This window comes from Hemitrygon akajei, chromosome 9 (genome assembly GCF_048418815.1).
Source record: "Hemitrygon akajei chromosome 9, sHemAka1.3, whole genome shotgun sequence".
NCBI classification, from domain to species: domain Eukaryota; kingdom Metazoa; phylum Chordata; class Chondrichthyes; order Myliobatiformes; family Dasyatidae; genus Hemitrygon; species Hemitrygon akajei.
Window position 1 is genome coordinate 36176150 of NC_133132.1, and position 141063 is coordinate 36317212.

Consider the following 141063-nt stretch of genomic DNA (forward strand, 5'->3'; position numbering starts at 1 on the left):
CAATGGCTGCAGGCCACGGCTAAAGACTGAGTTTAGTGATGAGGGGAGTGCCAATGGCTGCAGGCCACGGCTACAGAATCAGTTCTGTGATGAGGGGATTGCCAATGGCTGCAGGCCACGGCTAAAGACTGAGTTCAGTGATGAGAGGAGTGCCAATGGCTGCAGGTCACAGCTACAGAGTCAGTTCAGTGATGGGGGGAGTGCCAATGGCTGCAGGCCACAGCTACAGAGTCAGTTCAGTGATGAAGGGAGTGCCAGTGGCTGCAGGCCACAGCTACAGAGTAAGTTCAGTGATGAGGGGAGTGGCAATGGCTGCAGACCATAGCTACAGTGTAAGTTCGGTGATGAGGGGAGTGCCAATGGCTGCAGGCCACGGCTAAAGACTGAGTTTAGTGATGAGGGGAGTGCCAATGGCTGCAGGCCACGGCTACAGAATCAGTTCTGTGATGAGGGTAGTGCCAATGGCTGCAGGCCACGGCTAAAGACTGAGTTCAGTGATGAGGGGAGTGCCAATGGCTGCAGGCCACAGCTACAGAGTCAGTTCAGTGATGGGGGAGTGCCAATGGCTGCAGGACACAGTTACAGAGTCAGTTCAGTGATGGGGGGAGTGCCAATGGCTGCAGGTCACAGCTACAGTGTCAGTTCAGGGATATGGGGAGTGCCAATGGCTGCAGGCCAGGGCTACAGAATCAGTTCTGTGATGAGGGGAGTGCCAATGGCTGCAGGCCACAGCTACAGTGTCAGTTCAGGGATGAGGGGAGTGCCAATGGCTGCAGGCCACAGCTACAGATTCAGTTCAGTGATGGGGGAGTGCCAATGGCTGCAGGCCACGGCTACAGAATCAGTTCTGTGATGAGGGGAGGGCCAATGGCTGCAGGCCACGGCTAAAGACTGAGTTCAGTGATGGGGGAGTGCCAATGGCTGCAGTCCACAGCTGCAGAGTCAGTTCAGTGATGAGGGGAGTGCCAATGGCTGCAGGCCACGGCTAAAGACTGAGTTCAGTGATGAGGGGAGTTCCAATGGCTGCAGGCCACAGCTGCAGAGTCCGTTCAGTGATGAGGGGAGTGCCAATGGCTGCAGGCCACGGCTAAAGACTGAGTTCAGTGATGAGGGGAGTTCCAATGGCTGCAGGCCACAGCTACAGAGTCAGTTCAGTGATGGGGGAGTGCCAATGGCTGCATTCCACAGCTACAGATTCAGTTCAGTGATGGTGTGAGTGCCAATGGCTGCAGGTCACAGCTACAGATTCAGTTCAGTGATGGGGGAGTGCCAATGGCTGCAGGACACAGTTACAGAGTATGTTCAGTGATGAGGGGAGTGCCAATGGCTGCAGGCCACAGCTACAGAGTCAGTTCAATGATGAGCGGAGTGCCAGTGGCTGCAGGCCACCACTGCAGAGTCAGTTCAGCGATGGGGGTAGTGCCAATGTCTGCAGGCCCCAGCTACGGAGTCAGTTCAGTGATGGGGGAGTGCCAATGGCTGCATGCCACAGCTACAGAGTCAGTTCAGAGATGAAGGTAGTGCCAATGGCTGAAGACCACAGCTACAGAGACAGTTCAGAGATGATGGGAGTGCCAATGGCTGCAGGCCACAGCTATAGAGTCAGTTCAGTGATGAGGGGAGTGCCAATGGCTGCAGGACACAGCTAAAGAGTCAGTTCAGTGAAGGGGGAGTGAGATTGGCTGCAGGCCACAGCTACAGAGTCAGTTCAGTGATGAGTGGAGTGCCAGTGGCTGCAGGCCACAGCGACTGAGTCAATTCGTGATGAGGGGAGTGCCAATGTGTGCAGGCCACAGTCACAGGGTTAGTTTGGAGATGAGGGGAGTGCCAATGGCTGCAAGCCACAGTTACATAGTCCGTTCAGTGATGAGGGGAGTGCCAATGTCTGCAGGCCACAGCTACAAAGTAAATTCAGTGAGGAGGGGAGTGCCAATGGCTGCAGGACACAGCTAGAGAATCAGTCAGTGAAGAGGACAGTGCCAATGGCTGCAGGCCTCAGCTACTGTGTAAGTTCAGTGATGAGGGAAGTGCCAATGGCTGCAGGCCACGGCTAAAGACTGAGTTCAGTGATGAGGGGAGTGCCAATGGCTGCAGCCCACAGCTACAGAGTAAGTACAGTGATGAGGGGTGTGCCAATGGCTGCAGGCCAGAGCTACAGTGTACGTTCAGTGATGATGCGAGTGCCAATGGCTGCAGGCTACAGCTACAGAGTAAGTTCAGTGATGAGGGGAGTGCCAATGGCTGCAGGCCACAGCTACAGTGTCCGTTCAGTGATGAGGGGAGTGCCCATGGCTGCAGGCCACAGCTACAGGGAAAGTTCAGTGATTAGGGGAGTGGCAATGGCTGCAGGCCACAGCTACAGAGTAAATTCAGTGAGGAGGGCATTGCCAATGGCTGCAGCCCACAGCTACAGAGTCAGTTCTGTGATGAGGGGAGTGCCAATGGCTGCAGGCCACAGCTACAGTGTAAGTTCGGTGATGAGGGGAGTGCCAATGGCTGCAGGCCACAGCTACAGAGTCAGTTCTGTGATGACGGGAGTGCCAATGGCTGCAGGCCACAGCTACAGAGTCAGTTCAGTGATGAGGGGAGTGCCAATGGCTGCAGGCCACAGTTACAGAGTCAGTTCAGTGATAAGGTGAGTGCCAATGGCTGCAGGCCACAGCTACAGAGTCAGTTCTGTGATGAGGGGAGTGCCAATGGCTGCAGGCCACAGCTACAGTGTAAGTTCAGTGATGAGGGGAGTGGCAATGGCTGCAGGCCACGGCTACAGAATCAGTTCTGTGATGAGCGGAGTGCCAATGGCTGCAGGCCATGGCTAAAGACTGAGTTTAGTGATGAGGGGAGTGGCAATGGCTGCATGCCACAGCTAAAGTGTAAGTTCAGTGATGAGGGGAGTGCCAATGGCTGCAGGCCACGGCTAAAGACTGAGTTCAGTGATGAGGGGAGTGCCAATGGCTGCAGGCCACAGCTACAGACTACGTTCAGTGATGAGGGGAGTGCCAATGGCTGCAGGCAACATATACAGAGTCCGTTCAGTGATGAGGTGAGTGCCAGTGGCTGCAGGCCACAGCTACAGAGTAAGTTCAGTGATGAGGGGAGTGGCAATGGCTGCAGGCCACAGCTACAGAGTAAGTTCAGTGATGAGGGGAGTGGCAATGGCTGCAGGCCACAGCTACAGAGTCAGTTCAGTGATGAGGGGAGTGCCAGTGGCTGCAGGCCACAGCTACAGAGTAAGTTCAGTGATGAGGGGAGTGGCAATGGCTGCAGACCATAGCTACAGTGTAAGTTCGGTGATGAGGGGAGTGCCAATGGCTGCAGGCCACGGCTACAGTATCAGTTCAGTGATGAGGGGAGTGGCAATGGCTGCAGGCCACAGCTACAGAGTAAGTTCAGTGATGAGGGGAGTGGCAATGGCTGCAGGCCACAGCTACAGAGTCAGTTCAGTGATGAGGGGAGTGCCAGTGGCTGCAGGCCACAGCTACAGAGTAAGTTCAGTGATGAGGGGAGTGGCAATGGCTGCAGACCATAGCTACAGTGTAAGTTCGAAGATGAGGGGAGTGCCAATGGCTGCAGGCCACGGCTACAGTATCAGTTCAGTGATGAGGGGAGTGCCAATGGCTGCAGGCCACGGCTAAAGACTGAGTTTAGTGATGAGGGGAGTGCCAATGGCTGCAGGCCACGGCTACAGAATCAGTTCTGTGATGAGGGGAGTGCCAATGGCTGCAGGCCACAGCTACAGAGTCACTTCAGTGATGAGGGGAGTGCCAATGGCTGCAGGACACTGCTACAGAGTCAGTTCAGTGATGGGGGAGTGCCAATGGCTGCAGGACACAGTTACAGAGTCAGGTCAGTGATGGGGGGAGTGCCAATGGCTGCAGGTCACAGCTACAGTCTCAGTTCAGGGATGAGGGGATTGCCAATGGCTGCAGGCCACAGCTACAGATTCAGTTCAGTGATGGGGGAGTGCCAATGGCTGCAGGACACAGTTACAGAGTATGTTCAGTGATGAAGGGAGTGCCAATGGCTGCAGGCCACAGCTACAGAGTCAGTTCAATGATGAGCGGAGTGCCAATGGCTGCAGGACACTGTTACAGAGTATGTTCAGCGATGAGGGTAGTGAGAATGGCTGCAGGCCCCAGCTACGGAGTCAGTTCAGTGATGGGGGATTGCCAATGGCTGCATGCCACAGCTTCAGAGTCTGTTCAGAGATGAAGGTAGTGCCAATGGCTGAAGACCACTGCTACAGAGACAGTTCAGAGATGAGGGGAGTGCCAATGGCTGCAGGCCACGGCTAAAGACTGAGTTCAGTGATGAGGGGAGTGCCAATGGCTGCAGCCCACAGCTACAGAGTAAGTACAGTGATGAGGGGTGTGCCAATGGCTGCAGGCCAGAGCTACAGTGTACGTTCAGTGATGAGGGGAGTGCCAATGGCTGCAGGCTACAGCTACAGAGTAAGTTCAGTGATGAGGGGAGTGCCAATGGCTGCAGGCCACAGCTACAGTGTCCGTTCAGTGATGAGGGCAGTGCCCATGGCTGCAGGCCACAGCTACAGTGTAAATTCAGTGAGGAGGGCATTGCCAATGGCTGCAGACGACAGCTACAGTGTACATTCGGTGATGAGGGGAGTGCCAATGGCTGCAGCCCACAGCTACAGAGTCAGTTCTGTGATGAGGGGAGTGCCAATGGCTGCAGGCCACAGCTACAGTGTAAGTTCGGTGATGAGGGGAGTGCCAATGGCTGCAGGCCACAGCTACAGATTCAGTTCTGTGATGACGGGAGTGCCAATGGCTGCAAGCCACAGCTACAGAGTCAGTTCAGTGATGAGGGGAGTGCCAATGGCAGCAGGCCACAGTTACAGAGTCAGTTCAGTGATAAGGTGAGTGCCAATGGCTGCAGGCCACAGCTACAGAGTCAGTTCTGTGATGAGGGGAGTGCCAATGGCTGCAGGCCACAGCTACAGTGTAAGTTCAGTGATGAGGGGAGTGGCAATGGCTGCAGGCCACGGCTACAGAATCAGTTCTGTGATGAGGGGAGTGCCAATGGCTGCAGGCCATGGCTTAAGACTGAGTTTAGTGATGAGGGGAGTGCCAATGGCTGCAGGCCACAGCTAAAGTGTAAGTTCAGTGATGAGGGGAGTGCCAATGGCTGCAGTCCACAGCTACAGACTACGTTCAGTGATGAGGGGAGTGCCAATGGCTGCAGGCAACATATACAGAGTCCGTTCAGTGATGAGGTGAGTGCCAGTGGCTGCAGGCCACAGCTACAGAGTAAGTTCAGTGATGAGGGGAGTGGCAATGGCTGCAGGCCACAGCTACAGAGTAAGTTCAGTGATGAGGGGAGTGGCAATGGCTGCAGGCCACAGCTACAGAGTCAGTTCAGTGATGAGGGGAGTGCCAGTGGCTGCAGGCCACAGCTACAGAGTAAGTTCAGTGATGAGGGGAGTGGCAATGGCTGCAGACCATAGCTACAGTGTAAGTTCGGTGATGAGGGGAGTGCCAATGGCTGCAGGCCACGGCTACAGTATCAGTTCAGTGATGAGGGGAGTGGCAATGGCTGCAGGCCACAGCTACAGAGTAAGTTCAGTGATGAGGGGAGTGGCAATGGCTGCAGGCCACAGCTACAAAGTCAGTTCTGTGATGAGGGGAGTGCCAATGGCTGCAGGCCACAGCTACAGTGTAAGTTCAGTGATGAGGGGAGTGGCAATGGCTGCAGGCCACGGCTACAGAATCAGTTCTGTGATGAGGGGAGTGCCAATGGCTGCAGGCCATGGCTAAAGACTGAGTTTAGTGATGAGGGGAGTGCCAATGGCTGCAGGCCACAGCTAAAGTGTAAGTTCAGTGAAGAGGGGAGTGCCAAAGGCTGCAGGCCACGGCTAAAGACTGAGTTCAGTGATGAGGGGAGTGCCAATGGCTGCAGGCCACAGCTACAGACTACGTTCAGTGATGAGGGGAGTGCCAATGGCTGCAGGCAACATATACAGAGTCCTTTCAGTGATGAGGTGAGTGCCAGTGGCTGCAGGCCACAGCTACAGAGTAAGTTCAGTGATGAGGGGAGTGGCAATGGCTGCAGGCCACAGCTACAGAGTAAGTTCAGTGATGAGGGGAGTGCCAATGGCTGCAGGCCATGGCTAAAGACTGAGTTCAGTGATGAGGGGAGTGCCAATGGCTGCAGGCCACAGCTAAAGAGTAAGTACAGTGATGAGGGGTGTGCCAATGGCTGCAGGCCAGAGCTACAGTGTACGATCAGTGATGAGGGGAGTGCCAATGGCTGCAGCCCAGAGCTACAGGGTATGTTCAGTGATGAGGGGTGTGCCAATGGCTGCAGGCCACAGCTACAGAGTAAGTTCAGTGATGAGGGGAGTGCCAATGGCTGCAGGCCACAGCTACAGAGTCAGTTCTGTGATGAGGGGAGTGCGCATGGCTGCAGGCCACAGCTACAGTGTAAGTTCGGTGATGAGGGGAGTGCCAATGGCTGCAGGCCACAGCTACAGAGTCAGTTCTGTGATGACGGGAGTGCCAGTGGCTGCAGGCCTCAGCTACAGAGACAGTTCAGTGATGAGGGGAGTGCCAATGGCTGCAGGCCACAGCTACAGAGTCAGTTCAGTGATGAGGGGAGTGCCAATGGCAGCAGGCCACAGTTACAGAGTCAGTTCAGTGATAAGGTGAGTGCCAATGGCTGCAGGCCACGGCTAAAGACTGAGTTCAGTGATGAGGGGAGTGCCAATGGCTGCAGGCCACAGCTAAAGTGTAAGTTCAGTGATGAGGGGAGTGCCAATGGCTGCAGGCCACGGCTAAAGACTGAGTTCAGTGATGAGGGGAGTGCCAATGGCTGCAGGCCACAGCTACTGCCTAAGTTCAGTGATGAGGGGAGTGCCAATGCCTGCAGGCCAGAGCTACAAGGTACGTTCAGTGATGAGGGGAGTGCCAATGGCTGCAGGCAACATATACAGAGTCCGTTCAGTGATGAGGTGAGTGCCAGTGGCTGCAGGCCACAGCTACAGAGTAAGTTCAGTGATGAGGGGAGTGGCAATGGCTGCAGGCCACAGCTACAGAGTAAGTTCAGTGATGAGGGGAGTGGCAATGGCTGCAGGCCACAGCTACAGAGTCAGTTCAGTGATGAGGGGAGTGCCAGTGGCTGCAGGCCACAGCTACAGAGTCAGTTCAGTGATGAGGGGAGTGCCAATGGCTGCATGCCACAGCTACAGAGTCAGTTCAGAGATGAAGGTAGTGCCAATGGCTGAAGACCACAGCTACAGAGACAGTTCAGAGATGAGGGGAGTGCCAATGGCTGCAGGCCACAGCTATAGAGTCAGTTCAGTGATGAGGGGAGTGCCAATGGCTGCAGGCCACAGCTACAAAGTAAATTCAGTGAGGAGGGGAGTGCCAATGGCTGCAGGACACAGCTACAGAATCAGTCAGTGAAGAGGAGAGTGCCAATGGCTGCAGGCCTCAGCTACTGTGTAAGTTCAGTGATGAGGGGAGTGGCAATGGCTGCTGGCCACGGCTACAGAATCAGTTCAGTTATGAGGGGAGTGCCAATGGCTGCAGGAGACGGCTAAAGACTGAGTTCAGTGATGAGGGGAGTGCCAATGGCTGCAGGCCACAGCTACAGAGTCAGTTCAGTGATGAGGGGAGTGCCAATGGCTGCAGGCCACAGTCACAGAGTCAGTTCAGTGATGAGAGGAGTGCCACTGGCTGCAGGCCACAGCGACTGAGTCTGTTCAGTGATGAGGTGAGTGCCAATGTGTGCAGGCCACAGTCACAGGGTTAGTTTGGAGATGAGGGGAGTGCCAATGGCTGCAAGCCACAGTTACATAGTCCGTTCAGTGATGAGGGGAGTGCCAATGGCTGCAGGCCATGGCTAAAGACTGAGTTCAGTGATGAGGGGAGTGCCAATGGCTGCAGGCCACAGCTAAAGTGTAAGTTCAGTGATGAGGGGAGTGCCAATGGCTGCAGGTCACGGCTAAAGACTGAGTTCAGTGATGAGGGGAGTGCCAATGGCTGCAGGCCACAGCTACAGACTAAGTTCAGTGATGAGGGGAGTGCCAATGGCTGCAGGCAACATATACAGAGTCCGTTCAGTGATGAGGTGAGTGCCAGTGGCTGCAGGCCACAGCTACAGAGTAAGTTCAGTGATGAGGGGAGTGGCAATGGCTGCAGGCCACAGCTACAGAGTACGTTCAGTGATGAGGGGAGTGGCAATGGCTGCAGGCCACAGCTACAGAGTCAGTTCAGTGATGAGGGGAGTACCAGTGGCTGCAGCCCAGAGCTACAGGGTATGTTCAGTGATGAGGGGAGTGCCAATGGCTGCAGGCCACAGCTACAGAGTAAGTTCAGTGATGAGGGGAGTGCCAATTGCTGCAGGCCACAGCTACAGAGTCAGTTCTGTGATGAGGGGAGTGCGCACGGCTGCAGGCCACAGCTACAGTGTAAGTTCAGTGATTAGGGGAGTGCCAATGACTGCAGGCCACAGCTACAGAGTAAATTCAGTGACGAGGGGAGTGCCAATGGCTGCAGGCCACAGCTACAGAGTAAATTCAGTGAGGAGGCGAGTGCCAATGGCTGCAGACCATAGCTACAGTGTAAGTTCGGTGATGAGGGGAGTGCCAATGGCTGCAGGCCACGGCTACAGTATCAGTTCAGTGATGAGGGGAGTGCCAATGGCTGCAGGCCACGTCTAAAGACTGAGTTTAGTGATGAGGGGAGTGCCAATGGCTGCAGGCCACGGCTACAGAATCAGTTCTGTGATGAGGGGAGTGCCAATGGCTGCAGGCCACTGCTAAAGACTGAGTTCAGTGATGAGGGGAGTGCCAATGGCTGCAGGCCACAGCTACAGAGTCAGTTCAGTGATGGGGGAGTGCCAATGGCTGCAGGACACAGTTACAGAGTCAGTTCAGTGATTAGGGGAGTGCCAAAGGCTGCAGGCCACAGCTACAGAGTCAGTTCAGTGATGAGGGGAGTGCCAGTGGCTGCAAGCCACAGCTACCGAGGCAGCTCAGTGATGGGGCAGTGAAAATGGCGTCAGGCCACAGCTACTGAGTCAGTTCCGTGATGAGGGGAGTGCCAATGGCTGCAGGCCACAGCTGCAGTGTCAGTTCAGTGATGGGGGTAGTGCCAATGGCTGCAGGCCACTGCTACAGAGTCAGTTCAGTGATGAGGGGAGTGCCAATGGCTGCAGGCCACAGTCACAGAGTCAGTTCAGTGATGAGAGGAGTGCCACTGGCTGCAGGCCACAGCGACTGAGTCTGTTCAGTGATGAGGTGAGTGCCAATGTGTGCAGGCCACAGTCACAGGGTTAGTTTGGAGATGAGGGGAGTGCCAATGGCTGCAAGCCACAGTTACATAGTCCGTTCAGTGATGAGGGGAGTGCCAATGGCTGCAGGCCATGGCTAAAGACTGAGTTCAGTGATGAGGGGAGTGCCAATGGCTGCAGGCCACAGCTAAAGTGTAAGTTCAGTGATGAGGGGAGTGCCAATGGCTGCAGGTCACGGCTAAAGACTGAGTTCAGTGATGAGGGGAGTGCCAATGGCTGCAGGCCACAGCTACAGACTAAGTTCAGTGATGAGGGGAGTGCCAATGGCTGCAGGCAACATATACAGAGTCCGTTCAGTGATGAGGTGAGTGCCAGTGGCTGCAGGCCACAGCTACAGAGTAAGTTCAGTGATGAGGGGAGTGGCAATGGCTGCAGGCCACAGCTACAGAGTACGTTCAGTGATGAGGGGAGTGGCAATGGCTGCAGGCCACAGCTACAGAGTCAGTTCAGTGATGAGGGGAGTGCCAGTGGCTGCAGGCCACAGCTACAGAGTAAGTTCAGTGATGAGGGGAGTGGCAATGGCTGCAGACCATAGCTACAGTGTAAGTTCGGTGATGAGGGGAGTGCCAATGGCTGCAGGCCACGGCTACAGTATCAGTTAAGTGATGAGGGGAGTGCCAATGGCTGCAGGCCACGGCTAAAGACTGAGTTTAGTGATGAGGGGAGTGCCAATGGCTGCAGGCAAGGGCTACAGAATCAGTTCTGTGATGAGGGGAGTGCCAATGGCTGCAGGCCACGGCTAAAGACTGAGTTCAGTGATGAGGGGAGTGCCAATGGCTGCAGGCCACAGCTACAGAGTCAGTTCAGTGATGGGGGAGTGCCAAAGGCTGCAGGCCACAGCTACAGAGTCAGTTCAGTGATGAGGGGAGTGCCAGTGGCTGCTAGCCACAGCTACCGAGGCAGCTCAGTGATGGGGCAGTGAAAATGGCGTCAGGCCACAGCTACTGAGTCAGTTCCGTGATGAGAGCAGTGCCAATGGCTGCAGGCCACAGCTACAGTGTCAGTTCAGCGATGAGGGTAGTGAGAATGGCTGCAGGCCCCAGCTACGGAGTCAGTTCAGTGATGGGGGAGTGCCAATGGCTGCATGCCACAGCTACAGAGTCAGTTCAGAGATGAAGGTAGTGCCAATGGCTGAAGACCACAGCTACAGAGACAGTTCAGAGATGAGGGGAGTGCCAATGGCTGCATGCCACAGCTACAGAGTCAGTTCAGAGATGAAGGTAGTGCCAATGGCTGAAGACCACAGCTACAGAGACAGTTCAGAGATGAGGGGAGTGCCAATGGCTGCAGGACACAGCTAAAGAGTCAGTTCAGTGATGGGGGAGTGAGATAGGCTGCAGGCCACAGCTACAGAGTTTGTTCAGTGATGAGTGGAGTGCCAATGGCTGCAGGCCACAGTCACAGAGTCAGTTCAGTGATGAGAGGAGTGCCAGTGGCTGCAAGCCACAGTCACAGAGTCAGTTCAGTGATGAGGGAAGTGCCAATGGCTGCAAGCCAAAGTTATATAGTCCGTTCAGTGATGAGGGGAGTGCCAATGGCTGCAGGCCACAGCTACAGTGTAAGTTCAGTGATGAGGGGAGTGCCAATGTCTGCAGGCCACAGCTACAAAGTAAATTCAGTGAGGAGGGGAGTGCCAATGGCTGCAGGACACAGCTACAGAATCAGTCAGTGAAGAGGAGAGTGCCAATGGCTGCAGGCCTCAGCTACTGTGTAAGTTCAGTGATGAGGGAAGTGCCAATGGCTGCAGGCCATGGCTAAAGACTGAGTTCAGTGATGAGGGGAGTGCCAATGGCTGCAGGCCACAGCTAAAGAGTAAGTACAGTGATGAGGGGTGTGCCAATGGCTGCAGGCCAGAGCTACAGTGTACGTTCAGTGATGAGGGGAGTGCCAATGGCTGCAGCCCAGAGCTACAGGGTATGTTCAGTGATGAGGGGAGTGCCAATGGCTGCAGGCCACAGCTACAGAGTAAGTTCAGTGATGAGGGGAGTGCCAATGGCTGCAGGCCACAGCTACACAGTCAGTTCAGTGATGAGGGGAGTGCGCATGGCTGCAGGCCACAGCTACAGTGTAAGTTCAGTGATTAGGGGAGTGCCAATGGCTGCAGGCCACAGCTACAGAGTAAATTCAGTGACGAGGGGAGTGCCAATGGCTGCAGACCACAGCTACAGTGTACATTCGGTGATGAGGGGAGTGCCAATGGCTGCAGCCCACAGCTACAGAGTCAGTTCTGTGATGAGGGGAGTGCCAATGGCTGCAGGCCACAGCTACAGAGTCAGTTCTGTGATGACGGGAGTGCCAGTGGCTGCAGGCCTCAGCTACAGAGACAGTTCAGTGATGAGGGGAGTGCCAATGGCTGCAGGCCACAGCTACAGAGTCAGTTCAGTGATGAGGGGAGTGCCAATGGCAGCAGGCCACAGTTACAGAGTCAGTTCAGCGATAAGGTGAGTGCCAATGGCTGCAGGCCACGGCTAAAGACTGAGTTCAGTGATGAGGGGAGTGCCAATGGCTGCAGGCCACAGCTAAAGTGTAAGTTCAGTGATGAGGGGAGTGCCAATGGCTGCAGGCCACGGCTAAAGACTGAGTTCAGTGATGAGGGGAGTGCCAATGGCTGCAGGCCACAGCTACAGCCTAAGTTCAGTGATGAGGGGAGTGCCAATGGCTGCAGGCAACATATACAGAGTCCGTTCAGTGATGAGGTGAGTGCCAGTGGCTGCAGGCCACAGCTACAGAGTAAGTTCAGTGATGAGGGGAGTGGCAATGGCTGCAGGCCACAGCTACAGAGTAAGTTCAGTGATGAGCGGAGTGGCAATGGCTGCAGGCCACAGCTACAGAGTCAGTTCAGTGATGAGGGGAGTGCCAGTGGCTGCAGGCCACAGCTACAGAGTCAGTTCAGTGATGAGGGGAGTGCCAATGGCTGCATGCCACAGCTACAGAGTCAGTTCAGAGATGAAGGTAGTGCCAATGGCTGAAGACCACAGCTACAGAGACAGTTCAGAGATGAGGGGAGTGCCAATGGCTGCAGGCCACAGCTATAGAGTCAGTTCAGTGATGAGGGGAGTGCCAATGGCTGCAGGACACAGCTAAAGAGTCAGTTCAGTGATGGGGGAGTAAGAATGGCTGCAGGCCACAGCTACAGAGTCAGTTCAGTGATGAGTGGAGTGCCAATGGCTGGAGGCCACAGTCACAGAGTCAGTTCAGTGATGAGAGGAGTGCCAGTGGCTGCAAGCCACAGTCACAGAGTCAGTTCAGTGATGAGTGGAGTGCCAATGGCTGCAGGCCACAGTCACAGAGTCAGTTCAGTGATGAGAGGAGTGCCAGTGGCTGCAAGCCACAGTCACAGAGTCAGTTCAGTGATGAGGGGAGTGCCAATGGCAGCAGGCCACAGCGACTGAGTCAATTCGTGATGAGGTGAGTGCCAATGTGTGCAGGCCACAGTCACAGGGTTAGTTTGGAGATGAGGGGAGTGCCAATGGCTGCAAGCCACAGTTACATAGTCCGTTCAGTGATGAGGGGAGTGCCAATGGCTGCAGGCCACAGTCACAGAGTAAGTTCAGTGATGAGGGGACTGCCAATGGCTGCAGGCCACAGCTACAGTGTAAGTTCAGTGATGAGGGAAGTGCCAATGTCTGCAGGCCACAGCTACAAAGTAAATTCAGTGAGGAGGGGAGTGCCAATGGCTGCAGGACACAGCTACAGAATCAGTCAGTGAAGAGGAGAGTGCCAATGGCTGCAGGCCTCAGCTACTGTGTAAGTTCAGTGATGAGGGGAGTGGCAATGGCTGCAGGCCACGGCTACAGAATCAGTTCAGTGATGAGGGGAGTGCCAATGGCTGCAGGAGACGGCTAAAGACTGAGTTCAGTGATGAGGGGAGTGCCAATGGCTGCAGGCCACAGTCACAGAGTCAGTTCAGTGATGAGAGGAGTGCCACTGGCTGCAGGCCACAGCGACTGAGTCAGTTCAGTGATGAGTTGAGTGCCAATGTGTGCAGGCCACAGTCACAGGGTTAGTTTGGAGATGAGGGGAGTGCCAATGGCTGCAAGCCACAGTTACATAGTCCGTTCAGTGATGAGGGGAGTGCCAATGGCTGCAGGCCATGGCTAAAGACTGAGTTCAGTGATGAGGGGAGTGCCAATGGCTGCAGGCCACAGCTAAAGTGTAAGTTCAGTGATGAGGGGAGTGCCAATGGCTGCAGGTCACGGCTAAAGACTGAGTTCAGTGATGAGGGGAGTGCCAATGGCTGCAGGCCACAGCTACAGACTAAGTTCAGTGATGAGGGGAGTGCCAATGGCTGCAGGCAACATATACAGAGTCCGTTCAGTGATGAGGTGAGTGCCAGTGGCTGCAGGCCACAGCTACAGAGTAAGTTCAGTGATGAGGGGAGTGGCAATGGCTGCAGGCCACAGCTACAGAGTACGTTCAGTGATGAGGGGAGTGGCAATGGCTGCAGGCCACAGCTACAGAGTCACTTCAGTGATGAGGGGAGTGCCAGTGGCTGCAGGCCACAGCTACAGAGTAAGTTCAGTGATGAGGGGAGTGCCAATGGCTGCAGGCCACAGCTACAGAGTCAGTTCTGTGATGAGGGGAGTGCCAATGGCTGCAGGCCATGGCTAAAGACTGAGTTCAGTGATGAGGGGAGTGCCAATGGCTGCAGGCCACAGCTAAAGTGTAAGTTCAGTGATGAGGGGAGTGGCAATGGCTGCAGGCCACAGCTACAGAGTACGTTCAGTGATGAGGGGAGTGGCAATGGCTGCAGGCCACAGCTACAGAGTCAGTTCAGTGATGAGGGGAGTGCCAGTGGCTGCAGGCCACAGCTACAGAGTAAGTTCAGTGATGAGGGGAGTGCCAATGGCTGCAGGCCACAGCTACAGAGTCAGTTCTGTGATGAGGGGAGTGCGCATGGCTGCAGGCCACAGCTACAGTGTAAGTTCAGTGATTAGGGGAGTGCCAATGGCTGCAGGCCACAGCTACAGAGTAAATTCAGTGACGAGGGGAGTGCCAATGGCTGCAGGCCACAGCTACAGAGTAAATTCAGTGAGGAGGCGAGTGCCAATGGCTGCAGACCACAGCTACAGTGTACATTCGGTGATGAGGGGAGTGCCAATGGCTGCAGCCCACAGCTACAGAGTCAGTTCTGTGATGAAGGGAGTGCCAATGGCTGCAGGCCACAGCTACAGTGTAAGTTCGGTGATTAGGGGAGTGCCAATGGCTGCAGGCCACAGCTACAGAGTCAGTTCTGTGATGACGGGAGTGCCAGTGGCTGCAGGCCTCAGCTACAGGGTATGTTCAGTGATGAGGGGAGTGCCAATGGCTGCAGGCCACAGCTAAAGAGTAAGTACAGTGATGAGGGGTGTGCCAATGGCTGCAGGCCAGAGCTACAGTGTACGTTCAGTGATGAGGGGAGTGCCAATGGCTGCAGCCCAGTGCTACAGGGTATGTTCAGTGATGAGGGGAGTGCCAATGGCTGCAGGCCACAGCTACAGAGTAAGTTCAGTGATGAGGGGAGTGCCAATGGCTGCAGGCCACAGCTACAGAGTCAGTTCTGTGATGAGGGGAGTGCGCATGGCTGCAGGCCACAGCTACAGTGTAAGTTCAGTGATTAGGGGAGTGCCAATGGCTGCAGGCCACAGCTACAGAGTAAATTCAGTGACGAGGGGAGTGCCAATGGCTGCAGGCCACAGCTACAGAGTAAATTCAGTGAGGAGGCGAGTGCCAATGGCTGCAGACGACAGCTACAGTGTACATTCGGTGATGAGGGGAGTGCCAATGGCTGCAGCCCACAGCTACAGAGTCAGTTCTGTGATGAGGGGAGTGCCAATGGCTGCAGGCCACAGCTACAGTGTAAGTTCGGTGATGAGGGGAGTGCCAATGGCTGCAGGCCACAGCTACAGAGTCAGTTCTGTGATGACGGGAGTGCCAGTGGCTGCAGGCCTCAGCTACAGAGACAGTTCAGTGATGAGGGGAGTGCCAATGGCTGCAGGCCACAGCTACAGAGTCAGTTCAGTGATGAGGGGAGTGCCAATGGCAGCAGGCCACAGTTACAGAGTCAGTTCAGTGATAAGGTGAGTGCCAATGGCTGCAGGCCACGGCTAAAGACTGAGTTCAGTGATGAGGGGAGTGCCAATGGCTGCAGGCCACAGCTAAAGTGTAAGTTCAGTGATGAGGGGAGTGCCAATGGCTGCAGGCCACGGCTAAAGACTGAGTTCAGTGATGAGGGGAGTGCCAATGCCTGCAGGCCAGAGCTACAAGGTACGTTCAGTGATGAGGGGAGTGCCAATGGCTGCAGGCAACATATACAGAGTCCGTTCAGTGATGAGGTGAGTGCCAGTGGCTGCAGGCCACAGCTACAGAGTAAGTTCAGTGATGAGGGGAGTGGCAATGGCTGCAGGCCACAGCTACAGAGTAAGTTCAGTGATGAGGGGAGTGGCAATGGCTGCAGGCCACAGCTACAGAGTCAGTTCAGTGATGAGGGGAGTGCCAGTGGATGCAGGCCACAGCTACAGAGTCAGTTCAGTGATGAGGGGAGTGCCAATGGCTGCATGCCACAGCTACAGAGTCAGTTCAGAGATGAAGGTAGTGCCAATGGCTGCAGGCCACAGCTAAAGTGTAAGTTCAGTGATGAGGGGAGTGCCAATGGCTGCAGGTCACGGCTAAAGACTGAGTTCAGTGATGAGGGGAGTGCCAATGGCTGCAGGCCACAGCTACAGACTAAGTTCAGTGATGAGGGGAGTGCCAATGGCTGCAGGCAACATATACAGAGTCCGTTCAGTGATGAGGTGAGTGCCAGTGGCTGCAGGCCACAGCTACAGAGTAAGTTCAGTGATGAGGGGAGTGGCAATGGCTGCAGGCCACAGCTACAGAGTAAGTTCAGTGATGAGGGGAGTGCCAATGGCTGCAGGCCACAGCTACAGAGTCAGTTCTGTGATGAGGGGAGTGCGCATGGCTGCAGGCCACAGCTACAGTGTAAGTTCAGTGATTAGGGGAGTGCCAATGGCTGCAGGCCACAGCTACAGAGTAAGTTCAGTGATGAGGGGAGTGCCAGTGGCTGCAGGCCACAGCTACAGAGTAAGTTCAGTGATGAGGGGAGTGCCAATGGCTGCAGGCCACAGCTACAGAGTCAGTTCTGTGATGAGGGGAGTGCGCATGGCTGCAGGCCACAGCTACAGTGTAAGTTCAGTGATTAGGGGAGTGCCAATGGCTGCAGGCCACAGCTACAGAGTAAATTCAGTGACGAGGGGAGTGCCAATGGCTGCAGGCCACAGCTACAGAGTAAATTCAGTGAGGAGGCGAGTGCCAATGGCTGCAGACCACAGCTACAGTGTACATTCGGTGATGAGGGGAGTGCCAATGGCTGCAGCCCACAGCTACAGAGTCAGTTCTGTGATGAGGGGAGTGCCAATGGCTGCAGGCCACAGCTACAGTGTAAGTTCCGTGATGAGGGGAGTGCCAATGGCTGCAGGCCACAGCTACAGAGTCAGTTCTGTGATGACGGGAGTGCCAGTGGCTGCAGGCCTCAGCTACAGGGTATGTTCAGTGATGAGGGGAGTGCCAATAGCTGCAGGCCACAGCTAAAGAGTAAGTACAGTGATGAGGGGTGTGCCAATGGCTGCAGGCCAGAGCTACAGTGTACGTTCAGTGATGAGGGGAGTGCCAATGGCTGCAGCCCAGAGCTACAGGGTATGTTCAGTGATGAGGGGAGTGCCAATGGCTGCAGGCCACAGCTACAGAGTAAGTTCAGTGATGAGGGGAGTGCCAATGGCTACAGGCCACAGCTACAGAGTCAGTTCTGTGATGAGGGGAGTGCGCATGGCTGCAGGCCACAGCTACAGTGTAAGTTCAGTGATTAGGGGAGTGCCAATGGCTGCAGGCCACAGCTACAGAGTAAATTCAGTGACGAGGGGAGTGCCAATGGCTGCAGGCCACAGCTACAGAGTAAATTCAGTGAGGAGGCGAGTGCCAATGGCTGCAGACCACAGCTACAGTGTACATTCGGTGATGAGGGGAGTGCCAATGGCTGCAGCCCACAGCTACAGAGTCAGTTCTGTGATGAGGGGAGTGCCAATGGCTGCAGGCCACAGCTACAGTGTAAGTTCGGTGATGAGGGGAGTGCCAATGGCTGCAGGCCACAGCTACAGAGTCAGTTCTGTGATGACGGGAGTGCCAGTGGCTGCAGGCCTCAGCTACAGAGACAGTTCAGTGATGAGGGGAGTGCCAATGGCTGCAGGCCACAGCTACAGAGTCAGTTCAGTGATGAGGGGAGTGCCAATGGCAGCAGGCCACAGTTACAGAGTCAGTTCAGTGATAAGGTGAGTGCCAATGGCTGCAGGCCACGGCTAAAGACTGAGTTCAGTGATGAGGGGAGTGCCAATGGCTGCAGGCCACAGCTAAAGTGTAAGTTCAGTGATGAAGGGAGTGCCAATGGCTGCAGGCCACGGCTAAAGACTGAATTCAGTGATGAGGGGAGTGCCAATGGCTGCAGGCCACAGCTACAGCCTAAGTTCAGTGATGAGGGGAGTGCCAATGCCTGCAGGCCAGAGCTACAAGGTACGTTCAGTGATGAGGGGAGTGCCAATGGCTGCAGGCAACATATACAGAGTCCGTTCAGTGATGAGGTGAGTGCCAGTGGCTGCAGGCCACAGCTACAGAGTAAGTTCAGTGATGAGGGGAGTGGCAATGGCTGCAGGCCACAGCTACAGAGTAAGTTCAGTGATGAGGGGAGTGGCAATGGCTGCAGGCCACAGCTACAGAGTCAGTTCAGTGATGAGGGGAGTGCCAGTGGCTGCAGGCCACAGCTACAGAGTCAGTTCAGTGATGAGGGGAGTGCCAATGGCTGCATGCCACAGCTACAGAGTCAGTTCAGAGATGAAGGTAGTGCCAATGGCTGAAGACCACAGCTACAGAGACAGTTCAGAGATGAGGGGAGTGCCAATGGCTGCAGGCCACAGCTATAGAGTCAGTTCAGTGATGAGGGGAGTGCCAATGGCTGCAGGCCACAGCTACAAAGTAAATTCAGTGAGGAGGGGAGTGCCAATGGCTGCAGGACACAGCTACAGAATCAGTCAGTGAAGAGGAGAGTGCCAATGGCTGCAGGCCTCAGCTACTGTGTAAGTTCAGTGATGAGGGGAGTGGCAATGGCTGCAGGCCACGGCTACAGAATCAGTTCAGTGATGAGGGGAGTGCCAATGGCTGCAGGAGACGGCTAAAGACTGAGTTCATTGATGAGGGGAGTGCCAATGGCTGCAGGCCACAGCTACAGAGTCAGTTCAGTGATGAGAGGAGTGCCACTGGCTGCAGGCCACAGTCACAGAGTCAGTTCAGTGATGAGAGGAGTGCCACTGAATGCAGGCCACAGCAACTGAGTCTGTTCAGTGATGAGGTGAGTGCCAATGTGTGCAGGCCACAGTCACAGGGTTAGTTTGGAGATGAGGGGAGTGCCAATGGCTGCAAGCCACAGTTCCATAGTCCGTTCAGTGATGAGGGGAGTGCCAATGGCTGCAAGCCACAGTTCCATAGTCCGTTCAGTGATGAGGGGAGTGCCAATGGCTGCAGGCCATGGCTAAAGACTGAGTTCAGTGATGAGGGGAGTGCCAATGGCTGCAGGCCACAGCTAAAGTGTAAGTTCAGTGATGAGGGGAGTGCCAATGGCTGCAGGTCACGGCTAAAGACTGAGTTCAGTGATGAGGGGAGTGCCAATGGCTGCAGGCCACAGCTACAGACTAAGTTCAGTGATGAGGGGAGTGCCAATGGCTGCAGGCAACATATACAGAGTCCGTTCAGTGATGAGGTGAGTGCCAGTGGCTGCAGGCCACAGCTACAGAGTAAGTTCAGTGATGAGGGGAGTGGCAATGGCTGCAGGCCACAGCTACAGAGTACGTTCAGTGATGAGGGGAGTGGCAATGGCTGCAGGCCACAGCTACAGAGTCAGTTCAGTGATGAGGGGAGTGCCAGTGGCTGCAGCCCAGAGCTACAGGGTATGTTCAGTGATGAGGGGAGTGCCAATGGCTGCAGGCCACAGCTACAGAGTAAGTTCAGTGATGAGGGGAGTGCCAATGGCTGCAGGCCACAGCTACAGAGTCAGTTCTGTGATGAGGGGAGTGCGCATGGCTGCAGGCCACAGCTACAGTGTAAGTTCAGTGATTAGGGGAGTGCCAATGACTGCAGGCCACAGCTACAGAGTAAATTCAGTGACGAGGGGAGTGCCAATGGCTGCAGGCCACAGCTACAGAGTAAATTCAGTGAGGAGGCGAGTGCCAATGGCTGCAGACCACAGCTACAGTGTACATTCGGTGATGAGGGGAGTGCCAATGGCTGCAGCCCACAGCTACAGAGTCAGTTCTGTGATGAGGGGAGTGCCAATGGCTGCAGGCCACAGCTACTGTGTAAGTTCGGTGATGAGGGGAGTGCCAATGGCTGCAGGCCACAGCTACAGAGACAGTTCAGTGATGAGGGGAGTGCCAATGGCTGCAGGCCACAGCTACAGAGTCAGTTCAGTGATGAGGGGAGTGCCAATGGCAGCAGGCCACAGTTACAGAGTCAGTTCAGTGATAAGGTGAGTGCCAATGGCTGCAGGCCACGGCTAAAGACTGAGTTCAGTGATGAGGGGAGTGCCAATGTCTGCAGGCCACAGCTAAAGTGTAAGTTCAGTGATGAGGGGAGTGCCAATGGCTGCAGGCCACGGCTAAAGACTGAGTTCAGTGATGAGGGGAGTGCCAATGGCTGCAGGCCACAGCTACAGCCTAAGTTCAGTGATGAGGGGAGTGCCAATGCCTGCAGGCCAGAGCTACAAGGTACGTTCAGTGATGAGGGGAGTGCCAATGGCTGCAGGCAACATATACAGAGTCCGTTCAGTGATGAGGTGAGTGCCAGTGGCTGCAGGCCACAGCTACAGAGTAAGTTCAGTGATGAGGGGAGTGGCAATGGCTGCAGGCCACAGCTACAGAGTAAGTTCAGTGATGAGGGGAGTGGCAATGGCTGCAGGCCACAGCTACAGAGTCAGTTCAGTGATGAGGGGAGTGCCAGTGGCTGCAGGCCACAGCTACAGAGTCAGTTCAGTGATGAGGGGAGTGCCAATGGCTGCATGCCACAGCTACAGAGTCAGTTCAGAGATGAAGGTAGTGCCAATGGCTGAAGACCACAGCTACAGAGACAGTTCAGAGATGAGGGGAGTGCCAATGGCTGCAGGCCACAGCTATAGAGTCAGTTCAGTGATGAGGGGAGTGCCAATGGCTGCAGGCCACAGCTACAAAGTAAATTCAGTGAGGAGGGGAGTGCCAATGGCTGCAGGACACAGCTACAGAATCAGTCATTGAAGAGGAGAGTGCCAATGGCTGCAGGCCTCAGCTACTGTGTAAGTTCAGTGATGAGAGGAGTGGCAATGGCTGCAGGCCACGGCTACAGAATCAGTTCAGTGATGAGGGGAGTGGCAATGGCTGCAGGCCACAGCTACAGAGTCAGTTCAGTGATGAGGGGAGTGCCAGTGGCTGCAGGCCACAGCTACAGAGTAAGTTCAGTGATGAGGGGAGTGCCAATGGCTGCAGGCCACAGCTACAGAGTCAGTTCTGTGATGAGGGGAGTGCGCATGGCTGCAGGCCACAGCTACAGTGTAAGTTCAGTGATTAGGGGAGTGCCAATGGCTGCAGGCCACAGCTACAGAGTAAATTCAGTGACGAGGGGAGTGCCAATGGCTGCAGGCCACAGCTACAGAGTAAATTCAGTGAGGAGGCGAGTGCCAATGGCTGCAGACCACAGCTACAGTGTACATTCGGTGATGAGGGGAGTGCCAATGGCTGCAGCCCACAGCTACAGAGTCAGTTCTGTGATGAGGGGAGCGCCAATGGCTGCAGGCCACAGCTACAGAGTCAGTTCTGTGATGACGGGAGTGCCAGTGGCTGCAGGCCTCAGCTACAGGGTATGTTCAGTGATGAGGGGAGTGCCAATGGCTGCAGGCCACAGCTAAAGAGTAAGTACAGTGATGAGGGGTGTGCCAATGGCTGCAGGCCAGAGCTACAGTGTACGTTCAGTGATGAGGGGAGTGCCAATGGCTGCAGCCCAGAGCTACAGGGTATGTTCAGTGATGAGGGGAGTGCCAATGGCTGCAGGCCACAGCTACAGAGTAAGTTCAGTGATGAGGGGAGTGCCAATGGATACAGGCCACAGCTACAGAGTCAGTTCTGTGATGAGGGGAGTGCGCATGGCTGCAGGCCACAGCTACAGTGTAAGTTCAGTGATTAGGGGAGTGCCAATGGCTGCAGGCCACAGCTACAGAGTAAATTCAGTGACGAGGGGAATGCCAATGGCTGCAGGCCACAGCTACAGAGTAAATTCAGTGAGGAGGCGAGTGCCAATGGCTGCAGACCACAGCTACAGTGTACATTCGGTGATGAGGGGAGTGCCAATGGCTGCAGCCCACAGCTACAGAGTCAGTTCTGTGATGAGGGGAGTGCCAATGGCTGCAGGCCACAGCTACAGTGTAAGTTCGGTGATGAGGGGAGTGCCAATGGCTGCAGGCCACAGCTACAGAGTCAGTTCTGTGATGACGGGAGTGCCAGTGGCTGCAGGCCTCAGCTACAGAGACAGTTCAGTGATGAGGGGAGTGCCAATGGCTGCAGGCCACAGCTACAGAGTCAGTTCAGTGATGAGGGGAGTGCCAATGGCAGCAGGCCACAGTTACAGAGTCAGTTCAGTGATAAGGTGAGTGCCAATGGCTGCAGGCCACGGCTAAAGACTGAGTTCAGTGATGAGGGGAGTGCCAATGGCTGCAGGCCACAGCTAAAGTGTAAGTTCAGTGATGAAGGGAGTGCCAATGGCTGCAGGCCACGGCTAAAGACTGAGTTCAGTGATGAGGGGAGTGCCAATGGCTGCAGGCCACAGCTACAGCCTAAGTTCAGTGATGAGGGGAGTGCCAATGCCTGCAGGCCAGAGCTACAAGGTACGTTCAGTGATGAGGGGAGTGCCAATGGCTGCAGGCAACATATACAGAGTCCGTTCAGTGATGAGGGGAGTGGCAATGGCTGCAGGCCTCAGCTACAGAGTAAGTTCAGTGATGAGGGGAGTGGCAATGGCTGCAGGCCACAGCTACAGAGTCAGTTCAGTGATGAGGGGAGTGCCAGTGGCTGCAGGCCACAGCTACAGAGTCAGTTCAGTGATGAGGGGAGTGCCAATGGCTGCATGCCACAGCTACAGAGTCAGTTCAGAGATGAAGGTAGTGCCAATGGCTGAAGACCACAGCTACAGAGACAGTTCAGAGATGAGCGGAGTGCCAATGGCTGCAGGCCACAGCTATAGAGTCAGTTCAGTGATGAGGGGAGTGCCAATGGCTGCAGGCCACAGCTACAAAGTAAATTCAGTGAGGAGGGGAGTGCCAATGGCTGCAGGACACAGCTACAGAATCAGTCAGTGAAGAGGAGAGTGCCAATGGCTGCAGGCCTCAGCTACTGTGTAAGTTCAGTGATGAGGGGAGTGGCAATGGCTGCAGGCCTCAGCTACTGTGTCAGTTCAGTGATGAGCGGAGTGCCAATGGCTGCAGGCCACAGCTACAAAGTAAATTCAGTGAGGAGGGGAGTGCCAATGGCTGCAGGACACAGCTACAGAATCAGTCAGTGAAGAGGAGAGTGCCAATGGCTGCAGGCCTCAGCTACTGTGTAAGTTCAGTGATGAGGGGAGTGGCAATGGCTGCAGGCCACGGCTACAGAATCAGTTCAGTGATGAGGGGAGTGCCAATGGCTGCAGGAGACGACTAAAGACTGAGTTCAGTGATGAGGCGAGTGCCAATGGCTGCAGGCCACAGCTACAGAGTCAGTTCAGTGATGAGGGGAGTGCCAATGGCTGCAGGCCACAGTCACAGAGTCAGTTCAGTGATGAGAGGAGTGCCACTGGCTGCAGGCCACAGCGACTGAGTCTGTTCAGTGATGAGGTGAGTGCCAATGTGTGCAGGCCACAGTCACAGGGTTAGTTTGGAGATGAGGGGAGTGCCAATGGCTGCAAGCCACAGTTACATAGTCCGTTCAGTGATGAGGGGAGTGCCAATGGCTGCAGGCCATGGCTAAAGTGTAAGTTCAGTGATGAGGGGAGTGCCAATGGCTGCAGGTCACGGCTAAAGACTGAGTTCAGTGATGAGGGGAGGGCCAATGGCTGCAGGCCACAGCTAAAGTGTAAGTTCAGTGATGAGGGGAGTGCCAATGGCTGCAGGTCACGGCTAAAGACTGAGTTCAGTGATGAGGGGAGTGCCAATGGCTGCAGGCCACAGCTACAGACTAAGTTCAGTGATGAGGGGAGTGCCAATGGCTGCAGGCAACATATACAGAGTCCGTTCAGTGATGAGGTGAGTGCCAGTGGCTGCAGGCCACAGCTACAGAGTAAGTTCAGTGATGAGGGGAGTGGCAATGGCTGCAGGCCACAGCTACAGAGTACGTTCAGTGATGAGGGGAGTGGCAATGGCTGCAGGCCACAGCTACAGAGTCAGTTCAGTGATGAGGGGAGTGCCAGTGGCTGCAGCCCAGAGCTACAGGGTATGTTCAGTGATGAGGGGAGTGCCAATGGCTGCAGGCCACAGCTACAGAGTAAGTTCAGTGATGAGGGGAGTGCCAATGGCTGCAGGCCACAGCTACAGAGTCAGTTCTGTGATGAGGGGAGTGCGCATGGCTGCAGGCCACAGCTACAGTGTAAGTTCAGTGATTAGGGGAGTGCCAATGACTGCAGGCCACAGCTACAGAGTAAATTCAGTGAGGAGGCGAGTGCCAATGGCTGCAGACCACAGCTACAGTGTACATTCGGTGATGAGGGGAGTGCCAATGGCTGCAGCCCACAGCTACAGAGTCAGTTCTGTGATGAGGGGAGTGGCAATGGCTGCAGGCCACGGCTACAGAATCAGTTCAGTGATGAGGGGAGTGCCAATGGCTGCAGGAGACGGCTAAAGACTGAGTTCATTGATGAGGGGAGTGCCAATGGCTGCAGGCCACAGTCACAGAGTCAGTTCAGTGATGAGAGGAGTGCCACTGGCTGCAGGCCACAGTCACAGAGTCAGTTCAGTGATGAGAGGAGTGCCACTGGCTGCAGGCCACAGCAACTGAGTCTGTTCAGTGATGAGGTGAGTGCCAATGTGTGCAGGCCACAGTCACAGGGTTAGTTTGGAGATGAGGGGAGTGCCAATGGCTGCAAGCCACAGTTCCATAGTCCGTTCAGTGATGAGGGGAGTGCCAATGGCTGCAGGCCATGGCTAAAGACTGAGTTCAGTGATGAGGGGAGTGCCAATGGCTGCAGGCCACAGCTAAAGTGTAAGTTCAGTGATGAGGGGAGTGCCAATGGCTGCAGGTCACGGCTAAAGACTGAGTTCAGTGATGAGGGGAGTGCCAATGGCTGCAGGCCACAGCTACAGACTAAGTTCAGTGATGAGGGGAGTGCCAATGGCTGCAGGCAACATATACAGAGTCCGTTCAGTGATGAGGTGAGTGCCAGTGGCTGCAGGCCACAGCTACAGAGTAAGTTCAGTGATGAGGGGAGTGGCAATGGCTGCAGGCCACAGCTACAGAGTACGTTCAGTGATGAGGGGAGTGGCAATGGCTGCAGGCCACAGCTACAGAGTCAGTTCAGTGATGAGGGGAGTGCCAGTGGCTGCAGCCCAGAGCTACAGGGTATGTTCAGTGATGAGGGGAGTGCCAATGGCTGCAGGCCACAGCTACAGAGTAAGTTCAGTGATGAGGGGAGTGCCAATGGCTGCAGGCCACAGCTACAGAGTCAGTTCTGTGATGAGGGGAGTGCGCATGGCTGCAGGCCACAGCTACAGTGTAAGTTCAGTGATTAGGGGAGTGCCAATGACTGCAGGCCACAGCTACAGAGTAAATTCAGTGACGAGGGGAGTGCCAATGGCTGCAGGCCACAGCTACAGAGTAAATTCAGTGAGGAGGCGAGTGCCAATGGCTGCAGACCACAGCTACAGTGTACATTCGGTGATGAGGGGAGTGCCAATGGCTGCAGCCCACAGCTACAGAGTCAGTTCTGTGATGAGGGGAGTGCCAATGGCTGCAGGCCACAGCTACTGTGTAAGTTCGGTGATGAGGGGAGTGCCAATGGCTGCAGGCCACAGCTACAGAGACAGTTCAGTGATGAGGGGAGTGCCAATGGCTGCAGGCCACAGCTACAGAGTCAGTTCAGTGATGAGGGGAGTGCCAATGGCAGCAGGCCACAGTTACAGAGTCAGTTCAGTGATAAGGTGAGTGCCAATGGCTGCAGGCCACGGCTAAAGACTGAGTTCAGTGATGAGGGGAGTGCCAATGGCTGCAGGCCACAGCTAAAGTGTAAGTTCAGTGATGAGGGGAGTGCCAATGGCTGCAGGCCACGGCTAAAGACTGAGTTCAGTGATGAGGGGAGTGCCAATGGCTGCAGGCCACAGCTACAGCCTAAGTTCAGTGATGAGGGGAGTGCCAATGCCTGCAGGCCAGAGCTACAAGGTACGTTCAGTGATGAGGGGAGTGCCAATGGCTGCAGGCAACATATACAGAGTCCGTTCAGTGATGAGGTGAGTGCCAGTGGCTGCAGGCCACAGCTACAGAGTAAGTTCAGTGATGAGGGGAGTGGCAATGGCTGCAGGCCACAGCTACAGAGTAAGTTCAGTGATGAGGGGAGTGGCAATGGCTGCAGGCCACAGCTACAGAGTCAGTTCAGTGATGAGGGGAGTGCCAGTGGCTGCAGGCCACAGCTACAGAGTCAGTTCAGTGATGAGGGGAGTGCCAATGGCTGCATGCCACAGCTACAGAGTCAGTTCAGAGATGAAGGTAGTGCCAATGGCTGAAGACCACAGCTACAGAGACAGTTCAGAGATGAGGGGAGTGCCAATGGCTGCAGGCCACAGCTATAGAGTCAGTTCAGTGATGAGGGGAGTGCCAATGGCTGCAGGCCACAGCTACAAAGTAAATTCAGTGAGGAGGGGAGTGCCAATGGCTGCAGGACACAGCTACAGAATCAGTCATTGAAGAGGAGAGTGCCAATGGCTGCAGGCCTCAGCTACTGTGTAAGTTCAGTGATGAGAGGAGTGGCAATGGCTGCAGGCCACGGCTACAGAATCAGTTCAGTGATGAGGGGAGTGGCAATGGCTGCAGGCCACAGCTACAGAGTCAGTTCAGTGATGAGGGGAGTGCCAGTGGCTGCAGGCCACAGCTACAGAGTAAGTTCAGTGATGAGGGGAGTGCCAATGGCTGCAGGCCACAGCTACAGAGTCAGTTCTGTGATGAGGGGAGTGCGCATGGCTGCAGGCCACAGCTACAGTGTAAGTTCAGTGATTAGGGGAGTGCCAATGGCTGCAGGCCACAGCTACAGAGTAAATTCAGTGACGAGGGGAGTGCCAATGGCTGCAGGCCACAGCTACAGAGTAAATTCAGTGAGGAGGCGAGTGCCAATGGCTGCAGACCACAGCTACAGTGTACATTCGGTGATGAGGGGAGTGCCAATGGCTGCAGCCCACAGCTACAGAGTCAGTTCTGTGATGAGGGGAGTGCCAATGGCTGCAGGCCACAGCTACAGAGTCAGTTCTGTGATGACGGGAGTGCCAGTGGCTGCAGGCCTCAGCTACAGGGTATGTTCAGTGATGAGGGGAGTGCCAATGGCTGCAGGCCACAGCTAAAGAGTAAGTACAGTGATGAGGGGTGTGCCAATGGCTGCAGGCCAGAGCTACAGTGTACGTTCAGTGATGAGGGGAGTGCCAATGGCTGCAGCCCAGAGCTACAGGGTATGTTCAGTGATGAGGGGAGTGCCAATGGCTGCAGGCCACAGCTACAGAGTAAGTTCAGTGATGAGGGGAGTGCCAATGGATACAGGCCACAGCTACAGAGTCAGTTCTGTGATGAGGGGAGTGCGCATGGCTGCAGGCCACAGCTACAGTGTAAGTTCAGTGATTAGGGGAGTGCCAATGGCTGCAGGCCACAGCTACAGAGTAAATTCAGTGACGAGGGGAATGCCAATGGCTGCAGGCCACAGCTACAGAGTAAATTCAGTGAGGAGGCGAGTGCCAATGGCTGCAGACCACAGCTACAGTGTACATTCGGTGATGAGGGGAGTGCCAATGGCTGCAGCCCACAGCTACAGAGTCAGTTCTGTGATGAGGGGAGTGCCAATGGCTGCAGGCCACAGCTACAGTGTAAGTTCGGTGATGAGGGGAGTGCCAATGGCTGCAGGCCACAGCTACAGAGTCAGTTCTGTGATGACGGGAGTGCCAGTGGCTGCAGGCCTCAGCTACAGAGACAGTTCAGTGATGAGGGGAGTGCCAATGGCTGCAGGCCACAGCTACAGAGTCAGTTCAGTGATGAGGGGAGTGCCAATGGCAGCAGGCCACAGTTACAGAGTCAGTTCAGTGATAAGGTGAGTGCCAATGGCTGCAGGCCACGGCTAAAGACTGAGTTCAGTGATGAGGGGAGTGCCAATGGCTGCAGGCCACAGCTAAAGTGTAAGTTCAGTGATGAGGGGAGTGCCAATGGCTGCAGGCCACGGCTAAAGACTGAGTTCAGTGATGAGGGGAGTGCCAATGGCTGCAGGCCACAGCTACAGCCTAAGTTCAGTGATGAGGGGAGTGCCAATGCCTGCAGGCCAGAGCTACAAGGTACGTTCAGTGATGAGGGGAGTGCCAATGGCTGCAGGCAACATATACAGAGTCCGTTCAGTGATGAGGGGAGTGGCAATGGCTGCAGGCCACAGCTACAGAGTAAGTTCAGTGATGAGGGGAGTGGCAATGGCTGCAGGCCACAGCTACAGAGTCAGTTCAGTGATGAGGGGAGTGCCAGTGGCTGCAGGCCACAGCTACAGAGTCAGTTCAGTGATGAGGGGAGTGCCAATGGCTGCATGCCACAGCTACAGAGTCAGTTCAGAGATGAAGGTAGTGCCAATGGCTGAAGACCACAGCTACAGAGACAGTTCAGAGATGAGCGGAGTGCCAATGGCTGCAGGCCACAGCTATAGAGTCAGTTCAGTGATGAGGGGAGTGCCAATGGCTGCAGGCCACAGCTACAAAGTAAATTCAGTGAGGAGGGGAGTGCCAATGGCTGCAGGACACAGCTACAGAATCAGTCAGTGAAGAGGAGAGTGCCAATGGCTGCAGGCCTCAGCTACTGTGTAAGTTCAGTGATGAGGGGAGTGGCAATGGCTGCAGGCCACGGCTACAGAATCAGTTCAGTGATGAGGGGAGTGCCAATGGCTGCAGGAGACGACTAAAGACTGAGTTCAGTGATGAGGGGAGTGCCAATGGCTGCAGGCCACAGCTACAGAGTCAGTTCAGTGATGAGGGGAGTGCCAATGGCTGCAGGCCACAGTCACAGAGTCAGTTCAGTGATGAGAGGAGTGCCACTGGCTGCAGGCCACAGCGACTGAGTCTGTTCAGTGATGAGGTGAGTGCCAATGTGTGCAGGCCACAGTCACAGGGTTAGTTTGGAGATGAGGGGAGTGCCAATGGCTGCAAGCCACAGTTACATAGTCCGTTCAGTGATGAGGGGAGTGCCAATGGCTGCAGGCCATGGCTAAAGACTGAATTCAGTGATGAGGGGAGTGCCAATGGCTGCAGGCCACAGCTAAAGTGTAAGTTCAGTGATGAGGGGAGTGCCAATGGCTGCAGGTCACGGCTAAAGACTGAGTTCAGTGATGAGGGGAGTGCCAATGGCTGCAGGCCACAGCTACAGACTAAGTTCAGTGATGAGGGGAGTGCCAATGGCTGCAGGCAACATATACAGAGTCCGTTCAGTGATGAGGTGAGTGCCAGTGGCTGCAGGCCACAGCTACAGAGTAAGTTCAGTGATGAGGGGAGTGGCAATGGCTGCAGGCCACAGCTACAGAGTACGTTCAGTGATGAGGGGAGTGGCAATGGCTGCAGGCCACAGCTACAGAGTCAGTTCAGTGATGAGGGGAGTGCCAGTGGCTGCAGCCCAGAGCTACAGGGTATGTTCAGTGATGAGGGGAGTGCCAATGGCTGCAGGCCACAGCTACAGAGTAAGTTCAGTGATGAGGGGAGTGCCAATGGCTGCAGGCCACAGCTACAGAGTCAGTTCTGTGATGAGGGGAGTGCGCATGGCTGCAGGCCACAGCTACAGTGTAAGTTCAGTGATTAGGGGAGTGCCAATGACTGCAGGCCACAGCTACAGAGTAAATTCAGTGACGAGGGGAGTGCCAATGGCTGCAGGCCACAGCTACAGGGTAAATTCAGTGAGGAGGCGAGTGCCAATGGCTGCAGACCACAGCTACAGTGTACATTCGGTGATGAGGGGAGTGCCAATGGCTGCAGCCCACAGCTACAGAGTCAGTTCTGTGATGAGGGGAGTGCCAATGGCTGCAGGCCACAGCTACAGTGTAAGTTCGGTGATGAGGGGAGTGCCAATGGCTGCAGGCCACAGCTACAGAGTCAGTTCTGTGATGACGGGAGTGCCAGTGGCTGCAGGCCTCAGCTACAGAGACAGTTCAGTGATGAGGGGAGTGCCAATGGCTGCAGGCCACAGCTACAGAGTCAGTTCAGTGATGAGGGGAGTGCCAATGGCAGCAGGCCACAGTTACAGAGTCAGTTCAGTGATAAGGTGAGTGCCAATGGCTGCAGGCCACGGCTAAAGACTGAGTTCAGTGATGAGGGGAGTGCCAATGGCTGCAGGCCACAGCTAAAGTGTAAGTTCAGTGATGAGGGGAGTGCCAATGGCTGCAGGCCACGGCTAAAGACTGAGTTCAGTGATGAGGGGAGTGCCAATGGCTGCAGGCCACAGCTACAGCCTAAGTTCAGTGATGAGGGGAGTGCCAATGCCTGCAGGCCAGAGCTACAAGGTACGTTCAGTGATGAGGGGAGTGCCAATGGCTGCAGGCAACATATACAGAGTCCGTTCAGTGATGAGGTGAGTGCCAGTGGCTGCAGGCCACAGCTACAGAGTAAGTTCAGTGATGAGGGGAGTGGCAATGGCTGCAGGCCACAGCTACAGAGTAAGTTCAGTGATGAGGGGAGTGGCAATGGCTGCAGGCCACAGCTACAGAGTACGTTCAGTGATGAGGGGAGTGGCAATGGCTGCAGGCCACAGCTACAGAGTCAGTTCAGTGATGAGGGGAGTGCCAGTGGCTGCAGGCCACAGCTACAGAGTAAGTTCAGTGATGAGGGAGTGGCAATGGCTGCAGACCATATCTACAGTGTAAGTTCGGTGATGAGGGGAGTGCCAATGGCTGCAGGCCACGGCTACAGTATCAGTTCAGTGATGAGGGGAGTGCCAATGGCTGCAGGCCACGGCTAAAGACTGAGTTCAGTAATGAGGGGAGTGCCAATGGCTGCAGGCCACAGCTACAGAGTCAGTTCAGCGATGAGGGTAGTGAGAATGGCTGCAGGCCCCAGCTACGGAGTCAGTTCAGTGATGGGGGAGTGCCAATGGCTGCAGGCCACAGCTACAGAGACAGTTCAGAGATGAGGGGAGTGCCAATGGCTGCAGGCCACAGCTATAGAGTCAGTTCAGTGATGAGGGGAGTGCCAATTGGTGCAGGACACAGCTAAAGAGTCAGTTCAGTGATGGGGGAGTGAGATAGGCTGCAGGCCACAGCTACAGAGTTTGTTCAGTGATGAGTGGAGTGTCAATGGCTGCAGGCCACAGTCACAGAGTTAGTTCAGTGATGAGAGGAGTGCCAGTGGCTGCAAGCCACAGTCACAGAGTCAGTTCAGTGATGAGGGAAGTGCCAATGGCTGCAAGCCAAAGTTATATAGTCCGTTCAGTGATGAGGGGAGTGCCAATGTCTGCAGGCCACAGCTACAAAGTAAATTCAGTGAGGAGGGAGTGCCAATGGCTGCAGGACACAGCTACAGAATCAGTCAGTGAAGAGGAGAGTGCCAATGGCTGCAGGCCACAGCTACAGAGTAAGTTCAGTGATGAGGGGAGTGCCAATGGCTGCAGGCCACAGCTACACAGTCAGTTCAGTGATGAGGGGAGTGCCAATGGCTGCAGGCCACAGCTAAAGAGTAAGTACAGTGATGAGGGGTGTGCCAATGGCTGCAGGCCAGAGCTACAGTGTACGTTCAGTGATGAGGGGAGTGCCAATGGCTGCAGCCCAGAGCTACAGGGTATGTTCAGTGATGAGGGGAGTGCCAATGGCTGCAGGCCACAGCTACAGAGTAAGTTCAGTGATGAGGGGAGTGCCAATGGCTGCAGGCCACAGCTACACAGTCAGTTCAGTGATGAGGGGAGTGCGCATGGCTGCAGGCCACAGCTACAGTGTAAGTTCAGTGATTAGGGGAGTGCCAATGGCTGCAGGCCACAGCTACAGAGTAAATTCAGTGATGAGGGGAGTGCCAATGGCTGCAGGCCACAGCTACAGAGTAAATTCAGTGAGGAGGCGAGTGCCAATGGCTGCAGACCACAGCTACAGTGTACATTCGGTGATGAGGGGAGTGCCAATGGCTGCAGCCCACAGCTACAGAGTCAGTTCTGTGATGAGGGGAGTGCCAATGGCTGCAGGCCACAGCTACAGAGTCAGTTCTGTGATGACGGGAGTGCCAGTGGCTGCAGGCCTCAGCTACAGAGACAGTTCAGTGATGAGGGGAGTGCCAATGGCTGCAGGCCACAGCTACAGAGTCAGTTCAGTGATGAGGGGAGTGCCAATGGCAGCAGGCCACAGTTACAGAGTCAGTTCAGTGATGAGGGGAGTGCCAATGGCTGCAGGCCACGGCTAAAGACTGAGTTCAGTGATGAGGGGAGTGCCAATGGCTGCAGGCCACAGCTACAGCCTAAGTTCAGTGATGAGGGGAGTGCCAATGGCTGCAGGCAACATATACAGAGTCCGTTCAGTGATGAGGTGAGTGCCAGTGGCTGCAGGCCACAGCTACAGAGTAAGTTCAGTGATGAGGGGAGTGGCAAAGGCTGCAGGCCACAGCTACAGAGTAAGTTCAGTGATGAGGGGAGTGGCAATGTCTGCAGGCCACAGCTACAGAGTCAGTTCAGTGATGAGGGGAGTGCCAGTGGCTGCAGGCCACAGCTACAGAGTCAGTTCAGTGATGAGGGGAGTGCCAATGGCTGCATGCCACAGCTACAGAGTCAGTTCAGAGATGAAGGTAGTGCCAATGGCTGAAGACCACAGCTACAGAGACAGTTCAGAGATGAGGGGAGTGCCAATGGCTGCAGGCCACAGCTATAGAGTCAGTTCAGTGATGAGGGGAGTGCCAATGGCTGCAGGACACAGCTAAAGAGTCAGTTCAGTGATGGGGGAGTAAGAATGGCTGCAGGCCACAGCTACAGAGTCAGTTCAGTGATGAGTGGAGTGCCAATGGCTGCAGGCCACAGTCACAGAGTCAGTTCAGTGATGAGAGGAGTGCCAGTGGCTGCAAGCCACAGTCACAGAGTCAGTTCAGTGATGAGAGGAGTGCCAGTGGCTGCAAGCCACAGTCACAGAGTCAGTTCAGTGATGAGGGGAGTGCCAATGGCAGCAGGCCACAGCGACTGAGTCAATTCGTGATGAGGTGAGTGCCAATGTGTGCAGGCCACAGTCACAGGGTTAGGTTGGAGATGAGGGGAGTGCCAATGGCTGCAAGCCACAGTTACATAGTCCGTTCAGTGATGAGGGGAGTGCCAATGGCTGCAGGCCACAGTCACAGAGTAAGTTCAGTGATGAGGGGACTGCCAATGGCTGCAGGCCACAGCTACAGTGTAAGTTCAGTGATGAGGGGAGTGCCAATGTCTGCAGGCCACAGCTACAAAGTAAATTCAGTGAGGAGGGGAGTGCCAATGGCTGCAGGACACAGCTACAGAATCAGTCAGTGAAGAGGAGAGTGCCAATGGCTGCAGGCCTCAGCTACTGTGTAAGTTCAGTGATGAGGGGAGTGGCAATGGCTGCAGGCCACGGCTACAGAATCAGTTCAGTGATGAGGGGAGTGCCAATGGCTGCAGGAGATGGCTAAAGACTGAGTTCAGTGATGAGGGGAGTGGCAATGGCTGCAGGCCACAGCTACAGAGTCAGTTCAGTGATGAGGGGAGTGCCAATGGCTGCAGGCCACAGTCACAGAGTCAGTTCAGTGATGAGAGGAGTGCCACTGGCTGCAGGCCACAGCGACTGAGTCAGTTCAGTGATGAGGTGAGTGCCAATGTGTGCAGGCCACAGTCACAGGGTTAGTTTGGAGATGAGGGGAGTGCCAATGGCTGCAAGCCACAGTTACATAGTCCGTTCAGTGATGAGGGGAGTGCCAATGGCTGCAGGCCATGGCTAAAGTCTGAGTTCAGTGATGAGGGGAGTGCCAATGGCTGCAGGCCACAGCTAAAGTGTAAGTTCAGTGATGAGGGGAGTGCCAATGGCTGCAGGTCACGGCTAAAGACTGAGTTCAGTGATGAGGGGAGTGCCAATGGCTGCAGGCCACAGCTACAGACTAAGTTCAGTGATGAGGGGAGTGCCAATGGCTGCAGGCAACATATACAGAGTCCGTTCAGTGATGAGGTGAGTGCCAGTGGCTGCAGGCCACAGCTACAGAGTAAGTTCAGTGATGAGGGGAGTGGCAATGGCTGCAGGCCACAGCTACAGAGTACGTTCAGTGATGAGGGGAGTGGCAATGGCTGCAGGCCACAGCTACAGAGTCAGTTCAGTGATGAGGGGAGTGCCAGTGGCTGCAGGCCACAGCTACAGAGTAAGTTCAGTGATGAGGGGAGTGGCAAAGGCTGCAGGCCACAGCTACAGAGTAAGTTCAGTGATGAGGGGAGTGGCAATGTCTGCAGGCCACAGCTACAGAGTCAGTTCAGTGATGAGGGGAGTGCCAGTGGCTGCAGGCCACAGCTACAGAGTCAGTTCAGTGATGAGGGGAGTGCCAATGGCTGCATGCCACAGCTACAGAGTCAGTTCAGAGATGAAGGTAGTGCCAATGGCTGAAGACCACAGCTACAGAGACAGTTCAGAGATGAGGGGAGTGCCAATGGCTGCAGGCCACAGCTATAGAGTCAGTTCAGTGATGAGGGGAGTGCCAATGGCTGCAGGACACAGCTAAAGAGTCAGTTCAGTGATGGGGGAGTAAGAATGGCTGCAGGCCACAGCTACAGAGTCAGTTCAGTGATGAGTGGAGTGCCAATGGCTGCAGGCCACAGTCACAGAGTCAGTTCAGTGATGAGAGGAGTGCCAGTGGCTGCAAGCCACAGTCACAGAGTCAGTTCAGTGATGAGAGGAGTGCCAGTGGCTGCAAGCCACAGTCACAGAGTCAGTTCAGTGATGAGGGGAGTGCCAATGGCAGCAGGCCACAGCGACTGAGTCAATTCGTGATGAGGTGAGTGCCAATGTGTGCAGGCCACAGTCACAGGGTTAGGTTGGAGATGAGGGGAGTGCCAATGGCTGCAAGCCACAGTTACATAGTCCGTTCAGTGATGAGGGGAGTGCCAATGGCTGCAGGCCACAGTCACAGAGTAAGTTCAGTGATGAGGGGACTGCCAATGGCTGCAGGCCACAGCTACAGTGTAAGTTCAGTGATGAGGGGAGTGCCAATGTCTGCAGGCCACAGCTACAAAGTAAATTCAGTGAGGAGGGGAGTGCCAATGGCTGCAGGACACAGCTACAGAATCAGTCAGTGAAGAGGAGAGTGCCAATGGCTGCAGGCCTCAGCTACTGTGTAAGTTCAGTGATGAGGGGAGTGGCAATGGCTGCAGGCCACGGCTACAGAATCAGTTCAGTGATGAGGGGAGTGCCAATGGCTGCAGGAGACGGCTAAAGACTGAGTTCAGTGATGAGGGGAGTGGCAATGGCTGCAGGCCACAGCTACAGAGTCAGTTCAGTGATGAGGGGAGTGCCAATGGCTGCAGGCCACAGTCACAGAGTCAGTTCAGTGATGAGAGGAGTGCCACTGGCTGCAGGCCACAGCGACTGAGTCAGTTCAGTGATGAGGTGAGTGCCAATGTGTGCAGGCCACAGTCACAGGGTTAGTTTGGAGATGAGGGGAGTGCCAATGGCTGCAAGCCACAGTTACATAGTCCGTTCAGTGATGAGGGGAGTGCCAATGGCTGCAGGCCATGGCTAAAGTCTGAGTTCAGTGATGAGGGGAGTGCCAATGGCTGCAGGCCACAGCTAAAGTGTAAGTTCAGTGATGAGGGGAGTGCCAATGGCTGCAGGTCACGGCTAAAGACTGAGTTCAGTGATGAGGGGAGTGCCAATGGCTGCAGGCCACAGCTACAGACTAAGTTCAGTGATGAGGGGAGTGCCAATGGCTGCAGGCAACATATACAGAGTCCGTTCAGTGATGAGGTGAGTGCCAGTGGCTGCAGGCCACAGCTACAGAGTAAGTTCAGTGATGAGGGGAGTGGCAATGGCTGCAGGCCACAGCTACAGAGTACGTTCAGTGATGAGGGGAGTGGCAATGGCTGCAGGCCACAGCTACAGAGTCAGTTCAGTGATGAGGGGTGTGCCAGTGGCTGCAGGCCACAGCTACAGAGTAAGTTCAGTGATGAGGGGAGTGCCAATGGCTGCAGGCCACAGCTACAGAGTCAGTTCTGTGATGAGGGGAGTGCGCATGGCTGCAGGCCACAGCTACAGTGTAAGTTCAGTGATTAGGGGAGTGCCAATGGCTGCAGGCCACAGCTACAGAGTAAATTCAGTGACGAGGGGAGTGCCAATGGCTGCAGGCCACAGCTACAGAGTAAATGCTGTGAGGAGGCGAGTGTCAATGGCTGCAGACCACAGCTACAGTGTACATTCGGTGATGAGGGGAGTGCCAATGGCTGCAGCCCACAGCTACAGAGTCAGTTCTGTGATGAGGGGAGTGCCAATGGCTGCAGGCCACAGCTACAGTGTAAGTTCGGTGATGAGGGGAGTGCCAAGGGCTGCAGGCCACAGCTACAGAGTCAGTTCTGTGATGACGGGACTGCCAGTGGCTGCAGGCCACAGCTACAGAGTCAGTTCAGTGATAAGGTGAGTGCCAATGGCTGCAGGCCACGGCTAAAGACTGAGTTCAGTGATGAGGGGAGTGCCAATGGCTGCAGGCCACAGCTAAAGTGTAAGTTCAGTGATGAGGGGAGTGCCAATGGCTGCAGGCCACGGCTAAAGACTGAGTTCAGTGATGAGGGGAGTGCCAATGGCTGCAGGCCACAGCTACAGCCTAAGTTCAGTGATGAGGGGAGTGCCAATGCCTGCAGGCCAGAGCTACAAGGTACGTTCAGTGATGAGGGGAGTGCCAATGGCTGCAGGCAACATATACAGAGTCCGTTCAGTGATGAGGTGAGTGCCAGTGGCTGCAGGCCACAGCTACAGAGTAAGTTCAGTGATGAGGGGAGTGGCAATGGCTGCAGGCCACAGCTACAGAGTCAGTTCAGTGATGAGGGGAGTGCCAGTGGCTGCAGGCCACAGCTACAGAGTCAGTTCAGTGATGAGGGGAGTGCCAATGGCTGCATGCCACAGCTACAGAGTCAGTTCAGAGATGAAGGTAGTGCCAATGGCTGAAGACCACAGCTACAGAGACAGTTCAGAGATGAGGGGAGTGCCAATGGCTGCAGGCCACAGCTATAGAGTCAGTTCAGTGATGAGGGGAGTGCCAATGGCTGCAGGCCACAGCTACAAAGTAAATTCAGTGAGGAGGGGAGTGCCAATGGCTGCAGGACACAGCTACAGAATCAGTCAGTGAAGAGGAGAGTGCCAATGGCTGCAGGCCTCAGCTACTGTGTAAGTTCAGTGATGAGGGGAGTGGCAATGGCTGCAGGCCACGGCTACAGAATCAGTTCAGTGATGAGGGGAGTGCCAATGGCTGCAGGAGACGGCTAAAGACTGAGTTCAGTGATGAGGGGAGTGCCAATGGCTGCAGGCCACAGCTACAGAGTCAGTTCAGTGATGAGGGGAGTGCCAATGGCTGCAGGCCACAGTCACTGAGTCAGTTCAGTGATGAGAGGAGTGCCACTGGCTGCAGGCCACAGCGACTGAGTCTGTTCAGTGATGAGGTGAGTGCCAATGTGTGCAGGCCACAGTCACAGGGTTAGTTTGGAGATGAGGGGAGTGCCAATGGCTGCAAGCCACAGTTACATAGTCCGTTCAGTGATGAGGGGAGTGCCAATGGCTGCAGGCCATGGCTAAAGACTGAGTTCAGTGATGAGGGGAGTGCCAATGGCTGCAGGCCACAGCTAAAGTGTAAGTTCAGTGATGAGGGGAGTGCCAGTGGCTGCAGGCCACAGCTACAGAGTAAGTTCAGTGATGAGGGGAGTGGCAATGGCTGCAGGCCACAGCTACAGAGTACGTTCAGTGATGAGGGGAGTGGCAATGGCTGCAGGCCACAGCTACAGAGTCAGTTCAGTGATGAGGGGAGTGCCAGTGGCTGCAGGCCACAGCTACAGAGTAAGTTCAGTGATGAGGGGAGTGGCAATGGCTGCAGACCATAGCTACAGTGTAAGTTCGGTGATGAGGGGAGTGCCAATGGCTGCAGGCCACGGCTACAGAATCAGTTCTGTGATGAGGGGAGTGCCAATGGCTGCAGGCCACGGCTAAAGACTGAGTTCAGTGATGAGGGGAGTGCCAATGGCTGCAGGCCACAGCTACAGAGTCAGTTCAGTGATGGGGGAGTGCCAATGGCTGCAGGACACAGTTACAGAGTCAGTTCAGTGATGGGGGGAGTGCCAATGGCTGCAGGTCACAGCTACAGAGTATGTTCAGTGATTAGGGGAGTGCCAATGGCTGCAGGTCACAGCTGCAGAGTCAGTTCAGTGATGGGGGGAGTGCCAATCGCTGCAGGTCACAGCTACAGATTCAGTTCAGTGATGGGGGGAGTGCCAATCGCTGCAGGTCACAGCTACAGTGTCAGTTCAGTGATGAGGGGAGTGCCAATGGCTGCAGGTCACAGCTACAGATTCAGTTCAGTGATGGGGGGAGTGCCAATGGCTGCAGGTCACAGCTACAGAGTCAGTTCAGAGATGAAGGTAGTGCCAATGGCTGAAGACCACAGCTACAGAGACAGTTCAGAGATGAGGGGAGTGCTAATGGCTGCAGGCCACAGCTATAGAGTCAGTTCAGTGATGAGGGGAGTGCCAATTGGTGCAGGACACAGCTAAAGAGTCAGTTCAGTGATGGGGGAGTGAGATAGGCTGCAGGCCACAGCTACAGAGTTTGTTCAGTGATGAGTGGAGTGCCAATGGCTGCAGGCCACAGTCACAGAGTCAGTTCAGTGATGAGAGGAGTGCCAGTGGCTGCAAGCCACAGTCACAGAGTCAGTTCAGTGATGAGGGAAGTGCCAATGTGTGCAGGCCACAGTCACAGGGTTAGTTTGGAGATGAGGGGAGTGCCAATGGCTGCAAGCCAAAGTTATATATTCCGTTCAGTGATGAGGGGAGTGCCAATGACTGCAGGCCACAGCTACAGTGTAAGTTCAGTGATGAGGGGAGTGCCAATGTCTGCAGGCCACAGCTACAAAGTAAATTCAGTGAGGAGGGGAGTGCCAGTGGCTGCAGGACACAGCTACAGAATCAGTCAGTGAAGAGGAGAGTGCCAATGGCTGCAGGCCTCAGCTACTGTGTAAGTTCAGTGATGAGGGAAGTGCCAATGGGTGCAGGCCATGGCTAAAGACTGAGTTCAGTGATGAGGGGAGTGCCAATGGCTGCAGGCCAGAGCTACAGTGTACGTTCAGTGATGAGGGGAGTGCCAATAGCTGCAGCCCAGAGCTACAGAGTAAGTTCAGTGATGAGGGGAGTGCCAATGGCTGCAGGCCACAGCTACACAGTCAGTTCAGTGATGAGGGGAGTGCGCATGGCTGCAGGCCACAGCTACAGTGTAAGTTCAGTGATTAGGGGAGTGCCAATGGCTGCAGGCCACAGCTACAGAGTAAATTCAGTGACGAGGGGAGTGCCAATGGGTGCAGACCACAGCTACAGTGTACATTCGGTGATGAGGGGAGTGCCAATGGCTGCAGGCCACAGCTACAGAGTCAGTTCTGTGATGAGGGGAGTGCCAATGGCTGCAGGCCACAGCTACAGTGTAAGTTCGGTGATGAGGGGAGTGCCAATGGCTTCAGGCCACAGCTACAGAGTCAGTTCTGTGATGACGGGAGTGCCAGTGGCTGCAGGCCTCAGCTACAGAGACAGTTCAGTGATGAGGGGAGTGCCAATGGCTGCAGGCAACAGCTACAGAGTCAGTTCAGTGATGAGGGGAGTGCCAATGGCAGCAGGCCACAGTTACAGAGTCAGTTCAGTGATAAGGTGAGTGCCAATGGCTGCAGGCCACGGCTGAAGACTGAGTTCAGTGATGAGGGGAGTGGCAATGGCTGCAGGCCACAGCTACAGATTCAGTTCAGTGATGAGGGGAGTGCCAATGGCTGCATGCCACAGCTACAGAGTCAGTTCAGATATGAAGGTAGTGCCAATGGCTGAAGACCACAGCTACAGAGACTGTTCAGAGATGAGGGGAGTGCCAATGGCTGCAGGCCACAGCTATAGAGTCAGTTCAGTGATGAGGGGAGTGCGAATGCCTGAAGGACACAGCTAAAGAGTCAGTTCAGTGATGGGGGAGTAAGAATGGCTGCAGGGCACAGCTACAGAGTCCGTTCAGTGATGGGTGGAGTGCCAATGGCTGCAGGCCACAGTCACAGAGTCAGTTCAGTGATGAGAGGAGTGCCAGTGGCTGCAAGCCACAGTCACAGAGTCAGTTCAGTGATGAGTGGAGTGCCAATGGCTGCAGGCCACAGTCACAGAGTCAGTTCAGTGATGAGGGGAGTGCCAGTGGCTGCAAGCCACAGTCACAGAGTCAGTTCAGTGATGAGGGGAGTGCCAATGGCAGCAGGCCACAGCGACTGAGTCAATTCGTGATGAGGTGAGTGCCAATGTGTGCAGGCCACAGTCACAGGGTTAGTTTGGAGATGAGGGGAGTGCCAATGGCTGCAAGCCACAGTTACATAGTCTGTTCAGTGATGAGGGGAGTGCCAATGGCTGCAGGCCACAGTCACAGAGTAAGTTCAGTGATGAGGGGACTGCCAATGGCTGCAGGCCACAGCTACAGTGTAAGTTCAGTGATGAGGGGAGTGCCAATGTCTGCAGGCCACAGCTACAAAGTAAATTCAGTGAGGAGGGGAGTGCCAATGGCTGCAGGACACAGCTACAGAATCAGTCAGTGAAGAGGAGAGTGCCAATGGCTGCAGGCCTCAGCTACTGTGTAAGTTCAGTGATGAGGGGAGTGGCAATGGCTGCAGGCCACGGCTACAGAATCAGTTCAGTGATGAGGGGAGTGCCAATGGCTGCAGGAGACGGCAAAAGACTGAGTTCAGTGATGAGGGGAGTGCCAATGGCTGCAGGCCACAGCTACAGAGTCAGTTCAGTGATGAGGGGAGTGCCAATGGCTGCAGGCCACAGTCACAGAGTCAGTTCAGTGATGAGAGGAGTGCCACTGGCTGCAGGCCACAGCGACTGAGTCAGTTCAGTGATGAGGTGAGTGCCAATGTGTGCAGGCCACAGTCACAGGGTTAGTTTGGAGATGAGGGGAGTGCCAATGGCTGCAAGCCACAGTTACATAGTCCGTTCAGTGATGAGGGGAGTGCCAATGGCTGCAGGCCATGGCTAAAGACTGAGTTCAGTGATGAGGGGAGTGCCAATGGCTGCAGGCCACAGCTAAAGTGTAAGTTCAGTGATGAGGGGAGTGCCAATGGCTGCAGGTCACGGCTAAAGACTGAGTTCAGTGATGAGGGGAGTGCCAATGGCTGCAGGCCACAGCTACAGACTAAGTTCAGTGATGAGGGGAGTGCCAATGGCTGCAGGCAACATATACAGAGTCCGTTCAGTGATGAGGTGAGTGCCAGTGGCTGCAGGCCACAGCTACAGAGTAAGTTCAGTGATGAGGGGAGTGGCAATGGCTGCAGGCCACAGCTACAGAGTACGTTCAGTGATGAGGGGAGTGGCAATGGCTGCAGGCCACAGCTACAGAGTCAGTTCAGTGATGAGGGGAGTGCCAGTGGCTGCAGGCCACAGCTACAGAGTAAGTTCAGTGATGAGGGGAGTGGCAATGGCTGCAGACCATAGCTACATTGTAAGTTCGGTGATGAGGGGAGTGCCAGTGGCTGCAAGCCACAGTCACAGAGTCAGATCAGTGATGAGGGAAGTGCCAATGGCTGCAGGCCACAGCGACTGAGTCAATTCGTGATGAGGTGAGTTCCAATGTGTGCAGGCCACAGTCACAGGGTTAGTTTGGAGATGAGGGGAGTGCCAATGGCTGCAAGCCACAGTTACATAGTCCGTTCAGTGATGAGGGGAGTGCCAATGGCTGCAGGCCATGGCTAAAGACTGAGTTCAGTGATGAGGGGAGTGCCAATGGCTGCAAGCCACAGTTACATAGTCCGTTCAGTGATGAGGGGAGTGCCAATGGCTGCAGGCCACAGTCACAGAGTACGTTCAGTGATGAGGGGACTGCCAATGGCTGCAGGCCACAGCTACAGTGTAAGTTCAGTGATGAGGGGAGTGCCAATGTCTGCAGGCCTCAGCTACTGTGTAAGTTCAGTGATGAGGGGAGTGGCAATGGCTGCAGGCCACGGCTACAGAATCAGTTCAGTGATGAGGGGAGTGCCAATGGCTGCAGGCCACGGCTAAAGACTGAGTTCAGTGATGAGGGGAGTGCCAATGTCTGCAGGCCACAGTCAGAGAGTCAGTTCAGATAATGAGAGGAGTGCCACTGGCTGCAGGCCACTGCGACTGAGTCAATTCGTGATGAGGTGAGTGCCAATGTGTGCAGGCCACAGTCACAGGGTTAGTTTGGAGATGAGGGGAGTGCCAATGGCTGCAAGCCACAGTTACATAGTCCGTTCAGTGATGAGGGGACTGCCAATGGCTGCAGGCCACAGCTACAGTGTAAGTTCAGTGATGAGGGGAGTGCCAATGTCTGCAGGCCACAGCTACAAAGTAAATTCAGTGAGGAGGGGAGTGCCAATGGCTGCAGGACACAGCTACAGAATCAGTCAGTGAAGAGGAGAGTGCCAATGGCTGCAGGCCTCAGCTACTGTGTAAGTTCAGTGTTGAGGGGAGTGGCAATGGCTGCAGGCCACGGCTACAGAATCAGTTCAGTGATGAGGGGAGTGCCAGTGGCTGCAGGCCACAGCTACAGAGTAAGTTCAGTGATGAGGGGAGTGGCAATGGCTGCAGACCATAGCTACAGCGTAAGTTCGGTGATGAGGGGAGTGCCAATGGCTGCAGGCCACGGCTACAGTATCAGTTCAGTGATGAGGGGAGTGCCAATGGCTGCAGGCCACGGCTAAAGACTGAGTTTAGTGATGAGGGGAGTGCCAATGGCTGCAGGCCACAGCTACAGAATCAGTTCTGTGATGAGGGGAGTGCCAATGGCTGCAGGCCACGGCTAAAGACTGAGTTCAGTGATGAGGGGAGTGCCAATGGCTGCAGACCACAGCTACAGAGTCAGTTCAGTGATGGGGGAGTGCCAATGGCTGCAGGACACAGTTACAGAGTCAGTTCAGTGATGGGGGGAGTGCCAATGGCTGCAGGTCACAGCTGCAGAGTCAGTTCAGTGATGGGAGGAGTGCCAATCGCTGCAGGTCACAGCTACAGAGTCAGTTCAGTGATGGGGCAGTGAAAATGGCATCAGGCCACAGCTACTGAGTCAGTTCCGTGATGAGGGGAGTGCGAATGGCTGCAGGCCACAGCTACAGAGTCCGTTCAGGGATGAGGGGAGTGCCAATGGCTGCAGGCCACAGCTGCAGTGTCAGTTCAGCGATGAGGGTAGTGAGAATGGCTGCAGGACACAGCTAAAGAGTCAGTTCAGTGATGGGGGAGTGAGATAGGCTGCAGGCCACAGCTACAGAGTCAGTTCAGTGATGAGTGGAGTGCCAATGGCTGCAGGCCACAGTCACAGAGTCCGTTCAGTGATGAGAGGAGTGCCAGTGGCAGCAAGCCACACTCACAGAGTCAGTTCAGTGATGAGGGGAGTGCCAATGGCTGCAGGCCACAGCGACTGAGTCAATTCGTGATGGGGTGAGTGCCAATGGCTGCAGGCCACAGTCACAGAGTAAGTTCAGTGATGAGGGGAATGCCAATGGCTGCAGGCCACAGCTACAGTGTAAGTTCTGTGATGAGGGGAGTGCCAATGGCTGCAGGACACAGCTACAGAATCAGTCAGTGAAGAGGAGAGTGCCAATGGCTGCAGGCCTCAGCTACTGTGTAAGTTCAGTTTTGAGGGGAGTGGCAATGGCTGCAGGCCACGGCTACAGAATCAGTTCAGTGATGAGGGGAGTGCCAATGGCTGCAGGCCACGGCTAAAGACTGAGTTCAGTGATGAGGGGAGTGCCAATGGCTGCAGGCCACAGCTACAGAGTCAGTTCAGTGATGAGGGGAGTGCCAATGGCTGCAGGCCACAGTCAGAGAGTAGTTCAGTAATGAGAGGAGTGCCACTGGCTGCAGGCCACTGCGACTGAGTCAATTCGTGATGAGGTGAGTGCCAATGTGTGCAGGCCACAGTCACAGGGTTAGTTTGGAGATGAGGGGAGTGCCAATGGCTGCAAGCCACAGTTACATAGTCCGTTCAGTGATGAGGGGAGTGCCAATGGCTGCAGGCCACAGTCACAGAGTCAGTTCAGTGATGAGGGGACTGCCAATGGCTGCAGGCCACAGCTACAGTGTAAGTTCAGTGATGAGGGGAGTGCCAATGTCTGCAGGCCACAGCTACAAAGTAAATTCAGTGAGGAGGGGAGTGCCAATGGCTGCAGGACACAGCTACAGAATCAGTCAGTGAAGAGGAGAGTGCCAATGGCTGCAGGCCTCAGCTACTGTGTAAGTTCAGTTTTGAGGGGAGTGGCAATGGCTGCAGGCCACAGCTACAGACTAAGTTCAGTGATGAGGGGAGTGCCAATGGCTGCAGGCCAGAGCTACAGTGTACGTTCAGTGATGAGGGGAGTGCCAATGGCTGCAGCCCAGAGCTACAGGGTATGTTCAGTGATGAGGGGAGTGCCAATGGCTGCAGGCCACAGCTACAGAGTAAGTTCAGTGATGAGGGGAGTGCCAATGGCTGCAGGCCACAGCTACACAGTCAGTTCAGTGATGAGGGGAGTGCGCATGGCTGCAGGCCACAGCTACAGTGTAAGTTCAGTGATTAGGGGAGTGCCAATGGCTGCAGGCCACAGCTACAGAGTAAATTCAGTGACGAGGGGAGTGCCAATGGCTGCAGGCCACAGCTACAGAGTAAATTCAGTGAGGAGGCGAGTGCCAATGGCTGCAGACCACAGCTACAGTGTACATTCGGTGATGAGGGGAGTGCCAATGGCTGCAGCCCACAGCTACAGAGTCAGTTCTGTGATGAGGGGAGTGCCAATGGCTGCAGGCCACAGCTACAGTGTAAGTTCGGTGATGAGGGGAGTGCCAATGGCTTCAGGCCACAGGTACAGAGTCAGTTCTGTGATGACGGGAGTGCCAGTGGCTGCAGGCCTCAGCTACAGAGACAGTTCAGTGATGAGGGGAGTGCCAATGGCTGCAGGCCACAGCTACAGAGTCAGTTCAGTGATGAGGGGAGTGCCAATGGCAGCAGGCCACAGTTACAGAGTCAGTTCAGTGATAAGGTGAGTGCCAATGGCTGCAGGCCACGGCTAAAGACTGAGTTCAGTGATGAGGGGAGTGGCAATGGCTGCAGGCCACAGCTACAGAGTCAGTTCAGTGATGAGGGGAGTGCCTGTGGCTGCAGGCCACAGCTACAGATTCAGTTCAGTGATGAGGGGAGTGCCAATGGCTGCATGCCACAGCTACAGAGTCAGTTCAGATATGAAGGTAGTGCCAATGGCTGAAGACCACAGCTACAGAGACAGTTCAGAGATGAGGGGAGTGCCAATGGCTGCAGGCCACAGCTATAGAGTCAGTTCAGTGATGAGGGGAGTGCCAATGCCTGCAGGACACAGCTAAAGAGTCAGTTCAGTGATGGGGGAGTAAGAATGGCTGCAGGGCACAGCTACAGAGTCAGTTCAGTGATGAGTGGAGTGCCAATGGCTGCAGGACACAGCTACAGAATCAGTCAGTGAAGAGGAGAGTGCCAATGGCTGCAGGCCTCAGCTACTGAGTAAGTTCAGTGATGAGGGGAGTGGCAATGGCTGCAGGCCACGGCTACAGAATCAGTTCAGTGATGAGGGGAGTGCCAATGGCTGCAGGAGACGGCTAAAGACTGAGTTCAGTGATGAGGGGAGTGCCAATGGCTGCAGGCCACAGCTACAGAGTCAGTTCAGTGATGAGGGGAGTGCCAATGGCTGCAGGCCACAGACACAGAGTCAGTTCAGTGATGAGAGGAGTGCCACTGGCTGCAGGCCACAGCGACTGAGTCAGTTCAGTGATGAGGTGAGTGCCAATGTGTGCAGGCCACAGTCACAGGGTTAGTTTGGAGATGAGGGGAGTGCCAATGGCTGCAAGCCACAGTTACATAGTCCGTTCAGTGATGAGGGGAGTGCCAATGGCTGCAGGCCATGGCTAAAGACTGAGTTCAGTGATGAGGGGAGTGCCAATGGCTGCAGGCCACAGCTAAAGTGTAAGTTCAGTGATGAGGGTAGTGAGAATGGCTGCAGGACACAGCTAAAGAGTCAGTTCAGTGATGGGGGAGTGAGATAGGCTGCAGGCCACAGCTACAGAGTCCGTTCAGGGATGAGGGGAGTGCCAATGGCTGCAGGCCACAGCTGCAGTGTCAGTTCAGCGATGAGGGTAGTGAGAATGGCTGCAGGACACAGCTAAAGAGTCAGTTCAGTGATGGGGGAGTGAGATAGGCTGCAGGCCACAGCTACAGAGTCAGTTCAGTGATGAGTGGAGTGCCAATGGCTGCAGGCCACAGTCACAGAGTCAGTTCAGTGATGAGAGGAGTGCCAGTGGCAGCAAGCCACACTCACAGAGTCAGTTCAGTGATGAGGGGAGTGCCAATGGCTGCAGGCCACAGCGACTGAGTCAATTCGTGATGGGGTGAGTGCCAATGTGTGCAGGCCACAGTCACAGGGTTAGTTTGGAGATGAGGGGAGTGCCAATGGCTGCAGGCCACAGTCACAGAGTAAGTTCAGTGATGAGGGGAATGCCAATGGCTGCAGGCCACAGCTACAGTGTAAGTTCTGTGATGAGGGGAGTGCCAATGGCTGCAGGACACAGCTACAGAATCAGTCAGTGAAGAGGAGAGTGCCAATGGCTGCAGGCCTCAGCTACTGTGTAAGTTCAGTTTTGAGGGGAGTGGCAATGGCTGCAGGCCACGGCTACAGAATCAGTTCAGTGATGAGGGGAGTGCCAATGGCTGCAGGCCACGGCTAAAGACTGAGTTCAGTGATGAGGGGAGTGCCAATGGCTGCAGGCCACAGCTACAGAGTCAGTTCAGTGATGAGGGGAGTGCCAATGGCTGCAGGCCACAGTCAGAGAGTAGTTCAGTAATGAGAGGAGTGCCACTGGCTGCAGGCCACTGCGACTGAGTCAATTCGTGATGAGGTGAGTGCCAATGTGTGCAGGCCACAGTCACAGGGTTAGTTTGGAGATGAGGGGAGTGCCAATGGCTGCAAGCCACAGTTACATAGTCCGTTCAGTGATGAGGGGAGTGCCAATGGCTGCAGGCCACAGTCACAGAGTCAGTTCAGTGATGAGGGGACTGCCAATGGCTGCAGGCCACAGCTACAGTGTAAGTTCAGTGATGAGGGGAGTGCCAATGTCTGCAGGCCACAGCTACAAAGTAAATTCAGTGAGGAGGGGAGTGCCAATGGCTGCAGGACACAGCTACAGAATCAGTCAGTGAAGAGGAGAGTGCCAATGGCTGCAGGCCTCAGCTACTGTGTAAGTTCAGTTTTGAGGGGAGTGGCAATGGCTGCAGGCCACAGCTACAGACTAAGTTCAGTGATGAGGGGAGTGCCAATGGCTGCAGGCCAGAGCTACAGTGTACGTTCAGTGATGAGGGGAGTGCCAATGGCTGCAGCCCAGAGCTACAGGGTATGTTCAGTGATGAGGGGAGTGCCAATGGCTGCAGGCCACAGCTACAGAGTAAGTTCAGTGATGAGGGGAGTGCCAATGGCTGCAGGCCACAGCTACACAGTCAGTTCAGTGATGAGGGGAGTGCGCATGGCTGCAGGCCACAGCTACAGTGTAAGTTCAGTGATTAGGGGAGTGCCAATGGCTGCAGGCCACAGCTACAGAGTAAATTCAGTGACGAGGGGAGTGCCAATGGCTGCAGGCCACAGCTACAGAGTAAATTCAGTGAGGAGGCGAGTGCCAATGGCTGCAGACCACAGCTACAGTGTACATTCGGTGATGAGGGGAGTGCCAATGGCTGCAGCCCACAGCTACAGAGTCAGTTCTGTGATGAGGGGAGTGCCAATGGCTGCAGGCCACAGCTACAGTGTAAGTTCGGTGATGAGGGGAGTGCCAATGGCTTCAGGCCACAGGTACAGAGTCAGTTCTGTGATGACGGGAGTGCCAGTGGCTGCAGGCCTCAGCTACAGAGACAGTTCAGTGATGAGGGGAGTGCCAATGGCTGCAGGCCACAGCTACAGAGTCAGTTCAGTGATGAGGGGAGTGCCAATGGCAGCAGGCCACAGTTACAGAGTCAGTTCAGTGATAAGGTGAGTGCCAATGGCTGCAGGCCACGGCTAAAGACTGAGTTCAGTGATGAGGGGAGTGGCAATGGCTGCAGGCCACAGCTACAGAGTCAGTTCAGTGATGAGGGGAGTGCCTGTGGCTGCAGGCCACAGCTACAGATTCAGTTCAGTGATGAGGGGAGTGCCAATGGCTGCATGCCACAGCTACAGAGTCAGTTCAGATATGAAGGTAGTGCCAATGGCTGAAGACCACAGCTACAGAGACAGTTCAGAGATGAGGGGAGTGCCAATGGCTGCAGGCCACAGCTATAGAGTCAGTTCAGTGATGAGGGGAGTGCCAATGCCTGCAGGACACAGCTAAAGAGTCAGTTCAGTGATGGGGGAGTAAGAATGGCTGCAGGGCACAGCTACAGAGTCAGTTCAGTGATGAGTGGAGTGCCAATGGCTGCAGGCCACAGTCACAGAGTCAGTTCAGTGATGAGAGGAGTGCCAGTGGCTGCAAGCCACAGTCACAGAGTCAGTTCAGTGATGAGTGGAGTGCCAATGGCTGCAAGCCACAGTCACAGAGTCAGTTCAGTGATGAGGGGCGTGCCAATGGCAGCAGGCCACAGCGACTGAGTCAATTCGTGATGAGGTGAGTGCCAATGTGTGCAGGCCACAGTCACAGGGTTAGTTTGGAGATGAGGGGAGTGCCAATGGCTGCAAGCCACAGTTACATAGTCTGTTCAGTGATGAGGGGAGTGCCAATGGCTGCAGGCCACAGTCACAGAGTAAGTTCAGTGATGAGGGGACTGCCAATGGCTGCAGGCCACAGCTACAGTGTAAGTTCAGTGATGAGGGGAGTGCCAATGTCTGCAGGCCACAGCTACAAAGTAAATTCAGTGAGGAGGGGAGTGCCAATGGCTGCAGGACACAGCTACAGAATCAGTCAGTGAAGAGGAGAGTGCCAATGGCTGCAGGCCTCAGCTACTGTGTAAGTTCAGTGATGAGGGGAGTGCCAATGTCTGCAGGCCACAGCTACAGTGTAAGTTCAGTGATGAGGGGAGTGCCAATGTCTGCAGGCCACAGCTACAAAGTAAATTCAGTGATGAGGGGAGTGGCAATGGCTGCAGGCCACGGCTACAGAATCAGTTCAGTGATGAGGGGAGTGCCAATGGCTGCAGGAGACGGCTAAAGACTGAGTTCAGTGATGAGGGGAGTGCCAATGGCTGCAGGCCACAGCTACAGAGTCAGTTCAGTGATGAGGGGAGTGCCAATGGCTGCAGGCCACAGACACAGAGTCAGTTCAGTGATGAGAGGAGTGCCACTGGCTGCAGGCCACAGCGACTGAGTCAGTTCAGTGATGAGGTGAGTGCCAATGTGTGCAGGCCACAGTCACAGGGTTAGTTTGGAGATGAGGGGAGTGCCAATGGCTGCAAGCCACAGTTACATAGTCCGTTCAGTGATGAGGGGAGTGCCAATGGCTGCAGGCCATGGCTAAAGACTGAGTTCAGTGATGAGGGGAGTGCCAATGGCTGCAGGTCACGGCTAAAGACTGAGTTCAGTGATGAGGGGAGTGCCAATGGCTGCAGGCCACAGCTACAGACTAAGTTCAGTGATGAGGGGAGTGCCAATGGCTGCAGGCAACATATACAGAGTCCGTTCAGTGATGAGGTGAGTGCCAGTGGCTGCAGGCCACAGCTACAGAGTAAGTTCAGTGATGAGGGGAGTGGCAATGGCTGCAGGCCACAGCTACAGAGTACGTTCAGTGATGAGGGGAGTGGCAATGGCTGCAGGCCACAGCTACAGAGTCAGTTCAGTGATGAGGGGAGTGCCAGTGGCTGCAGGCCACAGCTACAGAGTAAGTTCAGTGATGAGGGGAGTGGCAATGGCTGCAGACCATAGCTACATTGTAAGTTCGGTGATGAGGGGAGTGCCAGTGGCTGCAAGCCACAGTCACAGAGTCAGATCAGTGATGAGGGAAGTGCCAATGGCTGCAGGCCACAGCGACTGAGTCAATTCGTGATGAGGTGAGTTCCAATGTGTGCAGGCCACAGTCACAGGGTTAGTTTGGAGATGAGGGGAGTGCCAATGGCTGCAAGCCACAGTTACATAGTCCGTTCAGTGATGAGGGGAGTGCCAATGGCTGCAGGCCATGGCTAAAGACTGAGTTTAGTGATGAGGGGAGTGCCAATGGCTGCAAGCCACAGTTACATAGTCCGTTCAGTGATGAGGGGAGTGCCAATGGCTGCAGGCCACAGTCACAGGGTTAGTTTGGAGATGAGGGGAGTGCCAATGGCTGCAGGCCACAGTCACAGAGTAAGTTCAGTGATGAGGGGAATGCCAATGGCTGCAGGCCACAGCTACAGTGTAAGTTCTGTGATGAGGGGAGTGCCAATGGCTGCAGGACACAGCTACAGAATCAGTCAGTGAAGAGGAGAGTGCCAATGGCTGCAGGCCTCAGCTACAGTGTAAGTTCAGTTTTGAGGGGAGTGGCAATGGCTGCAGGCCACGGCTACAGAATCAGTTCAGTGATGAGGGGAATGCCAATGGCTGCAGGCCACAGCTACAGAGTCAGTTCTGTGATGACGGGAGTGCCAGTGGCTGCAGGCCTCAGCTACAGAGACAGTTCAGTGATGAGGGGAGTGCCAATGGCTGCAGTCCACAGCTACAGAGTCAGTTCAGTGATGAGGGGAGTGCCAATGGCAGCAGGCCACAGTTACAGAGTCAGTTCAGTGATAAGGTGAGTGCCAATGGCTGCAGGCCACGGCTAAAGACTGAGTTCAGTGATGAGGGGAGTGGCAATGGCTGCAGGCCACAGCTACAGAGTCAGTTCAGTGATGAGGGGAGTGCCAGTGGCTGCAGGCCACAGCTACAGATTCAGTTCAGTGATGAGGGGAGTGCCAATGGCTGCATGCCACAGCTACAGAGTCAGTTCAGATATGAAGGTAGTGCCAATGGCTGAAGACCACAGCTACAGAGACAGTTCAGAGATGAGGGGAGTGCCAATGGCTGCAGGCCACAGCTATAGAGTCAGTTCAGTGATGAGGGGAGTGCCAATGCCTGCAGGACACAGCTAAAGAGTCAGTTCAGTGATGGGGGAGTAAGAATGGCTGCAGGGCACAGCTACAGAGTCAGTTCAGTGATAAGGTGAGTGCCAATGGCTGCAGGCCACGGCTAAAGACTGAGTTCAGTGATGAGGGGAGTGCCAATGGCTGCAGGCCACAGCTAAAGTGTAAGTTCAGTGATGAGGGGAGTGCCAATGGCTGCAGGCCACGGCTAAAGACTGAGTTCAGTGATGAGGGGAGTGCCAATGGCTGCAGGCCACAGCTACAGCCTAAGTTCAGTGATGAGGGGTGTGCCAATGCCTGCAGGCCAGAGCTACAAGGTACGTTCAGTGATGAGGGGAGTGCCAATGGCTGCAGGCAACATATACAGAGTCCGTTCAGTGATGAGGTGAGTGCCAGTGGCTGCAGGCCACAGCTACAGAGTAAGTTCAGTGATGAGGGGAGTGGCAATGGCTGCAGGCCACAGCTACAGAGTCAGTTCAGTGATGAGGGGAGTGCCAGTGGCTGCAGGCCACAGCTACAGAGTCAGTTCAGTGATGAGGGGAGTGCCAATGGCTGCATGCCACAGCTACAGAGTCAGTTCAGAGATGAAGGTAGTGCCAATGGCTGAAGACCACAGCTACAGAGACAGTTCAGAGATGAGGGGAGTGCCAATGGCTGCAGGCCACAGCTATAGAGTCAGTTCAGTGATGAGGGGAGTGCCAATGGCTGCAGGCCACAGCTACAAAGTAAATTCAGTGAGGAGGGGAGTGCCAATGGCTGCAGGACACAGCTACAGAATCAGTCAGTGAAGAGGAGAGTGCCAATGGCTGCAGGCCTCAGCTACTGTGTAAGTTCAGTGATGAGGGGAGTGGCAATGGCTGCAGGCCACGGCTACAGAATCAGTTCAGTGATGAGGGGAGTGCCAATGGCTGCAGGAGACGGCTAAAGACTGAGTTCAGTGATGAGGGGAGTGCCAATGGCTGCAGGCCACAGCTACAGAGTCAGTTCAGTGATGAGGGGAGTGCCAATGGCTGCAGGCCACAGTCACTGAGTCAGTTCAGTGATGAGAGGAGTGCCACTGGCTGCAGGCCACAGCGACTGAGTCTGTTCAGTGATGAGGTGAGTGCCAATGTGTGCAGGCCACAGTCACAGGGTTAGTTTGGAGATGAGGGGAGTGCCAATGGCTGCAAGCCACATTTACATAGTCCGTTCAGTGATGAGGGGAGTGCCAATGGCTGCAGGCCATGGCTAAAGACTGAGTTCAGTGATGAGGGGAGTGCCAATGGCTGCAGGCCACAGCTAAAGTGTAAGTTCAGTGATGAGGGGAGTGCCAGTGGCTGCAGGCCACAGCTACAGAGTAAGTTCAGTGATGAGGGGAGTGGCAATGGCTGCAGGCCACAGCTACAGAGTACGTTCAGTGATGAGGGGAGTGGCAATGGCTGCAGGCCACAGCTACAGAGTCAGTTCAGTGATGAGGGGAGTGCCAGTGGCTGCAGGCCACAGCTACAGAGTAAGTTCAGTGATGAGGGGAGTGGCAATGGCTGCAGACCATAGCTACAGTGTAAGTTCGGTGATGAGGGGAGTGCCAATGGCTGCAGGCCACGGCTACAGAATCAGTTCTGTGATGAGGGGAGTGCCAATGGCTGCAGGCCACGGCTAAAGACTGAGTTCAGTGATGAGGGGAGTGCCAATGGCTGCAGGCCACAGCTACAGAGTCAGTTCAGTGATGGGGGAGTGCCAATGGCTGCAGGACACAGTTACAGAGTCAGTTCAGTGATGGGGGGAGTGCCAATGGCTGCAGGTCACAGCTACAGTGTCAGTTCAGTGATGAGGGGAGTGCCAATGGCTGCAGGCCACAGCTACAGATTCAGTTCAGTGATGGGGGAGTGCCAATGGCTGCAGGACACTGTTACAGAGTATGTTCAGTGATTAGGGGAGTGCCAATGGCTGCAGGTCACAGCTGCAGAGTCAGTTCAGTGATGGGGGGAGTGCCAATCGCTGCAGGTCACAGCTACAGATTCAGTTCAGTGATGGGGGGAGTGCCAATCGCTGCAGGTCACAGCTACAGTGTCAGTTCAGTGATGAGGGGAGTGCCAATGGCTGCAGGTCACAGCTACAGATTCAGTTCAGTGATGGGGGGAGTGCCAATGGCTGCAGGTCACAGCTACAGAGTCAGTTCAGAGATGAAGGTAGTGCCAATGGCTGAAGACCACAGCTACAGAGACAGTTCAGAGATGAGGGGAGTGCTAATGGCTGCAGGCCACAGCTATAGAGTCAGTTCAGTGATGAGGGGAGTGCCAATTGGTGCAGGACACAGCTAAAGAGTCAGTTCAGTGATGGGGGAGTGAGATAGGCTGCAGGCCACAGCTACAGAGTTTGTTCAGTGATGAGTGGAGTGCCAATGGCTGCAGGCCACAGTCACAGAGTCAGTTCAGTGATGAGAGGAGTGCCAGTGGCTGCAAGCCACAGTCACAGAGTCAGTTCAGTGATGAGGGAAGTGCCAATGTGTGCAGGCCACAGTCACAGGGTTAGTTTGGAGATGAGGGGAGTGCCAATGGCTGCAAGCCAAAGTTATATATTCCGTTCAGTGATGAGGGGAGTGCCAATGACTGCAGGCCACAGCTACAGTGTAAGTTCAGTGATGAGGGGAGTGCCAATGTCTGCAGGCCACAGCTACAAAGTAAATTCAGTGAGGAGGGGAGTGCCAATGGCTGCAGGACACAGCTACAGAATCAGTCAGTGAAGAGGAGAGTGCCAATGGCTGCAGGCCTCAGCTACTGTGTAAGTTCAGTGATGAGGGAAGTGCCAATGGGTGCAGGCCATGGCTAAAGACTGAGTTCAGTGATGAGGGGAGTGCCAATGGCTGCAGGCCAGAGCTACAGTGTACGTTCAGTGATGAGGGGAGTGCCAATGGCTGCAGCCCAGAGCTACAGAGTAAGTTCAGTGATGAGGGGAGTGCCAATGGCTGCAGGCCACAGCTACACAGTCAGTTCAGTGATGAGGGGAGTGCGCATGGCTGCAGGCCACAGCTACAGTGTAAGTTCAGTGATTAGGGGAGTGCCAATGGCTGCAGGCCACAGCTACAGAGTAAATTCAGTGACGAGGGGAGTGCCAATGGGTGCAGACCACAGCTACAGTGTACATTCGGTGATGAGGGGAGTGCCAATGGCTGCAGCCCACAGCTACAGAGTCAGTTCTGTGATGAGGGGAGTGCCAATGGCTGCAGGCCACAGCTACAGTGTAAGTTCGGTGATGAGGGGAGTGCCAATGGCTTCAGGCCACAGCTACAGAGTCAGTTCTGTGATGACGGGAGTGCCAGTGGCTGCAGGCCTCAGCTACAGAGACAGTTCAGTGATGAGGGGAGTGCCAATGGCTGCAGGCAACAGCTACAGAGTCAGTTCAGTGATGAGGGGAGTGCCAATGGCAGCAGGCCACAGTTACAGAGTCAGTTCAGTGATAAGGTGAGTGCCAATGGCTGCAGGCCACGGCTGAAGACTGAGTTCAGTGATGAGGGGAGTGGCAATGGCTGCAGGCCACAGCTACAGATTCAGTTCAGTGATGAGGGGAGTGCCAATGGCTGCATGCCACAGCTACAGAGTCAGTTCAGATATGAAGGTAGTGCCAATGGCTGAAGACCACAGCTACAGAGACTGTTCAGAGATGAGGGGAGTGCCAATGGCTGCAGGCCACAGCTATAGAGTCAGTTCAGTGATGAGGGGAGTGCCAATGCCTGAAGGACACAGCTAAAGAGTCAGTTCAGTGATGGGGGAGTAAGAATGGCTGCAGGGCACAGCTACAGAGTCAGTTCAGTGATGGGTGGAGTGCCAATGGCTGCAGGCCACAGTCACAGAGTCAGTTCAGTGATGAGAGGAGTGCCAGTGGCTGCAAGCCACAGTCACAGAGTCAGTTCAGTGATGAGTGGAGTGCCAATGGCTGCAGGCCACAGTCACAGAGTCAGTTCAGTGATGAGGGGAGTGCCAGTGGCTGCAAGCCACAGTCACAGAGTCAGTTCAGTGATGAGGGGAGTGCCAATGGCAGCAGGCCACAGCGACTGAGTCAATTCGTGATGAGGTGAGTGCCAATGTGTGCAGGCCACAGTCACAGGGTTAGTTTGGAGATGAGGGGAGTGCCAATGGCTGCAAGCCACAGTTACATAGTCTGTTCAGTGATGAGGGGAGTGCCAATGGCTGCAGGCCACAGTCACAGAGTAAGTTCAGTGATGAGGGGACTGCCAATGGCTGCAGGCCACAGCTACAGTGTAAGTTCAGTGATGAGGGGAGTGCCAATGTCTGCAGGCCACAGCTACAAAGTAAATTCAGTGAGGAGGGGAGTGCCAATGGCTGCAGGACACAGCTACAGAATCAGTCAGTGAAGAGGAGAGTGCCAATGGCTGCAGGCCTCAGCTACTGTGTAAGTTCAGTGATGAGGGGAGTGGCAATGGCTGCAGGCCACGGCTACAGAATCAGTTCAGTGATGAGGGGAGTGCCAATGGCTGCAGGAGACGGCAAAAGACTGAGTTCAGTGATGAGGGGAGTGCCAATGGCTGCAGGCCACAGCTACAGAGTCAGTTCAGTGATGAGGGGAGTGCCAATGGCTGCAGGCCACAGTCACAGAGTCAGTTCAGTGATGAGAGGAGTGCCACTGGCTGCAGGCCACAGCGACTGAGTCAGTTCAGTGATGAGGTGAGTGCCAATGTGTGCAGGCCACAGTCACAGGGTTAGTTTGGAGATGAGGGGAGTGCCAATGGCTGCAAGCCACAGTTACATAGTCCGTTCAGTGATGAGGGGAGTGCCAATGGCTGCAGGCCATGGCTAAAGACTGAGTTCAGTGATGAGGGGAGTGCCAATGGCTGCAGGCCACAGCTAAAGTGTAAGTTCAGTGATGAGGGGAGTGCCAATGGCTGCAGGTCACGGCTAAAGACTGAGTTCAGTGATGAGGGGAGTGCCAATGGCTGCAGGCCACAGCTACAGACTAAGTTCAGTGATGAGGGGAGTGCCAATGGCTGCAGGCAACATATACAGAGTCCGTTCAGTGATGAGGTGAGTGCCAGTGGCTGCAGGCCACAGCTACAGAGTAAGTTCAGTGATGAGGGGAGTGGCAATGGCTGCAGGCCACAGCTACAGAGTACGTTCAGTGATGAGGGGAGTGGCAATGGCTGAAGGCCACAGCTACAGAGTCAGTTCAGTGATGAGGGGAGTGCCAGTGGCTGCAGGCCACAGCTACAGAGTAAGTTCAGTGATGAGGGGAGTGGCAATGGCTGCAGACCATAGCTACATTGTAAGTTCGGTGATGAGGGGAGTGCCAGTGGCTGCAAGCCACAGTCACAGAGTCAGATCAGTGATGAGGGAAGTGCCAATGGCTGCAGGCCACAGCGACTGAGTCAATTCGTGATGAGGTGAGTTCCAATGTGTGCAGGCCACAGTCACAGGGTTAGTTTGGAGATGAGGGGAGTGCCAATGGCTGCAAGCCACAGTTACATAGTCCGTTCAGTGATGAGGGGAGTGCCAATGGCTGCAGGCCATGGCTAAAGACTGAGTTCAGTGATGAGGGGAGTGCCAATGGCTGCAAGCCACAGTTACATAGTCCGTTCAGTGATGAGGGGAGTGCCAATGGCTGCAGGCCACAGTCACAGAGTACGTTCAGTGATGAGGGGACTGCCAATGGCTGCAGGCCACAGCTACAGTGTAAGTTCAGTGATGAGGGGAGTGCCAATGTCTGCAGGCCTCAGCTACTGTGTAAGTTCAGTGATGAGGGGAGTGGCAATGGCTGCAGGCCACGGCTACAGAATCAGTTCAGTGATGAGGGGAGTGCCAATGGCTGCAGGCCACGGCTAAAGACTGAGTTCAGTGATGAGGGGAGTGCCAATGTCTGCAGGCCACAGTCAGAGAGTCAGTTCAGATAATGAGAGGAGTGCCACTGGCTGCAGGCCACTGCGACTGAGTCAATTCGTGATGAGGTGAGTGCCAATGTGTGCAGGCCACAGTCACAGGGTTAGTTTGGAGATGAGGGGAGTGCCAATGGCTGCAAGCCACAGTTACATAGTCCGTTCAGTGATGAGGGGACTGCCAATGGCTGCAGGCCACAGCTACAGTGTAAGTTCAGTGATGAGGGGAGTGCCAATGTCTGCAGGCCACAGCTACAAAGTAAATTCAGTGAGGAGGGGAGTGCCAATGGCTGCAGGACACAGCTACAGAATCAGTCAGTGAAGAGGAGAGTGCCAATGGCTGCAGGCCTCAGCTACTGTGTAAGTTCAGTGTTGAGGGGAGTGGCAATGGCTGCAGGCCACGGCTACAGAATCAGTTCAGTGATGAGGGGAGTGCCAGTGGCTGCAGGCCACAGCTACAGAGTAAGTTCAGTGATGAGGGGAGTGGCAATGGCTGCAGACCATAGCTACAGCGTAAGTTCGGTGATGAGGGGAGTGCCAATGGCTGCAGGCCACGGCTACAGTATCAGTTCAGTGATGAGGGGAGTGCCAATGGCTGCAGGCCACGGCTAAAGACTGAGTTTAGTGATGAGGGGAGTGCCAATGGCTGCAGGCCACAGCTACAGAATCAGTTCTGTGATGAGGGGAGTGCCAATGGCTGCAGGCCACGGCTAAAGACTGAGTTCAGTGATGAGGGGAGTGCCAATGGCTGCAGACCACAGCTACAGAGTCAGTTCAGTGATGGGGGAGTGCCAATGGCTGCAGGACACAGTTACAGAGTCAGTTCAGTGATGGGGGGAGTGCCAATGGCTGCAGGTCACAGCTGCAGAGTCAGTTCAGTGATGGGAGGAGTGCCAATCGCTGCAGGTCACAGCTACAGAGTCAGTTCAGTGATGGGGCAGTGAAAATGGCATCAGGCCACAGCTACTGAGTCAGTTCCGTGATGAGGGGAGTGCGAATGGCTGCAGGCCACAGCTACAGAGTCCGTTCAGGGATGAGGGGAGTGCCAATGGCTGCAGGCCACAGCTGCAGTGTCAGTTCAGCGATGAGGGTAGTGAGAATGGCTGCAGGACACAGCTAAAGAGTCAGTTCAGTGATGGGGGAGTGAGATAGGCTGCAGGCCACAGCTACAGAGTCAGTTCAGTGATGAGTGGAGTGCCAATGGCTGCAGGCCACAGTCACAGAGTCAGTTCAGTGATGAGAGGAGTGCCAGTGGCAGCAAGCCACACTCACAGAGTCAGTTCAGTGATGAGGGGAGTGCCAATGGCTGCAGGCCACAGCGACTGAGTCAATTCGTGATGGGGTGAGTGCCAATGTGTGCAGGCCACAGTCACAGGGTTAGTTTGGAGATGAGGGGAGTGCCAATGGCTGCAGGCCACAGTCACAGAGTAAGTTCAGTGATGAGGGGAATGCCAATGGCTGCAGGCCACAGCTACAGTGTAAGTTCTGTGATGAGGGGAGTGCCAATGGCTGCAGGACACAGCTACAGAATCAGTCAGTGAAGAGGAGAGTGCCAATGGCTGCAGGCCTCAGCTACTGTGTAAGTTCAGTTTTGAGGGGAGTGGCAATGGCTGCAGGCCACGGCTACAGAATCAGTTCAGTGATGAGGGGAGTGCCAATGGCTGCAGGCCACGGCTAAAGACTGAGTTCAGTGATGAGGGGAGTGCCAATGGCTGCAGGCCACAGCTACAGAGTCAGTTCAGTGATGAGGGGAGTGCCAATGGCTGCAGGCCACAGTCAGAGAGTAGTTCAGTAATGAGAGGAGTGCCACTGGCTGCAGGCCACTGCGACTGAGTCAATTCGTGATGAGGTGAGTGCCAATGTGTGCAGGCCACAGTCACAGGGTTAGTTTGGAGATGAGGGGAGTGCCAATGGCTGCAAGCCACAGTTACATAGTCCGTTCAGTGATGAGGGGAGTGCCAATGGCTGCAGGCCACAGTCACAGAGTCAGTTCAGTGATGAGGGGACTGCCAATGGCTGCAGGCCACAGCTACAGTGTAAGTTCAGTGATGAGGGGAGTGCCAATGTCTGCAGGCCACAGCTACAAAGTAAATTCAGTGAGGAGGGGAGTGCCAATGGCTGCAGGACACAGCTACAGAATCAGTCAGTGAAGAGGAGAGTGCCAATGGCTGCAGGCCTCAGCTACTGTGTAAGTTCAGTTTTGAGGGGAGTGGCAATGGCTGCAGGCCACAGCTACAGACTAAGTTCAGTGATGAGGGGAGTGCCAATGGCTGCAGGCCAGAGCTACAGTGTACGTTCAGTGATGAGGGGAGTGCCAATGGCTGCAGCCCAGAGCTACAGGGTATGTTCAGTGATGAGGGGAGTGCCAATGGCTGCAGGCCACAGCTACAGAGTAAGTTCAGTGATGAGGGGAGTGCCAATGGCTGCAGGCCACAGCTACACAGTCAGTTCAGTGATGAGGGGAGTGCGCATGGCTGCAGGCCACAGCTACAGTGTAAGTTCAGTGATTAGGGGAGTGCCAATGGCTGCAGGCCACAGCTACAGAGTAAATTCAGTGACGAGGGGAGTGCCAATGGCTGCAGGCCACAGCTACAGAGTAAATTCAGTGAGGAGGCGAGTGCCAATGGCTGCAGACCACAGCTACAGTGTACATTCGGTGATGAGGGGAGTGCCAATGGCTGCAGCCCACAGCTACAGAGTCAGTTCTGTGATGAGGGGAGTGCCAATGGCTGCAGGCCACAGCTACAGTGTAAGTTCGGTGATGAGGGGAGTGCCAATGGCTTCAGGCCACAGGTACAGAGTCAGTTCTGTGATGACGGGAGTGCCAGTGGCTGCAGGCCTCAGCTACAGAGACAGTTCAGTGATGAGGGGAGTGCCAATGGCTGCAGGCCACAGCTACAGAGTCAGTTCAGTGATGAGGGGAGTGCCAATGGCAGCAGGCCACAGTTACAGAGTCAGTTCAGTGATAAGGTGAGTGCCAATGGCTGCAGGCCACGGCTAAAGACTGAGTTCAGTGATGAGGGGAGTGGCAATGGCTGCAGGCCACAGCTACAGAGTCAGTTCAGTGATGAGGGGAGTGCCTGTGGCTGCAGGCCACAGCTACAGATTCAGTTCAGTGATGAGGGGAGTGCCAATGGCTGCATGCCACAGCTACAGAGTCAGTTCAGATATGAAGGTAGTGCCAATGGCTGAAGACCACAGCTACAGAGACAGTTCAGAGATGAGGGGAGTGCCAATGGCTGCAGGCCACAGCTATAGAGTCAGTTCAGTGATGAGGGGAGTGCCAATGCCTGCAGGACACAGCTAAAGAGTCAGTTCAGTGATGGGGGAGTAAGAATGGCTGCAGGGCACAGCTACAGAGTCAGTTCAGTGATGAGTGGAGTGCCAATGGCTGCAGGCCACAGTCACAGAGTCAGTTCAGTGATGAGAGGAGTGCCAGTGGCTGCAAGCCACAGTCACAGAGTCAGTTCAGTGATGAGTGGAGTGCCAATGGCTGCAAGCCACAGTCACAGAGTCAGTTCAGTGATGAGGGGCGTGCCAATGGCAGCAGGCCACAGCGACTGAGTCAATTCGTGATGAGGTGAGTGCCAATGTGTGCAGGCCACAGTCACAGGGTTAGTTTGGAGATGAGGGGAGTGCCAATGGCTGCAAGCCACAGTTACATAGTCTGTTCAGTGATGAGGGGAGAGCCAATGGCTGCAGGCCACAGTCACAGAGTAAGTTCAGTGATGAGGGGACTGCCAATGGCTGCAGGCCACAGCTACAGTGTAAGTTCAGTGATGAGGGGAGTGCCAATGTCTGCAGGCCACAGCTACAAAGTAAATTCAGTGAGGAGGGGAGTGCCAATGGCTGCAGGACACAGCTACAGAATCAGTCAGTGAAGAGGAGAGTGCCAATGGCTGCAGGCCTCAGCTACTGAGTAAGTTCAGTGATGAGGGGAGTGGCAATGGCTGCAGGCCACGGCTACAGAATCAGTTCAGTGATGAGGGGAGTGCCAATGGCTGCAGGAGACGGCTAAAGACTGAGTTCAGTGATGAGGGGAGTGCCAATGGCTGCAGGCCACAGCTACAGAGTCAGTTCAGTGATGAGGGGAGTGCCAATGGCTGCAGGCCACAGACACAGAGTCAGTTCAGTGATGAGAGGAGTGCCACTGGCTGCAGGCCACAGCGACTGAGTCAGTTCAGTGATGAGGTGAGTGCCAATGTGTGCAGGCCACAGTCACAGGGTTAGTTTGGAGATGAGGGGAGTGCCAATGGCTGCAAGCCACAGTTACATAGTCCGTTCAGTGATGAGGGGAGTGCCAATGGCTGCAGGCCATGGCTAAAGACTGAGTTCAGTGATGAGGGGAGTGCCAATGGCTGCAGGCCACAGCTAAAGTGTAAGTTCAGTGATGAGGGGAGTGCCAATGGCTGCAGGTCACGGCTAAAGACTGAGTTCAGTGATGAGGGGAGTGCCAATGGCTGCAGGCCACAGCTACAGACTAAGTTCAGTGATGAGGGGAGTGCCAATGGCTGCAGGCAACATATACAGAGTCCGTTCAGTGATGAGGTGAGTGCCAGTGGCTGCAGGCCACAGCTACAGAGTAAGTTCAGTGATGAGGGGAGTGGCAATGGCTGCAGGCCACAGCTACAGAGTACGTTCAGTGATGAGGGGAGTGGCAATGGCTGCAGGCCACAGCTACAGAGTCAGTTCAGTGATGAGGGGAGTGCCAGTGGCTGCAGGCCACAGCTACAGAGTAAGTTCAGTGATGAGGGGAGTGGCAATGGCTGCAGACCATAGCTACATTGTAAGTTCGGTGATGAGGGGAGTGCCAGTGGCTGCAAGCCACAGTCACAGAGTCAGATCAGTGATGAGGGAAGTGCCAATGGCTGCAGGCCACAGCGACTGAGTCAATTCGTGATGAGGTGAGTTCCAATGTGTGCAGGCCACAGTCACAGGGTTAGTTTGGAGATGAGGGGAGTGCCAATGGCTGCAAGCCACAGTTACATAGTCCGTTCAGTGATGAGGGGAGTGCCAATGGCTGCAGGCCATGGCTAAAGACTGAGTTTAGTGATGAGGGGAGTGCCAATGGCTGCAAGCCACAGTTACATAGTCCGTTCAGTGATGAGGGGAGTGCCAATGGCTGCAGGCCACAGTCACAGGGTTAGTTTGGAGATGAGGGGAGTGCCAATGGCTGCAGGCCACAGTCACAGAGTAAGTTCAGTGATGAGGGGAATGCCAATGGCTGCAGGCCACAGCTACAGTGTAAGTTCTGTGATGAGGGGAGTGCCAATGGCTGCAGGACACAGCTACAGAATCAGTCAGTGAAGAGGAGAGTGCCAATGGCTGCAGGCCTCAGCTACAGTGTAAGTTCAGTTTTGAGGGGAGTGGCAATGGCTGCAGGCCACGGCTACAGAATCAGTTCAGTGATGAGGGGAATGCCAATGGCTGCAGGCCACAGCTACAGAGTCAGTTCTGTGATGACGGGAGTGCCAGTGGCTGCAGGCCTCAGCTACAGAGACAGTTCAGTGATGAGGGGAGTGCCAATGGCTGCAGTCCACAGCTACAGAGTCAGTTCAGTGATGAGGGGAGTGCCAATGGCAGCAGGCCACAGTTACAGAGTCAGTTCAGTGATAAGGTGAGTGCCAATGGCTGCAGGCCACGGCTAAAGACTGAGTTCAGTGATGAGGGGAGTGGCAATGGCTGCAGGCCACAGCTACAGAGTCAGTTCAGTGATGAGGGGAGTGCCAGTGGCTGCAGGCCACAGCTACAGATTCAGTTCAGTGATGAGGGGAGTGCCAATGGCTGCATGCCACAGCTACAGAGTCAGTTCAGATATGAAGGTAGTGCCAATGGCTGAAGACCACAGCTACAGAGACAGTTCAGAGATGAGGGGAGTGCCAATGGCTGCAGGCCACAGCTATAGAGTCAGTTCAGTGATGAGGGGAGTGCCAATGCCTGCAGGACACAGCTAAAGAGTCAGTTCAGTGATGGGGGAGTAAGAATGGCTGCAGGGCACAGCTACAGAGTCAGTTCAGTGATGAGTGGAGTGCCAATGGCTGCAGGCCACAGTCACAGAGTCAGTTCAGTGATGAGAGGAGTGCCAGTGGCTGCAAGCCACAGTCACAGAGTCAGTTCAGTGATGAGTGGAGTGCCAATGGCTGCAGGCCACAGTCACAGAGTCAGTTCAGTGATGAGAGGAGTGCCAGTGGCTGCAGGCCACAGCTACAGTGTAAGTTCTGTGATGAGGGGAGTGCCAATGTCTGCAGGCCACAGCTACAAAGTAAATTCAGTGAGGAGGGGAGTGCCAATGGCTGCAGGACACAGCTACAGAATCAGTCAGTGAAGAGGAGAGTGCCAATGGCTGCAGGCCTCAGCTACTGTGTAAGTTCAGTGATGAGGGGAGTGGCAATGGCTGCAGGCCACGGCTACAGAATCAGTTCAGTGATGAGGGGAGTGCCAATGGCTGCAGGAGACGGCTAAAGACTGAGTTCAGTGATGAGGGGAGTGCCAATGGCTGCAGGCCACAGCTACAGAGTCAGTTCAGTGATGAGGGGAGTGCCAATGGCTGCAGGCCACAGTCACAGAGTCAGTTCAGTGATGAGAGGAGTGCCACTGGCTGCAGGCCACAGCGACTGAGTCAGTTCAGTGATGAGGTGAGTGCCAATGTGTGCAGGCCACAGTCACAGGGTTAGTTTGGAGATGAGGGGAGTGCCAATGGCTGCAAGCCACAGTTACATAGTCCGTTCAGTGATGAGGGGAGTGCCAATGGCTGCAGGCCATGGCTAAAGACTGAGTTCAGTGATGAGGGGAGTGCCAATGGCTGCAGGCCACAGCTAAAGTGTAAGTTCAGTGATGAGGGGAGTGCCAATGGCTGCAGGTCACGGCTAAAGACGGAGTTCAGTGATGAGGGGAGTGCCAATGGCTGCAGGCCACAGCTACAGACTAAGTTCAGTGATGAGGGGAGTGCCAATGGCTGCAGGCAACATATACAGAGTCCGTTCAGTGATGAGGTGAGTGCCAGTGGCTGCAGGCCACAGCTACAGAGTAAGTTCAGTGATGAGGGGAGTGGCAATGGCTGCAGGCCACAGCTACAGAGTACGTTCAGTGATGAGGGGAGTGGCAATGGCTGCAGGCCACAGCTACAGAGTCAGTTCAGTGATGAGGGGAGTGCCAGTGGCTGCAGGCCACAGCTACAGAGTAAGTTCAGTGATGAGGGGAGTGGCAATGGCTGCAGACCATAGCTACATTGTAAGTTCGGTGATGAGGGGAGTGCCAGTGGCTGCAAGCCACAGTCACAGAGTCAGATCAGTGATGAGGGAAGTGCCAATGGCTGCAGGCCACAGCGACTGAGTCAATTCGTGATGAGGTGAGTTCCAATGTGTGCAGGCCACAGTCACAGGGTTAGTTTGGAGATGAGGGGAGTGCCAATGGCTGCAAGCCACAGTTACATAGTCCGTTCAGTGATGAGGGGAGTGCCAATGGCTGCAGGCCATGGCTAAAGACTGAGTTCAGTGATGAGGGGAGTGCCAATGGCTGCAAGCCACAGTTACATAGTCCGTTCAGTGATGAGGGGAGTGCCAATGGCTGCAGGCCACAGTCACAGAGTACGTTCAGTGATGAGGGGACTGCCAGTGGCTGCAGGCCACAGCTACAGTGTAAGTTCAGTGATGAGGGGAGTGCCAATGTCTGCAGGCCTCAGCTACTGTGTAAGTTCAGTGATGAGGGGAGTGGCAATGGCTGCAGGCCACGGCTACAGAATCAGTTCAGTGATGAGGGGAGTGCCAATGGCTGCAGGCCACGGCTAAAGACTGAGTTCAGTGATGAGGGGAGTGCCAATGGCTGCAGGCCACAGTCAGAGAGTCAGTTCAGTAATGAGAGGAGTGCCACTGGCTGCAGGCCACTGCGACTGAGTCAATTCGTGATGAGGTGAGTGCCAATGTGTGCAGGCCACAGTCACAGGGTTAGTTTGGAGATGAGGGGAGTGCCAATGGCTGCAAGCCACAGTTACATAGTCCGTTCAGTGATGAGGGGACTGCCAATGGCTGCAGGCCACAGCTACAGTGTAAGTTCAGTGATGAGGGGAGTGCCAATGTCTGCAGGCCACAGCTACAAAGTAAATTCAGTGAGGAGGGGAGTGCCAATGGCTGCAGGACACAGCTACAGAATCAGTCAGTGAAGAGGAGAGTGCCAATGGCTGCAGGCCTCAGCTACTGTGTAAGTTCAGTGTTGAGGGGAGTGGCAATGGCTGCAGGCCACGGCTACAGAATCAGTTCAGTGATGAGGGGAGTGCCAGTGGCTGCAGGCCACAGCTACAGAGTAAGTTCAGTGATGAGGGGAGTGGCAATGGCTGCAGACCATAGCTACAGTGTAAGTTCGGTGATGAGGGGAGTGCCAATGGCTGCAGGCCACGGCTACAGTATCAGTTCAGTGATGAGGGGAGTGCCAATGGCTGCAGGCCACGGCTAAAGACTGAGTTTAGTGATGAGGGGAGTGCCAATGGCTGCAGGCCACAGCTACAGAATCAGTTCTGTGATGAGGGGAGTGCCAATGGCTGCAGGCCACGGCTAAAGACTGAGTTCAGTGATGAGGGGAGTGCCAATGGCTGCAGACCACAGCTACAGAGTCAGTTCAGTGATGGGGGAGTGCCAATGGCTGCAGGACACAGTTACAGAGTCAGTTCAGTGATGGGGGGGAGTGCCAATGGCTGCAGGTCACAGCTGCAGAGGCAGTTCAGTGATGGGAGGAGTGCCAATCGCTGCAGGTCACAGCTACAGAGTCAGTTCAGTGATGGGGCAGTGAAAATGGCATCAGGCCACAGCTACTGAGTCAGTTCCGTGATGACGGGAGTGCGAATGGCTGCAGGCCACAGCTACAGAGTCCGTTCAGGGATGAGGGGAGTGCCAATGGCTGCAGGCCACAGCTGCAGTGTCAGTTCAGCGATGAGGGTAGTGAGAATGGCTGCAGGACACAGCTAAAGAGTCAGTTCAGTGATGGGGGAGTGAGATAGGCTGCAGGCCACAGCTACAGAGTCAGTTCAGTGATGAGTGGAGTGCCAATGGCTGCAGGCCACAGTCACAGAGTCAGTTCAGTGATGAGAGGAGTGCCAGTGGCAGCAAGCCACACTCACAGAGTCAGTTCAGTGATGAGGGGAGTGCCAATGGCTGCAGGCCACAGCGACTGAGTCAATTCGTGATGGGGTGAGTGCCAATGTGTGCAGGCCACAGTCACAGGGTTAGTTTGGAGATGAGGGGAGTGCCAATGGCTGCAGGCCACAGTCACAGAGTAAGTTCAGTGATGAGGGGAATGCCAATGGCTGCAGGCCACAGCTACAGTGTAAGTTCTGTGATGAGGGGAGTGCCAATGGCTGCAGGACACAGCTACAGAATCAGTCAGTGAAGAGGAGAGTGCCAATGGCTGCAGGCCTCAGCTACTGTGTAAGTTCAGTTTTGAGGGGAGTGGCAATGGCTGCCGGCCACGGCTACAGAATCAGTTCAGTGATGAGGGGAGTGCCAATGGCTGCAGGCCACGGCTAAAGACTGAGTTCAGTGATGAGGGGAGTGCCAATGGCTGCAGGCCACAGCTACAGAGTCAGTTCAGTGATGAGGGGAGTGCCAATGGCTGCAGGCCACAGTCAGAGAGTAGTTCAGTAATGAGAGGAGTGCCACTGGCTGCAGGCCACTGCGACTGAGTCAATTCGTGATGAGGTGAGTGCCAATGTGTGCAGGCCACAGTCACAGGGTTAGTTTGGAGATGAGGGGAGTGCCAATGGCGGCAAGCCACAGTTACATAGTCCGTTCAGTGATGAGGGGAGTGCCAATGGCTGCAGGCCACAGTCACAGAGTAAGTTCAGTGATGAGGGGACTGCCAATGGCTGCAGGCCACAGCTACAGTGTAAGTTCAGTGATTAGGGGAGTGCCAATGTCTGCAGGCCACAGCTACAAAGTAAATTCAGTGAGGAGGGGAGTGCCAATGGCTGCAGGACACAGCTACAGAATCAGTCAGTGAAGAGGAGAGTGCCAATGGCTGCAGGCCTCAGCTACTGTGTAAGTTCAGTTTTGAGGGGAGTGGCAATGGCTGCAGGCCACGGCTACAGAATCAGTTCAGTGATGAGGGGAGTGCCAATGGCTGCAGGAGACGGCTAAAGACTGAGTTCAGTGATGAGGGGAGTGCCAATGGCTGCAGGCCACAGCTACAGAGTCAGTTCAGTGATGAGGGGAGTGCCAATGGCTGCAGGCCACAGCTACAGATTCAGTTCAGTGATGAGGGGAGTGCCAAAGGCTGCAGGCCACAGCTACAGAGTCAGTTCAGTGATGAGGGGAGTGCCAGTGGCTGCAGGCCACAGCTACAGAGTCAGTTCAGTGATGAGGGGAGTGCCAGTGGCTGCAGGCCACAGCTACAGAGTAAGTTCAGTGATGAGGGGAGTGGCAATGGCTGCAGACCATAGCTACAGTGTAAGTTCGGTGATGAGGGGAGTGCCAACGGCTGCAGGCCACGGCTACAGTATCAGTTCAGTGATGAGGGGAGTGCCAATGGCTGCAGGCCACGGCTAAAGACTGAGTTTAGTGATGAGGGGAGTGCCAATGGCTGCAGGCCACAGCTACAGAATCAGTTCTGTGATGAGGGGAGTGCCAATGGCTGCAGGCCACGGCTAAAGACTGAGTTCAGTGATGAGGGGAGTGTCAATGGCTGCAGGCCACAGCTACAGAGTCAGTTCAGTGATGGGGGAGTGCCAATGGCTGCAGGCCACAGCTACAGATTCAGTTCAGTGATGGGGGAGTGCCAATGGCTGCAGGACACTGTTACAGAGTATGTTCAGTGATGAGGGGAGTGCCAGAGGCTGCAGGCCACAGCTACAGAGTCAGTTCAGTGATGACAGGAGTGCCAATGTCTGCAGGCCACTGCTACAGAGTCAGTTCAGTGATGAGGGGAGTGCCAGTGGCTGCAGGCCACAGCTACCGAGGCAGCTCAGTGATGGGGCAGTGAAAATGGCATAAGTCCACAGCTACTGAGTCAGTTCCGTGATGAGGGGAGTGCGAATGGCTGCAGGCCACAGCGACAGAGTCCGTTCAGGGATGAGGGGAGTGCCAATGGCTGCAGGCCACAGCTGCAGTGTCAGTTCAGCGATGAGGGTAGTGAGAATGGCTGCAGGACACAGCTAAAGAGTCAGTTCAGTGATGGGGGAGTGAGATAGGCTGCAGGCCACAGCTACAGAGTCAGTTCAGTGATGAGAGGTGTGCCAGTGGCAGCAAGCCACAGTCACAGAGTCAGTTCAGTGATGAGGGGAGTGCCAATGGCTGCAGGCCACAGCGACGGAGTCAATTCGTGATGAGGTGAGTGCCAATGTGTGCAGGCCACAGTCACAGGGTTAGTTTGGAGATGAGGGGAGTGCCAATGGCTGCAGGCCACAGTCACAGAGTAAGTTCAGTGATGAGGGGAATGCCAATGGCTGCAGGCCACAGCTACAGTGTAAGTTCTGTGATGAGGGGAGTGCCAATGGCTGCAGGACACAGCTACAGAATCAGTCAGTGAAGAGGAGAGTGCCAATGGCTGCAGGCCTCAGCTACTGTGTAAGTTCAGTGATGAGGGGAGTGGCAATGGCTGCAGGCCACGGCTACAGAATCAGTTCAGTGATGAGGGGAGTGCCAATGGCTGCAGGCCACGGCTAAAGACTGAGTTCAGTGATGAGGGGAGTGCCAATGGATGCAGGCCACAGCTACAGAGTCAGTTCAGTGATGAGGGGAGTGCCAATGGCTGCAGGCCACAGTCAGAGAGTCAGTTCAGTAATGAGGGGACTGCCAGTGGCTGCAGGCCACAGCTACAGTGTAAGTTCAGTGATGAGGGGAGTGCCAATGTCTGCAGGCCTCAGCTACTGTGTAAGTTCAGTGATGAGGGGAGTGGCAATGGCTGCAGGCCACGGCTACAGAATCAGTTCAGTGATGAGGGGAGTGCCAATGGCTGCAGGCCACGGCTAAAGACTGAGTTCAGTGATGAGGGGAGTGCCAATGGCTGCAGGCCACAGTCAGAGAGTCAGTTCAGTAATGAGAGGAGTGCCACTGGCTGCAGGCCACTGCGACTGAGTCAATTCGTGATGAGGTGAGTGCCAATGTGTGCAGGCCACAGTCACAGGGTTAGTTTGGAGATGAGGGGAGTGCCAATGGCTGCAAGCCACAGTTACATAGTCCGTTCAGTGATGAGGGGACTGCCAATGGCTGCAGGCCACAGCTACAGTGTAAGTTCAGTGATGAGGGGAGTGCCAATGTCTGCAGGCCACAGCTACAAAGTAAATTCAGTGAGGAGGGGAGTGCCAATGGCTGCAGGACACAGCTACAGAATCAGTCAGTGAAGAGGAGAGTGCCAATGGCTGCAGGCCTCAGCTACTGTGTAAGTTCAGTGTTGAGGGGAGTGGCAATGGCTGCAGGCCACGGCTACAGAATCAGTTCAGTGATGAGGGGAGTGCCAGTGGCTGCAGGCCACAGCTACAGAGTAAGTTCAGTGATGAGGGGAGTGGCAATGGCTGCAGACCATAGACACAGTGTAAGTTCGGTGATGAGGGGAGTGCCAATGGCTGCAGGCCACGGCTACAGTATCAGTTCAGTGATGAGGGGAGTGCCAATGGCTGCAGGCCACGGCTAAAGACTGAGTTTAGTGATGAGGGGAGTGCCAATGGCTGCAGGCCACAGCTACAGAATCAGTTCTGTGATGAGGGGAGTGCCAATGGCTGCAGGCCACGGCTAAAGACTGAGTTCAGTGATGAGGGGAGTGCCAATGGCTGCAGACCACAGCTACAGAGTCAGTTCAGTGATGGGGGAGTGCCAATGGCTGCAGGACACAGTTACAGAGTCAGTTCAGTGATGGGGGGAGTGCCAATGGCTGCAGGTCACAGCTGCAGAGTCAGTTCAGTGATGGGAGGAGTGCCAATCGCTGCAGGTCACAGCTACAGAGTCAGTTCAGTGATGGGGCAGTGAAAATGGCATCAGGCCACAGCTACTGAGTCAGTTCCGTGATGACGGGAGTGCGAATGGCTGCAGGCCACAGCTACAGAGTCCGTTCAGGGATGAGGGGAGTGCCAATGGCTGCAGGCCACAGCTGCAGTGTCAGTTCAGCGATGAGGGTAGTGAGAATGGCTGCAGGACACAGCTAAAGAGTCAGTTCAGTGATGGGGGAGTGAGATAGGCTGCAGGCCACAGCTACAGAGTCAGTTCAGTGATGAGTGGAGTGCCAATGGCTGCAGGCCACAGTCACAGAGTCAGTTCAGTGATGAGAGGAGTGCCAGTGGCAGCAAGCCACACTCACAGAGTCAGTTCAGTGATGAGGGGAGTGCCAATGGCTGCAGGCCACAGCGACTGAGTCAATTCGTGATGGGGTGAGTGCCAATGTGTGCAGGCCACAGTCACAGGGTTAGTTTGGAGATGAGGGGAGTGCCAATGGCTGCAGGCCACAGTCACAGAGTAAGTTCAGTGATGAGGGGAATGCCAATGGCTGCAGGCCACAGCTACAGTGTAAGTTCTGTGATGAGGGGAGTGCCAATGGCTGCAGGACACAGCTACAGAATCAGTCAGTGAAGAGGAGAGTGCCAATGGCTGCAGGCCTCAGCTACTGTGTAAGTTCAGTTTTGAGGGGAGTGGCAATGGCTGCAGGCCACGGCTACAGAATCAGTTCAGTGATGAGGGGAGTGCCAATGGCTGCAGGCCACGGCTAAAGACTGAGTTCAGTGATGAGGGTAGTGCCAATGGCTGCAGGCCACAGCTACAGAGTCAGTTCAGTGATGAGGGGAGTGCCAATGGCTGCAGGCCACAGTCAGAGAGTAGTTCAGTAATGAGAGGAGTGCCACTGGCTGCAGGCCACTGCGACTGAGTCAATTCGTGATGAGGTGAGTGCCAATGTGTGCAGGCCACAGTCACAGGGTTAGTTTGGAGATGAGGGGAGTGCCAATGGCGGCAAGCCACAGTTACATAGTCCGTTCAGTGATGAGGGGAGTGCCAATGGCTGCAGGCCACAGTCACAGAGTAAGTTCAGTGATGAGGGGACTGCCAATGGCTGCAGGCCACAGCTACAGTGTAAGTTCAGTGATGAGGGGAGTGCCAATGTCTGCAGGCCACAGCTACAAAGTAAATTCAGTGAGGAGGGGAGTGCCAATGGCTGCAGGACACAGCTACAGAATCAGTCAGTGAAGAGGAGAGTGCCAATGGCTGCAGGCCTCAGCTACTGTGTAAGTTCAGTTTTGAGGGGAGTGGCAATGGCTGCAGGCCACGGCTACAGAATAAGTTCAGTGATGAGGGGAGTGCCAATGGCTGCAGGAGACGGCTAAAGACTGAGTTCAGTGATGAGGGGAGTGCCAATGGCTGCAGGCCACAGCTACAGAGTCAGTTCAGTGATGAGGGGAGTGCCAATGGCTGCAGGCCACAGCTGCAGAGTCAGTTCAGTGATGGGGTGAGTGCCAATGGCTGCAGGTCACAGCTACAGTGTCAGTTCAGGGATGAGGGGAGTGCCAATGGCTGCAGGCCACAGCTACAGATTCAGTTCAGTGATGGGGGAGTGCCAATGGCTGCAGGACACAGTTACAGAGTATGTTCAGGGATGAGGGGAGTGCCAATGGCTGCAGGCAACAGCTACAGAGTCAGTTCAGTGATGAGGGGAGTGCCAGTGGCTGCAGGCCACATCTACCGAGGCAGCTCAGTGATGGGACAGTGAAAATGGCGTCAGGCCACAGCTACTGAGTCAGTTCCGTGATGAGGGGAGTGTGAATGGCTGCAGGCCACAGCTACAGAGTCCGTTCAGGGATGAGGGGAGTGCCAATGGCTGCAGGCCACAGCTACAGTGTCAGTTCAGCGATGAGGGTAGTGAGAATGGCTGCAGGCCCCAGCTACGGAGTCAGTTCAGTGATGGGGGAGTGCCAATGGCTGCATGCCACAGCTACAGAGTCAGTTCAGAGATGAAGGTAGTGCCAATGGCTGAAGACCACAGCTACAGAGACAGTTCAGAGATGGGGGAGTGAGATAGGCTGCAGGCCACAGCTATAGAGTCAGTTCAGTGATGAGGGGAGTGCCAATGGCTGCAGGACACAGCTAAAGAGTCAGTTCAGTGATGGGGGAGTGAGATAGGCTGCAGGCCACAGCTACAGAGTCAGTTCAGTGATGAGTGGAGTGCCAATGGCTGCAGGCCACAGTCACAGAGTCAGTTCAGTGATTAGAGGAGTGCCAGTGGCTGCAAGCCACAGTCACAGAGTCAGTTCAGTGATGAGGGGAGTGCCAATGGCTGCAACTACGGCTAAAGACTGAGTTCAGTGATGAGGGGAGTGCCAATGGCTGCAGGCCACAGCTACAGAGTAAGTACAGTGATGAGGGGTGTGCCAATGGCTGCAGGTCAGAGCTACAGTGTACGTTCAGTCATGAGGGGAGTGCCAATGGCTGCAGCCCAGAGCTACAGGGTACGTTCAGTGATGAGGGGAGTGCCAATGGCTGCAGGCCACAGCTACAGTGTCCGTTCAGTGATGAGGGGAGTGCCCATGGCTGCAGGCCACAGCTACAGTGTAAGTTCAGTGATTAGGGGAGTGCCAATGGCTGCAGGCCACAGCTACAGAGTAAATTCAGTGAGGAGGCGAGTGCCAATGGCTGCAGACCACAGCTACAGTGTACATTCGGTGATGAGGGGAGTGCCAATGGCTGCAGCCCACAGCTACAGAGTCAGTTCTGTGATGAGGGGAGTGCCAATGGCTGCAGGCCACAGCTACAGTGTAAGTTCGGTGATGAGGGGAGTGCCAATGGCTGCAGGCCACAGCTACAGAGTCAGTTCTGTGATGACGGGAGTGCCAGTGGCTGCAGGCCTCAGCTACAGAGACAGTTCAGTGATGAGGGGAGTGCCAATGGCTGCAGGCCACAGCTACAGAGTCAGTTCAGTGATGAGGGGAGTGCCAATGGCAGCAGGCCACAGTTACAGAGTCAGTTCAGTGATAAGGTGAGTGCCAATGGCTGCAGGCCACGGCTAAAGACTGAGTTCAGTGATGAGGGGAGTGCCAATGGCTGCAGGCCACAGCTAAAGTGTAATTTCAGTGATGAGGGGAGTGCCAATGGCTGCAGGCCACGGCTAAAGACTGAGTTCAGTGATGAGGGGAGTGCCAATGGCTGCAGGCCACAGCTACAGCCTAAGTTCAGTGATGAGGGGAGTGCCAATGCCTGCAGGCAACATATACAGAGTCCGTTCAGTGATGAGTTGAGTGCCAGTGGCTGCAGGCCACAGCTACAGAGTAAGTTCAGTGATGAGGGGAGTGGCAATGGCTGCAGGCCACAGCTACAGAGTAAGTTCAGTGATGAGGGGAGTGGCAATGGCTGCAGGCCACAGCGACAGAGTCCGTTCAGGGATGAGGGGAGTGCCAATGGCTGCAGGCCACAGCTGCAGTGTCAGTTCAGCGATGAGGGTAGTGAGAATGGCTGCAGGACACAGCTAAAGAGTCAGTTCAGTGATGGGGGAGTGAGATAGGCTGCAGGCCACAGCTACAGAGTCAGTTCAGTGATGAGTGGAGTGCCAATGGCTGCAGGCCACAGTCACAGAGTCAGTTCAGTGATGAGAGGAGTGCCAGTGGCAGCAAGCCACAGTCACAGAGTCAGTTCAGTGATGAGGGGAGTGCCAATGGCTGCAGGCCACAGCGACGGAGTCAATTCGTGATGAGGTGAGTGCCAATGTGTGCAGGCCACAGTCACAGGGTTAGTTTGGAGATGAGGGGAGTGCCAATGGCTGCAGGCCACAGTAACAGAGTAAGTTCAGTGATGAGGGGAGTGCCAATGGCTGCAGGACACAGCTACAGAATCAGTCAGTGAAGAGGAGAGTGCCAATGGCTGCAGGCCTCAGCTACTGTGTAAGTTCAGTGATGAGGGGAGTGGCAATGGCTGCAGGCCACGGCTACAGAATCAGTTCAGTGATGAGGGGAGTGCCAATGGCTGCAGGCCACGGCTAAAGACTGAGTTCATTGATGAGGGGAGTGCCAATGGATGCAGGCCACAGCTACAGAGTCAGTTCAGTGATGAGGGGAGTGCCAATGGCTGCAGGCCACAGTCAGAGAGTCAGTTCAGTAATGAGAGGAGTGCCACTGGCTGCAGGCCACTGCGACTGAGTCAATTCGTGATGAGGTGAGTGCCAATGTGTGCAGGCCACCGTCACAGGGTTAGTTTGGAGATGAGGGGAGTGCCAATGGCTGCAAGCCACAGTTACATAGTCCATTCAGTGATGAGGGGAGTGCCAATGGCTGCAGGCCACAGTCACAGAGTAAGTTCAGTGATGAGGGGACTGCCAATGGCTGCAGGCCACAGCTACAGTGTAAGTTCAGTGATGAGGGGAGTGCCAATGTCTGCAGGCCACAGCTACAAAGTAAATTCAGTGAGGAGGGGAGTGCCAATGGCTGCAGGACACAGCTACAGAATCAGTCAGTGAAGAGGAGAGTGCCAATGGCTGCAGGCCTCAGCTACTGTGTAAGTTCAGTGTTGAGGGGAGTGGCAATGGCTGCAGGCCACGGCTACAGAATCAGTTCAGTGATGAGGGGAGTGCCAATGGCTGCAGGAGACGGCTAAAGACTGAGTTCAGTGATGAGGGGAGTGCCAATGGCTGCAGGCCACAGCTACAGAGTCAGTTCAGTGATGAGGGGAGTGCCAATGGCTGCAGGCCACAGTCACAGAGTCAGTTCAGAGATGACGGGAGTGCCAATGGCTGCAGGCCACAGTCACAGAGTCAGTTCAGTGATGAGGGAAGTGCCAATGGCTGCAGGCCACAGCGACTGAGTCAATTCGTGATGAGGTGAGTGCCAATGAGTGCAGGCCACAGTCACAGGGTTAGTTTGGAGATGAGGGGAGTGCCAATGGCTGCAAGCCACAGTTACATAGTCCGTTCAGTGATGAGGGGAGTGCCAATGGCTGCAGGCCATGGCTAAAGACTGAGTTCAGTGATGAGGGGAGTGCCAATGGCTGCAGGCCACAGCTAAAGTGTAAGTTCAGTGATGAGGGGAGTGCCAATGGCTGCAGGCCACGGCTAAAGACTGAGTTCAGTGATGAGGGGAGTGCCAATGGCTGCAGGCAACATATACAGTATCCGTTCAGTCATCAGGTGAGTGCCAGTGGCTGCAGGTCACAGCTACAGAGTAAGTTCAGTGATGAGGGGAGTGTCAATGGCTGCAGGCCACAGCTACAGAGTACGTTCAGTGATGAGGGGATTGGCAATGGCTGCAGGCCACAGCTACAGAGTCAGTTCAGTGATGAGGGGAGTGCCAGTGGCTGCAGGCCACAGCTACAGAGTAAGTTCAGTGATGAGGGGAGTGGCAATGGCTGCAGACCATAGCTACAGTGTAAGTTCGGTGATGAGGGGAGTGCCAATGGCTGCAGGCCACGGCTACAGTATCAGTTCAGTGATGAGGGGAGTGCCAATGCCTGCAGGCCACGGCTAAAGACTGAGTTTAGTGATGAGGGGAGTGCCAATGGCTGCAGGCCACAGCTACAGAATCAGTTCTGTGATGAGGGGAGTGCCAATGGCTGCAGGCCACGGCTAAAGACTGAGTTCAGTGATGAGGGGAGTGCCAATGGCTGCAGGCCACAGCTACAGAGTCAGTTCAGTGATGGGGGGAGTGCCAATGGCTGCAGGTCACAGCTGCAGAGTCAGTTCAGTGATGGGAGGAGTGCCAATCGCTGCAGGTCACAGCTACAGTGTCAGTTCAGGGATGAGGGGAGTGCCAATGGCTGCAGGCCACAGCTACAGATTCAGTTCAGTGATGGGGGAGTGCCAATGGCTGCAGGACACTGTTACAGAGTATGTTCAGTGATGAGGGGAGTGCCAAAGGCTGCAGGCCACAGCTACAGTGTCAGTTCAGGGATGAGGGGAGTGCCAATGGCTGCAGGCCACAGCTACAGAGTCAGTTCAGTGATGAGGGGAGTGCCAGTGGCTGCAGGCCACAGCTACCGAGGCAGCTCAGTGATGGGGCAGTGAAAATGGCATCAGGCCACAGCTACTGAGTCAGTTCCGTGATGAGGGGAGTGCGAATGGCTGCAGGCCACAGCTACAGAGTCAGTTCAGTGATGAGGGTAGTGAGAATGGCTGCAGGCCCCAGCTACGGAGTCAGTTCAGTGATGGGGGAGTGCCAATGGCTGCATGCCACAGCTACAGAGTCAGTTCAGAGATGAAGGTAGTGCCAATGGCTGAAGACCACAGCTGCAGAGACAGTTCAGAGATGAGGGGAGTGCCAATGGCTGCAGGCCACAGCTATAGAGTCAGATCAGTGATGAGGGGAGTGCCAATGGCTGCAGGACACAGCTAAAGAGTCAGTTCAGTGATCGGGGAGTGAGATAGGCTGCAGGCCACAGCTACAGAGTCAGTTCAGTGATGAGGGGAGTGCCAATGCCTGCAGGCCAGAGCTACAAGGTACGTTCAGTGATGAGGGGAGTGCCAATGGCTGCAGGCAACATATACAGAGTCCGTTCAGTGATGAGGTGAGTGCCAGTGGCTGCAGGCCACAGCTACAGAGTAAGTTCAGTGATGAGGGGAGTGCCCATGGCTGCAGGCCACAGCTACAGTGTAAGTTCAGTGATTAGGGGAGTGCCAATGGCTGCAGGCCACAGCTACAGAGTAAATTCAGTGAGGAGGCGAGTGCCAATGGCTGCAGACCACAGCTACAGTGTACATTCGGTGATGAGGGGAGTGCCAATGGCTGCAGCCCACAGCTACAGAGTCAGTTCTGTGATGAGGGGAGTGCCAATGGCTGCAGGCCACAGCTACAGTGTAAGTTCGGTGATGAGGGGAGTGCCAATGGCTGCAGGCCACAGCTACAGAGTCAGTTCTGTGATGACGGGAGTGCCAGTGGCTGCAGGCCTCAGCTACAGAGACAGTTCAGTGATGAGGGGAGTGCCAATGGCTGCAGGCCACGGCTACAGAATTAGTTCAGTGATGAGGGGAGTGCCAATGGCTGCAGGCCACGGCTAAAGACTGAGTTCAGTGATGAGGGGAGTGCCAATGGCTGCAGGCCACAGCTACAGAGTCAGTTCAGTGATGAGGGGAGTGCCAGTGGCTGCAGGCCACAGCTACAGTGTCAGTTCAGTGATGAGGGGAGTGCCAGTGGCTGCAGGCCACAGCTACAGAGTAAGTTCAGTGATGAGGGGAGTGGCAATGGCTGCAGACCATAGCTACAGTGTAAGTTCGGTGATGAGGGGAGTGCCAATGGCTGCAGGCCACGGCTACAGTATCAGTTCAGTGATGAGGGGAGTAACAATGGCTGCAGGCCATGGCTAAAGACTGAGTTTAGTGATGAGGGGAGTGCCAATGGCTGCAGGCCACGGCTACAGAATCAGTTCTGTGATGAGGGGAGTGCCAATGGCTGCAGGCCACGGCTAAAGACTGAGTTCAGTGATGAGGGGAGTGCCAATGGCTGCAGGCCACAGCTACAGAGTCAGTTCAGTGATGGGGGAGTGCCAATGGCTGCAGGACACAGTTACAGAGTCAGTTCAGTGATGAGGGGAGTGCCAATGGCTGCAGGTCAGAGCTACAGTGTAAGTTCAGTGATGAGGGAAGTGCCAATGGCTGCAGGCCATGGCTAAAGACTGAGTTCAGTGATGAGGGGAGTGCCAATGGCTGCAGGCCACAGCTACAGAGTAAGTACAGTGATGAGGGGTGTGCCAATGGCTGCAGGTCAGAGCTACAGTGCACGTTCAGTGATGAGGGGAGTGCCCATGGCTGCAGGCCACAGCTACAGTGTAAGTTCAGTGATTAGGGGAGTGCCAATGGCTGCAGGCCACAGCTACAGAGTCAGTTCAGTGATGAGGGGAGTGCCAGTGGCTGCAGGCCACAGCTACAGTGTCAGTTCAGGGATGAGGGGAGTGCCAATGGCTGCAGACCATAGCTACAGTGTAGGTTCGGTGATGAGGGGAGTGCCAATGGCTGCAGGCCACGGCTACAGAATCAGTTCAGTGATGAGGGGAGTGCCAATGGCTGCAGGCCACGGCTAAAGACTGAGTTCAGTGATGAGGGGAGTGCCAATGCCTGCAGGCCGCAGCTACAGAGTCAGTTCAGTGATGAGGGGAGTGCCAATGGCTGCAGGTCACAGCGACTGAGTCAATTCGTGATGAGGGGAGTGCCAATGGCTGCAGGCCACAGCTACAAGGTACGTTCAGTGATGAGGGGAGTGCCAATGGCTGCAGGCAACATATACAGAGTCCGTTCAGTGATGAGGTGAGTGCCAGTGGCTGCAGGCCACAGCTACAGAGTAAGTTCAGTGATGAGGGGAGTGGCAATGGCTGCAGGCCACAGCTACAGAGTAAGTTCAGTGATGAGGGGAGTGGCAATGGCTGCAGGCCACAGCTACAGAGTCAGTTCAGTGATGAGGGGAGTGCCAGTGGCTGCCGGCCACAGCTACAGAGTAAGTTCAGTGATGAGGGGAGTGGCAATGGCTGCAGACCATAGCTACAGTGTACGTTCGGTGATGAGGGGAGTGCCAATGGCTGCAGGCCACGGCTACAGTATCAGTTCAGTGATGAGGGGAGTGCCAATGGCTGCAGGCCACGGCTAAAGACTGAGTTTAGTGATGAGGGGAGTGCCAATGGCTGCAGGCCACGGCTACAGAATCAGTTCTGTGATGAGGGGAGTGCCAATGGCTGCAGGCCACGGCTAAAGACTGAGTTCAGTGATGAGGGGAGTGCCAATGGCTGCAGGCCACAGCTACAGAGTCAGTTCAGTGATGGGGGAGTGCCAATGGCTGCAGGACACAGTTACAGAGTCAGTTCAGTGATGAGGGGAGTGCCAATGGCTGCAGGCCACGGCTAAAGACTGAGTTCAGTGATGAGGGGAGTGCCAATGGCTGCAGGCCACAGCTACAGAGTCAGTTCAGTGATGGGGGAGTGCCAATGGCTGCAGTCCACAGCTGCAGAGTCAGTTCAGTGATGAGGGGAGTGCCAATGGCTGCAGGCCACGTCTAAAGACTGAGTTCAGTGATGGGGGAGTGCCAATGGCTGCAGTCCACAGCTGCAGAGTCAGTTCAGGGATGAGGGTAGTGCCAATGGCTGCAGTCCACAGCTGCAGAGTCAGTTCAGTGATGGGGTGAGTGCCAATGGCTGCAGGTCACAGCTACAGTGTCAGTTCAGGGATGAGGGGAGTGCCAATGGCTGCAGGCCACAGCTACAGATTCAGTTCAGTGATGGGGGAGTGCCAATGGCTGCAGGACACAGTTACAGAGTATGTTCAGTGATGAGGGGAGTGCCAATGGCTGCAGGCAACAGCTACAGAGTCAGTTCAATGATGAGCGGAGTGCCAAAGGCTGCAGGCCACAGCTACAGAGTCAGTTCAGTGATGAGCGGAGTGCCAGTGGCTGCAGGCCACATCTACCGAGGCAGCTCAGTGATGGGGCAGTGAAAATGGCGTCAGGCCACAGCTACTGAGTCAGTTCCGTGATGAGGGGAGTGTGAATGGCTGCAGGCCACAGCTACAGAGTCCGTTCAGGGATGAGGGGAGTGCCAATGGCTGCAGGCCACAGCTACAGTGTCAGTTCAGCGATGAGGGTAGTGAGAATGGCTGCAGGCCCCAGCTACGGAGTCAGTTCAGTGATGGGGGAGTGCCAATGGCTGCATGCCACAGCTACAGAGTCAGTTCAGAGATGGGGGAGAGAGATAGGCTGCAGGCCACAGCTATAGAGTCAGTTCAGTGATGAGGGGAGTGCCAATGGCTGCAGGACACAGCTAAAGAGTCAGTTCAGTGATGGGGGAGTGAGATAGGCTGCAGGCCACTGCTACAGAGTCAGTTCAGTGATGAGTGGAGTGCCAATGGCTGCAGGCCACAGTCACAGAGTCAGTTCAGTGATTAGAGGAGTGCCAGTGGCTGCAAGCCACAGTCACAGAGTCAGTTCAGTGATGAGGGGAGTGCCAATGGCTGCAACTACGGCTAAAGACTGAGTTCAGTGATGAGGGGAGTGCCAATGGCTGCAGGCCACAGCTACAGAGTAAGTACAGTGATGAGGGGTGTGCCAATGGCTGCAGGTCAGAGCTACAGTGTACGTTCAGTCATGAGGGGAGTGCCAATGGCTGCAGCCCAGAGCTACAGGGTACGTTCAGTGATGAGGGGAGTGCCAATGGCTGCAGGCCACAGCTACAGTGTCCGTTCAGTGATGAGGGGAGTGCCCATGGCTGCAGGCCACAGCTACAGTGTAAGTTCAGTGATTAGGGGAGTGCCAATGGCTGCAGGCCACAGCTACAGAGTAAATTCAGTGAGGAGGCGAGTGCCAATGGCTGCAGACCACAGCTACAGTGTACATTCGGTGATGAGGGGAGTGCCAATGGCTGCAGCCCACAGCTACAGAGTCAGTTCTGTGATGAGGGGAGTGCCAATGGCTGCAGGCCACAGCTAAAGTGTAAGTTCAGTGATGAGGGGAGTGCCAATGGCTGCAGGCCACGGATAAAGACTGAGTTCAGTGATGAGGGGAGTGCCAATGGCTGCAGGCCACAGCTACAGCCTAAGTTCAGTGATGAGGGGAGTGCCAATGCCTGCAGGCCAGAGCTACAAGGTACGTTCAGTGATGAGGGGAGTGCCAATGGCTGCAGGCAACATATACAGAGTCCGTTCAGTGATGAGGTGAGTGCCAGTGGCTGCAGGCCACAGCTACAGAGTAAGTTCAGTGATGAGGGGAGTGGCAATGGCTGCAGGCCACAGCTAAAGTGTAAGTTCAGTGATGAGGGGAGTGCCAATGGCTGCAGGCCACGGCTAAAGACTGAGTTCAGTGATGAGGGGAGTGCCAATGGCTGCAGGCAACATATACAGTATCCGTTCAGTGATGAGGTGAGTGCCAGTGGCTGCAGGTCACAGCTACAGAGTAAGTTCAGTGATGAGGGGAGTGTCAATGGCTGCAGGCCACAGCTACAGAGTACGTTCAGTGATGAGGGGATTGGCAATGGCTGCAGGCCACAGCTACAGAGTCAGTTCAGTGATGAGGGGAGTGCCAGTGGCTGCAGGCCACAGCTACAGAGTAAGTTCAGTGATGAGGGGAGTGGCAATGGCTGCAGACCATAGCTACAGTGTAAGTTCGGTGATGAGGGGAGTGCCAATGGCTGCAGGCCACGGCTACAGTATCAGTTCAGTGATGAGGGGAGTGCCAATGGCTGCAGGCCACGGCTAAAGACTGAGTTTAGTGATGAGGGGAGTGCCAATGGCTGCAGGCCACAGCTACAGAATCAGTTCTGTGATGAGGGGAGTGCCAATGGCTGCAGGCCACGGCTAAAGACTGAGTTCAGTGATGAGGGGAGTGCCAATGGCTGCAGGCCACAGCTACAGAGTCAGTTCAGTGATGGGGGGAGTGCCAATGGCTGCAGGTCACAGCTGCAGAGTCAGTTCAGTGATGGGAGGAGTGCCAATCGCTGCAGACCATAGCTACAGTGTAAGTTCGGAGATGAGGGGAGTGCCAATGGCTGCAGGCCACGGCTACAGTATCAGTTCAGTGATGAGGGGAGTGCCAATGGCTGCAGGCCACGGCTAAAGACTGAGTTTAGTGATGAGGGGAGTGCCAATGGCTGCAGGCCATGGCTGCAGAATCAGTTCTGTGATGAGGGGAGTGCCAATGGCTGCAGGCCACGGCTAAAGACTGAGTTCAGTGATGAGGGGAGTGCCAATGGCTGCAGGCCACAGCTACAGAGTCAGTTCAGTGATGGGGGAGTGCCAATGGCTGCAGGACACAGTTACAGAGTCAGTTCAGTGATGGGGGGAGTGCCAATGGCTGCAGGTCACAGCTGCAGAGTCAGTTCAGTGATGGGGGGAGTGCCAATCGCTGCAGGTCACAGCTACAGTGTCAGTTCAGGGATGAGGGGAGTGCCAATGGCTGCAGGCCACAGCTACAGATTCAGTTCAGTGATGGGGGAGTGCCAATGGCTGCAGGACACTGTTACAGAGTATGTTCAGTGATGAGGGGAGTGCCAGTGGCTGCAGGCCACAGCTACCGAGGCAGCTCAGTGATGGGGCAGTGAAAATGGCGTCAGGCCACAGCTACTGAGTCAGTTCCGTGATGAGGGGAGTGCGAATGGCTGCAGGCCACAGCTACAGAGTCCGTTCAGGGATGAGGGGAGTGCCAATGGCTGCAGGCGACAGCTGCAGTGTCAGTTCAGCGATGAGGGTAGTGAGAATGGCTGCAGGCCCCAGCTACGGAGTCAGTTCAGTGATGGGGGAGTGCCAATGGCTGCATGCCACAGCTACAGAGTCAGTTCAGAGATGAAGGTAGTGCCAATGGCTGAAGACCACAGCTACAGAGACAGTTCAGAGATGAGGGGAGTGCCAATGGCTGCAGGCCACAGCTATAGAGTCAGTTCAGTGATGAGGGGAGTGCCAATTGGTGCAGGACACAGCTAAAGAGTCAGTTCAGTGATGGGGGAGTGAGATAGGCTGCAGGCCACAGCTACAGAGTCAGTTCAGTGATGAGTGGAGTGCCAATGGCTGCAGGCCACAGTCACAGAGTCAGTTCAGTGATGAGAGGAGTGCCAGTGGCTGCAAGCCACAGTCACAGAGTCAGTTCAGTGATGAGGGAAGTGCCACTGGCTGCAGGCCACAGCGACTGAGTCAATTCGTGATGAGGTGAGTGCCAATGTGTGCAGGCCACAGTCACAGGGTTAGTTCAGTGATGAGGGGAGTGCCAATGTCTGCAGGCCACAGCTACAAAGTAAATTCAGTGAGGAGGGGAGTGCCAATGGCTGCAGGACACAGCTACAGAATCAGTCAGTGAAGAGGAGAGTGCCAATGGCTGCAGGCCTCAGCTACTGTGTAAGTTCAGTGATGAGGGGAGTGCCAATGGCTGCAGGCCACGGCTAAAGACTGAGTTCAGTGATGAGGGGAGTGCCAATGGCTGCAGGCCAGAGCTACAGTGTACGTTCAGTGATGAGGGGAGTGCCAATGGCTGCAGCCCAGAGCTACAGGGTATGTTCAGTGATGAGGGGAGTGCCAATGGCTGCAGGCCACAGCTACAGAGTAAGTTCAGTGATGAGGGGAGTGCCAATGGCTGCAGGCCACAGCTACAGAGTCAGTTCTGTGATGAGGGGAGAGCGCATGGCTGCAGGCCACAGCTACAGTGTAAGTTCAGTGATTAGGGGAGTGCCAATGGCTGCAGGCCACAGCTACAGAGTAAATTCAGTGACGAGGGGAGTGCCAATGGCTGCAGACCACAGCTACAGTGTACATTCGGTGATGAGGGGAGTGCCAATGGCTGCAGGCCACAGCTACAGAGTCAGTTCTGTGATGACGGGAGTGCCAATGGCTGCAGGTCACAGCTACAGAGTCAGTTCAGTGATGAGGGGAGTGCCAGTGGCTGCAGGCCACAGCTACAGTGTCAGTTCAGGGATGAGGGGAGTGCCAATGGCTGCAGGCCACAGCAACAGATTCAGTTCAGTGATGGGGGAGTGCCAATGGCTGCAGGACACAGTTACAGAGTCAGTTCAGTGATGAGGGGAGTGCCAATGGCTGCAGGCCACAGCTACAGAGTCAGTTCAGTGATGAGGGGATTGGCAATGGCTGCAGACCATAGCTACAGTGTAGGTTCGGTGATGAGGGGAGTGCCAATGGCTGCAGGCCACGGCTACAGAATCAGTTCAGTGATTAGGGGAGTGCCAATGGCTGCAGGCCACGGCTAAAGACTGAGTTCAGTGATGAGGTGAGTGCCAATGGCTGCAGGCCACAGCTACAGAGTCAGTTCAGTGATGAGGGGAGTGCCAATGGCTGCAGGCCACAGCTACAGAGTCAGTTCTGTGATGAGGGGAGTGCCAATGGCTGCAGGTCACAGCGACTGAGTCAATTCGTGATGAGGGGAGTGCCAATGGCTGCAGGCCACAGCTACAAGGTACGTTCAGTGATGAGGGGAGTGCCAATGGCTGCAGGCAACATATACAGAGTCCGTTCAGTGATGAGGTGAGTGCCAGTGGCTGCAGGCCACAGCTACAGAGTAAGTTCAGTGATGAGGGGAGTGGCAATGGCTGCAGGCCACAGCTACAGAGTAAGTTCAGTGATGAGGGGAGTGGCAATGGCTGCAGGCCACAGCTACAGAGTCAGTTCAGTGATGAGGGGAGTGCCAGTGGCTGCAGGCCCCAGCTACGGAGTCAGTTCAGTGATGGGGGAGTGCCAATGGCTGCATGCCACAGCTACAGAGTCAGTTCAGAGATGAAGGTAGTGCCAATGGCTGAAGACCACAGCTACAGAGACAGTTCAGAGATGAGGGGAGTGCCAATGGCTGCAGGCCACAGTCACAGAGTCAGTTCAGTGATGAGAGGAGTGCCACTGGCTGCAGGCCACAGCGACTGAGTCAATTCGTGATGAGGTGAGTGCCAATGTGTGCAGGCCACAGTCACAGGGTTAGTTTGGAGATGAGGGGAGTGCCAATGGCTGCAGGCCATGGCTAAAGACTGAGTTCAGTGATGAGGGGAGTGCCAATGGCTGCAGGCCACAGCTAAAGTGTAAGTTCAGTGATGAGGGGAGTGCAAATGGCTGCAGGTCACGGCTAAAGACTGAGTTCAGTGATGAGGGGAGTGCCAATGGCTGCAGGCCACAGCTACAGACTAAGTTCAGTGATGAGGGGAGTGCCAATGGCTGCAGGCAACATATACAGAGTCCGTTCAGTGATGAGGTGAGTGCCAGTGGCTGCAGGCCACAGCTACAGAGTAAGTTCAGTGATGAGGGGAGTGGCAATGGCTGCAGGCCACAGCTACAGAGTACGTTCAGTGATGAGGGGACTGGCAATGGCTGCAGGCCACAGCTACAGAGTCAGTTCAGTGATGAGGGGAGTGCCAGTGGCTGCAGGCCACAGCTACAAAGTAAGTTCAGTGATGAGGGGAGTGGCAATGGCTGCAGACCATAGCTACAGTGTAAGTTTGGTGATGAGGGGAGTGCCAATGGCTGCAGGCCACGGCTACAGTATCAGTTCAGTGATGAGGGGAGTGCCAATGGCTGCAGGCCAAGGCTAAAGACTGAGTTTAGTGATGAGGGGAGTGCCAATGGCTGCAGGCCACAGCTACAGAATCAGTTCTGTGATGAGTGGAGTGCCAATGGCTGCAGGCCACCGTCACAGAGTCAGTTCAGTGATGAGGGAAGTGCCAATGGCTGCAGGCCACAGCGACTGAGTCAATTCGTGATGAGGTGAGTGCCAATGTGTGCAGGCCACAGTCACAGGGTTAGTTTGGAGATGAGGGGAGTGCCAATGGCTGCAAGCCAAAGTTATATAGTCCGTTCAGTGATGAGGGGAGTGCCAATGGCTGCAGGCCACAGTCACAGAGTAAGTTCAGTGATGAGGGGAATGCCAATGGCTGCAGGCCACAGCTACAGTGTAAGTTCAGTGATGAGGGGAGTGCCAATGTCTGCAGGCCACAGCTAAAAAGTAAATTCAGTGAGGAGGGGAGTGCCAATGGCTGCAGGACACAGCTACAGAATCAGTCAGTGAAGAGGAGAGTGCCAATGGCTGCAGGCCTCAGCTACTGTGTAAGTTCAGTGATGAGGGAAGTGCCAATGGCTGCAGGCCACGGCTAAAGACTGAGTTCAGTGATAAGGGGAGTGCCAATGGCTGCAGGCCACAGCTAAAGAGTAAGTACAGTGATGAGGGGTGTGCCAATGGCTGCAGGCCAGAGCTACAGTGTACGTTCAGTGATGAGGGGAGTGCCAATGGCTGCAGCCCAGAGCTACAGGGTATGTTCAGTGATGAGGGGAGTGCCAATGGCTGCAGGCCACAGCTACAGAGTAAGTTCAGTGATGAGGGGAGTGCCAATGGCTGCAGGCCACATCTACAGAGTCAGTTCTGTGATGAGGTGAGTGCGCATGGCTGCAGGCCACAGCTACAGTGTAAGTTCAGTGATTAGGGGAGTGCCAATGGCTGCAGGCCACAGCTACAGAGTAAATTCAGTGACGAGGGGAGTGCCAATGGCTGCAGACCACAGCTACAGTGTACATTCGGTGATGAGGGGAGTGCCAATGGCTGCAGGCCACAGCTACAGAGTCAGTTCTGTGATGACGGGAGTGCCAATGGCTGCAGGCCACAGCTACAGAGTCAGTTCAGTGATGAGGGGAGTGCCAGTGGCTGCAGGCCACAGCTACAGTGTCAGTTCAGGGATGAGGGGAGTGCCAATGGCTGCAGGCCACAGCAACAGATTCAGTTCAGTGATGGGGGAGTGCCAATGGCTGCAGGACACAGTTACAGTGTAGGTTCGGTGATGAGGGGAGTGCCAATGGCTGCAGGCCACGGCTACAGAATCAGTTCAGTGATGAGGGGAGTGCCAATGGCTGCAGGCCACGGCTAAAGACTGAGTTCAGTGATGAGGGGAGTGCCAATGGCTGCAGGCCACAGCTACAGAGTCAGTTCAGTGATGAGGGGAGTGCCAATGGCTGCAGGTCACAGCTACAAGGTACGTTCAGTGATGAGGGGAGTGCCAATGGCTGCAGGCAACATATACAGAGTCCGTTCAGTGATGAGGGGAGTGCCAATGGCTGCAGGCCACAGTCAGAGAGTCAGTTCAGTAATGAGAGGAGTGCCACTGGCTGCAGGCCACAGCGACTGAGTCAATTCGTGATGAGGTGAGTGCCAATGTGTGCAGGCCACAGTCACAGGGTTAGTTTGGAGATGAGGGGAGTGCCAATGGCTGCAAGCCACAGTTACATAGTCCGTTCAGTGATGAGGGGAGTGCCAATGGCTGCAGGCCACAGTCACAGAGTAAGTTCAGTGATGAGGGGACTGCCAATGGCTGCAGGCCACAGCTACAGTGTAAGTTCAGTGATGAGGGGAGTGCCAATGTCTGCAGGCCACAGCTACAAAGTAAATTCAGTGGGGAGGGGAGTGCCAATGGCTGCAGGACACAGCTACAGAATCAGTCAGTGAAGAGGAGAGTGCCAATGGCTGCAGGCCTCAGCTACTGTGTAAGTTCAGTGATGAGGGGAGTGGCAATGGCTGCAGGCCACGGCTACAGAATCAGTTCAGTGATGAGGGGAGTGCCAATGGCTGCAGGAGACAGCTAAAGACTGAGTTCAGTGATGAGGGGAGTGCCAATGGCTGCAGGCCACAGCTACAGAGTCAGTTCAGTGATGAGGGGAGTGCCAATGGCTGCAGGCCACAGTCACAGGGTTAGTTTGGAGATGAGAGGAGTGCCAATGGCTGCAGGCCACAGCGACTGAGTCAATTCGTGATGAGGTGAGTGCCAATGTGTGCAGGCCATGGCTAAAGACTGAGTTCAGTGATGAGGGGAGTGCCAATGGCTGCAGGCCACAGCTAAAGTGTAAGTTCAGTGATGAGGGGAGTGCCAATGGCTGCAGGTCACGGCTAAAGACTGAGTTCAGTGATGAGGGGAGTGCCAATGGCTGCAGGCCACAGCTAAAGTGTAAGTTCAGTGATGAGGGGAGTGCCAATGGCTGCAGGTCACGGCTAAAGACTGAGTTCAGTGATGAGGGGAGTGCCAATGGCTGCAGGCCACAGCTACAGACTAAGTTCAGTGATGAGGGGAGTGCCAATGGCTGCAGGCAACATATACAGAGTCCGTTCAGTGATGAGGTGAGTGCCAGTGGCTGCAGGCCACAGCTACAGAGTAAGTTCAGTGATGAGGGGAGTGGCAATGGCTGCAGGCCACAGCTACAGAGTACGTTCAGTGATGAGGGGAGTGGCAATGGCTGCACGCCACAGCTACAGAGTCAGTTCAGTGATGAGGGGAGTGCCAGTGGCTGCAGGCCACAGCTACAGAGTAAGTTCAGTGATGAGGGGAGTGGCAATGGCTGCAGACCATAGCTACAGTGTAAGTTCGGTGATGAGGGGAGTGCCAATGGCTGCAGGCCACGGCTACAGTATCAGTTCAGTGATGAGGGGAGTGCCAATGGCTGCAGGCCACGGCTAAAGACTGAGTTTAGTGATGAGGGGAGTGCCAATGGCTGCAGGCCATGGCTGCAGAATCAGTTCTGTGATGAGGGGAGTGCCAATGGCTGCAGGCCACGGCTAAAGACTGAGTTCAGTGATGAGGGGAGTGCCAATGGCTGCAGGCCACAGCTACAGAGTCAGTTCAGTGATGGGGGAGTGCCAATGGCTGCAGGACACAGTTACAGAGTCAGTTCAGTGATGGGGGGAGTGCCAATGGCTGCAGGTCACAGCTGCAGAGTCAGTTCAGTGATGGGGGGAGTGCCAATCGCTGCAGGTCACAGCTACAGTGTCAGTTCAGGGATGAGGGGAGTGCCAATGGCTGCAGGCCACAGCTACAGAGTAAGTTCAGTGATGAGGGGAGTGGCAATGGCTGCAGGCCACAGCTACAGAGTAAGTTCAGTGATGAGGGGAGTGGCAATGGCTGCAGGCCACAGCTACAGAGTCAGTTCAGTGATGAGGGGAGTGCCAGTGGCTGCAGGCCACGGCTACAGTATCAGTTCAGTGATGAGGGGAGTGCCAATGGCTGCAGGCCACGGCTAAAGACTGAGTTTAGTGATGAGGGGAGTGCCAATGGCTGCAGGCCACGGCTACGGAATCAGTTCTGTGATGAGGGGAGTGCCAATGGCTGCAGGCCACGGCTAAAGACTGAGTTCAGTGATGAGGGGAGTGCCAATGGCTGCAGGCCACAGCTACAGAGTCAGTTCAGTGATGGGGGAGAGCCAATGGCTGCAGGACACAGTTACAGAGTCAGTTCAGTGATGAGGGGAGTGCCAATGGCTGCAGGCCACGGCTAAAGACTGAGTTCAGTGATGAGGGGAGTGCCAATGGCTGCAGGCCACGGCTAAAGACTGAGTTCAGTGATGAGGGGAGTTCCAATGGCTGCAGGCCACAGCTACAGAGTCAGTTCAGTGATGGTGTGAGTGCCAATGGCTGCAGGTCACAGCTACAGTGTCAGTTCAGGGATGAGGGGAGTGCCAATGGCTGCAGGCCACAGCTACAGAGTCAGTTCAGTGATGAGGGGAGTGCCAGTGGCTGCAGGCCAGAGCTACAGAGTCAGCTCAGTGATGAGGGGAGTGCCAGTGGCTGCAGGCAACAGCTACAGAGTAAGTTCAGTGATGAGGGGAGTGGCAATGGCTGCAGACCATAGCTACAGTGTAAGTTCGGTGATGAGGGGAGTGCCAATGGCTGCAGGCCACAGCTACAGAGTCAGTTCAGTGATGGGGGAGTGCCAATGGCTGCAGGACACAGTTACAGAGTCAGTTCAGTGATGAGGGGAGTGCCAATGGCTGCAGGTCAGAGCTACAGTGTAAGTTCAGTGATGAGGGAAGTGCCAATGGCTGCAGGCCACGGCTAAAGACTGAGTTCAGTGATGAGGGGAGTGCCAATGGCTGCAGGCCACAGCTACAGAGTAAGTACAGTGATGAGGGGTGTGCCAATGGCTGCAGGTCAGAGCTACAGTGTACGTTCAGTGATGAGGGGAGTGCCAATGGCTGCAGCCCAGAGCTACAGGGTACGTTCAGTGATGAGGAGAGTGCCAATGGCTGCAGGCCACAGCTACAGTGTCCGTTCAGTGATGAGGGGAGTGCCCATGGCTGCAGGCCACAGCTACAGTGTAAGTTCAGTGATTAGGGGAGTGCCAATGGCTGCAGGCCAGAGCTACAGAGTCAGTTCAGTGATGAGGGGAGTGCCAGTGGCTGCAGGCCACAGCTACAGTGTCAGTTCAGGGATGAGGGGAGTGCCAATGGCTGCAGGCCACAGCTACAGATTCAGTTCAGTGATGGGGGAGTGCCAATGGCTGCAGGACACAGTTACAGAGTATGTTCAGTGATGAGGGGAGTGCCAATGGCTGCAGGCCACAGCTACAGAGTCAGTTCAATGATGAGCGGTGTGCCAAAGGCTGCAGGCCACAGCTACAGAGTCAGTTCAGTGATGAGGGGATTGGCAATGGCTGCAGACCATAGCTACAGTGTAGGTTCGGTGATGAGGGGAGTGCCAATGGCTGCAGGCCACGGCTACAGAATCAGTTCAGTGATGAGGGGAGTGCCAATGGCTGCAGGCCACGGCTAAAGACTGAGTTCAGTGATGAGGGGAGTGCCAATGGCTGCAGGCCACAGCTACAGAGTCAGTTCAGTGATGAGGGGAGTGCCAATGGCTGCAGGTCACAGCGACTGAGTCAATTCGTGATGAGGGGAGTGCCAATGGCTGCAGGCCACAGCTACAAGGTACGTTCAGTGATGAGGGGAGTGCCAATGGCTGCAGGCAACATATACAGAGTCCGTTCAGTGATGAGGTGAGTGCCAGTGGCTGCAGGCCACAGCTACAGAGTAAGTTCAGTGATGAGGGGAGTGGCAATGGCTGCAGGCCACAGCTACAGTGTAAGTTCAGTGATGAGGGGAGTGGCAATGGCTGCAGGCCACAGCTACAGAGTCAGTTCAGTGATGAGGGGAGTGCCAGTGGCTGCAGGCCACGGCTACAGTATCAGTTCAGTGATGAGGGGAGTGCCAATGGCTGCAGGCCACGGCTAAAGACTGAGTTTAGTGATGAGGGGAGTGCCAATGGCTGCAGGCCACGGCTACAGAATCAGTTCTGTGATGAGGGGAGTGCCAATGGCTGCAGGCCACGGCTAAAGACTGAGTTCAGTGATGAGGGGAGTGCCAATGGCTGCAGGCCACAGCTACAGAGTCAGTTCAGTGATGGGGGAGAGCCAATGGCTGCAGGACACAGTTACAGAGTCAGTTCAGTGATGAGGGGAGTGCCAATGGCTGCAGGCCACGGCTAAAGACTGAGTTCAGTGATGAGGGGAGTGCCAATGGCTGCAGGCCACGGCTAAAGACTGAGTTCAGTGATGAGGGGAGTTCCAATGGCTGCAGGCCACAGCTACAGAGTCAGTTCAGTGATGGGGGAGTGCCAATGGCTGCAGGTCACAGCTACAGAGTCAGTTCAGTGATGGGGGAGAGCCAATGGCTGCAGGACACAGTTACAGAGTCAGTTCAGTGATGGGGGAGAGCCAATGGCTGCAGGACACAGTTACAGAGTCAGTTCAGTGATGAGGGGAGTGCCAATGGCTGCAGGCCACGGCTAAAGACTGAGTTCAGTGATGAGGGGAGTGCCAATGGCTGCAGGCCACGGCTAAAGACTGAGTTCAGTGATGAGGGGAGTTCCAATGGCTGCAGGCCACAGCTACAGAGTCAGTTCAGTGATGGGGGAGTGCCAATGGCTGCAGGCCACGGCTAAAGACTGAGTTCAGTGATGAGGGGAGTTCCAATGGCTGCAGGCCACAGCTGCAGAGTCAGTTCAGTGATGGTGTGAGTGCCAATGGCTGCAGGTCACAGCTACAGTGTCAGTTCAGGGATGAGGGGAGTGCCAATGGCTGCAGGCCACAGCTACAGAGTCAGTTCAGTGATGAGGGGAGTGCCAGTGGCTGCAGGCCAGAGCTACAGAGTCAGTTCAGTGATGAGGGGAGTGCCAGTGGCTGCAGGCAACAGCTACAGAGTAAGTTCAGTGATGAGGGGAGTGGCAATGGCTGCAGACCATAGCTACAGTGTAAGTTCGGTGATGAGGGGAGTGCCAATGGCTGCAGGCCACGGCTACAGTATCAGTTCAGTGATGAGGGGAGTGCCAATGGCTGCAGGCCACGGCTAAAGACTGAGTTTAGTGATGAGGGGAGTGCCAATGGCTGCAGGCCACGGCTACAGAATCAGTTCTGTGATGAGGGGAGTGCCAATGGCTGCAGGCCACGGCTAAAGACTGAGTTCAGTGATGAGGGGAGTGCCAATGGCTGCAGGCCACAGCTACAGAGTCAGTTCAGTGATGGGGGAGTGCCAATGGCTGCAGGACACAGTTACAGAGTCAGTTCAGTGATGAGGGGAGTGCCAATGGCTGCAGGTCAGAGCTACAGTGTAAGTTCAGTGATGAGGGAAGTGCCAATGGCTGCAGGCCACGGCTAAAGACTGAGTTCAGTGATGAGGGAATGCCAATGGCTGCAGGCCACAGCTACAGAGTAAGTACAGTGATGAGGGGTGTGCCAATGGCTGCAGGTCAGAGCTACAGTGTACGTTCAGTGATGAGGGGAGTGCCAATGGCTGCAGCCCAGAGCTACAGGGTACGTTCAGTGATGAGGAGAGTGCCAATGGCTGCAGGCCACAGCTACAGTGTCCGTTCAGTGATGAGGGGAGTGCCCATGGCTGCAGGCCACAGCTACAGTGTCAGTTCAGGGATGAGGGGAGTGCCAATGGCTGCAGGCCACAGCTACAGTGTAAGTTCAGTGATTAGGGGAGTGCCAATGGCTGCAGGCCAGAGCTACAGAGTCAGTTCTGTGATTAGGGGAGTGCCAATGGCTGCAGGCCAGAGCTACAGAGTCAGTTCAGTGATGAGGGGAGTGCCAGTGGCTGCAGGCCACAGCTACAGTGTCAGTTCAGTGATGAGGGGAGTGCCAATGGCTGCAGGTCAGAGCTACAGTGTAAGTTCAGTGATGAGGGAAGTGCCAATGGCTGCAGGCCACGGCTAAAGACTGAGTTCAGTGATGAGGGAATGCCAATGGCTGCAGGCCACAGCTACAGTGTCCGTTCAGTGATGAGGGGAGTGCCCATGGCTGCAGGCCACAGCTACAGTGTAAGTTCAGTGATTAGGGGAGTGCCAATGGCTGCAGGCCAGAGCTACAGAGTCAGTTCAGTGATGAGGGGAGTGCCAGTGGCTGCAGGCCACAGCTACAGTGTCAGTTCAGGGATGATGGGAGTGCCAATGGCTGCAGGCCACAGCTACAGATTCAGTTCAGTGATGGGGGAGTGCCAATGGCTGCAGGACACAGTTACAGAGTATGTTCAGTGATGAGGGGAGTGCCAATGGCTGCAGGCCACAGCTACAGAGTCAGTTCAATGATGAGCGGTGTGCCAAAGGCTGCAGGCCACAGCTACAGTGTCAGTTCAGTGATGAGGGGATTGGCAATGGCTGCAGACCATAGCTACAGTGTAGGTTCGGTGATGAGGGGAGTGCCAATGGCTGCAGGCCACGGCTACAGAATCAGTTCAGTGATGAGGGGAGTGCCAATGGCTGCAGGCCACGGCTAAAGACTGAGTTCAGTGATGAGGGGAGTGCCAATGGCTGCAGGCCACAGCTACAGAGTCAGTTCAGTGATGAGGGGAGTGCCAATGGCTGCAGGTCACAGCGACTGAGTCAATTCGTGATGAGGGGAGTGCCAATGGCTGCAGGCCACAGCTACAAGGTACGTTCAGTGATGAGGGGAGTGCCAATGGCTGCAGGCAACATATACAGAGTCCGTTCAGTGATGAGGTGAGTGCCAGTGGCTGCAGGCCACAGCTACAGAGTAAGTTCAGTGATGAGGGGAGTGGCAATGGCTGCAGGCCACAGCTACAGAGTAAGTTCAGTGATGAGGGGAGTGGCAATGGCTGCAGGCCACAGCTACAGAGTCAGTTCAGTGATGAGGGGAGTGCCAGTGGCTGCAGGCCACGGCTACAGTATCAGTTCAGTGATGAGGGGAGTGCCAATGGCTGCAGGCCACGGCTAAAGACTGAGTTTAGTGATGAGGGGAGTGCCAATGGCTGCAGGCCACGGCTACAGAATCAGTTCTGTGATGAGGGGAGTGCCAATGGCTGCAGGCCACGGCTAAAGACTGAGTTCAGTGATGAGGGGAGTGCCAATGGCTGCAGGCCACAGTTACAGAGTCAGTTCAGTGATGAGGGGAGTGCCAATGGCTGCAGGCCACGGCTAAAGACTGAGTTCAGTGATGAGGGGAGTGCCAATGGCTGCAGGCCACGGCTAAAGACTGAGTTCAGTGATGAGGGGAGTTCCAATGGCTGCAGGCCACAGCTACAGAGTCAGTTCAGGGATGAGGGGAGTGCCAATGGCTGCAGTCCACAGCTGCAGAGTCAGTTCAGTGATGGTGTGAGTGCCAATGGCTGCAGGTCACAGCTACAGATTCAGTTCAGTGATGGGGGAGTGCCAATGGCTGCAGGACACAGTTACAGAGTATGTTCAGTGATGAGGGGAGTGCCAATGGCTGCAGGCCACAGCTACAGATTCAGTTCAGTGATGGGGGAGTGCCAATGGCTGCAGGACACAGTTACAGAGTATGTTCAGTGATGAGGGGAGTGCCAATGGCTGCAGGCCACATCTACCGAGGCAGCTCAGTGATGGGGCAGTGAAAATGGCGTCAGGCCACAGCTACTGAGTCAGTTCCGTGATGAGGGGAGTGCGAATGGCTGCAGGCCACAGCTACAGAGTCCATTCAGGGATGAGGGGAGTGCCAATGGCTGCAGGCCACAGCTACAGTGTCAGTTCAGCGATGAGGGTAGTGAGAATGGCTGCAGGCCCCAGCTACGGAGTCAGTTCAGTGATGAGGGGAGTGCCAATGGCTGCAGGCCACGGCTAAAGACTGAGTTTAGTGATGAGGGGAGTGCCAATGGCTGCAGGCCACGGCTACAGAATCAGTTCTGTGATGAGGGGAGTGCCAATGGCTGCAGGCCACGGCTAAAGACTGAGTTCAGTGATGAGGGGAGTGCCAATGGCTGCAGGCCACAGCTACAGAGTCAGTTCAGTGATGGGGGAGTGCCAATGGCTGCAGGACACAGTTACAGAGTCAGTTCAGTGATGAGGGGAGTGCCAATGGCTGCAGGTCAGAGCTACAGTGTAAGTTCAGTGATGAGGGAAGTGCCAATGGCTGCAGGCCACGGCTAAAGACTGAGTTCAGTGATGAGGGGAGTGCCAATGGCTGCAGGCCACAGCTACAGAGTAAGTACAGTGATGAGGGGTGTGCCAATGGCTGCAGGTCAGAGCTACAGTGTACGTTCAGTGATGAGGGGAGTGCCAATGGCTGCAGCCCAGAGCTACAGGGTACGTTCAGTGATGAGGAGAGTGCCAATGGCTGCAGGCCACAGCTACAGTGTCCGTTCAGTGATGAGGGGAGTGCCCATGGCTGCAGGCCACAGCTACAGTGTAAGTTCAGTGATTAGGGGAGTGCCAATGGCTGCAGGCCAGAGCTACAGAGTCAGTTCAGTGATGAGGGGAGTGCCAGTGGCTGCAGGCCACAGCTACAGTGTCAGTTCAGGGATGAGGGGAGTGCCAATGGCTGCAGGCCACAGCTACAGATTCAGTTCAGTGATGGGGGAGTGCCAATGGCTGCAGGACACAGTTACAGAGTATGTTCAGTGATGAGGGGAGTGCCAATGGCTGCAGGCCACAGCTACAGAGTCAGTTCAATGATGAGCGGTGTGCCAAAGGCTGCAGGCCACAGCTACAGAGTCAGTTCAGTGATGAGGGGATTGGCAATGGCTGCAGACCATAGCTACAGTGTAGGTTCGGTGATGAGGGGAGTGCCAATGGCTGCAGGCCGCGGCTACAGAATCAGTTCAGTGATGAGGGGAGTGCCAATGGCTGCAGGCCACGGCTAAAGACTGAGTTCAGTGATGAGGGGAGTGCCAATGGCTGCAGGCCACAGCTACAGAGTCAGTTCAGTGATGAGGGGAGTGCCAATGGCTGCAGGTCACAGCGACTGAGTCAATTCGTGATGAGGGGAGTGCCAATGGCTGCAGGCCACAGCTACAAGGTACGTTCAGTGATGAGGGGAGTGCCAATGGCTGCAGGCAACATATACAGAGTCCGTTCAGTGATGAGGTGAGTGCCAGTGGCTGCAGGCCACAGCTACAGAGTAAGTTCAGTGATGAGGGGAGTGGCAATGGCTGCAGGCCACAGCTACAGAGTAAGTTCAGTGATGAGGGGAGTGGCAATGGCTGCAGGCCACAGCTACAGAGTCAGTTCAGTGATGAGGGGAGTGCCAGTGGCTGCAGGCCAAGGCTACAGTATCAGTTCAGTGATGAGGGGAGTGCCAATGGCTGCAGGCCACGGCTAAAGACTGAGTTTAGTGATGAGGGGAGTGCCAATGGCTGCAGGCCACAGCTACAGAGTCAGTTCAGTGATGGGGGAGAGCAAATGGCTGCAGGACACAGTTACAGAGTCAGTTCAGTGATGAGGGGAGTGCCAATGGCTGCAGGCCACGGCTAAAGACTGAGTTCAGTGATGAGGGGAGTGCCAATGGCTGCAGGCCACAGCTACAGAGTCAGTTCAGTGATGGGGTGAGTGCCAATGGCTGCAGGTCACAGCTACAGTGTCAGTTCAGGGATGAGGGGAGTGCCAATGGCTGCAGGCCACAGCTACAGATTCAGTTCAGTGATGGGGGAGTGCCAATGGCTGCAGGACACAGTTACAGAGTATGTTCAGTGATGAGGGGAGTGCCAATGGCTGCAGGCCACATCTACCGAGGCAGCTCAGTGATGGGGCAGTGAAAATGGCGTCAGGCCACAGCTACTGAGTCAGTTCCGTGATGAGGGGAGTGCGAATGGCTGCAGGCCACAGCTACAGAGTCCGTTCAGGGATGAGGGGAGTGCCAATGGCTGCAGGCCACAGCTACAGTGTCAGTTCAGCGATGAGGGTAGTGAGAATGGCTGCAGGCCCCAGCTACGGAGTCAGTTCAGTGATGGGGGAGTGCCAATGGCTGCATGCCACAGCTACAGAGTCAGTTCAGAGATGAAGGTAGTGCCAATGTCTGAAGACCACAGCTACAGAGACAGTTCAGAGATGAGGGGAGTGCCAATGGCTGCAGGCCACAGCTATAGAGTCAGTTCAGTGATGAGGGGAGTGCCAATGGCTGCAGGACACAGCTAAAGAGTCAGTTCAGTGATGGGGAAGTGAGATAGGCTGCAGGCCACAGCTACAGAGTCAGTTCAGTGATGAGTGGAGTGCCAATGGCTGCAGGCCACAGTCACAGAGTCAGCTCAGTGATGAGAGGAGTGCCAGTGGCTGCAAGCCACAGTCACAGAGTCAGTTCAGTGATGAGGGGGGTGCCAATGGCTGCAGGTCAGAGCTACAGTGTAAGTTCAGTAATGAGGGAAGTGCCAATGGCTGCAGGCCACGGCTAAAGACTGAGTTCAGTGATGAGGGGAGTGCCAATGGCTGCAGGCCACAGCTACAGAGTAAGTACAGTGATGAGGGGTGTGCCAATGGCTGCAGGTCAGAGCTACAGTGTACGTTCAGTGATGAGGGGAGTGCCAATGGCTGCAGCCCAGAGCTACAGTGTCCGTTCAGTGATGAGGGGAGTGCCCATGGCTGCAGGCCACATCTACAGTGTAAGTTCAGTGATTAGGGGAGTGCCAATGGCTGCAGGCCACAGCTACAGAGTAAATTCAGTGAGGAGGCGAGTGCCAATGGCTGCAGACCACAGCTACAGTGTACATTCGGTGATGAGGGGAGTGCCAATGGCTGCAGCCCACAGCTACAGAGTCAGTTCTGTGATGAGGGGAGTGCCAATGGCTGCAGGCCACAGCTACAGTGTAAGTTCGGTGATGAGGGGAGTGACAATGGCTGCAGGCCACAGCTACAGAGTCAGTTCTGTGATGACGGGAGTGCCAGTGGCTGCAGGCCTCAGCTACAGAGACAGTTCAGTGATGAGGGGAGTGCCAATGGCTGCAGGCCACAGCTACAGAGTCAGTTCAGTGATGAGGGGAGTGCCAATGGCAGCAGGCCACAGTTACAGAGTCAGTTCAGTGATAAGGTGAGTGCCAATGGCTGCAGGCCAAGGCTAACGACTGAGTTCAGTGATGAGGGGAGTGCCAATGGCTGCAGGCCACAGCTACAGAGTCAGTTCAGTGATGAGGGGAGTGCCAGTGGCTGCAGGCCACAGCTACAGTGTCAGTTCAGGGATGAGGGGAGTGCCAATGGCTGCAGGCCACAGCTACAGATTCAGTTCAGTGATGGGGGAGTGCCAATGGCTGCAGGACACAGTTACAGAGTATGTTCAGTGATGAGGGGAGTGCCAATGGCTGCAGGCCACAGCTACAGAGTCAGTTCAATGATGAGCGGTGTGCCAAAGGCTGCAGGCCACAGCTACAGAGTCAGTTCAGTGATGAGGGGATTGGCAATGGCTGCAGACCATAGCTACAGTGTAGGTTCGGTGATGAGGGGAGTGCCAATGGCTGCAGGCCAAGGCTACAGAATCAGTTCAGTGATGAGGGGAGTGCCAATGGCTGCAGGCCACGGCTAAAGACTGAGTTCAGTGATGAGGGGAGTGCCAATGGCTGCAGGCCACAGCTACAGAGTCAGTTCAGTGATGGGCGAGTGCCAATGGCTGCAGGACACAGTTACAGAGTCAGTTCAGTTATGAGGGCAGTGCCAATGGCTGCAGGCCACGGCTAAAGACTGAGTTCAGTGATGAGGGGAGTGCCAATGGCTGCAGGCCACAGCTACAGAGTCAGTTCAGTGATGGGGGAGTGCCAATGGCTGCAGTCCACAGCTGCAGAGTCAGTTCAGGGATGAGGGGAGTGCCAATGGCTGCAGGTCACAGCTACAGTGTCAGTTCAGGGATGAGGGGAGTGCCAATGGCTGCAGGCCACAGGTACAGATTCAGTTCAGTGATGGGGGAGTGCCAATGGCTGCAGGACACAGTTACAGAGTATGTTCAGTGATGGAGGTAGTGCCAAAGGCTGCAGGCCACAGCTACAGTGTCAGTTCAGTGATGAGGGGAGTGCCAGTGGCTGCAGGCCACATCTACCGAGGCAGCTCAGTGATGGGGCAGTGAAAATGGCGTCAGGCCACAGCTACTGAGTCAGTTCCGTGATGAGGGGAGTGCGAATGGCTGCAGGCCACAGCTACAGAGTCCGTTCAGGGATGAGGGGAGTGCCAATGGCTGCAGGCCACAGCTACAGTGTCAGTTCAGCGATGAGGGTAGTGAGAATGGCTGCAGGCCCCAGCTACGGAGTCAGTTCAGTGATGGGGGAGTGCCAATGGCTGCATGCCACAGCTACAGAGTCAGTTCAGAGATGAAGGTAGTGCCAATGGCTGAAGACCACAGCTACAGAGACAGTTCACTGATGAGGGGAGTGCCAATGGCTGCAGGCCACAGCTATAGAGTCAGTTCAGAGATGAGGGGAGTGCCAATGGCTGCAGGACACAGCTAAAGAGTCAGTTCAGTGATGGGGGAGTGAGATAGGCTGCAGGCCACAGCTACAGAGTCAGTTCAGTGATGAGTGGAGTGCCAATGGCTGCAGGCCACAGTCACAGAGTCAGCTCAGTGATGAGAGGAGTGCCAGTGGCTGCAAGCCACAGTCACAGAGTCAGTTCAGTGATGAGGGGAGTGCCAATGGCTGCAGGTCAGAGCTACAGTGTAAGTTCAGTAATGAGGGAAGTGCCAATGGCTGCAGGCCACGGCTACAGAGTAAGTACAGTGATGAGGGGTGTGCCAATGGCTGCAGGTCAGAGCTACAGTGTACGTTCAGTGATGAGGGGAGTGCCAATGGCTGCAGCCCAGAGCTACAGGGTATGTTCAGTGATGAGGGGAGTGCCAATGGCTGCAGGCCACAGCTACAGTGTCCGTTCAGTGATGAGGGGAGTGCCCATGGCTGCAGGCCACATCTACAGTGTGAGTTCAGTGATTAGGGGAGTGCCAATGGCTGCAGGCCACAGCTACAGAGTAAATTCAGTGAGGAGGCGAGTGCCAATGGCTGCAGACCACAGCTACAGTGTACATTCGGTGATGAGGGGAGTGCCAATGGCTGCAGGCCACAGCTACAGAGTCAGTTCTGTGATGAGGGGAGTGCCAATGGCTGCAGGCCACAGCTACAGTGTAAGTTCGGTGATGAGGGGAGTGCCAATGGCTGCAGGCCACAGCTACAGAGTCAGTTCTGTGATGACGGGAGTGCCAGTGGCTGCAGGCCTCAGCTACAGAGACAGTTCAGTGATGAGGGGAGTGCCAATGGCTGCAGGCCACAGCTACAGAGTCAGTTCAGTGATGAGGGGAGTGCCAATGGCAGAAGGCCACAGTTACAGAGTCAGTTCAGTGATAAGGTGAGTGCCAATGGCTGCAGGCCAAGGCTGAAGACTGAGTTCAGTGATGAGGGGAGTGCCAATGGCTGCAGGCCACGGCTACAGAGTCAGTTCAGTGATGAGTGGAGTGCCAATGGCTGCAGGCCACAGTCACAGAGTCAGTTCAGTGATGAGGGAAGTGCCGATGGCTGCAGGCCAGAGCGACTGAGTCAATTCGTGATGAAGTGAGTGCCAATGTGTGCAGGCCACAGTCACAGAGTTAGTTTGGAGATGAGGGGAGTGCCAATGGCTGCAAGCCACAGTCACAGAGTTAGTTCAGTGATGAGGGGACTGCCAATGGCTGCAGGCCACAGCTACAGTGTAAGTTCAGTGATGAGGGGAGTGCCAATGTCTGCAGGCCACAGCTACAAAGTAAATTCAGTGAGGAGGGGAGTGCCAATGGCTGCAGGACACAGCTACAGAATTAGTTAGTGAAGAGGAGAGTGCCAATGGCTGCAGGCCTCAGCTACTGTGTAAGTTCAGTGATGAGGGGAGTGGCAATGGCTGCAGGCCAGAGCTACAGAGTCAGTTCAGTGATGAGGGGAGTGCCAGTGGCTGCAGGCAACAGCTACAGAGTAAGTTCAGTGATGAGGGGAGTGGCAATGGCTGCAGGCCAGAGCTACAGAGTCAGTTCAGTGATGAGGGGAGTGCCAGTGGCTGCATGCAACAGCTACAGAGTAAGTTCAGTGATGAGGGGAGTGGCAATGGCTGCAGACCATAGCTACAGTGTAAGTTCGGTGATGAGGGGAGTGCCAATGGCTGCAGGCCACGGCTAAAGACTGAGTTTAGTGATGAGGGGAGTGCCAATGGCTGCAGGCCACGGCTACAGAATCAGTTCTGTGATGAGGGGAGTGCCAATGGCTGCAGGCCACGGCTAAAGACTGAGTTCAGTGATGAGGGGAGTGCCAATGGCTGCAGGCCACAGCTACAGAGTCAGTTCAGTGATGGGGGAGTGCCAATGGCTGCAGGACACAGTTACAGAGTCAGTTCAGTGATGAGGGGAGTGCCAATGGCTGCAGGTCAGAGCTACAGTGTAAGTTCAGTGATGAGGGAAGTGCCAATGGCTGCAGGCCACGGCTAAAGACTGAGTTCAGTGATGAGGGGAGTGCCAATGGCTGCAGGCCACAGCTACAGAGTAAGTACAGTGATGAGGGGTGTGCCAATGGCTGCAGGTCAGATCTACAGTGTACGTTCAGTGATGAGGGGAGTGCCAATGGCTGCAGCCCAGAGCTACAGGGTACGTTCAGTGATGAGGAGAGTGCCAATGGCTGCAGGCCACAGCTACAGTGTCCGTTCAGTGATGAGGGGAGTGCCCATGGCTGCAGGCCAGAGCTACAGTGTAAGTTCAGTGATTAGGGGAGTGCCAATGGCTGCAGGCCAGAGCTACAGAGTCAGTTCAGTGATGAGGGGAGTGCCAGTGGCTGCAGGCCACATCTACCGAGGCAGCTCAGTGATGGGGCAGTGAAAATGGCGTCAGGCCACAGCTACTGAGTCAGTTCCGTGATGAGGGGAGTGCGAATGGCTGCAGGCCACAGCTACAGAGTCCGTTCAGGGATGAGGGGAGTGCCAATGGCTGCAGGCCACAGCTACAGTGTCAGTTCAGCGATGAGGGTAGTGAGAATGGCTGCAGGCCCCAGCTACGGAGTCAGTTCAGTGATGGGGGAGTGCCAATGGCTGCATGCCACAGCTACAGAGTCAGTTCAGAGATGAAGGTAGTGCCAATGGCTGAAGACCACAGCTACAGAGACAGTTCACTGATGAGGGGAGTGCCAATGGCTGCAGGCCACAGCTATAGAGTCAGTTCAGTGATGAGGGGAGTGCCAATGGCTGCAGGACACAGCTAAAGAGTCAGTTCAGTGATGGGGGAGTGAGATAGGCTGCAGGCCACAGCTACAGAGTCAGTTCAGTGATGAGTGGAGTGCCAATGGCTGCAGGCCACAGTCACAGAGTCAGCTCAGTGATGAGAGGAGTGCCAGTGGCTGCAAGCCACAGTCACAGAGTCAGTTCAGTGATGAGGGGAGTGCCAATGGCTGCAGGTCAGAGCTACAGTGTAAGTTCAGTAATGAGGGAAGTGCCAATGGCTGCAGGCCACGGCTACAGAGTAAGTACAGTGATGAGGGGTGTGCCAATGGCTGCAGGTCAGAGCTACAGTGTACGTTCAGTGATGAGGGGAGTGCCAATGGCTGCAGCCCAGAGCTACAGGGTATGTTCAGTGATGAGGGGAGTGCCAATGGCTGCAGGCCACAGCTACAGTGTCCGTTCAGTGATGAGGGGAGTGCCCATGGCTGCAGGCCACATCTACAGTGTAAGTTCAGTGATTAGGGGAGTGCCAATGGCTGCAGGCCACAGCTACAGAGTAAATTCAGTGAGGAGGCGAGTGCCAATGGCTGCAGACCACAGCTACAGTGTACATTCGGTGATGAGGGGAGTGCCAATGGCTGCAGGCCACAGCTACAGAGTCAGTTCTGTGATGAGGGGAGTGCCAATGGCTGCAGGCCACAGCTACAGTGTAAGTTCGGTGATGAGGGGAGTGCCAATGGCTGCAGGCCACAGCTACAGAGTCAGTTCTGTGATGACGGGAGTGCCAGTGGCTGCAGGCCTCAGCTACAGAGACAGTTCAGTGATGAGGGGAGTGCCAATGGCTGCAGGCCACAGCTACAGAGTCAGTTCAGTGATGAGGGGAGTGCCAATGGCAGAAGGCCACAGTTACAGAGTCAGTTCAGTGATAAGGTGAGTGCCAATGGCTGCAGGCCAAGGCTGAAGACTGAGTTCAGTGATGAGGGGAGTGCCAATGGCTGCAGGCCACAGCTAAAGTGTAATTTCAGTGATGAGGGGAGTGCCAATGGCTGCAGGCCACGGCTACAGAGTCAGTTCAGTGATGAGTGGAGTGCCAATGGCTGCAGGCCACAGTCACAGAGTCAGTTCAGTGATGAGGGAAGTGCCGATGGCTGCAGGCCAGAGCGACTGAGTCAATTCGTGATGAAGTGAGTGCCAATGTGTGCAGGCCACAGTCACAGAGTTAGTTTGGAGATGAGGGGAGTGCCAATGGCTGCAAGCCACAGTCACAGAGTCAGTTCAGTGATGAGGGGACTGCCAATGGCTGCAGGCCACAGCTACAGTGTAAGTTCAGTGATGAGGGGAGTGCCAATGTCTGCAGGCCACAGCTACAAAGTAAATTCAGTGAGGAGGGGAGTGCCAATGGCTGCAGGACACAGCTACAGAATTAGTTAGTGAAGAGGAGAGTGCCAATGGCTGCAGGCCTCAGCTACTGTGTAAGTTCAGTGATGAGGGGAGTGGCAATGGCTGCAGGCCAGAGCTACAGAGTCAGTTCAGTGATGAGGGGAGTGCCAGTGGCTGCAGGCAACAGCTACAGAGTAAGTTCAGTGATGAGGGGAGTGGCAATGGCTGCAGGCCAGAGCTACAGAGTCAGTTCAGTGATGAGGGGAGTGCCAGTGGCTGCATGCAACAGCTACAGAGTAAGTTCAGTGATGAGGGGAGTGGCAATGGCTGCAGACCATAGCTACAGTGTAAGTTCGGTGATGAGGGGAGTGCCAATGGCTGCAGGCCACGGCTAAAGACTGAGTTTAGTGATGAGGGGAGTGCCAATGGCTGCAGGCCACGGCTACAGAATCAGTTCTGTGATGAGGGGAGTGCCAATGGCTGCAGGCCACGGCTAAAGACTGAGTTCAGTGATGGGGGAGTGCCAATGGCTGCAGGACACAGTTACAGAGTCAGTTCAGTGATGAGGGGAGTGCCAATGGCTGCAGGTCAGAGCTACAGTGTAAGTTCAGTGATGAGGGAAGTGCCAATGGCTGCAGGCCACGGCTAAAGACTGAGTTCAGTGATGAGGGGAGTGCCAATGGCTGCAGGCCACAGCTACAGAGTAAGTACAGTGATGAGGGGTGTGCCAATGGCTGCAGGTCAGATCTACAGTGTACGTTCAGTGATGAGGGGAGTGCCAATGGCTGCAGCCCAGAGCTACAGGGTACGTTCAGTGATGAGGAGAGTGCCAATGGCTGCAGGCCACAGCTACAGTGTCCGTTCAGTGATGAGGGGAGTGCCCATGGCTGCAGGCCAGAGCTACAGTGTAAGTTCAGTGATTAGGGGAGTGCCAATGGCTGCAGGCCAGAGCTACAGAGTCAGTTCAGTGATGAGGGGAGTGCCAGTGGCTGCAGGCCACAGCTACAGTGTCAGTTCAGGGATGAGGGGAGTGCCAATGGCTGCAGGCCACAGCTACAGATTCAGTTCAGTGATGGGCGAGTGCCAATGGCTGCAGGACACAGTTACAGAGTATGTTCAGTGATGAGGGGAGTGCCAAAGGCTGCAGGCCACAGCTACAGAGTCAGTTCAGTGATGAGGGGAATGGCAATGGCTGCACACCATAGCTACAGTGTAGGTTCGGTGATGAGGGGAGTGCCAATGGCTGCAGGCCACGGCTACAGAATCAGTTCAGTGATGAGGGGAGTGCCAATGGCTGCAGGCCACGGCTAAAGACAGAGTTCAGTGATGAGGGGAGTGCCAATGGCTGCAGGCCACAGCTACAGAGTCAGTTCAGTGATGAGGGGAGTGCCAATGGCTGCAGGTCACAGCGACTGAGTCAATTCGTGATGAGGGGAGTGCCTATGGCTGCAGGCCACAGCTACAAGGTACGTTCAGTGATGAGGGGAGTGCCAATGGCTGCAGGCAACATATACAGAGTCCGTTCAGTGATGAGGTGAGTGCCAGTGGCTGCAGGCCACAGCTACAGAGTAAGTTCAGTGATGAGGGGAGTGGCAATGGCTGCAGGCCACAGCTACAGAGTAAGTTCAGTGATGAGGGGAGTGGCAATGGCTGCAGGCCACAGCTACAGAGTCAGTTCAGTGATGAGGGGAGTGCCAGTGGCTGCAGGCCACAGCTACAGAGTCAGTTCAGTGATGAGGGGAGTGCCAGTGGCTGCAGGCCACAGCTACAGAATCAGTTCTGTGATGAGGGGAGTGCCAATGGCTGCAGGCCACGGCTAAAGACTGAGTTCAGTGATGAGGGGAGTGCCAATGGCTGCAAGCCACGGCTACAGAATCAGTTCTGTGATGAGGGGAGTGCCAATGGCTGCAGTCCACGGCTAAAGACTGAGTTCAGTGATGAGGGGAGTGCCAATGGCTGCAGGCCACAGCTACAGAGTCAGTTCAGTGATGGGGGAGTGCCAATGGCTGCAGGACACAGTTACAGAGTCAGTTCAGTGATGAGGGGAGTGCCAATGGCTGCAGGCCACGGCTAAAGACTGAGTTCAGTGATGAGGGGAGTGCCAATGGCTGCAGGCCACGGCTAAAGACTGAGTTCAGTGATGAGGGGAGTGCCAATGGCTGCAGGCCACAGCTACAGAGTCAGTTCAGTGATGGGGGAGTGCCAATGGCTGCAGTCCACAGCTGCAGAGTCAGTTCAGTGATGGTGTGAGTGCCAATGGCTGCAGGTCACAGCTACAGTGTCAGTTCAGGGATGAGGGGAGTGCCAATGGCTGCAGGCCACAGCTACAGATTCAGTTCAGTGATGGGGGAGTGCCAATGGCTGCAGGACACAGTTACAGAGTATGTTCAGTGATGAGGGGAGTGCCAATGGCTGCAGGCCACAGCTACAGAGTCAGTTCAATGATGAGCGGAGTGCCAAAGGCTGCAGGCCACAGCTACAGTGTCAGTTCAGTGATGAGGGGATTGCCAGTGGCTGCAGGCCACATCTACCGAGGCAGCTCAGTGATGGGGCAGTGAAAATGGCGTCAGGCCACAGCTACTGAGTCAGTTCCGTGATGAGGGGAGTGCGAATGGCTGCAGGCCACAGCTACAGAGTCCGTTCAGGGATGAGGGGAGTGCCAATGGCTGCAGGCCACAGCTACAGTGTCAGTTCAGCGATGAGGGTAGTGAGAATGGCTGCAGGCCCCAGCTACGGAGTCAGTTCAGTGATGGGGGGTGCCAATGGCTGCATGCCACAGCTACAGAGTCAGTTCAGAGATGAAGGTAGTGCCAATGGCTGAAGACCACAGCTACAGAGACAGTTCAGAGATGAGGGGAGTGCCAATGGCTGCAGGCCACAGCTATAGAGTCAGTTCAGTGATGAGGGGAGTGCCACTGGCTGCAGGACACAGCTAAAGAGTCAGTTCAGTGATGGGGGAGTGAGATAGGCTGCAGGCCACAGCTACAGTGTCAGTTCAGTGATGAGTGGAGTGCCAATGGCTGCAGGCCACAGTCACAGAGTCAGCTCAGTGATGAGAGGAGTGCCAGTGGCTGCAAGCCACAGTCACAGAGTCAGTTCAGTGATGAGGGGAGTGCCAATGGCTGCAGGTCAGAGCTACAGTGTAAGTTCAGTAATGAGGGAAGTGCCAATGGCTGCAGGCCACGGCTAAAGACTGAGTTCAGTGATGAGGGGAGTGCCAATGGCTGCAGGCCACAGCTACAGAGTAAGTACAGTGATGAGGGGTGTGCCAATGGCTGCAGGTCAGAGCTACAGTGTACGTTCAGTGATGAGGGGAGTGCCAATGTCTGCAGCCCAGAGCTACAGGATATGTTCAGTGATGAGGGGAGTGCCAATGGCTGCAGGCCACAGCTACAGTGTCCGTTCAGTGATGAGGGGAGTGCCCATGGCTGCAGGCCACATCTACAGTGTAAGTTCAGTGATTAGGGGAGTGCCAATGGCTGCAGGCCACAGCTACAGAGTAAATTCAGTGAGGAGGCGAGTGCCAATGGCTGCAGACCACAGCTACAGTGTACATTCGGTGATGAGGGGAGTGCCAATGGCTGCAGCCCACAGCTACAGAGTCAGTTCTGTGATGAGGGGAGTGCCAATGTGTGCAGGCCACAGTCACAGAGTTAGTTTGGAGATGAGGGGAGTGCCAATGGCTGCAAGCCACAGTCACAGAGTCAGTTCAGTGATGAGGGGAGTGCCAATGGCTGCAGGCCACAGTCACAGAGTAAGTTCAGTGATGAGGGGACTGCCAATGGCTGCAGGCCACAGCTACAGTGTAAGTTCAGTGATGAGGGGAGTGCCAATGTCTGCAGGCCACAGCTACAAAGTAAATTCAGTGAGGAGGGGAGTGCCAATGGCTGCAGGACACAGCTACAGAATTAGTCAGTGAAGAGGAGAGTGCCAATGGCTGCAGGCCTCAGCTACTGTGTAAGTTCAGTGATGAGGGGAGTGGCAATGGCTGCAGGCCACGGCTACAGAATCAGTTCAGTGATGAGGGGAGTGCCAATGGCTGCAGGCCACGGCTAAAGACTGAGTTCAGTGATGAGGGGAGTGCCAATGGCTGCAGGCCACAGCTACAGAGTCAGTTCAGTGAGGAGGGGAGTGCCAATGGCTGCAGGCCACAGTCACAGAGTCAGTTCAGTGATGAGAGGAGTGCCAGTGGCTGCAAGCCACTGTCACAGAGTCAGTTCAGTGATGAGGGAAGTGCCAATGGCTGCAGGCCACAGCTACAGAGTCAGTTCAGTGATGAGGGGAGTGCCAATGGCAGCAGGCCACAGCGACTGAGTCAATTCGTGATGAGGTGAGTGCCAATGTGTGCAGGCCACAGTCACAGGGTTAGTTTGGAGATGAGGGGAGTGCCAATGGCTGCAAGCCACAGTTACATAGTCCGTTCAGTGATGAGGGGAGTGGCAATGGCTGCAGGCCACGGCTAAAGACTGAGTACAGTGATGAGGGGTGTGCCAACGGCTGCAGGCCAGAGCTACAGTGTACGTTCAGTGATGAGGGGAGTGCCAATGGCTGCAGCCCAGAGCTACAGGGTACGTTCAGTGATGAGGGGAGTGCCAATGGCTGCAGGCCACAGCTACAGAGTAAGTTCAGTGATGAGGGGAGTGCCAATGCCTGCAGCCCACAGCTACAGAGTAAGTTCTGTGATGAGGGGAGTGCCAATGGCTGCAGGCTACAGCTACAGAGTAAGTTCGGTGATGAGGGGAGTGCCAATGGCTGCAGGCCACAGCTACAGAGTCAGTTCTGTGATGACGGGAGTGCCAATGGCTGCAGGCCACAGCTACAGAGTCAGTTCAGTGATGAGGGGAGTGCCAATGGCAGCAGGCCACAGTTACAGAGTCAGTTCACTGATAAGGTGAGTGCCAATGGCTGCAGGCCACGGCTAAAGTGTAAGTTCAGTGATGAGGGGAGTGCCAATGGCTGCAGGCCACGGCTAAAGACTGAGTTCAGTGATGAGGGGAGTGCAAATGGATGCAGGCCACAGCTACAGACTAAGTTCAGTGATGAGAGGAGTGCCAATGCCTGCAGGCCAGAGCTACAAGGTACGTTCACTGATGAGGGGAGTGCCAATGGCTGCAGGCAACATATACAGAGTCCGTTCAGTGATGCGGTGAGTGCCAGTGGCTGCAGGCCACAGCTACAGAGTAAGTTCAGTGATGAGGGGACTGGCAATGGCTGCAGGCCACAGCTACAGAGTAAGTTCAGTGATGAGGGGAGCGGCAATGGCTGCAGGCCACAGCTACAGAGTCAGTTCAGTGATGAGGGGAGTGCCAGTGGCTGCAGGCCACAGATACAGAGTAAGTTCAGTGATGAGGGGAGTGGCAATGTCTGCAGACCATAGCTACAGTATAAGTTCGGTGATGAGGGGAGTGCCAATGGCTGCAGGCCACGGCTACAGAATCAGTTCAGTGATGAGGGGAGTGCCAATGGCTGCAGGCCACGTCTAAAGACTGAGTTTAGTGATGAGGGGAGTGCCAATGGCTGCAGGCCACAGCTACAGAGTAAGTTCAGTGATGAGGGGAGTGCCAATGCCTGCAGCCCACAGCTACAGAGTAAGTTCTGTGATGAGGGGAGTGCCAATGGCTGCAGGCCACAGCTAAAGTGTAAGTTCAGTGATGAGGGGAGTGCCAATGTCTGCAGGCCACAGCTACAAAGTAAATTCAGTGAAGAGGAGAGTGCCAATGGCTGCAGGCCTCAGCTACTGTGTAAGTTCAGTGATGAGGGGAGTGGCAATGGCTGCAGGCCACGGCTACAGAATCAGTTCAGTGATGAGGGAAGTGCCAATGGCTGCAGGCCTCAGCTACTGTGTAAGTTCAGTGATGAGGGGAGTGGCAATGGCTGCAGGCCACGGCTACAGAATCAGTTCAGTGATGAGGGAAGTGCCAATGGCTGCAGGCCACAGCGACTGAGTCAATTCGTGATGAGGTGAGTGCCAATGGCTGCAGGCCAAGGCTGAAGACTGAGTTCAGTGATGAGGGGAGTGCCAATGGCTGCAGGCCACAGCTAAAGTGTAATTTCAGTGATGAGGGGAGTGCCAATGGCTGCAGGCCACGGCTACAGAGTCAGTTCAGTGATGAGTGGAGTGCCAATGGCTGCAGGCCACAGTCACAGAGTCAGTTCAGTGATGAGGGAAGTGCCGATGGCTGCAGGCCAGAGCGACTGAGTCAATTCGTGATGAAGTGAGTGCCAATGTGTGCAGGCCACAGTCACAGAGTTAGTTTGGAGATGAGGGGAGTGCCAATGGCTGCAAGCCACAGTCACAGAGTCAGTTCAGTGATGAGGGGACTGCCAATGGCTGCAGGCCACAGCTACAGTGTAAGTTCAGTGATGAGGGGAGTGCCAATGTCTGCAGGCCACAGCTGCAAAGTAAATTCAGTGAGGAGGGGAGTGCCAATGGCTGCAGGACACAGCTACAGAATTAGTTAGTGAAGAGGAGAGTGCCAATGGCTGCAGGCCTCAGCTACTGTGTAAGTTCAGTGATGAGGGGAGTGGCAATGGCTGCAGGCCAGAGCTACAGAGTCAGTTCAGTGATGAGGGGAGTGCCAGTGGCTGCAGGCAACAGCTACAGAGTAAGTTCAGTGATGAGGGGAGTGGCAATGGCTGCAGGCCAGAGCTACAGAGTCAGTTCAGTGATGAGGGGAGTGCCAGTGGCTGCATGCAACAGCTACAGAGTAAGTTCAGTGATGAGGGGAGTGGCAATGGCTGCAGACCATAGCTACAGTGTAAGTTCGGTGATGAGGGGAGTGCCAATAGCTGCAGGCCACGGCTAAAGACTGAGTTTAGTGATGAGGGGAGTGCCAATGGCTGCAGGCCACGGCTACAGAATCAGTTCTGTGATGAGGGGAGTGCCAATGGCTGCAGGCCACGGCTAAAGACTGAGTTCAGTGATGAGGGGAGTGCCAATGGCTGCAGGCCACAGCTACAGAGTCAGTTCAGTGATGGGGGAGTGCCAATGGCTGCAGGACACAGTTACAGAGTCAGTTCAGTGATGAGGGGAGTGCCAATGGCTGCAGGTCAGAGCTACAGTGTAAGTTCAGTGATGAGGGAAGTGCCAATGGCTGCAGGCCACGGCTAAAGACTGAGTTCAGTGATGAGGGGAGTGCCAATGGCTGCAGGCCACAGCTACAGAGTAAGTACAGTGATGAGGGGTGTGCCAATGGCTGCAGGTCAGATCTACAGTGTACGTTCAGTGATGAGGGGAGTGCCAATGGCTGCAGCCCAGAGCTACAGGGTACGTTCAGTGATGAGGAGAGTGCCAATGGCTGCAGGCCAGAGCTACAGTGTCCGTTCAGTGATGAGGGGAGTGCCAGTGGCTGCAGGCCACAGCTACAGTGTCAGTTCAGGGATGAGGGGAGTGCCAATGGCTGCAGGCCACAGCTACAGATTCAGTTCAGTGATGGGCGAGTGCCAATGGCTGCAGGACACAGTTACAGAGTATGTTCAGTGATGAGGGGAGTGCCAAAGGCTGCAGGCCACAGCTACAGAGTCAGTTCAGTGATGAGGGGAATGGCAATGGCTGCACACCATAGCTACAGTGTAGGTTCGGTGATGAGGGGAGTGCCAATGGCTGCAGGCCACGGCTACAGAATCAGTTCAGTGATGAGGGGAGTGCCAATGGCTGCAGGCCACGGCTAAAGACAGAGTTCAGTGATGAGGGGAGTGCCAATGGCTGCAGGCCACAGCTACAGAGTCAGTTCAGTGATGAGGGGAGTGCCAATGGCTGCAGGTCACAGCGACTGAGTCAATTCGTGATGAGGGGAGTGCCTATGGCTGCAGGCCACAGCTACAAGGTACGTTCAGTGATGAGGGGAGTGCCAATGGCTGCAGGCAACATATACAGAGTCCGTTCAGTGATGAGGTGAGTGCCAGTGGCTGCAGGCCACAGCTACAGAGTAAGTTCAGTGATGAGGGGAGTGGCAATGGCTGCAGGCCACAGCTACAGAGTAAGTTCAGTGATGAGGGGAGTGGCAATGGCTGCAGGCCACAGCTACAGAGTCAGTTCAGTGATGAGGGGAGTGCCAGTGGCTGCAGGCCACAGCTACAGAGTCAGTTCAGTGATGAGGGGAGTGCCAGTGGCTGCAGGCCACAGCTACAGAATCAGTTCTGTGATGAGGGGAGTGCCAATGGCTGCAGGCCACGGCTAAAGACTGAGTTCAGTGATGAGGGGAGTGCCAATGGCTGCAAGCCACGGCTACAGAATCAGTTCTGTGATGAGGGGAGTGCCAATGGCTGCAGTCCACGGCTAAAGACTGAGTTCAGTGATGAGGGGAGTGCCAATGGCTGCAGGCCACAGCTACAGAGTCAGTTCAGTGATGGGGGAGTGCCAATGGCTGCAGGACACAGTTACAGAGTCAGTTCAGTGATGAGGGGAGTGCCAATGGCTGCAGGCCACGGCTAAAGACTGAGTTCAGTGATGAGGGGAGTGCCAATGGCTGCAGGCCACGGCTAAAGACTGAGTTCAGTGATGAGGGGAGTGCCAATGGCTGCAGGCCACAGCTACAGAGTCAGTTCAGTGATGGGGGAGTGCCAATGGCTGCAGTCCACAGCTGCAGAGTCAGTTCAGTGATGGTGTGAGTGCCAATGGCTGCAGGTCACAGCTACAGTGTCAGTTCAGGGATGAGGGGAGTGCCAATGGCTGCAGGCCACAGCTACAGATTCAGTTCAGTGATGGGGGAGTGCCAATGGCTGCAGGACACAGTTACAGAGTATGTTCAGTGATGAGGGGAGTGCCAATGGCTGCAGGCCACAGCTACAGAGTCAGTTCAATGATGAGCGGAGTGCCAAAGGCTGCAGGACACAGCTACAGTGTCAGTTCAGTGATGAGGGGATTGCCAGTGGCTGCAGGCCACATCTACCGAGGCAGCTCAGTGATGGGGCAGTGAAAATGGCGTCAGGCCACAGCTACTGAGTCAGTTCCGTGATGAGGGGAGTGCGAATGGCTGCAGGCCACAGCTACAGAGTCCGTTCAGGGATGAGGGGAGTGCCAATGGCTGCAGGCCACAGCTACAGTGTCAGTTCAGCGATGAGGGTAGTGAGAATGGCTGCAGGCCCCAGCTACGGAGTCAGTTCAGTGATGGGGGGTGCCAATGGCTGCATGCCACAGCTACAGAGTCAGTTCAGAGATGAAGGTAGTGCCAATGGCTGAAGACCACAGCTACAGAGACAGTTCAGAGATGAGGGGAGTGCCAATGGCTGCAGGCCACAGCTATAGAGTCAGTTCAGTGATGAGGGGAGTGCCACTGGCTGCAGGACACAGCTAAAGAGTCAGTTCAGTGATGGGGGAGTGAGATAGGCTGCAGGCCACAGCTACAGTGTCAGTTCAGTGATGAGTGGAGTGCCAATGGCTGCAGGCCACAGTCACAGAGTCAGCTCAGTGATGAGAGGAGTGCCAGTGGCTGCAAGCCACAGTCACAGAGTCAGTTCAGTGATGAGGGGAGTGCCAATGGCTGCAGGTCAGAGCTACAGTGTAAGTTCAGTAATGAGGGAAGTGCCAATGGCTGCAGGCCACGGCTAAAGACTGAGTTCAGTGATGAGGGGAGTGCCAATGGCTGCAGGCCACAGCTACAGAGTAAGTACAGTGATGAGGGGTGTGCCAATGGCTGCAGGTCAGAGCTACAGTGTACGTTCAGTGATGAGGGGAGTGCCAATGTCTGCAGCCCAGAGCTACAGGATATGTTCAGTGATGAGGGGAGTGCCAATGGCTGCAGGCCACAGCTACAGTGTCCGTTCAGTGATGAGGGGAGTGCCCATGGCTGCAGGCCACATCTACAGTGTAAGTTCAGTGATTAGGGGAGTGCCAATGGCTGCAGGCCACAGCTACAGAGTAAATTCAGTGAGGAGGCGAGTGCCAATGGCTGCAGACCACAGCTACAGTGTACATTCGGTGATGAGGGGAGTGCCAATGGCTGCAGCCCACAGCTACAGAGTCAGTTCTGTGATGAGGGGAGTGCCAATGTGTGCAGGCCACAGTCACAGAGTTAGTTTGGAGATGAGGGGAGTGCCAATGGCTGCAAGCCACAGTCACAGAGTCAGTTCAGTGATGAGGGGAGTGCCAATGGCTGCAGGCCACAGTCACAGAGTAAGTTCAGTGATGAGGGGACTGCCAATGGCTGCAGGCCACAGCTACAGTGTAAGTTCAGTGATGAGGGGAGTGCCAATGTCTGCAGGCCACAGCTACAAAGTAAATTCAGTGAGGAGGGGAGTGCCAATGGCTGCAGGACACAGCTACAGAATTAGTCAGTGAAGAGGAGAGTGCCAATGGCTGCAGGCCTCAGCTACTGTGTAAGTTCAGTGATGAGGGGAGTGGCAATGGCTGCAGGCCACGGCTACAGAATCAGTTCAGTGATGAGGGGAGTGCCAATGGCTGCAGGCCACGGCTAAAGACTGAGTTCAGTGATGAGGGGAGTGCCAATGGCTGCAGGCCACAGCTACAGAGTCAGTTCAGTGAGGAGGGGAGTGCCAATGGCTGCAGGCCACAGTCACAGAGTCAGTTCAGTGATGAGAGGAGTGCCAGTGGCTGCAAGCCACTGTCACAGAGTCAGTTCAGTGATGAGGGAAGTGCCAATGGCTGCAGGCCACAGCTACAGAGTCAGTTCAGTGATGAGGGGAGTGCCAATGGCAGCAGGCCACAGCGACTGAGTCAATTCGTGATGAGGTGAGTGCCAATGTGTGCAGGCCACAGTCACAGGGTTAGTTTGGAGATGAGGGGAGTGCCAATGGCTGCAAGCCACAGTTACATAGTCCGTTCAGTGATGAGGGGAGTGGCAATGGCTGCAGGCCACGGCTAAAGACTGAGTACAGTGATGAGGGGAGTGCCAATGGCTGCAGGTCACAGCTACAGAGTAAGTGCAGTGATGAGGGGTGTGCCAACGGCTGCAGGCCAGAGCTACAGTGTACGTTCAGTGATGAGGGGAGTGCCAATGGCTGCAGCCCAGAGCTACAGGGTACGTTCAGTGATGAGGGGAGTGCCAATGGCTGCAGGCCACAGCTACAGAGTAAGTTCAGTGATGAGGGGAGTGCCAATGCCTGCAGCCCACAGCTACAGAGTAAGTTCTGTGATGAGGGGAGTGCCAATGGCTGCAGGCTACAGCTACAGAGTAAGTTCGGTGATGAGGGGAGTGCCAATGGCTGCAGGCCACAGCTACAGAGTCAGTTCTGTGATGACGGGAGTGCCAATGGCTGCAGGCCACAGCTACAGAGTCAGTTCAGTGATGAGGGGAGTGCCAATGGCAGCAGGCCACAGTTACAGAGTCAGTTCACTGATAAGGTGAGTGCCAATGGCTGCAGGCCACGGCTAAAGTGTAAGTTCAGTGATGAGGGGAGTGCCAATGGCTGCAGGCCACGGCTAAAGACTGAGTTCAGTGATGAGGGGAGTGCAAATGGATGCAGGCCACAGCTACAGACTAAGTTCAGTGATGAGAGGAGTGCCAATGCCTGCAGGCCAGAGCTACAAGGTACGTTCACTGATGAGGGGAGTGCCAATGGCTGCAGGCAACATATACAGAGTCCGTTCAGTGATGCGGTGAGTGCCAGTGGCTGCAGGCCACAGCTACAGAGTAAGTTCAGTGATGAGGGGACTGGCAATGGCTGCAGGCCACAGCTACAGAGTAAGTTCAGTGATGAGGGGAGCGGCAATGGCTGCAGGCCACAGCTACAGAGTCAGTTCAGTGATGAGGGGAGTGCCAGTGGCTGCAGGCCACAGATACAGAGTAAGTTCAGTGATGAGGGGAGTGGCAATGTCTGCAGACCATAGCTACAGTATAAGTTCGGTGATGAGGGGAGTGCCAATGGCTGCAGGCCACGGCTACAGAATCAGTTCAGTGATGAGGGGAGTGCCAATGGCTGCAGGCCACGTCTAAAGACTGAGTTTAGTGATGAGGGGAGTGCCAATGGCTGCAGGCCACAGCTACAGAGTAAGTTCAGTGATGAGGGGAGTGCCAATGCCTGCAGCCCACAGCTACAGAGTAAGTTCTGTGATGAGGGGAGTGCCAATGGCTGCAGGCCACAGCTAAAGTGTAAGTTCAGTGATGAGGGGAGTGCCAATGTCTGCAGGCCACAGCTACAAAGTAAATTCAGTGAAGAGGAGAGTGCCAATGGCTGCAGGCCTCAGCTACTGTGTAAGTTCAGTGATGAGGGGAGTGGCAATGGCTGCAGGCCACGGCTACAGAATCAGTTCAGTGATGAGGGAAGTGCCAATGGCTGCAGGCCTCAGCTACTGTGTAAGTTCAGTGATGAGGGGAGTGGCAATGGCTGCAGGCCACGGCTACAGAATCAGTTCAGTGATGAGGGAAGTGCCAATGGCTGCAGGCCACAGCGACTGAGTCAATTCGTGATGAGGTGAGTGCCAATGTGTGCAGGCCACAGTCACAGGGTTAGTTTGGAGATGAGGGGAGTGCCAATGGCTGCAAGCCACAGTTACATAGTCCGTTCAGTGATGAGGGGACTGCCAATGGCTGCAGGCCACAGCTACAGTGTAAGTTCAGTGATGAGGGGAGTGCCAATGTCTGCAGGCCACAGCTACAAAGTAAATTCAGTGAGGAGGGGAGTGCCAATGGCTGCAGGACAGAGCTACAGAATCAGTCAGTGAAGAGGAGAGTGCAAATGGCTGCAGGCCTCAGCTACTGTGTAAGTTCAGTGATGAGGGAAGTGCCAATGGCTGCAGGCCACGGCTAAAGACTGAGTACAGTGATGAGGGGAGTGCCAATGGCTGCAGGCCACAGCTACAGAGTTAGTACAGTGATGAGGGGTGTGCCAATGGCTGCAGGCCAGAGCTACAGTGTACGTTCAGTGATGAGGGGAGTGCCAATGGCTGCAGCCCAGAGCTACAGGGTACGTTCAGTGATGAGGCGAGTGCCAATGGCTTCAGGCCACAGCTACAGTGTCCGTTCAGTGATGAGGGGAGTGCCCATGGCTGCAGGCCACATCTACAGTGTAAGTTCAGTGATTAGGGGAGTGCCAATGGCTGCAGGCCACAGCTACAGAGTAAATTCAGTGAGGAGGGGAGTGCCAATGGCTGCAGACCACAGCTACAGTGTATATTCGGTGATGAGGGGAGTGCCAATGGCTGCAGCCCACAGCTACAGAGTAAGTTCTGTGATGAGGGGAGTGCCAATGGCTGCAGGCTACAGCTACAGAGTAAGTTCGGTGATGAGGGGAGTGCCAATGGCTGCAGGCCACAGCTACAGAGTCAGTTCTGTGATGACGGGAGTGCCAATGGCTGCAGGCCACAGCTACAGAGTCAGTTCAGTGATGAGGGGAGTGCCAATGGCAGCAGGCCACAGTTACAGAGTCAGTTCACTGATAAGGTGAGTGCCAATGGCTGCAGGCCACGGCTAAAGTGTAAGTTCAGTGATGAGGGGAGTGCCAATGGCTGCAGGCCACGGCTAAAGACTGAGTTCAGTGATGAGGGGAGTGCCAATGGATGCAGGCCACAGCTACAGACTAAGTTCAGTGATGAGAGGAGTGCCAATGCCTGCAGGCCAGAGCTACAAGGTACGTTCACTGATGAGGGGAGTGCCAATGGCTGCAGGCAACATATACAGAGTCCGTTCAGTGATGCGGTGAGTGCCAGTGGCTGCAGGCCACAGCTACAGAGTAAGTTCAGTGATGAGGGGACTGGCAATGGCTGCAGGCCACAGCTACAGAGTAAGTTCAGTGATGAGGGGAGCGGCAATGGCTGCAGGCCACAGCTACAGAGTCAGTTCAGTGATGAGGGGAGTGCCAGTGGCTGCAGGCCACAGCTACAGAGTAAGTTCAGTGATGAGGGGAGTGGCAATGTCTGCAGACCATAGCTACAGTATAAGTTCGGTGATGAGGGGAGTGCCAATGGCTGCAGGCCACGGCTACAGAATCAGTTCAGTGATGAGGGGAGTGCCAATGGCTGCAGGCCACGTCTAAAGACTGAGTTTAGTGATGAGGGGAGTGCCAATGGCTGCAGGCCACGGCTACAGAATCAGTTCTGTGATGAGGGGAGTGCCAATGGCTGCAGGCCACAGCTATAGAGTCAGTTCAGTGATGAGGGGAGTGCCAATGGCTGCAGGCCACAGCTACAGTGTCCATTCAGTGATGAGGGGAGTGCCCGTGGCTGCAGGCCACAGCTACCGTGTAAGTTCAGTGATTAGGGGAGTGCCAATGGCTGCAGGCCACAGCTACAGAGTAAGTTCAGTGATTAGGGGAGTGCCAATGGCTGCAGGCCACAGTCACAGAGTCAGTTCAGTGATGAGAGGAGTGCCAGTGGCTGCAAGCCACAGTCACAGAGTCAGTTCAGTGATGAGGGAAGTGCCAATGGCTGCAGGCCACAGCTACAGAGTCAGTTCAGTGATGAGGGGAGTGCCAATGGCAGCAGGCCACAGCGACTGAGTCAATTCGTGATGAGGTGAGTGCCAATGTGTGCAGGCCACAGTCACAGGGTTAGTTTGGAGATGAGGGGAGTGCCAATGGCTGCAAGCCACAGTTACATAGTCCGTTCAGTGATGAGGGGAGTGCCAATGGCTGCAGGCCACAGTCACAGAGTAAGTTCAGTGATGAGGGGACTGCCAATGGCTGCAGGCCACAGCTACAGTGTAAGTTCAGTGATGAGGGGAGTGCCAATGTCTGCAGTCCACAGCTACAAAGTAAATTCAGTGAGGAGGGGAGTGCCAATGGCTGCAGGACACAGCTACAGAATCAGTCAGTGAAGAGGAGAGTGCCAATGGCTGCACGCCTCAGCTACTGTGTAAGTTCAGTGATGAGGGGAGTGGCAATGGCTGCAGGCCACGGCTAAAGACTGAGTACAGTGATGAGGGGAGTGCCAATGGCTGCAGGTCACAGCTACAGAGTAAGTACAGTGATGAGGGGTGTGCCAACGGCTGCAGGCCAGAGCTACAGTGTACGTTCAGTGATGAGGGGAGTGCCAATGGCTGCAGCCCAGAGCTACAGGGTACGTTCAGTGATGAGGGGAGTGCCAATGGCTGCAGGCCACAGCTACAGAGTAAGTTCAGTGATGAGGGGAGTGCCAATGCCTGCAGCCCACAGCTACAGAGTAAGTTCTGTGATGAGGGGAGTGCCAATGGCTGCAGGCTACAGCTACAGAGTAAGTTCGGTGATGAGGGGAGTGCCAATGGCTGCAGGCCACAGCTACAGAGTCAGTTCTGTGATGACGGGAGTGCCAATGGCTGCAGGCCACAGCTACAGAGTCAGTTCAGTGATGAGGGGAGTGCCAATGGCAGCAGGCCACAGTTACAGAGTCAGTTCACTGATAAGGTGAGTGCCAATGGCTGCAGGCCACGGCTAAAGTGTAAGTTCAGTGATGAGGGGAGTGCCAATGGCTGCAGGCCACGGCTAAAGACTGAGTTCAGTGATGAGGGGAGTGCCAATGGATGCAGGCCACAGCTACAGACTAAGTTCAGTGATGAGAGGAGTGCCAATGCCTGCAGGCCAGAGCTACAATGTACGTTCACTGATGAGGGGAGTGCCAATGGCTGCAGGCAACATATACAGAGTCCGTTCAGTGATGCGGTGAGTGCCAGTGGCTGCAGGCCACAGCTACAGAGTAAGTTCAGTGATGAGGGGACTGGCAATGGCTGCAGGCCACAGCTACAGAGTAAGTTCAGTGATGAGGGGAGCGGCAATGGCTGCAGGCCACAGCTACAGAGTCAGTTCAGTGATGAGGGGAGTGCCAGTGGCTGCAGGCCACAGCTACAGAGTAAGTTCAGTGATGAGGGGAGTGGCAATGTCTGCAGACCATAGCTACAGTATAAGTTCGGTGATGAGGGGAGTGCCAATGGCTGCAGGCCACGGCTACAGAATCAGTTCAGTGATGAGGGGAGTGGCAATGGCTGCAGGCCACGTCTAAAGACTGAGTTTAGTGATGAGGGGAGTGCCAATGGCTGCAGGCCACGGCTACAGAATCAGTTCTGTGATGAGGGGAGTGCCAATGGCTGCAGGCCACAGCTATAGAGTCAGTTCAGTGATGAGGGGAGTGCCAATGGCTGCAGGCCACAGCTACAGTGTCCATTCAGTGATGAGGGGAGTGCCCGTGGCTGCAGGCCACAGCTACCGTGTAAGTTCAGTGATTAGGGGAGTGCCAATGGCTGCAGGCCACAGCTACAGAGTAAGTTCAGTGATTAGGGGAGTGCCAATGGCTGCAGGCCACAGTCACAGAGTCAGTTCAGTGATGAGAGGAGTGCCAGTGGCTGCAAGCCACAGTCACAGAGTCAGTTCAGTGATGAGGGAAGTGCCAATGGCTGCAGGCCACAGCTACAGAGTCAGTTCAGTGATGAGGGGAGTGCCAATGGCAGCAGGCCACAGCGACTGAGTCAATTCGTGATGAGGTGAGTGCCAATGTGTGCAGGCCACAGTCACAGGGTTAGTTTGGAGATGAGGGGAGTGCCAATGGCTGCAAGCCACAGTTACATAGTCCGTTCAGTGATGAGGGGAGTGCCAATGGCTGCAGGCCACAGTCACAGAGTAAGTTCAGTGATGAGGGGACTGCCAATGGCTGCAGGCCACAGCTACAGTGTAAGTTCAGTGATGAGGGGAGTGCCAATGTCTGCAGTCCACAGCTACAAAGTAAATTCAGTGAGGAGGGGAGTGCCAATGGCTGCAGGACACAGCTACAGAATCAGTCAGTGAAGAGGAGAGTGCCAATGGCTGCACGCCTCAGCTACTGTGTAAGTTCAGTGATGAGGGGAGTGGCAATGGCTTCAGGCCACGGCTAAAGACTGAGTACAGTGATGAGGGGAGTGCCAATGGCTGCAGGTCACAGCTACAGAGTAAGTACAGTGATGAGGGGTGTGCCAACGGCTGCAGGCCAGAGCTACAGTGTACGTTCAGTGATGAGGGGAGTGCCAATGGCTGCAGCCCAGAGCTACAGGGTACGTTCAGTGATGAGGGGAGTGCCAATGGCTGCAGGCCACAGCTACAGAGTAAGTTCAGTGATGAGGGGAGTGCCAATGCCTGCAGCCCACAGCTACAGAGTAAGTTCTGTGATGAGGGGAGTGCCAATGGCTGCAGGCTACAGCTACAGAGTAAGTTCGGTGATGAGGGGAGTGCCAATGGCTGCAGGCCACAGCTACAGAGTCAGTTCTGTGATGACGGGAGTGCCAATGGCTGCAGGCCACAGCTACAGAGTCAGTTCAGTGATGAGGGGAGTGCCAATGGCAGCAGGCCACAGTTACAGAGTCAGTTCACTGATAAGGTGAGTGCCAATGGCTGCAGGCCACGGCTAAAGTGTAAGTTCAGTGATGAGGGGAGTGCCAATGGCTGCAGGCCACGGCTAAAGACTGAGTTCAGTGATGAGGGGAGTGCCAATGGATGCAGGCCACAGCTACAGACTAAGTTCAGTGATGAGAGGAGTGCCAATGCCTGCAGGCCAGAGCTACAAGGTACGTTCACTGATGAGGGGAGTGCCAATGGCTGCAGGCAACATATACAGAGTCCGTTCAGTGATGCGGTGAGTGCCAGTGGCTGCAGGCCACAGCTACAGAGTAAGTTCAGTGATGAGGGGACTGGCAATGGCTGCAGGCCACAGCTACAGAGTAAGTTCAGTGATGAGGGGAGCGGCAATGGCTGCAGGCCACAGCTACAGAGTCAGTTCAGTGATGAGGGGAGTGCCAGTGGCTGCAGGCCACAGCTACAGAGTAAGTTCAGTGATGAGGGGAGTGGCAATGTCTGCAGACCATAGCTACAGTATAAGTTCGGTGATGAGGGGAGTGCCAATGGCTGCAGGCCACGGCTACAGAATCAGTTCAGTGATGAGGGGAGTGCCAATGGCTGCAGGCCACGTCTAAAGACTGAGTTTAGTGATGAGGGGAGTGCCAATGGCTGCAGGCCACGGCTACAGAATCAGTTCTGTGATGAGGGGAGTGCCAATGGCTGCAGGCCACAGCTATAGAGTCAGTTCAGTGATGAGGGGAGTGCCAATGGCTGCAGGCCACAGCTACAGTGTCCATTCAGTGATGAGGGGAGTGCCCGTGGCTGCAGGCCACAGCTACCGTGTAAGTTCAGTGATTAGGGGAGTGCCAATGGCTGCAGGCCACAGCTACAGAGTAAGTTCAGTGATTAGGGGAGTGCCAATGGCTGCAGGCCACAGTCACAGAGTCAGTTCAGTGATGAGAGGAGTGCCAGTGGCTGCAAGCCACAGTCACAGAGTCAGTTCAGTGATGAGGGAAGTGCCAATGGCTGCAGGCCACAGCTACAGAGTCAGTTCAGTGATGAGGGGAGTGCCAATGGCAGCAGGCCACAGCGACTCAGTCAATTCGTGATGAGGTGAGTGCCAATGTGTGCAGGCCACAGTCACAGGGTTAGTTTGGAGATGAGGGGAGTGCCAATGGCTGCAAGCCACAGTTACATAGTCCGTTCAGTGATGAGGGGACTGCCAATGGCTGCAGGCCACAGCTACAGTGTAAGTTCAGTGATGAGGGGAGTGCCAATGTCTGCAGTCCACAGCTACAAAGTAAATTCAGTGAGGAGGGGAGTGCCAATGGCTGCAGGACACAGCTACAGAATCAGTCAGTGAAGAGGAGAGTGCCAATGGCTGCACGCCTCAGCTACTGTGTAAGTTCAGTGATGAGGGGAGTGGCAATGGCTGCAGGCCACGGCTAAAGACTGAGTACAGTGATGAGGGGAGTGCCAATGGCTGCAGGTCACAGCTACAGAGTAAGTACAGTGATGAGGGGTGTGCCAATGGCTGCAGGCCACGGCTACTGAGTCAGTTCCGTGATGAGGGGAGTGCCAATGGCTGCAGGCCACAGCTACTGAGTCAGTTCCGTGATGAGGGGAGTGGCAATGGCTTCAGGCCACAGTTACAGAGTACGTTCAGTGATGAGGTGCGTGCCAATGGCTGCAGGCCACAGTCACAGAGTCAGTTCAGTGATGAGGGGAGTGCCAATGGCTGCAGGCCACAGCTACAGTGTAAGTTCAGTGATGAGGGGAGTGCCAATGGCTGCAGGCCACAGCTACAAAGTAAATTCAGTGAGGAGGGGAGTGCCAATGGCTGCAGGCCACAGCTACAGTGTCCGTTCAGTGATGAGGGGAGTGCCCATGGCTGCAGGCCACATCTACAGTGTAAGTTCAGTGATTAGGGGAGTGCCAATGGCTGCAGGCCACAGCTACAGAGTAAATTCAGTGAGGAGGCGAGTGCCAATGGCTGCAGACCACAGCTACACTGTACATTCGGTGATGAGGGGAGTGCCAATGGCTGCAGCCCACAGCTACAGAGTCAGTTCTGTGATGAGGGGAGTGCCAATGGCTGCAGGCCACAGCTACAGTGTAAGTTCGGTGATGAGGGGAGTGCCAATGGCTGCAGGCCACAGCTACAGAGTCAGTTCTGTGATGACGGGAGTGCCAGTGGCTGCAGGCCTCAGCTACAGAGACAGTTCAGTGATGAGGGGTGTGCCAACGGCTGCAGGCCAGAGCTACAGTGTACGTTCAGTGATGAGGGGAGTGCCAATGGCTGCAGCCCAGAGCTACAGGGTACGTTCAGTGATGAGGGGAGTGCCAATGGCTGCAGGCCACAGCTACAGAGTAAGTTCAGTGATGAGGGGAGTGCCAATGCCTGTAGCCCACAGCTACAGAGTAAGTTCTGTGATGAGGGGAGTGCCAATGGCTGCAGGCTACAGCTACAGAGTAAGTTCGGTGATGAGGGGAGTGCCAATGGCTGCAGGCCACAGCTACAGAGTCAGTTCTGTGATGACGGGAGTGCCAATGGCTGCAGGCCACAGCTACAGAGTCAGTTCAGTGATGAGGGGAGTGCCAATGGCAGCAGGCCACAGTTACAGAGTCAGTTCACTGATAAGGTGAGTGCCAATGGCTGCAGGCCATGGCTAAAGTGTAAGTTCAGTGATGAGGGGAGTGCCAATGGCTGCAGGCCACGGCTAAAGACTGAGTTCAGTGATGAGGGGAGTGCCAATGGATGCAGGCCACAGCTACAGACTAAGTTCAGTGATGAGAGGAGTGCCAATGCCTGCAGGCCAGAGCTACAAGGTACGTTCACTGATGAGGGGAGTGCCAATGGCTGCAGGCAACATATACAGAGTCCGTTCAGTGATGCGGTGAGTGCCAGTGGCTGCAGGCCACAGCTACAGAGTAAGTTCAGTGATGAGGGGACTGGCAATGGCTGCAGGCCACAGCTACAGAGTAAGTTCAGTGATGAGGGGAGCGGCAATGGCTGCAGGCCACAGCTACAGAGTCAGTTCAGTGATGAGGGGAGTGCCAGTGGCTGCAGGCCACAGCTACAGAGTAAGTTCAGTGATGAGGGGAGTGGCAATGTCTGCAGACCATAGCTACAGTATAAGTTCGGTGATGAGGGGAGTGCCAATGGCTGCAGGCCACGGCTACAGAATCAGTTCAGTGATGAGGGGAGTGCCAATGGCTGCAGGCCACGTCTAAAGACTGAGTTTAGTGATGAGGGGAGTGCCAATGGCTGCAGGCCACGGCTACAGAATCAGTTCTGTGATGAGGGGAGTGCCAATGGCTGCAGGCCACAGCTATAGAGTCAGTTCAGTGATGAGGGGAGTGCCAATGGCTGCAGGCCACAGCTACAGTGTCCATTCAGTGATGAGGGGAGTGCCCGTGGCTGCAGGCCACAGCTACCGTGTAAGTTCAGTGATTAGGGGAGTGCCAATGGCTGCAGGCCACAGCTACAGAGTAAGTTCAGTGATTAGGGGAGTGCCAATGGCTGCAGGCCACAGTCACAGAGTCAGTTCAGTGATGAGAGGAGTGCCAGTGGCTGCAAGCCACAGTCACAGAGTCAGTTCAGTGATGAGGGAAGTGCCAATGGCTGCAGGCCACAGCTACAGAGTCAGTTCAGTGATGAGGGGAGTGCCAATGGCAGCAGGCCACAGCGACTGAGTCAATTCGTGATGAGGTGAGTGCCAATGTGTGCAGGCCACAGTCACAGGGTTAGTTTGGAGATGAGGGGAGTGCCAATGGCTGCAAGCCACAGTTACATAGTCCGTTCAGTGATGAGGGGACTGCCAATGGCTGCAGGCCACAGCTACAGTGTAAGTTCAGTGATGAGGGGAGTGCCAATGTCTGCAGTCCACAGCTACAAAGTAAATTCAGTGAGGAGGGGAGTGCCAATGGCTGCAGGACACAGCTACAGAATCAGTCAGTGAAGAGGAGAGTGCCAATGGCTGCACGCCTCAGCTACTGTGTAAGTTCAGTGATGAGGGGAGTGGCAATGGCTGCAGGCCACGGCTAAAGACTGAGTACAGTGATGAGGGGAGTGCCAATGGCTGCAGGTCACAGCTACAGAGTAAGTACAGTGATGAGGGGTGTGCCAACGGCTGCAGGCCACAGCTACAGTGTACGTTCAGTGATGAGGGGAGTGCCAATGGCTGCAGCCCAGAGCTACAGGGTACGTTCAGTGATGAGGGGAGTGCCAATGGCTGCAGGCCACAGCTACAGAGTAAGTTCAGTGATGAGGGGAGTGCCAATGGCTGCAGGCCACGGCTACTGAGTCAGTTCCGTGATGAGGGGAGTGCCAATGGCTGCAGGCCACAGCTACTGAGTCAGTTCCGTGATGAGGGGAGTGCGAATGGCTGCAGGACACAGTTACAGAGTATGTTCAGTGATGAGGGCAGTGGCAATGCCTTCAGGCCACAGTTACAGAGTACGTTCAGTGATGAGGTGCGTGCCAATGGCTGCAGGCCACAGTCACAGAGTCAGTTCAGTGATGAGGGGAGTGCCAATGGCTGCAGGCCACAGCTACAGTGTAAGTTCAGTGATGAGGGGAGTGCCAATGGCTGCAGGCCACAGCTACAAAGTAAATTCAGTGAGGAGGGGAGTGCCAATGGCTGCAGGCCACAGCTACAGTGTCCGTTCAGTGATGAGGGGAGTGCCCATGGCTGCAGGCCACATCTACAGTGTAAGTTCAGTGATTAGGGGAGTGCCAATGGCTGCAGGCCACAGCTACAGAGTAAATTCAGTGAGGAGGCGAGTGCCAATGGCTGCAGACCACAGCTACACTGTACATTCGGTGATGAGGGGAGTGCCAATGGCTGAAGCCCACAGCTACAGAGTCAGTTCTATGATGAGGGGAGTGCCAATGGCAGCAGGCCACGGCTACTGAGTCAGTTCCGTGATGAGGGGAGTGCCAATGGCTGCAGGCCACAGCTACTGAGTCAGTTCCGTGATGAGGGGAGTGGCAATGGCTTCAGGCCACAGTTACAGAGTACGTTCAGTGATGAGGTGCGTGCCAATGGCTGCAGGCCACAGTCACAGAGTCAGTTCAGTGATGAGGGGAGTGCCAATGGCTGCAGGCCACAGCTACAGTGTAAGTTCAGTGATGAGGGGAGTGCCAATGGCTGCAGGCCACAGCTACAAAGTAAATTCAGTGAGGAGGGGAGTGCCAATGGCTGCAGGCCACAGCTACAGTGTCCGTTCAGTGATGAGGGGAGTGCCCATGGCTGCAGGCCACATCTACAGTGTAAGTTCAGTGATTAGGGGAGTGCCAATGGCTGCAGGCCACAGCTACAGAGTAAATTCAGTGAGGAGGCGAGTGCCAATGGCTGCAGACCACAGCTACACTGTACATTCGGTGATGAGGGGAGTGCCAATGGCTGCAGCCCACAGCTACAGAGTCAGTTCTGTGATGAGGGGAGTGCCAATGGCTGCAGGCCACAGCTACAGTGTAAGTTCGGTGATGAGGGGAGTGCCAATGGCTGCAGGCCACAGCTACAGAGTCAGTTCTGTGATGACGGGAGTGCCAGTGGCTGCAGGCCTCAGCTACAGAGACAGTTCAGTGATGAGGGGTGTGCCAACGGCTGCAGGCCAGAGCTACAGTGTACGTTCAGTGATGAGGGGAGTGCCAATGGCTGCAGCCCAGAGCTACAGGGTACGTTCAGTGATGAGGGGAGTGCCAATGGCTGCAGGCCACAGCTACAGAGTAAGTTCAGTGATGAGGGGAGTGCCAATGCCTGTAGCCCACAGCTACAGAGTAAGTTCTGTGATGAGGGGAGTGCCAATGGCTGCAGGCTACAGCTACAGAGTAAGTTCGGTGATGAGGGGAGTGCCAATGGCTGCAGGCCACAGCTACAGAGTCAGTTCTGTGATGACGGGAGTGCCAATGGCTGCAGGCCACAGCTACAGAGTCAGTTCAGTGATGAGGGGAGTGCCAATGGCAGCAGGCCACAGTTACAGAGTCAGTTCACTGATAAGGTGAGTGCCAATGGCTGCAGGCCATGGCTAAAGTGTAAGTTCAGTGATGAGGGGAGTGCCAATGGCTGCAGGCCACGGCTAAAGACTGAGTTCAGTGATGAGGGGAGTGCCAATGGATGCAGGCCACAGCTACAGACTAAGTTCAGTGATGAGAGGAGTGCCAATGCCTGCAGGCCAGAGCTACAAGGTACGTTCACTGATGAGGGGAGTGCCAATGGCTGCAGGCAACATATACAGAGTCCGTTCAGTGATGCGGTGAGTGCCAGTGGCTGCAGGCCACAGCTACAGAGTAAGTTCAGTGATGAGGGGACTGGCAATGGCTGCAGGCCACAGCTACAGAGTAAGTTCAGTGATGAGGGGAGCGGCAATGGCTGCAGGCCACAGCTACAGAGTCAGTTCAGTGATGAGGGGAGTGCCAGTGGCTGCAGGCCACAGCTACAGAGTAAGTTCAGTGATGAGGGGAGTGGCAATGTCTGCAGACCATAGCTACAGTATAAGTTCGGTGATGAGGGGAGTGCCAATGGCTGCAGGCCACGGCTACAGAATCAGTTCAGTGATGAGGGGAGTGCCAATGGCTGCAGGCCACGTCTAAAGACTGAGTTTAGTGATGAGGGGAGTGCCAATGGCTGCAGGCCACGGCTACAGAATCAGTTCTGTGATGAGGGGAGTGCCAATGGCTGCAGGCCACAGCTATAGAGTCAGTTCAGTGATGAGGGGAGTGCCAATGGCTGCAGGCCACAGCTACAGTGTCCATTCAGTGATGAGGGGAGTGCCCGTGGCTGCAGGCCACAGCTACCGTGTAAGTTCAGTGATTAGGGGAGTGCCAATGGCTGCAGGCCACAGCTACAGAGTAAGTTCAGTGATTAGGGGAGTGCCAATGGCTGCAGGCCACAGTCACAGAGTCAGTTCAGTGATGAGAGGAGTGCCAGTGGCTGCAAGCCACAGTCACAGAGTCAGTTCAGTGATGAGGGAAGTGCCAATGGCTGCAGGCCACAGCTACAGAGTCAGTTCAGTGATGAGGGGAGTGCCAATGGCAGCAGGCCACAGCGACTGAGTCAATTCGTGATGAGGTGAGTGCCAATGTGTGCAGGCCACAGTCACAGGGTTAGTTTGGAGATGAGGGGAGTGCCAATGGCTGCAAGCCACAGTTACATAGTCCGTTCAGTGATGAGGGGACTGCCAATGGCTGCAGGCCACAGCTACAGTGTAAGTTCAGTGATGAGGGGAGTGCCAATGTCTGCAGTCCACAGCTACAAAGTAAATTCAGTGAGGAGGGGAGTGCCAATGGCTGCAGGACACAGCTACAGAATCAGTCAGTGAAGAGGAGAGTGCCAATGGCTGCACGCCTCAGCTACTGTGTAAGTTCAGTGATGAGGGGAGTGGCAATGGCTGCAGGCCACGGCTAAAGACTGAGTACAGTGATGAGGGGAGTGCCAATGGCTGCAGGTCACAGCTACAGAGTAAGTACAGTGATGAGGGGTGTGCCAACGGCTGCAGGCCACAGCTACAGTGTACGTTCAGTGATGAGGGGAGTGCCAATGGCTGCAGCCCAGAGCTACAGGGTACGTTCAGTGATGAGGGGAGTGCCAATGGCTGCAGGCCACAGCTACAGAGTAAGTTCAGTGATGAGGGGAGTGCCAATGGCTGCAGGCCACGGCTACTGAGTCAGTTCCGTGATGAGGGGAGTGCCAATGGCTGCAGGCCACAGCTACTGAGTCAGTTCCGTGATGAGGGGAGTGCGAATGGCTGCAGGACACAGTTACAGAGTATGTTCAGTGATGAGGGCAGTGGCAATGCCTTCAGGCCACAGTTACAGAGTACGTTCAGTGATGAGGTGCGTGCCAATGGCTGCAGGCCACAGTCACAGAGTCAGTTCAGTGATGAGGGGAGTGCCAATGGCTGCAGGCCACAGCTACAGTGTAAGTTCAGTGATGAGGGGAGTGCCAATGGCTGCAGGCCACAGCTACAAAGTAAATTCAGTGAGGAGGGGAGTGCCAATGGCTGCAGGCCACAGCTACAGTGTCCGTTCAGTGATGAGGGGAGTGCCCATGGCTGCAGGCCACATCTACAGTGTAAGTTCAGTGATTAGGGGAGTGCCAATGGCTGCAGGCCACAGCTACAGAGTAAATTCAGTGAGGAGGCGAGTGCCAATGGCTGCAGACCACAGCTACACTGTACATTCGGTGATGAGGGGAGTGCCAATGGCTGAAGCCCACAGCTACAGAGTCAGTTCTATGATGAGGGGAGTGCCAATGGCTGCAGGCCACAGCTACAGTGTAAGTTCGGTGATGAGGGGAGTGCCAATGGCTGCAGGCCACAGCTACAGAGTCAGTTCTGTGATGACGGGAGTGCCAGTGGCTGCAGGCCTCAGCTACAGAGACAGTTCAGTGATGAGGGGAGTGCCAATGGCTGCAGGCCACAGCTACAGAGTCAGTTCAGTGATGAGGGGAGTGCCAATGGCAGCAGGCCACAGTTACAGAGTCAGTTCAGTGATAAGGTGAGTGCCAATGGCTGCAGGCCAAGGCTAAAGACTGAGTTCAGTGATGAGGGGAGTGCCAATGGCTGCAGGCCACAGCTAAAGTGTAATTTCAGTGATGAGGGGAGTGCCAATGGCTGCAGGCCACGGCTACAGAGTCAGTTCAGTGATGAGTGGAGTGCCAATGGCTGCAGGCCACAGTCACAGAGTCAGTTCAGTGATGAGGGAAGTGCCGATGGCTGCAGGCCAGAGCGACTGAGTCAATTCGTGATGAGGTGAGTGCCAATGTGTGCAGGCCACAGTCACAGAGTTAGTTTGGAGATGAGGGGAGTGCCAATGGCTGCAAGCCACAGTCACAGAGTCAGTTCAGTGATGAGGGGAGTGCCAATGGCTGCAGGCCACAGTCACAGAGTAAGTTCAGTGATGAGGGGACTGCCAATGGCTGCAGGCCACAGCTACAGTGTAAGTTCAGTGATGAGGGGAGTGCCAATGTCTGCAGGCCACAGCTACAAAGTAAATTCAGTGAGGAGGGGAGTGCCAATGGCTGCAGGACACAGCTACAGAATTAGTCAGTGAAGAGGAGAGTGCCAATGGCTGCAGGCCTCAGCTACTGTGTAAGTTCAGTGATGAGGGGAGTGGCAATGGCTGCAGGCCACGGCTACAGAATCAGTTCAGTGATGAGGGGAGTGCCAATGGCTGCAGGCCACGGCTAAAGACTGAATTCAGTGATGAGGGGAGTGCCAATGGCTGCAGGCCACAGTCACAGAGTCAGTTCAGTGATGGGAGGAGTGCCAATGGCTGCAGGACACAGCTAAAGAGTCAGTTCAGTGATCGGGGAGTGAGCATGGCTGCAGGCCACAGCTACAGAGTCAGTTCAGTGATGAGTGGAGTGCCAATGGCTGCAGGCCACAGTCACAGAGTCAGTTCAGTGATGAGAGGAGTGCCAGTGGCTGCAAGCCTCAGTCACAGAGTCAGTTCAGTGATGAGGGAAGTGCCGATGGCTGCAGGCCACAGCGACTGAGTCAATTCGTGATGAGGTGAGTGCCAATGTGTGCAGGCCACAGTCACAGGGTTAGTTTGGAGATGAGGGGAGTGCCAATGGCTGCAGTCCACAGTCACAGAGTAAGTTCAGTGATGAGGGGACTGCCAATGGCTGCAGCCCAGAGCTACAGTGTACGTTCAGTGATGAGGGGAGTGCCAATGGCTGCAGCCCAGAGCTACAGGGTACGTTCAGTGATGAGGCGAGTGCCAATGGCTGCAGGCCACAGCTACAGTGTCCGTTCAGTGATGAGGGGAGTGCCCATGGCTGCAGGCCACATCTACAGTGTAAGTTCAGTGATTAGGGGAGTGCCAATGGCTGCAGGCCACAGCTACAGAGTAAATTCAGTGAGGAGGGGAGTGCCAATGGCTGCAGACCACAGCTACAGAGTAAGTTCGGTGATGAGGGGAGTGCCAATGGCTGCAGGCCACAGCTACAGAGTCAGTTCTGTGATGACGGGAGTGCCAATGGCTGCAGGCCACAGCTACAGAGTCAGTTCAGTGATGAGGGGAGTGCCAATGGCAGCAGGCCACAGTTACAGAGTCAGTTCACTGATAAGGTGAGTGCCAATGGCTGCAGGCCACGGCTAAAGTGTAAGTTCAGTGATGAGGGGAGTGCCAATGGCTGCAGGCCACGGCTAAAGACTAAGTTCAGTGATGAGAGGAGTGCCAATGCCTGCAGGCCAGAGCTACAAGGTACGTTCACTGATGAGGGGAGTGCCAATGGCTGCAGGCAACATATACAGAGTCCGTTCAGTGATGCGGTGAGTGCCAGTGGCTGCAGGCCACAGCTACAGAGTAAGTTCAGTGATGAGTGGAGTGCCAATGGCTGCAGGCCACAGTCACAGAGTAAGTACAGTGAGGAGGGGAGTGCCAATGGCTGCAGGCCACAGCTACAATGTCAGTTTGGTGATGAGGGGAGTGCCAATGGCTGCAGGCCACAGTCACAGAGTCAGTTCAGTGATGAGAGGAGTGCCAGTGGCTGCAAGCCACAGTCACAGAGTGAGTTCAGTGATGAGGGAAGTGCCGATGGCTGCAGGCCACAGCGACTGAGTCAATTCGTGATGAGGTGAGTGCCAATGTGTGCAGGCCACAGTCACAGGGTTAGTTTGGAGATGAGGGGAGTGCCAATGGCTGCAAGCCACAGTTACATAGTCCGCTCAGTGATGAGGGGAGTGCCAATGGCTGCAGGCCACAGTCACAGAGTAAGTTCAGTGATGAGGGGACTGCCAATGGCTGCAGGCCACAGCTAAAGTGTAAGTTCAGTGATGAGGGGAGTGCCAATCTCTGCAGGTGACAGCTACAAAGTAAATTCAGTGAAGAGGAGAGTGCCAATGGCTGCAGGCCTCAGCTACTGTGTAAGTTCAGTGATGAGGGGAGTGGCAATGGCTGCAGGCCACGGCTACAGAATCAGTTCAGTGATGAGGGGAGTGCCAGTGGCTGCAGGCCACGGCTAAAGACTGAGTTCAGTGATGAGGGGAGTGCCAATGGCTGCAGGCCACAGCTACAGAGTCAGTTCAGTGAGGAGGGGAGTGCCAATGGCTGCAGGCCACAGTCACAGAGTCAGTTCAGTGATGAGAGGAGTGCCAGTGGCTGCAAGCCACAGTCACAGAGTCAGTTCAGTGATGAGGGAAGTGCCAATGGCTGCAGGCCACAGTCACAGAGTCAGTTCAGTGATGAGAGGAGTGCCACTGGCTGCAGGCCACAGCGACTGAGTCAATTCGTGATGAGGTGAGTGCCAATGTGTGCAGGCCACAGTCACAGGGTTAGTTTGGAGATGAGGGGAGTGCCAATGGCTGCAAGCCACAGTTACATAGTCCGTTCAATGATGAGGGGACTGCCAATGGCTGCAGGCCACAGCTACAGTGTAAGTTCAGTGATGAGGGGAGTGCCAATGTCTGCAGGCCACAGCTACAAAGTAAATTCAGTGAGGAGGGGAGTGCCAATGGCTGCAGGACAGAGCTACAGAATCAGTCAGTGAAGAGGAGAGTGCAAATGGCTGCAGGCCTCAGCTACTGTGTAAGTTCAGTGATGAGGGGAGTGCCAATGGCTGCAGGCCACGGCTAAAGACTGAGTACAGTGATGAGGGGAGTGCCAATGGCTGCAGCCCAGAGCTACAGTGTACGTTCAGTGATGAGGGGAGTGCCAATGGCTGCAGCCCAGAGCTACAGTGTACGTTCAGTGATGAGGCGAGTGCCAATGGCTGCAGGCCACAGCTACAGTGTCCGTTCAGTGATGAGGGGAGTGCCCATGGCTGCAGGCCACATCTACAGTGTAAGTTCAGTGATTAGGGGAGTGCCAATGGCTGCAGGCCACAGCTACAGAGTAAATTCAGTGAGGAGGGGAGTGCCAATGGCTGCAGACCACAGCTACAGTGTACATTTGGTGATGAGGGGAGTGCCAATGGCTGCAGCCCACAGCTACAGAGTAAGTTCTGTGATGAGGGGAGTGCCAATGGCTGCAGGCTACAGCTACAGAGTAAGTTCGGTGATGAGGGGAGTGCCAATGGCTGCAGGCCACAGCTACAGAGTCAGTTCTGTGATGACGGGAGTGCCAATGGCTGCAGGCCACAGCTACAGAGTCAGTTCAGTGATGAGGGGAGTGCCAATGGCAGCAGGCCACAGTTACAGAGTCAGTTCACTGATAAGGTGAGTGCCAATGGCTGCAGGCCACGGCTAAAGTGTAAGTTCAGTGATGAGGGGAGTGCCAATGGCTGCAGGCCACGGCTAAAGACTGAGTTCAGTGATGAGGGGAGTGCCAATGGATGCAGGCCACAGCTACAGACTAAGTTCAGTGATGAGAGGAGTGCCAATGACTGCAGGCCAGAGCTACAAGGTACGTTCACTGATGAGGGGAGTGCCAATGGCTGCAGGCAACATATACAGAGTCCGTTCAGTGATGCGGTGAGTGCCAGTGGCTGCAGGCCACAGCTACAGAGTAAGTTCAGTGATGAGGGGACTGGCAATGGCTGCAGGCCACAGCTACAGAGTAAGTTCAGTGATGAGGGGAGCGGCAATGGCTGCAGGCCACAGCTACAGAGTCAGTTCAGTGATGAGGGGAGTGCCAGTGGCTGCAGGCCACAGCTACAGAGTAAGTTCAGTGATGAGGGGAGTGGCAATGTCTGCAGACAATAGCTACAGTATAAGTTCGGTGATGAGGGGAGTGCCAATGGCTGCAGGCCACGGCTACAGAGTCAGTTCAGTGATGAGGGGAGTGCCAATGGCTGCAGGCCACGTCTAAAGACTGAGTTTAGTGATGAGGGGAGTGCCAATGGCTGCAGGCCACGGCTACAGAATCAGTTCTGTGATGAGGGGAGTGCCAATGGCTGCAGGCCACAGCTATAGAGTCAGTTCAGTGATGAGGGGAGTGCCAATGGCTGCCGGCCACAGCTACAGTGTCCATTCAGTGATGAGGGGAGTGCCCATGGCTGCAGGCCACAGCTACCGTGTAAGTTCAGTGATTAGGGGAGTGCCAATGGCTGCAGGCCACAGCTACAGAGTAAGTTCAGTGATTAGGGGAGTGCCAATGGCTGCAGGCCACAGTCACAGTGTCAGTTCAGTGATGAGAGGAGTGCCAGTGGCTGCAAGCCACAGTCACAGAGTCAGTTCAGTGATGAGGGAAGTGCCAATGGCTGCAGGCCACAGCTACAGAGTCAGTTCAGTGATGAGGGGAGTGCCAATGGCAGCAGGCCACAGCGACTGAGTCAATTCGTGATGAGGTGAGTACCAATGTGTGCAGGCCACAGTCACAGGGTTAGTTTGGAGATGAGGGGAGTGCCAATGGCTGCAAGCCACAGTTACATAGTCCGTTCAGTGATGAGGGGAGTGCCAATGGCTGCAGGCCACAGTCACAGAGTAAGTTCAGTGATGAGGGGACTGCCAATGGCTGCAGGCCACAGCTACAGTGTAAGTTCAGTGATGAAGGGAGTGCCAATGTCTGCAGGCCACAGCTACAAAGTAAATTCAGTGAGGAGGGGAGTGCCAATGGCTGCAGGACACAGCTACAGAATCAGTCAGTGAAGAGGAGAGTGCCAATGGCTGCACGCCTCAGCTACTGTGTAAGTTCAGTGATGAGGGGAGTGGCAATGGCTGCAGGCCACGGCTAAAGACTGAGTACAGTGATGAGGGGAGTGCCAATGGCTGCAGGCCACAGCTACAGAGTAAGTACAGTGATGAGGGGTGTGCCAACGGCTGCAGGCCAGAGCTACAGTGTACGTTCAGTGATGAGGGGAGTGCCAATGGCTGCAGCCCAGAGCTACAGGGTACGTTCAGTGATGAGGGGAGTGCCAATGGCTGCAGGCCACAGCTACAGAGTAAGTTCAGTGATGAGGGGAGTGCCAATGGCTGCAGGCCACGGCTACTGAGTCAGTTCCGTGATGAGGGGAGTGCCAATGGCTGCAGGCCACAGCTACTGAGTCAGTTCCGTGATGAGGGGAGTGCGAATGGCTGCAGGCCACAGTTACAGAGTACGTTCAGTGATGAGGTGCGTGCCAATGGCTGCAGGCCACAGTCACAGAGTCAGTTCAGTGATGAGGGGAGTGCCAATGGCTGCAGGCCACAGCTACAGTGTAAGTTCAGTGATGAGGGGAGTGCCAATGGCTGCAGGCCACAGCTACAAAGTAAATTCAGTGAGGAGGGGAGTGCCAATGGCTGCAGGCCACAGCTACAGAGTCAGTTCAGTGATGAGGGGAGTGCCAATGGCTGCAGAAATACTGCTACAGAGTCAGTTCAATGATGAGCGGAGTGCCAATGGCTGCAGGCCACAGCTACAGTGTCAGTTCAGGGATGAGGGGAGTGCCAATGGCTGCAGGCCACAGCTACAGAGTCAGTTCAGTGATGAGGGGAGTGCCAATGGCTGCAGGCCACAGCTGCAGAGTCAGTTCAGTGATGGGGGGAGTGCCAATGGCTGCAGGCCACAGCTACAGTGTCAGTTCAGTGATGGGGGAGTGCGAGTGGCTGCAGGACACTGTTACAGAGTATGTTCAGTGTTGAGGGGAGTGCCAATGGCTGCAGGCCACAGCTACAGAGTCAGTTCAGTGATGGGGGAGTGCGAGTGGCTGCAGGACACTGTTACAGAGTATGTTCAGTGTTGAGGGGAGTGCCAATGGCTGCAGGCCACAGCTACAGAGTCAGTTCAATGATAAGCGGAGTGCCAATGGCTGCAGGCCACAGCTACAGTGTCAGTTCAGTGATGAGGGGAGTGCCAATGGCTGCAGCCCAGAGCTACAGGATCAGTTCAGTGATGGGGGAGTGCCAATGGCTGCATGCCACAGCTACAGAGTCAGTTCAGAGATGAGGGTAGTGCCAATGGCTGAAGACCACAGCTACAGAGACAGTTCAGTGATGAGGGGAGGGCCAGTGGCTGCAGGCCACAGCTACAGAGTCAGTTCAGTGATGAGGGGAGTGCCAATGGCTGCAGGACACAGCTAAAGAGGCAGTTCAGTGATGGGGCTGTGAGAATGGCTGCAGGCCACAGCTACAGAGTCAGCTCAGTGATATGAGGAGTGCCAATGGCTGCAGGCCACAGTCACAGTGTCAGTTCAGTGATGAGAGGAGTGCCAGTGGCTGCAGGCCATAGTCACAGAGTCAGTTCAGTGATGAGGGGAGTGCCAATGGCTGCAGGCCACAGCTGCAGTGTAAGTTCAGTGATGAGGGGAGTGCCAATGGCTGCAGGCCACAGCTACAAAGTAAATTCAGTGAGGAGGGGAGTGCCAATGGCTGCAGGCCACAGCTACAGAATCAGTCAGTGATGAGGAGAGTGCCAATGGCTGCAGGCCTCATCTACTGTGTAAGTTCAGTGATGAGGGAAGAGCCAATGGCTGCAGGCCACGTCTAAAGACTGAGTTCAGTGATGAGGGGAGTGCCAATGTCTGCAGGCCACAGCTACAGAGGAAGTTCAGTGATGAGGGGAGTGCCAATGGCTGCAGGCCAGAGCTACAGTGTACGTTCAGTGATGAGGGGAGTGCCAATGACTGCAGCCCAGATCTACAGGGTACGTTCAGTGATGAGGGGAGTGCTAATGGCTGCAGGCCACAGCTACAGAGTAAGTTCAGTGATGAGGGGAGTGCCAATGGCTGCAGCCCAGAGCTACAGGATACGTTCAGTGATGAGGGGAGTGCCAATGGCTGCAGGCCACAGCTACAGAGTAAGTTCAGTAATGAGGGGAGTGCCAATGGCTGCAGGCCACAGCTAGAGTGTCCGCTCAGTGATGAGCGGTGTGCCCATGGTTGCAGGCCACAGCTACAGTGTAAGGTCAGTGATTAGGGGAGTGCCAATGGCTGCAGGGCACAGCTACAGAGTAAATTCAATGAGGAGGGGAGTGCCAATGGGTGCAGACCACAGCTACAGTGTACATTCAGTGATGACAGGAGTGCTAATGGCTGCAGGCCTCAGCTACAGAGACAGTTCAGTGATGAGGGGAGTGCCAATGGCTGCAGGCCACAGCTACAGAGTCAGTTCAGTGATGAGGGGAGTGCCAATGGCAGCAGGCCACAGTTACAGAGTCAGTTCAGTGATAAGGTGAGTGCCAATGGCTGCAGGCCACGGCTAAAGACTGAGTTCAGTGATGAGGGGAGTGCCAATGGCTGCAGGCCACAGCTAAAGTGTAATTTCAGTGATGAGGGGAGTGCCAATGGCTGCAGGCCACGGCTACAGAGTCAGTTCAGTGATGAGTGGAGTGCCAATGGCTGCAGGCCACAGTCACAGAGTAAGTTCAGTGATGAGGGGACTGCCAATGGCTGCAGGCCACAGCTACAGTGTAAGTTCAGTGATGAGGGGAGTGCCAATGTCTGCAGGCCACAGCTACAAAGTAAATTCAGTGAGGAGGGGAGTGCCAATGGCTGCAGGACACAGCTACAGAATCAGTCAGTGAAGAGGAGAGTGCCAATGGCTGCAGGCCTCAGCTACTGTGTAAGTTCAGTGATGAGGGGAGTGGCAATGGCTGCAGGCCACGGCTACAGAATCAGTTCAGTGATGAGGGGAGTGCCAATGGCTGCAGGCCACGGCTAAAGACTGAGTTCAGTGATGAGGGGAGTGCCAATGGCTGCAGGCCACAGCTACAGAGTCAGTTCAGTGATGAGTGGAGTGCCAATGGCTGCAGGCCACAGTCACAGAGTCAGTTCAGTGATGAGAGGAGTGCCAGTGGCTGCAAGCCACAGTCACAGAGTCAGTTCAGTGATGAGGGAAGTGCCGATGGCTGCAGGCCACAGCGACTGAGTCAATTCGTGATGAGGTGAGTGCCAATGTGTGCAGGCCACAGTCACAGGGTTAGTTTGGAGATGAGGGGAGTGCCAATGGCTGCAAGCCACAGTTACATAGTCCGTTCAGTGATGAGGGGAGTGCCAATGGCTGCAGGCCACGGCTAAAGACTGAGTACAGTGATGAGGGGAGTGCCAATGGCTGCAGGCCACAGCTACAGAGTAAGTACAGTGATGAGGGGTGTGCCAATGCCTGCAGGCCAGAGCTACAGTGTACGTTCAGTGATGAGACGAGTGCCAATGGCTGCAGCCCAGAGCTACAGGGTACGTTCAGTGATGAGGCGAGTGCCAATGGCTGCAGGCCACAGCTACAGTGTCCGTTCAGTGATGAGGGGAGTGCCCATGGCTGCAGGCCACATCTACAGTGTAAGTTCAGTGATTAGGGGAGTGCCAATGGCTGCAGGCCACAGCTACAGAGTAAATTCAGTGAGGAGGGGAGTGCCAATGGCTGCAGACCACAGCTACAGTGTACATTCGGTGATGAGGGGAATGCCAATGGCTGCAGCCCACAGCTACAGAGTAAGTTCTGTGATGAGGGGAGTGCCAATGGCTGCAGGCTACAGCTACAGAGTAAGTTCGGTGATGAGGGGAGTGCCAATGGCTGCAGGCCACAGCTACAGAGTCAGTTCTGTGATGACGGGAGTGCCAATGGCTGCACGCCACAGCTACAGAGTCAGTTCAGTGATGAGGGGAGTGCCAATGGCAGCAGGCCACAGTTACTGAGTCAGTTCACTGATAAGGTGAGTGCCAATGGCTGCAGGCCACGGCTAAAGTGTAAGTTCAGTGATGAGGGGAGTGCCAATGGCTGCAGGCCACGGCTAAAGACTGAGTTCTGTGATGAGGGGAGTGCCAATGGATGCAGGCCACAGCTACAGACTAAGTTCAGTGATGAGAGGAGTGCCAATGCCTGCAGGCCAGAGCTACAAGGTACGTTCACTGATGAGGGGAGTGCCAATGGCTGCAGGCAACATATACAGAGTCCGTTCAGTGATGCAGTAGTGCCAGTGGCTGCAGGCCACAGCTACAGAGTAAGTTCAGTGATGAGGGGACTGGCAATGGCTGCAGGCCACAGCTACAGAGTAATTCAGTGATGAGGGGAGTGGCAATGGCTGCAGGCCACAGCTACAGAGTCAGTTCAGTGATGAGGGGAGTGCCAGTGGCTGCAGGCCACAGCTACAGAGTAAGTTCAGTGATGAGGGGAGTGGCAATGTCTGCAGACCATAGCTACAGTATAAGTTCGGTGATGAGGGGAGTGCCAATGGCTGCAGGCCACGGCTACAGAATCAGTTCAGTGATGAGGGGAGTGCCAATGGCTGCAGGCCACGTCTAAAGACTGAGTTTAGTGATGAGGGGAGTGCCAATGGCTGCAGGCCACGGCTACAGAATCAGTTCTGTGATGAGGGGAGTGCCAATGGCTGCAGGCCACAGCTATAGAGTCAGTTCAGTGATGAGGGGAGTGCCAATGGCTGCAGGCCACAGCTACAGTGTCCGTTCAGTGATGAGGGGAGTGCCCATGGCTGCAGGCCACAGCTACCGTGTAAGTTCAGTGATTAGGGGAGTGCCAATGGCTGTAGGCCACAGCTACAGAGTAAGTTCAGTGATTAGGGGAGTGCCAATGGCTGCAGCCCAGAGCTACAGGGTACGTTCAGTGATGAGGCGAGTGCCAATGGCTGCAGGCCACAGCTACAGTGTCCGTTCAGTGATGAGGGGAGTGCCCATGGCTGCAGGCCACATCTACAGTGTAAGTTCAGTGATTAGGGGAGTGCCAATGGCTGCAGGCCACAGCTACAGAGTAAGTTCAGTGATTAGGGGAGTGCCAATGGCTGCAGGCCACAGTCACAGAGTCAGTTCAGTGATGAGAGGAGTGCCAGTGGCTGCAAGCCACAGTCACAGAGTCAGTTCAGTGATGAGGGAAGTGCCAATGGCTGCAGGCCACAGCTACAGAGTCAGTTCAGTGATGAGGGGAGTGCCAATGGCTGCAGGCCACAGCTACAGAGTCAGTTCAGTGATGAGAGGTGTGCCAGTGGCTGCAAGCCACAGTCACAGAGTCAGTTCAGTGATGAGGGAAGTGCCAATGGCTGCAGGCCACAGCTACAGAGTCAGTTCAGTGATGAGGGAAGTGCCAATGGCTGCAGGCCAGAGCGACTGAGTCAATTCGTGATGAGGTGAGTGCCAATGTGTGCAGGCCACAGTCACAGGGTTAGTTTGGAGATGAGGGGAGTGCCAATGGCTGCAAGCCACAGTTACATAGTCCGTTCAGTGATGAGGGGAGTGCCAATGGCTGCAGGCCACAGTCACAGAGTAAGTTCAGTGATGAGGGGACTGACAATGGCTGCAGGCCACAGCTACAGTGTAAGTTCAGTGATGAGGGGAGTGCCAATGTCTGCAGGCCACAGCTACAAAGTAAATTCAGTGAGGAGGGGAGTGCCAATGGCTGCAGGACACAGCTACAGAATCAGTCAGTGAAGAGGAGAGTGCCAATGGCTGCACGCCTCAGCTACTGTGTAAGTTCAGTGATGAGGGGAGTGCCAATGGCTGCAGGCCACAGCTACAGAGTAAGTACAGTGATGAGGGGTGTGCCAACGGCTGCAGGCCAGAGCTACAGTGTACGTTCAGTGATGAGGGGAGTGCCAATGGCTGCAGCCCAGAGCTACAGGGTACGTTCAGTGATGAGGGGAGTGCCAATGGCTGCAGGCCACAGCTACAGAGTAAGTTCAGTGATGAGGGGAGTGCCAATGGCTGCAGGCCACGGCTACTGAGTCAGTTCCGTGATGAGGGGAGTGCCAATGGCTGCAGGCCACAGCTACTGAGTCAGTTCCGTGATGAGGGGAGTGCGAATGGCTGCAGGACACAGTTACAGAGTATGTTCAGTGATGAGGGGAGTGGCAATGGCTTCAGGCGACAGTTACAGAGTACGTTCAGTGATGAGGTGCGTGCCAATGGCTGCAGGCCACAGTCACAGAGTCAGTTCAGTGATGAGGGGAGTGCCAATGGCTGCAGGCCACAGCTACAGTGTAAGTTCAGTGATGAGGGGAGTGGCAATGGCTGCAGGCCACGGCTACAGAATCAGTTCAGTGATGAGTGGAGTGCCAATGGCTGCAGGCCACAGTCACAGAGTCAGTTCAGTGATGAGAGGAGTGCCAGTGGCTGCAAGCCACAGTCACAGAGTCAGTTCAGTGATGAGGGGAGTGCCAATGGCTGCAGGCCACAGCTACAGTGTCCGTTCAGTGATGAGGGGAGTGCCCATGGCTGCAGGCCACAGCTACCGTGTAAGTTCAGTGATTAGGGGAGTGCCAATGGCTGCAGGCCACAGCTACAGAGTAAGTTCAGTGATTAGGGGAGTGCCAATGGCTGCAGCCCAGAGCTACAGGGTACGTTCAGTGATGAGGCGAGTGCCAATGGCTGCAGGCCACAGCTACAGTGTCCGTTCAGTGATGAGGGGAGTGCCCATGGCTGCAGGCCACATCTACAGTGTAAGTTCAGTGATTAGGGGAGTGCCAATGGCTGCAGGCCACAGCTACAGATTAAATTCAGTGAGGAGGGGAGTGCCAATGGCTGCAGACCACAGCTACAGTGTACATTCGGTGATGAGGGGAGTGCCAATGGCTGCAGCCCACAGCTACAGAGTAAGTTCGGTGATGATGGGAGTGCCAATGGCTGCAGGCCACAGCTACAGAGTCAGTTCTGTGATGACGGGAGTGCCAATGGCTGCAGGCCACAGCTACAGAGTCAGTTCAGTGATGAGGGGAGTGCCAATGGCAGCAGGCCACAGTTACAGAGTCAGTTCACTGATAAGGTGAGTGCCAATGGCTGCAGGCCACGGCTAAAGTGTAAGTTCAGTGATGAGGGGAGTGCCAATGGCTGCAGGCCACGGCTAAAGACTGAGTTCAGTGATGAGGGGAGTGCCAATGGATGCAGGCCACAGCTACAGACTAAGTTCAGTGATGAGAGGAGTGCCAATGCCTGCAGGCCAGAGCTACAAGGTACGTTCACTGATGAGGGGAGTGCCAATGGCTGCAGGCAACATATACAGAGTCCGTTCAGTGATGCGGTGAGTGCCAGTGGCTGCAGGCCACAGCTACAGAGTAAGTTCAGTGATGAGGGGACTGGCAATGGCTGCAGGCCACAGCTACAGAGTAAGTTCAGTGATGAGGGGAGCGGCAATGGCTGCAGGCCACAGCTACAGAGTCAGTTCAGTGATGAGGGGAGTGCCAGTGGCTGCAGGCCACAGCTACAGAGTAAGTTCAGTGATGAGGGGAGTGGCAATGTCTGCAGACCATAGCTACAGTATAAGTTCGGTGATGAGGGGAGTGCCAATGGCTGCAGGCCACGGCTACAGAATCAGTTCAGTGATGAGGGGAGTGCCAATGGCTGCAGGCCACGTCTAAAGACTGAGTTTAGTGATGAGGGGAGTGCCAATGGCTGCAGGCCACGGCTACAGAATCAGTTCTGTGATGAGGGGAGTGCCAATGGCTGCAGGCCACAGCTATAGAGTCAGTTCAGTGATGAGGGGAGTGCCAATGGCTGCAGGCCACAGCTACAGTGTCCGTTCAGTGATGAGGGGAGTGCCCATGGCT